Source organism: Cetorhinus maximus, chromosome 7 (genome assembly GCF_964194155.1).
Source record: "Cetorhinus maximus chromosome 7, sCetMax3.hap1.1, whole genome shotgun sequence".
NCBI lineage: Eukaryota > Metazoa > Chordata > Chondrichthyes > Lamniformes > Cetorhinidae > Cetorhinus > Cetorhinus maximus.
Genome location: NC_135885.1, coordinates 69,187,084 through 69,331,262, shown reverse-complemented (window position 1 = coordinate 69,331,262; position 144,179 = coordinate 69,187,084).

Here is a 144,179-nt window from a genome sequence, read left to right as displayed (position 1 = left end):
AGGTGCCACCTATAGGCTTCTGTGGGAAGGATCCCAGCTTTTTGAGACCCAACAAAAACAAAATGAAGAGGAAAAGAGGAAGTGGCGAAAAGAACACGCCATGACCTGAACTGATAATATACAACCAGACATCCCACATGACAACATAAGCCCTACATGCCATAAAGTCTGCAGATTAGCCTCATCAGCCATCTTTGGACCCCTGGAAAACAATCATTCTCATTTGAGGGATAACTAATAATAGCATGACTGGGGAAACTTTAAATTAAATTTGGCTGAACAAGCTATTGATTTGATGTAATTTTGGATTCATGAGTGCATTGTAGCACATTGGGAAGTTTCTGAATAAATTCACTGACACTGCATCAGAGTTTCCTGATTCGGGAAGAATAAAGCAACTTGATTTCTCATTTTGATTGCTGGACACCATTCCTCTGTTGCTAACTGCATCTATATGAACTCTGGATGATGACCAGGATTGCCTGCTACTGCTCACTGTCTTGGATCACACATTAATGGTCCCTTGGATAAGAAGCTGAGGGCAACTGCTGATTAGTGTTGAGGACAAAAATTGCTCAAGCAAGGAAGATTGTTTTCTTTAAAGTTCAATCCACATTTTATCTTCAATTCAAGCGCTTCCTACCCATTTGTACAATAAAATTGGGCTATAATGAACACACTGGCCCAGATCTTCCAGTCAGCATCGATTCTGTGCGCATTGACATTGTCGCCCGGAGATTTCCGCAACCTGGCCCTTTTGTGATTTTTCAGTTGGGACTACCAATCCCACTGAAGCTTCGAAAAGTCAGCGCAGACATCACAAGGGAAGATAATTGGGCAAAAGAAAAGATGGCGAAGACAGGACATGCCCCTTTTTTTCTAACGTGAGCTGCTGTATTCAGCTATGTTTTAAAAGGTCCAGGTCTTTTAGTGGGTTGGTGAGTGAGTGGATGAGATGGATCAGTGGGTCAATTCAGTTATACTGGCTACTCTCTGAATTAGACCAGGTATTACCCAGCATAATGTTTCCGGGATAAGTATGCAGGTAAGTCCCGCATACGTGGTCCAAGACTCTGACCTTGAGACCAGGGTTGGAGATTTTTGCAGAGAGCCCAGGTCAGTGGAAATCAGCCCATCGGAAGGTTAAATATCCTAGGCAATTTCTGCACGTGTGCACATCAGAACTTCCATGGGGTCTTGATGCACATCGCCCACACCTAAGGTCCAAGCTCTGTCAATCTGGCTACCAGAAGATTTGGACCAGTAGACATATTTCCGAATTCCAGCACCTGCACTATTTTGCCTTTTCTAAAGAAATTGCTTTCAGGCAGAAGGAGGATGCATATTAAATTAAAGCTTTCAAAGTGAAATAATTCCACCCTACCTCCTCCCTGGTTAGGTAGGAACATAGGCAATCACCCAGACCAGAAAATACTTCACATTCGCCTATACAAAACCTTTGATTTCAAAGTTTGGAGATGACACAAAGCTTGGAAGTGTACTAAACAGTATGGGGAATAGTGGCAGATTCAAGACGCCATAGACTGCTGAAATGGCAGACACCTGCCAAATGGAATTTAGTGCAAAGAGCTGGAAATTACGTTCAATTCTGAGTGCATTACTATAGGAAAGATGTCAAAACATTGAAAATGCTTACAAAGGAACTGTCATATTTTTCCTGATATTAGTATGGTTACTTTAAAGCAGGCTTATGTTTGTGTGTGTATGTTTGGGTGTGTGTGGATAATTTAAGTAAACAGCAGACTGTTAGACTGCAAGATTTAAATAATCAAAGGGGTTAAGCATAAAAACCAAGCATTTGAAATGCTAATGGATGAGCTAAGCAAAATTGAATTTGTATTTTTAGATATGTGGAGGGGTTGTTGGCTTTTCGAAGGGACATGGTAAGATGTTTATAACTGGCAAGGTAAATGATGCCAAGTTATTTTCCAAAAAGTGCTGGCCATAATGACAACATAAAAGATTTTTATATTCTGGGAAAGTAGATTCTAAAAACAGATGGAAGCAATGGAATTTACAGATCAAAAGCAAAGAGATATATTTAAAGAAGGATGGAAAGCTGATGGGATATGACCACGTGAGATCTTGGCTGCATGAAACAGACTTGTGAAGTAGCAGCCTCTAGCTACCTCAGAGAGCAGGTCTTGCTTGTTCCAAAGTGCAAGGTTTTTTAGAAGCCTTGGAGGTCCATTGTCCAGTGAGAGGGAGAGAGAAGCTGTGAAATATCTCCCTTATAGCAACAGTGGGTGCTTGTGGTAATCTTGCTGGATATTTTATAGATTAATAATCCATTCTGGTCTGTTGTCTGAAAGGGGTGTGTAGTTGGGAGTCTAGTTAAGTAGAAATTTGGGAACTGTTATAAGAGCAAATTACTTTGGATCTGTAACCTTGTGTGTGTTTAACCTTTTCTTTTTTTGTTAATAAATGTTTAATTTAATCTTTAAAATCTCTAAAGGTGGTAGTGGGCTCATTACCTCTGACTTCAGTGCACAAACCTCCTCATAATAAGTATAAATTGCAAAATTGTTGTCAAGGCGTGCCCAAGTTTCCCCTTTGGGATCTGATCAGCCTGGCAAATACCACCTGCCATATGATAACAAAATTGGGGGCTCTTTGCGGGATTGTTAAAATTCCTTGATTGGCTTGGAGTTGGTGAATCTTAAGGCTATGAGTATGAGTAGAACATTGAACTGAGGAGTTGGTGTTGAGGGATTTTAAAGTGGTTAGACTGCAAATATGACTTTAACAATTACTAAGACTTTTCTGGGAGTGGAAAATGTAACACTGGTTTACAAGAAGTAACTAAGGCTCTGTTAACAGAATTGGTGGATAAGTTGCAGTTAAGATTAACTGCAGGGCAAAGAAAGCAGACATAATTGAAGTAACAGCGCAGCATTTGAAATTGGAAGGGGTACTTGAAACTAGTGAGTCACAGCTGGAGGTACTGAGACTTCAGTTGCAAATGAAAAAAACTTGAATTGGAGACAAAGGAGAGAGAAAATGAAAAAGAGAGAGCATTTCAAAGAGAAATGGAAATGAGAAAACTTGACCTCCAGAGGGAGAAATTAGCAATGGAGGAAAGAGAAAAGGAAAGGGAAAGAGAATACCAGCCTAAAAGGCTGGAAGTTAAAAAAGAGATTTCAGATGCTGAGGAAGGTTCTAATGTGGAAACAACCACCTTCAACCCAAAACCAAGTGGGAAGACATTTAAATTTGTGCAGGCTCTTCAGAAGTTTGAGGAAAGGGAGGTAAAGTCATTCTTTATTTCATTTGAAAAGATAGCTAAGCAAATTAAATGGCCACAAGAAATCTGGACATTGCTTTTACAGTCTAGGTTGGTAAATAGAGCTCATGAGGTATATGCATCGCTGTCAGATAAGTATCTGTGGATTATGATGTAGTAAAAGGTTCTTTTGAGTGCATATGAGTTGGTTCTCGAGGCGTACAGGAAGACATTTTGGAATGTAAAGAAACAGCTTGGACAGACTTACATAGTGTTTGAGAGAGTAAAACAAAGTAATTTTGACCAGTGGACATGGGCATTATGAGTGGAAACAACATATGCAGCTCTTAGAGAAGTGATTCTTTTGGAAGAACTTAAAGGTTCACTTCCTTCGGTAGTTAGAACTCATGTGGAAGAACAGAGGGTTAAAATGGCTAGGCAGGCAGCAGAGGTAGTTGATGATTATGAGCTAGAAAATGTTTTTTTCCCCTTTTAAATCCAAGAATGATAGAAAGTGGGAAGGTAAAAGGAAGGTGTGTAGTCAGGGAAGTGAAGAGGCAGTTGGAAATTCTCAGGAAGCTTCTCCTCAGACCAGAAAGGGAAATGCTGAGGGTAGAAGTGACACACGAAGACTTAAATGTTTCCATTGTAATAAGGCTGGGCACACAAAGGGCAGAATTTTCCAAGAATTGCACTAAGTACGGTTGTGGGCAGGTAAAATGGAGTCCTACCCACCAACGAAAATGGCAGGTTTTCACGCCATATTGTCCCGAACCCGCCTCATTATTTATTCACTCCCACAAAACACGCCGTTTCCATGGCGAGTAGGCTCTGATTCGCCTGCCCACCATCACCCTGCTGTTGCATCATGCCAGCCGCCATCTTTAAAAGGCATCCGCCAGCAAAGCACTCATTGCCGTCAGCTCATCACTGCTGCCTGGGAGACATGGCCAGCAAATGAAAAAGGAATGCAGACCCCGCTTCAACGACGAGTCCCTCGAGCGACTGCTGGATGCCGTGGAGGCCCAACGGGATTTGCTGTACACCCACTCTGGCCACAGGATGGGCAGCAAAGTCACCAACCCGGCTTGGGAGGCAGTGGCAGCGGTGGTCAGCGCAAACGCCCTGCAAAGGAGAACAGCCACCCAGTTCCGCAAAAGGATGAATGATCGCATCTGTTCCGCCAGGGTAAGTTGCTCTTTTCATCACTTCCAACACACACACTCACAAACCCATCACATCCACAGGGCCCTCACCCACTGCCAGTGCAAGGGACATTACCATTCACTCTTTCACACACACCATCATTGTCCTCATCCCATCCATGGGACCACTCACCACCCAGGGGTGCTGGGCAGCTCGATCTTACTCCAGCTATCCCTTCTGCTCAGAGTCAGCCAGGGGCCTTCGGGCACCCATAGGGAGGAGGATCAGCAGATGCACACTCCAGGGCCATCAACCAGGTGACTCCGAATCCTATCTTCCTGTGACATTCATAACCACACAGCAGGACCCCAAAAGCAGGCCGGGGCTCTCCAAGTCTCGATCCTCCAGAAGACGCCTGCCAAAGTCATCACAGACAGGGCGTCACAGTCAGCAGGCTGCCTTCACCTCTGCTGTGGATGTTCGGGGGGCACCAAGATGTAGCGGCAGGGTTAGGAAAGTTAAGTAAAAGTAGTTGCACAGCCTGGCCACGGATGTTGATCACTTGTACATTGTGTTCGCTATTGTCAATAAACTCCTAAGAATGTCTCCCTGCCTGTGGCTCCTTGCTCCAATGAGCAGTGTTCATGTCACTCAGATGTGAAATTTTTCTGTACAAGACAAAAGGCACATATCTCAGTCCAGTGCCTCTTTCCAGTGCTCTGTGCAGCCTTCAGACCACAGTGATAGTCCAGCCTCACACTCCCAGGAAACATTACTGATGCTTGTACCTCAGCTGTGCTGGTCATTTCTGCCAGAATGTAGTGGGCGGGTGCCACAGAGTTCTCTCATTCTCTCTGTGTGCTCTCAGCACCTTTAAGGTGGGGCTGGCCCCCATCCCTTTAGCATCTGCAGCCAGTGATGCTGTGCACCAGCTCCTGAAGGGCTGAGGTGCTGAAGTCGGACTCAGCATCAGGTGTATCTAAAGTTTCGTGGCTGCGTCTGCGAAACGCCCCTGATCATGGGGCACAAGCAAGCTGCCCTCGGCCAGACAGGAGTCAGACATTCTCGGAGGCTATGTGAAGATCTATGGAGTGTCCTCACTTCATGTAGTCAACATCCTCCTGCAATCGAGCTATAGGGCCTCCACTGCATCTCCATGACAGAAGAATTCTCAGAGGGTATTGACACTGCCATAAACCAGACTGGAGTCAAACATTCACAACTGCGATGTGAGGATCTGTGGACCTCACTGCATGTTGTCATCACCCTCCACAAATCTGGCAGCTATGAAGGCCTCCCGAGCGTGCCTACCTCATCTAACCATTGTGAGGGCCTCATCCCCATCATCGTCACCACTGAGGACCCCTCATCCTCATCCCCTTCGGCTTCCTCATCATCGGAGGAGACGTGCAGCTCCTCCATCTCCTCCTCAGCCAGCTCCTCTCCCCATGGTAGCTCCAGGTTGTAAAGGGCGCAGCAGACGACGATGATGCGTGACACCCCCTGCAGACTGTATTGCAGGGCTACACCAGACCAGCCCAGGCACTGGAACTGCATCTTTAGTATCCCGATGGTTTGCTCCACCAAGTTCGGAGCTGCTGCATGAGTCTCATTATAGTGTCGCTCTGCTGCAGCCTGAGGCCGCCGCATGGGTGTCATCAGCCATGCCCTCTGCGGGTAGCTCTTGTCCCCAAGGAGCCAATCATGCAGCCTCTGTGGACCCTGGAAGACTGCGGGGATCTGCAAGTGACTCAGGATGTAGGTGTCGTACACACTCCCTGAAAACCCTGCACATACCTGCAGGATGCGTTTCTGGTGGTCGCATACCAGCTGCACATTCAGTGAGTGGAAGCCCTTGCGGTTGATGAAGTCCACCGAGTGTCACGACAGTGACCTGAGCACCACATGGGTGCAGTCAATCACACCCTGCACCTGTGGGAATCCTGAGATCAGGGCGAATCCAATGGCCCTTGCATCCTGGCTGTCCCGGTCCCGGGCAAAATGCATAAAGTTGTGTGCCATGGAGAAGATGGCATCCGTGACCTCATGGATGTATTTGTGGGTGGTGGGTTGTGAAATCCCACAGGGCTCACCTGTGGAGCCCTGAAAGGAGCAACTGGCCTAGAAATTGAGCGCCACGGTCACTTTCACAGCCACTGGCAGTGGATACCCTCCATGTCCCCTTGGCACCAAGTCCTGCAATAAGTGGAAGATGTGAGCCATCAGGTCCCTAGACATGCACATCATTGGTGACACTGGTTCTCAGTCATCTGCAGGAATGGCAGGTGGCATCTATAAACGCTGGGTGTCGCTAGGTGCTGACCAGCCAGGGTTCGCTGTCGCTCCTGGGCAGCGTGTGCAGGAGCTCCTGCTGCCTGTTCTTCATGAGGTTGCTGCTCCTGCCTTTGTGCAGCCAGGTGCCTCAGTCACTCTCTCCTTCGTCTTCTATGGTCTCTGTAGGCCATCAGGCATACAGCTAGATCACCAAGATCCATGATCCTTACATGGTCCTCCTGCAGCATGAAAGAGAGAGAAGCAGGGTTATCATGGCTGTAATTAGCACCTTTCCTGGCCCTGTGTGATGGCCCCCTTAATGCTTCCTAGAGAGTGCTGGTCACCCCTCGGATGGCCAGAGATGAGTGCGCTGCATGGCTGCCCTGTCAACCTGCAACATGGGGAACACGGATCCAAACCGGGATGCTGAGATTGCAAGGGGCTGTGAGCGCCTCCTGCAGTGACTGCTGTATGACCAGCGTTGGCGAGGAGATTGTATAACGTGTGCAGTCCAACTGCTCCACGATCCAATAAGGTGGTGGCGGACTCAAAGTCTGTGCCAGGATGTGGGGGGGTGCGGGGTGGGTAATGTATGGAGCGCTTGGTGGCCCTTTGGTGCCTCTGCATTGCTTGCATGGGTGGGCAGGCTAGGAGCCCAACCCCAATCATATCATTGTGGCTGTGCCTGATCTGTCTCGGTTGCAGAGGCATGGTCAGTTTATACAGGTGTCCCTAATGCGTGGCCACTTCCCTCGCTTAACCCCCATCTCAATTGCCTATGCGCGGGATGCAGCGCCAGGAAAGCACTTGACCCTTTCGCCCACCGAAAATGGTCGCCTCCGAGCATGGTCAGTACTTGCCCCCGAACACTGCCCACCCCCCTCCACAGCAGTCGCCTCTGGGGCCAGACGTCAGTTGCCCCACCCCTCCCTGGCACCCCTGAGGCCTGTAAACAATGGGCGAGCTGTGGAGAACGATGCTGCTTACTCACCTCAGTTCCTCCAAAGTGAAGGCAGCCAAGTGCACGTCGCCTTCGCGCTGTTGTGAAACATGTCAACGTGCTTTCCTGCCGACGTGGACGGACGATATGGCAGGGTTCCAAGAGCCTGGCAGGATGGCCTTGTAATTATATACTGATGTATTACAATTAGTTCCCACTGACCGATGGCAGGAAATGCAGACCACCGTGGGCGGGCTGAGCGAAAGATCGCGACCTGCCTTCACGCCGTCGTGAAGCAGGTCACGCCATATTTTCCGCGCATGCCAACTATCATGCCCGCCGCCAGCGAGCTCGGAAATTTCTGCCCAAAGTCAATGTGTTGGAAGTTACAAGAAAAACCTATTGCAGTAATTGAAACACAGAAAAGTTCTGGAAATAAGAGTACTGTGGGCTCTGAGATACAGAGGCAAGAAAAAACAGCAGTTTGTGTACAGGTGGAGCAAGAAGAATCAGTGGTAGGTAAAGAAGTGGGAATGTGTTCACAAGTTACCCAAGGGAGTTCTGAAGGGCAGATTACAGAAATGTTTAAAGATTTTATATGTGATGGGGAAGTCTTTCCATGTGTACAGGGTAGAGCAGGCAAAGACATTAAACTTTTAAGGGACACGGGCTAGTCAGTCCTTAATGTTATGGGATTATGCTATTTGTTGCCAAGAGGGAGTATTGCAGGGAAGAGTGGTAATAAGTGGAATTCATGGAGATGCTAAACCTATTCTATTATGGAAGTTAAATTTTAAAAGTAAGTTGAAAACAGGTGAGGTGATTGTTGGAGTAGTGGACAAATTGCCCATTGCGGGGGTTCAATTCATCCTAGTTAATGATATAGCTGGGTCACATATGTTGGTGATGCCTACTGTAGTTGAGCAGCCTAAGAAGGTGTATTCAACAGAGATGTTGCAGAAATGACATCCTGGATTTTTTTTCCAGATTGTGTAGTAACGAGATCACAGACTCACAAGTTGAAACAGGAAGAGGAGGAATCTAAAAAACAGGAGAAGGATTCTGACATCCAATTAGCTGGGTCTATTTTTGAAAAGATTGTTCAGGAAGAAAAGGTTGAAGAGAGTGAAGCTGAAGTGTTTAGCTCAGTGAAATTGGTAGAGTTATAGCAGGACAATCCAGGAATAAAATAGTTATATCAGACAGCTTATTCGGAATCAGAGGCAGAATGTAATTACCTTAAAGGTAATGTGTTAATGAAGAAATGGAGACCGTCTCATATTCCAGCAGATGAGAAGTGGCAGTGGTACATCAAATAATAATCCCGTCCAGATACAGATATGAATTCTTGAGCGGCTCATGAAATTCCAATAGCTGGACATTTAGGAATTAGGAAAACTCAGGGCAAAAATACAAAAACATTTCTATTGGCCTGGACTGCATAAAGATGTAGTCAACTTCTGTAGAACATGTCACACATGTCAGGCGATAAGAAAACCACTAGTAGTGATTAATCCTACAGCTTTAATTCAGATTCCAGCATTTGAGGAACCTTTCACCAGGGTCCTGATTGATTGTGTCAGGCCCCTCCCTAAGACTAAAAGTGGAAATCAGTACTTGCTGACACTCATGGATGTTTCTACAAGATTTCCGGAAGTGCTAGCTTTACAAAATACTACAGCAAAGAAGACTGTAGAGGAGTTGACCAAATTCTTTGCTAGATATGAGTTACCAAAAGAAATACAGTCAGATCAGGGTTTAAATTTCATGTCATAGCTGTTTAAGGAAATAATGAACAGCCTGGGGATAAAGCAGTTTAAGTCATCAGCTTATCACCCTGAATCAAAACATGCTTTAGAGAGATGGCATTAAACTTTAAAAACTATGCTGAGTATATAGTCGAGACTGCCTGTAGGACTGGGATTGAGGAATTCCCTTCTTGTTATTTGCTATTAGGGATGCCCCTAACGAATCAACCAGGGTTTAGACATTTTGAATTAGTCTATGGTCATGAAGTAAGGAAACCACTTAAGTTGATTCATGAGAAACCAGTGGGTCAGAGTTCAGAAACTACTCTCCTAGATTATGTGAAAAAAATCAGAGAAAGATTGAACAGAGCATGTGAGTTAGTTCAGAAACATTTAAAGATGTCACAGCAAGTGATGAAGACAAGTGCAGATAAGAGGGCAAAAGGTTGTTGTGAACCATTAAAGGCAAGGTTTAGTGGGCCTTACAGGATTGAAAAGAAACTGAGTGAAGTAAATTATTGAATAAATACTCCAGAGAGAAGAAAGAAGCAGAGGGTGTGTCATGTAAATGTACTCAAAAAGTACTTTGACATGGAAGATATCCAAAAGGAGGCATTAGTGTTGGTAGATAAGGAGAAAGAGGTAGAAATGAAGGATTCTGAAATTGACGTTCCTCTAAGTAAATTGGACAAAGAGGGGGTGCTTAAAAATTTAAATGTACTATTGAGTTACCTTCCAGACAAGTGTCAAAGTGATTTGGAAAAGCTATTGCTGTCACACAAAGCTAATTGTGGAAATAAGCTGGAGAAAACAAACAAAGCAAACATGATGTAGATGTGAGAGATTCAGTTGCAATAAGACAACATCTTTATAGATTAACTCCAGTAAAATTAGCTCAAGTACAAAAATAAATTGAATTCATGCTCCAGAATGACATCCTAGAGTCTAGTTGCAGTAACTGGAGTTCACCTAATGTGATAGTGCCAAAACTGGATGGAATACAAAGTCTGTGTGTGAATTATCAAAAAGTAAACACAGTGACTAAAGCGGATTCATATCCTATTCCATGGTTGGAAGATTGCATTGAGAAAGTGGGACAATCAGAATTTATCACAAAGATTGACTTGCTGCAAGAATATTGGCAAGTACCATTATTGGAAAAAGCAAGAGTTATTAACTTTTGTAACGTCAGATGATCTATATCAGTTTAAGATTATGCCATTTGGTATGAAGAATGTACCAGAAACATTTCAAAGACTGACAAACAAAGTAATTGTGTGACTGAGCAACTGTGCTGTTTATTTTGACGACTTGGTAGCTTTCAGTCAAACATGGGAGGAGCATTTCCAACATCTGAAAGAATTGTTTGATTGAGTGCAAGAAGCTAACTTGGCGGTGAACTTGGCTAAGAGCGAATTTGCAAAAGCGCAAGCTACATATTTAGGCCATACAGTTGGACATGGTCAGGTGGCCCCAATAGGTGTGAAAGCGATCGTGTATTTTCCCAGTGCCTGCAACAAACAGGAAGTTTTGAGATGTCTGGGCATGAGTGGATTTTATTGGAAGTTTGTACCAAATTTTAGCAGTGTGATTGCTACGTTGACTGAACTGCTGTAAAAGAACAAGACATTTCAATGGGCACAGGAGTGTCAGAAGGCATTTGACAGTTTGAAAACTGTGTTGTCTATGACACCAGTTTTGGCAGCACCTAATTATGCCAAGCAGTTTAAGTTGGCAATTGATGCAAGTGATTTGGGTATTGGTGCTGTGTTGTCACAAGATGAAACAGGTAGGGTATTTGGCATGGAATCTGGATGTACATAAGAAAAGATATTCAACCTTTGAAAAAGAGACTCTAGGGCTGGTGTTAGCATTGCAGAATTTCGAGGTTTATGTTACTAGCAATTCTTCAGAAACAATTGTTTATACAAACAACAATTCTTTAAAATTTCTGAACAAATTTCAAGACTGAAGTGCAAGACTGTACAGATGGAGATTATTACTACAACCATTTACAGATTATACATGTGGCTGGATGAGAAAATTTAATTATAGACATGTTGTCAAGAGTTTAAAGTTCAAAGGAGATTGGACATTAAATTACCTCTGTTGGTACAAGAGCTTTGTATATATTGTTATGTTAATGCATGTATCTGGTCGTATAGTAGTTTTGTATATATAGATAAGTATAATAAATAATGCAAAATAGAATTATGAAGGCTAATTTTTCCATAAGGATGGAGATGTAAAGGAACTATCATATTTTTCCTGATATTAATCTGGGACACTTTAAAGCAGGCTTATGTTTTTGTGTGTGTCTGTTTCTGTGTGTGTGAATAATTTAAGTGAACTGCAGGCTGTTAGACTGCAAGGTTTGAATCATCAAAGGGGTTAAATGTAAAAACCAGGCATTTGAAATGCTAATGGATGAGCTAAGTAAAATGGAATTTGCATTTTTAGATAAGTAGAGAGGTTGTTGGCTTTTCAAAGGGACATGGTAAGATGTTTACAACTGGCAAGGTAAATAACACAAAGTTCTTACGTTTATTTTTCCCAAAAGTACTGGCCTTAATGGCAACATAAACGAATTTTATGTTCTAGGAAAAGTAGACTCAAAATACAGGTGGAAACAATGGATTTACAGATCAAAAGGGTGGAGATATATTTAAAGAAGGATGGAAAGTTGTATGGGGTGAGGCCATATGAGATCGTGACTGTGAAACAGACTTGTGAAGTAGCAGCCTCTAGACACCTCAGAGAGCAGTTCTTGCTTGTTCCAGAGTGCAAGTTTTTTTAGAAGCCTTGGAAGTCCATTGTCCAATGAGAGGGAGAGGGAAGCTGTGAAATATCTCCCTTACAGCAACAGTGGGTGCATGTGGTAATCTTGCTGGATGTTTTACAGATTAATAACCCACTATGCATTGTTGCCTAAAAGGGATGTGTAGTCGGGAGTCTAGTTAAGTAGAAATTTTAGAAACTGTTATAAGAGTAAATAACTGTGGAAATGTAATCTTGTTTGTGTTTAACATTTTCTTTTGTTAATAAATGTTTTAATTTAATCCTTAAAATCTCTCAAGGTGGTAGTGGACTCATTACTTCTGACTTCAGTGTAGAAACCTTCTCGGAAAAAGTACAAATTGCAAAATCATTGTGATAGCGTGGCTAAGTTCACTTTAGGATTTGGAAAGCCTGGCAAATACCACCTGCCATTTCATTACAGGCTGCGTAAGAGATTTACTGGGATGCTACCAGGGACGCAAGATTTTAGTGATGTGGAGAATTTGGGGTCATTCTCCTTACATCAGAAAATGTTGAGGGGAGATTTGATGGCAGTGTTCAAAATCATGATAAGTTTTGATAGATTAATTAAGGAAAAAGATTTTCCACGAGCAGAAGGGTACTCAAAAGACACAGTTAAGATTATTGGCAAAAGACCTAGAAGCGACATTAGAATGTCTTTTTTATATTGTCTGAGATGACGGTGAAAGAGGTTTTAATAGCAGCATTCAAAAGTGAATTGGGCTAATACTTGAAGGGGAAAATAGGGCTATGGGGAATGAGCAGGGAAGTGGGGTTAATTGGTTAGTTAAGTGCCTGCATAGACATGAGCTGAATGGTCTCTTGTAGTCTCTGATGTGCTCTTTGGTATGTGGGAAGTGGTGACATTGGAAGGGTGCCAACTTTGACGCAGGACTGCCGGCCAATGCCATAAAAAGATCAATGTTATCCAGGCGGAACATGGGATGAAAGATCTTAGGGGAAGGACCAGTCCCAGCAGCAATTAGCCACTTATATTGCTGCACTGTGACTTGTGTTTATTTAGAACTGAGGGAAACTCTTTCGAGTTATCAACAGTCACAGGTCTTTCGAGTACAATCACAGTTCTTGGTTTCCGGGAGCGGGACATGAACCCACAACCCTCTGATTCAAAGGCGAGGGTGCTATGGACTGAGCCACAGCCATAAAAAGATCAATGGCCACATCAGGGCAGACCACAACATGTGATTGAGCATACTGCATAGTTCTTTATTGTCTACCTAGGAAGCGAAATAATCTCCTTAAGAATGTGGTGATTCTCATGACAATCACTCTTGTAGAAATATATGCCTCTTTGTAGCACTCCTTTGCTCTTCTGCTCCTTGGGCTTTATTATCCATGGGAGCTAGGGGTAGACTTTAGCATGTAGAGGCTATTCGTTAATCTAACGTTCTTTCCTGAAAATCAGGGTCGAATTCCAAAGGACAAATCCGCATGCATATATTTCCATTATTCAGCTACAAGTCTTCTGGTCCAATCATTCATCCTTAAGTAGTGGATTGTAGAAAATACACACCTTTAGTTCCCTTCCCTTCATGTCTTTTGCATTTTATCTTTTTATCTGCATTTTATCATATCTTTCAATCTTATCCATTAGCAACTTAACTACCTATTGTCTCAGACTTGCATGAATGCATAATGCAGTCAAAAATAACATTTCAAAGTAAAGTCTCTAATACGTGAATGTATGTATTCAAGTATTTTCAATTCTATGTAAAAATGTTTTTTTTATATAAAGTTTTCTCATTTAAATTTAGCTAAAATGATTTTGTTTCCTTCCCTTATCATCATGTGTCTTTGCTTAGTTCTGTAGTCAGGTGAATGAGACATTCTATTCCACTCAACTATTATAAGTCACATTTAATGCAAGACAATATTAAGAAAGTTGTTTATTTTTGCAAATGTCATATGATGTCTCAGCACAAGTGGTATACAGCTTGTGGACTTGAGTGTAAATGCTGAGGTGGTATTCAGCTGTAATCACCGTTGTATGTAAAATACACTTTGGCTGTAATGAAATCCCAGGTGAATGCAAGTTCACAGCAGCACAAAAACAGCTTTCCTATAGATGTAGTGTACTTTGAGGAAGTGGGGTTAATAGTGCAGAGAGAGATCATAAACTTTGGATGTCAAGAAGTTGCTGCTCTTAGCTGGTTATCAAGATAGGATTAAACTGAAAGCTATAGCTTTGCATCACCACATTAAGAAGATTTGATATGAATTACATTTCTAATAATTCTGGACTAGAAAATTTGTTTGGGAATTGTTTATGATTACAACAAAATATTTTTCAAATATTTACCAGTATAATTCAAGATGCATATCAGTTATGTTCCACATCTTTTCTTTCAATTCATCATCTTAATGTCTTTGTGGGCACAGTATCATACTGGTTATGTTGCTAAATTAATTATGTGGAAACTTGAATTCAAATCCCACCACAGCAACTTGGAAATTTAATTTCACTGAATTAGATAAACCCAAAATTAAAATAAATCTTGTATTTCATGCCCACCATTACTGACACATGGGGAAGAATTTTCGGGTTGACGAGCGGGGGCGGGGCTTGCTCGCCAACGTGTAAAATGGCGCGCAGTGACGTCGGGCGTGCATCCCGACATCACTGCGCATCATTTAGATTGTCAGTTCGGTGGGCATGCAGCCAACTCGGCTACGCACCCGGCGAACTGTCAAAGGCTTATTAAGACCATTAAGAAAGCAATTAAAGTTGTTAAGGTTGGTGGGCAGGCGAAGAGCCCAGGCGGCCTTCACGTTTTTCATGAATCCTTATCCACGAGCGGGATGAGGTTTCATGAAGGGTTTATTAATTAAATTAAAAAATTTGAAAAAATTAATGGACATGTCCCAGCTCATGTGACAGTTACACATGAGGGGACATGTCCTTAAATTTCTTTTTAAACTTTTTTACCTTTCTTCAATGTTTCATACGTGAAAGTAAACAGAGGTGCCTCAGGGAGATTTCTGCGCTCTTTCGCGCAGGCCCTGACTCAGGGAATCCCCACCACCACTTACACAGAGAGCGCTCAGCGCTCTGGGCGCGCGTCACTCTGGGCGGGCCTTAACTGGCCCGCCAACATAAAATGGCGGCGTGGCACCGATCAGGGGCGCCGATCGGGATCGCGCCTGCCCCCGCACAACCCCCCTCACCGGGAGAAATTTCTGCCCATGATTGTCATTTAAGAAAAAAAAAACATCTGATGCAATCATTTTTTTTAGGGAAGGAAATATGCTGTGCTTAACCAGGCTGGCTTATGTGTGACTCCAAACCAGCCATAATGCAATTGACTTTTAAATGCCATGCTTGCCTAGCGGGCCACTCATATGTGATTAAGAAACTGGCTCACCACCATCTTCCCAAGAGCAATAAATGATGGTCTTGCCAGCGATTCTCACAGCCTGTAAATGAATAAAAAAACAATTCTAGTTTGGAAACAAAATGTAATGCTTAGAACAGCACCTTCCAAATGCACAACCGCTACCACCTGGAAGGACAAGGGCGGCAGATAGAGGGGTACACCACCACCTGGAAGTTCCCCTCCAAGCCACACACTTTCTTGACTTGGAAATATATTGCTGTTCCTTCACTGCCGCTGGGTCAAAATCTTGGAACTCCCTATCTAACAGCACTGTGCATGTACCTACACCCTATGGTCTGCAGTGATTCAAGAAGGCAGCTCACCACCACATTCTCGAGGGAAGTTAGGGATGGACAATAATGCTGACCTAGTCAGCGATGCCCACATCCCATGAAAGAATAAAAAAACAGTTATTTCTCCAAATTATCCATAAACATGTTTTTGTTTAGATGCCAAAGCTAGAATTGCTTTAACTTATGGTTTCAAGAAGACAAATGCTTTGTCTGTAAGAAACGCATATCTTTTCATATCTTTTCTTTTCAAATAATTATCCCATCCTCTTTGAACAGTTTATAACCTACCGAAATACTAACATGTGGTATTTATGTTCTAATAGACCTCAGTATAAAAACATATCTTCTAACATTCTCCTTTTAATGATAATCTTGAAATTTTCTACTGCTTGTTTCCACTCATTAACAAATCTTACTATTTACTTCTTAAAAGAACTTGTCATAATTTCAAAAGCCTATCATTGTAATGTATTTTTTTAAAGTATGGGCTTTTCTTTTCTACTCTTGTTCCTTGAACTTTTTCTAGCGAACTCTACTCTTTGCATGAATGCCTGGAAATAGTCCCTTTGCTCTAATATTCTGTAAAAATTGAACACCACCTCTTTACTTTTTATATAGTGGTAGACATTTTAAGATCATTGTCAGCAAAGTGGATGCTGAGAACTAAAAGGTAACTTTAAATGACTTGGATTTTCAGGTGAAAAGTGGGTGTTAACCAATTCATTGAACTTACTGCTACACTGACTACACTGACTACTGACTACTACGCTGCTCAGTAATTTTCTATGGGCTTTTGCACTGGAACTTGCAGTAATTAGAAACCCATTTTGGCATAGCACCCTCTACAGGGAATCTGGGAAAAAGCAAGCCACTACAAACCATTGCGATTGAAGAATTTTTACCACGACATGTAAGGCCGGATTTTCTTGGAGCCTTGGAGACTTAATGGTCCGCGGACTTTTAGGAGTGAAGGAAGGACTCAATTCCAGGACTCCCAGACCCATTCCCAGTTTGCCCAATTTGGCTGGCATGATAGAAGAGTGCAGGCTCACTGCTTGCACCCTGCACTCCTGACTTGGTGGCTCCATTATGGGCATAGGCTTTCCCTATCCCCCTGTAATTTTCATGGATTTGCACCAGCTTCCCAAGGGCTCATGGTTCACAGCCCCTCAAAGGAGTCCTATGTCATCCATGTCTCCTCCATGCCAACTCATGCCTTCACGCACACCCATGGCCCTTTATAGTCCCCTTTCCAACTTAACATCAACTCATGCCCCCCCACCGACCCACCCCCAATGATTCCTCATACCTTCCATGCCAACTCATGGCACTTCCATGATCATTCACCCAGTATACACTGTGTATGGATCCAATGAACCCTAACAATGGCATATGTGAAACTGCTTAAAAAAACCCATTCATAATTTTCTTTAAAAAACACTACTATTACTACAACCCCTTGGAAGTGTCTATCAACCAGACCTTTAATTTATCACTTGATGTATTTTATGTAAATAAACATTGACCCATTGATAAAAAAAGCTTGTAAAGCTGTCAATTTTTCCCTTTGTGCACCTGTTTTTGTTACTTTTAAACAGCTCACCTCGGCAGCAACTGTGGCTGCCTCCAATCTACACCTGCCTCACTGGAAAGAAAATCTCGCCATTCAGGGTGCTTTCTCCTCAGGCGGGTGCAGCAAGCCAGGAAATTTCCCGACTCCTGCTACTCACCTCAAGAGTGAAAATCCAGCCCATTGACAGCATCAGCAAATGTGAATTAGAATCGTGAATTCAATGCCAAATCACATGCAGAAAGTGAAAGAAAACGAAAAAAGATAGGATTGAGAGAGAAAGATAAGAGACAAGGAAAAAGTTTAAAACATTATATTTTAATCCTCCAATAATTAAAACCTGAAGGAATGAGATCTTACACTTGTAAAAGTTATTGTTCAGTGTCATTGAAGTTGCTTGAGTAATTAAGACTTACCACTTTATTAAAAACATAATAGCACTAGAATGAACAAACTCCGTCTTTTTTTCTAGCAAGTTTAGTGGGTACCTGTCATGTGAGCATCACAACCTCATGCTGTTCCTTATGTTTCAACACTGAGTCTCTCAGCAAGATACTAGCATTACACAGCTTCTGGAGGAGCAGAGTGACTGAGACGGAAACTTCCTGATTTCACTTTTAACTCCATGGATATCAGAGATTGATGCCCAATTTACTCTAATCTCCACCATTATTTCTACAGAAAAAAAATCCATGCTTCAGTATCCACCAGAAGGACGATCCTGGAAGATGTAGAATCCTGTTAAATTCACAAAATAATACAAAGAAACAGATTAGTTGTGAATCTTACTGAAGGATCAACAGACTTCATGTCTCGTAGCCTGTTGACATCACATAACAGGAGCACCATGTGAGGTTGACATACATGCAGCTCGTGAGTACAATGGAACCAGACTAACTTGAATTCATGTAAACCATCAAAAAACTTGCCTGAAATCTCATATACACTTTTGGGCTAGGCCAATATTTTAAAAGTATTCTCATTTAATCTGCAGACACTGGAATGTGTTTCGGAATGATCCTCATGTCCCAAACAAACCTGATTACAGACCCCACAAAAAAAACCTAATTACACACTCTACAAACATACTCTCATGCTTCAACCTATCCTGGATACATCCACATTGAACAATTGCCGAACATCGCATGGCAGACGGAATCATTTTATTTCACAACTAAAAAATGCACCTTAAAAACGAGAGGGCAAACACAACATGGCTGTGGACACCAGCTGCAAACTATGAAATGAATTGTAAATCAGTGTCCATTTGGATTGTTTGGTGTTAACATGCACCAAGCCACTTCTGAAGCTACTCACTGGCTCACCAATCTTGGATATTTGAATATTGCTGATCACCCGATTTGTTATGTAGCACTTTTATGACCTAAGGGCACCTCAAATGCAGCCGATGAGGCACTTCTGAAGTATAGTCACTGTTGTAATGTAGGTAATGAGAAAATTAAATTGAACACCATAAGCCATTTTTATTATAGTCATGAGAGTTTAATAACTGCAATAGCATTTTATTGAATTTAAGATGCAGATAAATGTATTTGTCTGTTAGATAAAATAAAAATAATCTACTTATCGAGGACAATAATTGCCTGACCAGTTAAATCCCTCGAGGTTTGGTCTTGGGACAAATGCTATTAACATTTATTAGTGACCTTCGCAAAGGAATTCAAAGTACAATATGTGTTTTCAGATGACACAAAGCTGTGGATTGATGGTTTTATATTTGAGATAAAATATAATTTAATGTGATCAACAAGAGCAATAGAATAGAGTGAAGCATCCAAGAAAATAGTGCTTTCACCCCATGAAGCTTTGTGTGATATTTTGTCCAATTTCTTTGTAAGGACAGACCTTAGGAAGATTTCAAAGAGTAAAATGTTTTACATTGATGAGCCACCAAGAAAATTACATTTCTTCTTAAGGGAATAAAATACTAAAGAAATGAATTGGGTTAAATACTTTTCTTACAAATTCAGGTCTGCCATAGATTCCTTTTCAGATTCAGTAGCTCCTGCAAAAGACCTGAACGTTACTTTTATAGGAGATGACTTATTTTGCCCTATCCACTTGTACAACAGCATAGCCTAGTGATGTAATAATAGTAACACCCTGAGACCTCAATCGGATGTTCTTGTAATTTATATGTCCCCTCATGTGCCTTTCTAATCTTTCCAAAGGCAGACTGAGAAAACATTGAATAAATCGAGGACTGATAACAGCCAATAAACTGCTTTATTTCTTAATAATGTGAGCATACAGAACAGCAGTTATGATTGGACTGACTTAATTAAATCAATACTATTTATCTTAGTGTAATTATACTCCCAAATTAAAGAACACACAATACTTCCCCTCATCAGTGCTCATATTGCTTGACGTGAACAACATGACTCTTAACTGTCCTCCAACATTTCCAACTCCTTGATCTCCACAACAGCCATTACAGCTTTATTTAAAAAAAAGATTATTCAGCAATTGTTATGGGGCAGACTATTTAGGACTGAGATGAGGAGAAGCTTCTTCACTCAAAGGGGGTGAACCTAAGGAATTCTCTACCACAAAAGGCTGTGGGGGCCAACTCACCGAATATACTTAAGAAGGAAATAGATAGATTTCTGGACTCTAAAGGCACCAAGGGGTATGGGGAGAGTGCAGGAGTATGGTATTGAGATAGAGGATCAGCCATGATTGTGTTGAACGGCGGAGCAGGCTCAGAGGGCTGAATGACCTATTCCTGCTCCTATTTTTTTATGTTTCTATGTTGTCAAATCATGGAATCACATCTAATGTTGGACACTGTGTTTTTAGTTTTGCAAGCATGGGCTGATTGGGTATGGTCTGTACCTTGCCCATTGCAAACAGTGGAAAGGACATGCTACTTGGAAGGTTCCACCAATCTTTGAGATGTACAGCCTACATACCTAGCATCACACTGGCACTGACTTTCTTACAGTTCCACATGCTATAAGAATGGCCTTATCAGCAACTTTGTAAATAGTGCCCAAGCAATTTGCTCACCACACAAGCTTGATGCTGAAATAGGGCGCATAAAGGACATCCTGCAGGATAATAGCTACCCTGATCAGATCATTTTGCACTGCATATCACGTAAACTCATGGACGGGCCTAAGGCTGTCACTTTCGGCCCTGAAAAGTGCCCAAACTATCTCAGATTACCCTGGAAGGGCAAGGTATCTCAAAAATTTGAAGCTCGCTGTTTCACGCTGCTACTATGCAGCAGCAACACAAGTGGAATTCACTACTAACAGGATGCTGCCGTCAAACCAAAAAGACGTTTTGCCTATCACACAAGTGAGTAATATGGGATATGAATTTCAGTGCCAGTGTGATGCTAGGTATGTAGGCCATATGTCCCAAAGACAAGCATGCCCTTGTGCTATTCACAATGGGCAAGGTACAGACCGAACACAACCAGCCCATGCTTGCAAAACTCAAAACACAGTGTCCAACATTAGATGTGATTCCGCGATTGGACAACATTTGCTAAATAATCCTCAACGTGCTGATAACCAATTTAAGATTGTCAGTCGGGCTTGTAGTAAGGCACATATGCGTGTACTGGAAGTTATATTTTTAATACACAGGGCGCTGTTCTTTGCAGGCAGAAAGAACATATACACATATTACACCTATTTCAGCTAAACAAAATAAGTGGTAGCCATTCACTGGTTCATTCCTCAGGGTAATGCCTTGACCAATCAGAGTCAAGCTGCCTGGTTTAAATTTCAAACAATGCTTGGCAGTTAACTGTCAGTCAACATTGACTGATGCATTCTGCATGGCAATGGCTATATTAATCAGAGTGCATTTGCCAACCAATCAGCACCCTCTCTCTTGTCTCATACAGTATAAAGTTGTTCCTTCCCCTGATATTGGTGTCCTGCAATTGTCCTGAATGCAAGACAAAAAGCTTCAGACAAATGTCTTTTGTCAGCAATACTTATTTGAGCTTTTTGAGGAAGTAACAAGCAATGTGAATAAAGGGAATTTATAGATATGCTGTGTTGGATTTCCAAAAGGCATTTAATAAGGTGCCACATCAAAGGTCTCTACACAAAATAAGAGCACATGGCATAGAGGGTAGCATATTAGTATGGATAAAGGATTGGTTAGTCAACAGGAAGCAGATAGTAGGGATAAATCTGTCTTTTTCAATTGGCAAGCTGTAACTAGTGGAATGCCACAAGGATCAGTGCTGGGGCCTCAACTATTTACAACCAATATTAATGACTTGGATGAAGGGACCAAGTGTATGGTGGCTAAACTTGCTGATGATACCAAGATAGATAGAAAAGTAACTTTTCGAGGGGAGGCAGATAACCTGCAAAGGGATATAGGCAGGTTAAGTGAATGGACCACATCTGCAGTACTTGTACTGTTTTGGTCTCATTTTTTGAAAAAAAAGATTAAATTGCACTAAAAGCAGTCCAGAGAAGGTTCACTCAACTCATTCCTTGGATGAGGGTCTTATCTTATGAAGAAAGATTGAACTGAGGAAAGTTTGAACAGGTTATGGAGAAAGGTTGAACAGTTTGGGCCTATACCCATTGGAGTTCAGATGAAGGAGAGGTGACCTTATAAAAACATTTAAGACCCTGAGGGGACTTGATAGGGTGGATGCCAGGAGGATGTTTCACCTTGTGAGGGAGACTAGAACTAGGCGACACAGTTTAAGAATAAATGATCTCCCTCTTAAGATGGAGATGAGATTTTTTTCTCTGAGGGTTATTAGTATGTGGAACTTTCTCCCCCAAAAAGCAGTGGAGGCTGAACCATTGAAATTATTTAAGGCAGAGTTTGATATATTTTTCACAGACAATGGAGTTGAGGGTTATGGGGACAGACAGGAAAGTGGAGTTGAGATCACAACCTGATCAGCCATGATATTATTGAATGGTGGAACAGGCTCGAAGGGCCGAATGTCCTGCTCCTGCTCCCACGCTCTACGTTCCTATAATAACTACTAGATCTATTTGGATCACAAAATAATTATACATGAGGAAGAACACTCTGCCCATTTTAATTAGCCCATTGATCGAGACTTTTTAGTTTTCCAATTGTGTTATTTAATGATTCCAAAATTGTTGCCTTAACTACCTGATTTGGAAGCCTTTTACATTTTTGATCACACTGTGAAGGCTTTTCTGATAGAGTCCAAAAATTACCCTTTACTAGTTTACAAGCCTTAAAGTGTCCTTTTGTAACAAAAAGTTGTTGACATTGAATGATTATTCTTGAGTTAATTTCCAAAGGAATTAGTTTTGCCAACTGTGTCAAGTAAATTTGGATGGAAAATTGTGAAATCAGATCAAGTATATCAAGGTAGATATTCATTTTTTTCTTGCAGCTCCATTGCTAAGTTATCTCTTGTGCCTAGGATCACATCAAGATATTAACAGATTTTAAAGTATCCTAAATTGCATTGTCATTCATTTTATCAATATGTTCTGATTTATCTTTAAATTTGCATTATTGAGGGCTTTTTTGTTTTCATTCAATCTTAAGTAATCTAGTTTTAACATGTTAATTTTCCATATTTTCCATACAATTTGCATCTACTTGTAGTTTTACATCCCCGCATATACTCACATTTCCATTTTGCAAGAGAACTGTACTTTTCTTTTGCTCTAATAACGGATTCACTTTAGGCATTTACTTCAATGTACCATTTCCTGCTCGAGTCTTTAAAAATTGTAATTTTCTGCTTTATTGGTTAATTTTAATTTTGGCCTTTTTCACCATCTGCAGTTCCTTATGGTATTCAGTATTTATTACTTCTGCTGGATTGTAGCAAACTGCATGATGAGTCTTGATTTCAGCACAGTAGGAGCGCAAGGAAGAGAATGTAGGGTGGTGAGTTTGCAGCTTAGACAAAATGAGAGAGGAAACAACTATTGCAGTTTCAGTAGAGGGAAAGATTGACAAAGAAGGATTGGAGGCAAGAGGTGAGAGAGACATCCCCTAGCAAATACTTTTTTTCTTCTATTTTGTTCAGGAGCTAGAACAACCACCCCAGTTACAGGAGTACTTTTATTCCTACTGTGAACTTGGACTTTAAAGAGCTAGAGAGAGAATATGTTTGGCACAAATAGGAAACTGAGCTTCTTGGAGGCAGCTTAAGAAATGGAGGAGGTGTGGGAGTTCAGTTTGAGGTCAAAGGAGATTGAGAGACTATGAATGTTGATAGATGTGCTGGCAGGGACTGTTAAAATCACAACTGTGCTCATTGTTTATGCTGTGGGGTCATTCCATGCTGCCAATCAGCTTTATGCAGATGCATTAAGCAAGTCATGAATGGCTTGTTTATCACATGAAGTAATTTTAACCTCCTTTTCCATAGGGAATCTTCAGCAGCATGACCTGACACTTCAATCTTAGTATGGCAGCATTTTCAAAGTTCCAATGTGACATAAATTGCACACTCTTGGTCCGATGTGCTCCCCACTTCACCAATTATATTAGCAGGAAATTATTTGATTCTCTCATCACCTAGTCATTTGCGACTACCAGAAAGATTTTACACATGTGAATGATCACTTTCCCTGGAATTGCCACAATATCTTCATTATTGATAATGTTCACATAAATACATGATGTGTATTTTCATACTAGACATTGTTTCAACATGTTCATTGATTCACAGGAACAGGACTAGTACCAATGGGATCAGTAAAGTCCCACCTCTTAGTTCTCTATATCTAGTCACTATGCATTTATGGCACAAATACAGCCTGCCCATCCGACATCTGATATGGGGTTGGGGGCTTATGCTACGTGTATCTCTAGAGCTATCTCAAGCTCCACAATAACCTACAACATTGCTAAACTATCGTTCTTTGTGTTGCATGTGCCTCTGGTGGATTCTTCCATCTGCAGCATGCTGTTTGGACTGCTGCTTAAACTCTCTTAACTTTATTCCTTTGAAAGCAAATCACATGATCTAGATCCCACATTTCATCCAGGAGGTAATACACCCTGACCCACTGAACAGCAGTGCAATTTGCTCACGCCAACACCTCATTCTCATGTTGATGTCACCTGATTTACTTCCTACTGGCTTACTGCCTAACTCCTCTGGCGTGGATGCATCTGAGCTGGGACTTAGGTGAAATAGTACACGTTTTGAACTTGGCTAAGTAGAGTGTGCATTATAGTGAGTAAAATGTACCATTCACTTTTTCTATGTTCTCATTGATTTTCAGTGTCAAGTCTCTTTCTCATTGTGTGGCTTGGTTTGGGGACTGCATATCAACGCAGATTCTAAACTGGTTCTTGCTTCTGGGTTTCTTGACAACTTGTATGGGTGAGAGCCAAGGGGTAGACTCATACCCAACTTTATCAATAATTTCAAGGTTAAGTAGGCACTGAAATTCCTTCTCTGTTTGCTTTCTGACATGAAATGGTATTCATCGCTGTTGATGCACAACTTGGGTCTACATACAACTTGCATGTAACACCTTTCAGTTTGCCAATACCAGTGAGGTAGTCAGCATACGATTCAAGAATGTTGTTAGTATGCACAGGAACTGTGTATGTGACAGCAATCATGATCAGATCTGTTGCTGTGTAGAAACTGATGTGTGCCACATTGTCCAGATATGACTTAGAATACAGCATTATTTCTAGTGCCTTTGGATGAAACTGGTGTTTTGAAAGTCCTGGAAACTGTCATTGGTTTGTCACTGCTGTAATGGAAATGTTTTATTTTTTCTGGTTTGCAGAAAATGGGGAAATCCTGAAGCTTGTTGAATGTTTTGTCTCCCATAACATTGACAGACGCTCCTGTATCTATGAGAGCATCCATGTCGAGCAGCCAATGGTCACTATCAGTTGTGGCTGGTTGCTGTGCCAAAGGAGTGCATAAAAGTATATTCAAGGTCAACTGCCTGTACATTGGCTACATGCTCTTGCCCTTTTGTTGTGCTTTGCATATGTGGCACCTTCTGTTGGTATTGATCTTTGTTGTTGATTTTGCTAATGGACAACAAACTTGAGAAAACTGGCTGCGTTTTCCACAGGCTTTACACAGTTTGCCAGTAGCAGGACACTCTGTCCGAGGCAAGCACTGCCACAGTGGAAACGTTCTTTGGTCAAGTCGCAACTGTTTTTGTGACTCCTGTTGTTCCTATGCAGGTGGTTCCCTGGCATGTAAAGCAATGGAATGCATTCACAGGAGTTGAACTTGAAATGTGGTAGCTTTTGTTGGCAGCCTCAAACTTAGTAGCTCTTGCTAACTCCAACAGCTCTGTCTGCTTTCTGTCATTCTCGAGTGCTTTTTGGCGTAGTTGACTTGAGAGCCAACCTTTGATTATTGGTGCTTTGATTTCCCATTCAACATGTTCAACATCACCAAAGTTACATTTAGTTGCTAATTGCCTCAATCGTGAGCAACATAGGTCAATTATTTTGTTTGTTTCTTTGTTAGTGTGTTGAAAGACTATTGTTTTGTATATTGTATTTTTCTTGGGCTTGAAATAGGTTGTTAGTGCATTTTTTGATGAGCCGTAGTCATTTGCTCAGGCGTAAGTGTCTTGAAGATAATCTTCCAATTCTTCACTCCATTGTGGAGAAATAAGGCCTTTTGACTTTTGTCATCTGTGATCGCAAAATCTGCTATCGTGCCTTTGAAACATTGCAACCACTTTTGCCAACATGGGAATACAGATAAAGACTCTGAATGCATATCAAAGAATGGCAGATTGGGTGTAGGCAATGCCATATTGATCAGCATCTGGATGACAATGTGGGATCAAGAATTCAGAATTGTGTTTCTTTTCAAAGAAAATCTTCTCTGTAATGACCTGAGGATTTTTTTTTGATTGGATGATTATTTTGGTGAGATTAGTGTGTGCGTATACATTATCAAGCTTTCCTGTTTATTATTCAAGCTGGAGTGCCTTCTGTGTGTGTCCAACACAGCCTCAATATGTTCTCTAAATCTTTAACTTAAAATGCTGTGCTTCAGCAGAAAGTAGACAAATACCTTTCAAAAGTTTCATACCTGAAAGTAATGTTTCTTATTTTTCACCATTCTCATTGCCATTGTGAAGGTCTTGGGGAGAAACAATATGACATTCAGCGCCAGAAGCATTCAGGATCAAAACTGCACTTGCAGTTCAAAATAATGGATTATTTATTTCCTTTGCTAGATTCCCTCTGCTGGTATATACGTGTATGGTAGTCTTAAGTGGACAAAATGCACAATGCAATTTTCAATATACGACATAAACCAAAAATACAGGCATTGATGTTTCATTTTAATGGTTTGGCATTGTGATCTTTCAGAAATGGCTATTGACCTGTATAATGCTACAGATCATAGTCCTAGACTAATATTTGTGTAATGTAATAACTAACTGTCTGGACTCTAAAACTGCAAAACTGGCTAAGCTGAACATGATTCCCAGTACCATATAATGATGGAGAATGTCTGCGTGCATGCTTGGACAGATGTGTAGAGCCCCACTCCAAAGGTCCCTGTTGAGTGGCTATAACTCTTTTCATAAACATTGAATGATTGCACCCTTCTCTTCCTAGCTGAACTTGTTCTCATGTCGAACAACTTCTTCTTCAACCCTACTCACTTCCTCCAAGCAAAAAGTGTTTCTATGGAAACCCATGTGGGTCCTAGCTGTGCCTGCCTCTTTTGTCGGATATGTGACAGATTTTTTGTTCCAGTCTTTGTCAGGCTCCCTCCCTCACCCTTTTTTGCTAAGAAAGTGATGATGATATTGGTGCCATTATCTGCTCTTGCCTTAAACTGGAAACCTCATTACATCTAATTTCCACCCTTCCCTCGCCTTCACATGGTCCATCTCTGACTTGTTCCCCATTTCCTTAACCTCTCTGCCTCTTTTTCTGGGGATACGCTACTGACCAATATCCACTATAAGCCTACAGTCTCTCACAGCTTCTTTCACTACAATCCCCTCATCTCCCTTCATGTATGTACTTTACTTCACTCTTCCAGTTTTCCCATCTATTCTGTCATTGCAATCTTCTCTAACAGTGTTTCTGATATTTCTTCCTTTTTCCTCCACCAAGAAGCCCCTTCCACCATGGTTAACAGGGTGTTCAGCTGTTCCTGTTCCATTTCCCATATGCCTGCTCCCTTCTCCTCCCTCCCAGAACCATTATAAGATTCCTCATGACCTCAGTTTCCACCCCACCAGCTTCCAATTTCAACGTTTCTGCCACCACCAAACACATCCTTCCCTCAGCATTCCAAAGGAACTGTTCCCTCTGTGACATCCTGGTCCACTCCTCTATCACCCCAGGACACATTCCCATGCAAGTGCAGGAGTAGAATGCCTGCACTTTTACCTCTTTCCTTCTCACCATCCAGGGCTCAATCATTCCTTCCAGGTGAAACAGCAACTTACTTATACTACTTTCAAATTAGTGTAGTGTATTCACTACTCATGGTGTGGTGATCTCTATATGGGGAGACCAAATGGAGATAGGGTAACCTCTTTCCAGACCATCATTGTTCAGTCTGCAAGCATGAGCCCAAGCTTCCATTTGTCTGTCATTTTAATTCTCCACCCCTCTTCCACTCTGATCTCATTGTCCTCAGTCTCCTACACTGTCCCAGTGAAGCTCAATGTAACTTGAGGAATAGCACCTCATCTTTCAGTTTGTTGTAGTGTGGCCTTGTCGCCTATTTGTACTAGAGTTGATCTGCATACAACTTTCTAAGTGGAAACATAGGTTTATTTACAATACAACCAGTAGCAACTACATGTGTGCTTTCAACTCCATCTCTGTCTCTACACTGACATAGTAGCCCGCACTACTAACACATTGGTTTACACAGATCATGTGAGCTTATATCGCAAGACTATTCTTAAAGGTATAGTCCAACATTTAGCAAAACCATAATTACTACATTCCTCACCTTTTAACTTTGCTGTACGTATTGTATTTGCAAGTATATTTTTCTCATGACATTATAATATTTACACAGGTCATGAAATTTACAAGTTCAGTCTTTCAGGTGGTTGATGATGGTAGATGACCTGGGATAGTCCCTGCAGTAAGCTTTCCATTGTTCTCTGAAAGATGGCACAGGCTGAGGAAATATCGAGAGGCAAGCATTTATATTGGTACGACCCTTTGTGAGTATTAATTGTGCCCAATTCCCAGGAGACATTATCCAACACTAATTGCTGATATGCGTGACTCGTGTCAAGCTTTGTATACATTGTCCCTTCTGCCAGCTTGGCAAATAGGGCTTCGATTTTTGGAATGGGGTAGCTGTCCATTTTGGCTGCTCTGTTGACCATTGGTTTATAGTCCCCACAAATTTGGCCACTTTGGTCTGCTTTAAGGACTGGGACTATGGGTGCTGCCCATTCTGAGAACCGAACTGCTTTTATAACACCCAACCTCCCTAGTCAGCTGAGCTCAGTGTCAACCTTCTCTCTCAGGGCGTGTGGCACCGGTCTTACTTTCATGAAGCGCGGGGTTGCTTCTGGATCCACGTAAATCTTGGCCTGCAGGCCTTGGATTTTTCCCAGTTCATCCTTGAAGACGGTGGCATACTTTTTAAGCAGCTCTGATAGCCCTCTTGCTCTCAGCTGGAAGATTTCAGACCAGTTTAATTTAATCTCCTTTAACCAATCTCGCCTAAGAAGGCTTGGCCCTTCACCTCTACCACCATCACGGGTAGCTGTACTGACTGATTTCTATAATGGGCAGTTACTCTGCTGATACCTTTTACTTGGATTCCTTCGCCTGTGCACGTTTTCAGCTTGGCAGATGTTTGTTCCAAATTTAATTGATGTTCACCATTATTTAAATATCTGAAAGTGTGCTCTCCAATTACAGCAGTGGAAGCTTCTGTGTCTACTTCCATTTTTACAGGTTTACCGCTCACTTGTACTGTAACAAATATTGGCCCTGTCTTCCCAATTTTCATGTTAAACAGTGAATAAATGTCAGAATTTGTTGTTTCAGGCTCTTCTACACTGTAGATTTAATTGGGCTTCTTCTGTTGTTTGCAAGTCTGTTTAAATCTCTCTTTGCACTGTCTCATTATATGTCCACTTCTGTGACAAAAGTAACATTCTACTTTTTTAAACTGCCAATCGCTAAAAGACTGATTGTTTCCACATCGATTAAAATTGTCCTTCGAATTATCTGCTAAATTATTTCTTCTTATTTCTCGGTTAGCAGAGGTTGTTTCCCACTTCACGGCAGAGTCTCACTTTTTTGCGCCAATTTTGGCTGATTGTTCCCACCCGATTTGGAGTATGGCACCATTTTGCACCCCTTGTATTGCTTGTGAATCTCTTACAGCACTTTCCATGGCCAGCACTATTTCTAACGCCTTCTTAAAATCCAGATTCACTTCAGCCAGCAATCTTCTCTGAATAGTGTCTTCTTTCACACCACACACTAAACGATGTCTGAGCATGTCGTTCAGAGTCTCACCAAACTTGCAATGTTCCATTAGTTGCTTCAAATTCACCACATAGCTAGCAATTGGCTCACCCGCGGCTCTATTCCATGAATTGAACCAGAACCTCTGACTGAGGGCTTGGGTTGAAAATGTCCCTTCACGAGGTCCACCAATTCTCCAAAATTCTTTGAATCTGGGGCACTGGATGCCATCAGACTTCAAATCAAACTGTAGGTTTTACTCCCGCAAGTATTTGAGGATTGCTCGCCTCTTCTCTTCCCCTGTGATTTTTTTTGCTTGAAAGAAGAATGCGAGGCATTCTATATACTGAGACCAATCATCTGTGGCTGGCTCAAAGGGATCGATTTCACCAAATTGTGGCATTTTGGGTGAGTATATCTTCTGTTATTGTAATGAACGTTAATACTCACAATCACTGAGTGAGGTACAGAACCAATTCCAATTTATCTTGATATATGCTGATCTATCCTCATCGCCACTTTGTTGTAGTGTGGTCTTGCTGCCTATTAGTAATCGAGTTGATCTGCAGACAACTTTCTAAGTGGAAACATAAGTTTATTTACAATACAACCAGCAGCAATTACACATGTACTTTCAACTTCATCTCTATCTCTACACTGACAGAGCCCATGTGCTGACACATTGGTTTACACAGATCATGTGATCTAACATCACAGGACTATTCTTAAAGGTACAGTCCAACATTTAACAAAACCATAATTACTACAAAGTTAGGCAATCTAAAGCCTTTGAGATTCCAATATTGAGTTCAACAATTTCAGGTTGTAACCTCTGCGCTCATTTTTTTGGATGGCAGATGTTGGTGATTCTGCTAACCACATTGACACTCCTCTAGGCACACCTTTTTTTCTCCTGTACTTGTCCTTTTGCCTTCTACCATCTTGTCTTTTGTAATGTAATCTCTCCTGCCTTCTAATTTATCATAGATCTTCCCTTATGTCCTTACCCAACCCTATCCCTGCCTCTGTATTTGCTTAAAACATGTTACATCACTATGTTTTTTCCAGTTCTGAAAAAATCTTTCTCTCTCCACAGATGCTATCTGACCTCCTGAGTATTTCCAGCATTTTCTGATTTTCTGTTTTATCCCAAGTTATAATGCTGTTTTCATACAGCGGCAAAGTACAAGTATAATAGCAATCATATTTTCAGCAACAGGTTTACCTACTTTGCATAGTGATGAGTGAAGTTGAAGTATTGCTATAGTAGATGCAGTGTAAAATGATATTGTATCAAAAGTACAAGATGTTAAAGCTATCTCAGGTCTCTAGTATTGAGTTAAATTGATTTAGTTTTATTGATTTAGGTCCTGATTTTTAGGCCCTACTTCCCACCATCTTTACAATATCAAAAATACTGCAATGTATTTTTTTGACTTGAGGTTACCAGTTGTCTTTTTGTCACCTGTTGTTTGATCAATTCACATGGAACAAACTGGCTTGTTTTCAATGCATTTATTACTATGCAAGAAAGCAACGATACATCCAGCTCAGACTTGATGGGCTGAACGGCTGCCTTCTGTGCTGTACTGTTCTATATTATATATCAATGATGTCTTTCCATCTGTAATATTTCAGAAATATCCACCGTTCTTCCATTTGTACATTCTTCCCTTTGGCCACATTTCCCGTCATCAGACGTCGGGAACTTCATTGTAATACATCTGCATATCATTATAAGGCTAGCCCACCGGAATCATCTACCCCGACCCCTGGCTGAATCATCCAGCCACATCGACATGATTGCAGACCGACATGTTTCACAACAGCATATATAAGGTGTGCACTTGGTGGGTTACACTTTGAGGGCAACTCGGAGGTGAGTGCACAGTAATGTTGCACAGCCCTTGCCTGGGTCGCCTGTTGGACTTCAAGTGTGAGGTGACTTGGGGGGGTGTGCAAGGGCTGCTCTACAGTTCAGGCACATTGGGGGGGGCTGCGGAGCAAGGGCTGCCCTGTAGTGGGTTGAAGGTAGTGCACAAGCACGTGCAGAGTGTGGGGGGAAGGAAGTGGCCACACATTAGGGAAATCTTGTATAAAGAGACTATTCCTCCATAGCTGAGACAGTTCAGACGCAGCCACATTGACATACATGGAGCTGGGCCTCTAGCGTATCTTCCCACTCAAGCAACACAGAGGCATCAAAGTGCGACCTAGCGCTCCAGAGCATTTCACCCCTCGGGCACAGACTGCAAATTAATGAGCATTTTATTGAATTGCAAAACAGTTGGATGACTGGGCACATTGTACAATCTCCTTGCTAAAGCTGGCCGTGGAGCAGTCACTGGTGGAGGCGCTCACAGCCCCTTGCAATGTTGTCCTCCCGGTTTAGATCAGTCTCCTCCATTGTTCAAGCTAACAGCGCAGCCTTGCAGTGCGGGTTAGGAGAATGCCTGCGCTGAGAGCACAGCATGCAGTACAAAATGGGCAAAGCTGCTGCCAATCAGTCAAGTGGAGTTGGCAGAGGTGGGTGGGATTTCGAGCAATCTTGCAGCGTGCTAAACTCTGGCCATCCAAGTGGTGGCCAGCACTCTCTCTGGGATGCATTAAGGGGCCTTCAGACTTAACTAAGACAGGTTCTTAGTACACCCATGCTAACCATGTGTCTCTCTCTTTCATCCTGCAGCAGGAGTACATCAGGATCATGGAACCTGGTGAACTAGCTGCATGCCTCGTGGCTTATAGAGAGTGAATATAACAGGGAAGAGAGCGACTGAGATGCCTGGCTGTGCAGAGGGAGGAGCAGCACCCTCAGGAAGAAGGGGTGGCTAGGGTTCCCACACACGACACCGAAGAGCCACAGTGAGTCTTCGCTGGTTGGTGCTTAGCTAGACACAGGGTCTATAGATGGTCATTCCTGCAGATGACCGAGAACCAGTGTCGCTGAAGACTGCGCATGTCTAGGGAACTGGTTGGTCACATCTGCCACCTATTGCAGGATTTGGTACCACTGGGACATGGAGGGCATCCACTGCTGGTGGCCGTGAAAGTGACTACAGTGCTCAATTTTTACCCCAGTGGCTACTTTTAGGGCTCCACAGGTCATCTCTGGGATATCACCAGCCTCTACCCACAAATGCATCAATGAGGTCATGGATGCCATCTTCACGAGGGCGCACAACTGTATGCATTTCACTTGAGATCAAGAGAGCCAGGATGCAAGAGCGATTGGATTCTCCCAGGTCTTGAGCTTCGCACAGGTGCAGGGTGTGATTGACTGCACTCACATAGCACTCAGATCTCAGTCACAACAAATGGTCAACCATGTCAACCGCAAGGGCTCCAATTCGCTGTATGTGCCCACCACAAATGCATCCTGCTGGTCTGTGCACAGGTTCCAAGGAGTGTCCAGGACTCCTACATTCTCAGTTGGTCACAGATCCCTGACGTCTTCCAGGGTCCAGAAAGGCTTCAGGGATGTCTCCTCGAGAACAAGGGCGACCCGCAGGGGACATGGCTGATGACACTCATGCAGTGGCCTCAGACTGCAGCAGAGCAAAGGTATAACAACTCACAACTTGGTGGAGCAAATCATCGAGATGCTGAAGATGAGGTTCTGGTGCCTGGACCGGTCTGGTGGAGCCCTGCAATATAGTCCACAGAGAGTGTCACACATCGTCATCATCTGTTGCGCCCTTTGCAGCGCCAGGTTGTAACAGGGAGAGGAGCTGGCTGAGGAGGAGATGGAGGAGCTGGAGGTCTCCTCCGATGAGGAGGACATCGATGGTGATGAGGATGAGGAGGTTTTTGAAGGCGACGATGACAGCGATGAGGCCCTCACACTGGCTGGACGAGTCAGGCGGCCCTCATTGCTGCTAAATTTGTGGAGGATGATGACGATATGCAGTGAGGTGACCCAATAGATCTTCACATTGCAACTGTGAATGTTTCACTCCAGTCTGGCTTATGGCAGAGCACATACCCTCTGTGATAATGCTCCTGTAATGGAGACACAGTGGAGGCCCTAATAGTCACCCTATTGCAGAAGGATGATGACAACATGCAGTGAAGACACTCCATAAATCATCACATAGCCTCTGTGAATGTCTGGCCGAGGGCAGATCGCTTGCACTCTGTGATCAGTGTCATACATGGAGACGCAGCCAAGAAATTTTAAAAGCACCTGATCCTTTGTCCGCCTTCAGCACCTGATCCCTGCTACGCCCTGACTGCGATGACCTTGGCGGGTGTCTTCTGGAGGACAGAGATCTGGAGGGCCCTGACCTGCTTTTGGGGTCTTGCTATGTGGCAGTGGCACCCTCCTTGAGCTGTGGAGTGGAGCTTCTGGTCACAAGAAGAGGGGATTTGGATGGGATGGACACTCCCGGAGTCACCTGGTGAATGTCTCCGGGAGATACGCCTGCAGAATCCCCTCCCCATGGGTACCCATGGTCAACTCCTTGAGGAGAAGGGGAAGATGGAGTGAGATTGAGCTGTCCTGCACCCCAATCATGTACACACTGTTGGAGGCCAACTATGGCATAAGTGATGGAGTTCAGCCCACACAGCAGTGCAGGAGTGATGTCCTGGATCAAGGTCTCCATGGCGGCTGCCATCCTGCCAGTGTTGGCCTCGGTGTGTTGGCATGCCGGCGCAATCACCTCAGCCTGAAGGCGGATGGACTCCTCCATCGTGCCTTGCAACCTGAGGAGTGCAGCGGACATCCCTTCCTGATGTGCCAGAGCTTGCCTTTGCAACTCCAGCAACTGAGGTATGGCCGAGCCCAGAGATTCATCATCTGACTCAGACTCAGCAAATTTCTGGCCTCCAGCAGTCCTTCGAGTGCCAGGCACCTGGGAAGTCCCCGCCGCTGCCTGCTGTTGATCAGAAAGTGTGATCTGCTCACCAGATTGTGATCCTGAGACTATTCTAATGCTAGGTCTCACGGAGGTGTGTGTCTCTGCACTGGTGGAGGGTGTGGATGAGCGCTGTGATGGGATTTCAAGGAGGGTGCCTTCAGATTCCTCTTCAGAGGTTTCTTTGGGGCTTGATTGGAGGCCTTGGGTCGTGGGCTCAGTCAGCTGTTTCCCAGATGTGCCTGCGAAAGCAAGGAGAGACAATTAGTGCATGGCAGGGGACTGCAGAACGGGACACAGCACTCACAGCATGGTTATCTAATAGATGTTGTACTGCTGGATCCTCACTTGGTAGAGCACCACTGACCTCACCGTCAGCACAGGAATAGTCCAGACCCTTGCCGGCCAGCTGGATGGCTCTGTTTTCAAAGTCCACGAGGACCTTGATTTCAGGCATTCCTCTACCAGCCTGCGATCTCTCTCTCTCTTTGTGTGCCAGCTTGTCTTGTATGAATAGAGATGGAGAGAGTGTAAGCAGGATGCCTGCCAGGCCAGATGATAAGTTGCCTGGCCTGTGTGGGTGGTGAGTGGTGTCATGGACAGGATGAGGACAATGCAGGTGTGTGTGAGAGAGTGAATGGTGATGTCCCTTGAACTGGCAGTGAGTGAGGGCCCTGTGGAAGCGTGATGGGTTTGTCAGTGTGTGAGTTGAGAGCGATGAAAAGAGTGACTTACCCTGGTGGAACAAGGGAGATCATTCATCGTCTTGCAGCACTGGGTGGCTGCCCACTTTTGCAGGGCATTGGTGCTGACCATCACTGCCACCACCTCCCAAGCCGGATTGGTGATGCTGCTGCCCATCCTGTGGCCAGAGCGGGGGTAGGACATCATGGCGGGCACTCCAAAGGGCGCTCGAGGGACACATCATTGAACCTGGGAACTGCAGTCTTTTTGCCTTTCAGGGCCATGTCTTCCATGCAGCAGTCCTGGGCTGGAAGCACTGAGAGGTGTGCACGCGGCTGCACTTTAAATATGGCGCCCGCAGTAATGAAGAGGCGTGGAGATGGCATGGCTGGCGAATGAGAACCCGCCTGCCATTGAAATTGCGTGTTTCCCGGGAATGCATAATTAACGCAGTGGTATTGGAATGATACAGCGTGAGAAGCCGCCATTGCAGCCTGCGGATAAAACGTCAATTTTTCCGCCCACTACCACAATTGGTACGAATCTGGGATGATTCCGCCCATAATGTTATTAAATAAACTTCCCTTGGTCTCATTATTCGGTGCCAAGACCAAATGGTCTTCTGCTTAAACATGAATTCTCACAGCATATGATGTGTAAAACCATATAAATTAATAATCTTGGCACTGAAAACAATCACAAACACTGTGATGTGCTTCTCAAGTTACTTTGACGTGTATCAGGGCCAGATGTATTAATGTTGTTTGCTTTGACCCAATGTGGCACCAATTTTATTTCATCAAAAAAGTATCTATTTATTGAGCCATTTCTGTAATTAACAGATGTTTATCAAAGCATTCAGTTATCACAACTCAAAACTATTGAACCCTTAAAATGAAAAAGTCTTCCTTTTAATGACTAGCTGCTAAGTAAAAATTACTCCCGGTTTAGGTTAGAATGATGAGCTCCATATTTGCTCAGCTTTTCCTGTGGATTTGCGGCTATAACATTGAGACCAGTGAATGGTGCAAATGATGAGAAAATTGTGGAGTAAGTGACTTACACCATCACTTGTCTCTTCAGCAGTCCCCCCCTCGTTAAAAGTAGGTAGCAATTAATTTTCATAGGTTCGCACCAACCCCCTCCCCCATTGAAAACAATGGTGATCACAATTTGCTAGTTTTCAGACCGCTGCCCCTTAGACTTAAAAATAATGCCGCTCGTAGCCTGAACTATCGTTGATTTCCTTTTAACGTTAGCTAATTAAAATGTAGGTCAGTCCGAGGCTAGAGAATAGGATCAGCACAATTGTGAAATCTCTGCACTGTAGTTTTGATTCTGGGGGTTCTGATGTTAACAATTACATAATTCATAATTAGACAACGTATGGAACAATATTCACATTTTGGGGTTAGTAGTGTCCTACTGGGAGTCCCGCTCAAACAATATAACATAGATGGGATGGAAGAGAAATGGTTCCATCAGATCTAAATCAGCAGACCTCTGCTAACCAATTGAGTCATTATTATACTTTAATAAACCATTATATATTTCCAGAATGTAGCAGAATGACTATCTGGAAATAGAATGTATTTAATTATCCTACCTGCTGGAACAGAGAAGATAAAACTTTCAAAAAGCCCATAATGATATTCAATTATACTTAACCTTTTTAGTCTTAATGGTCCCAGTCCTGAGTGTGCTAAATGGGATGAAATAACTTTACAGATTTGGCAGGAATTTCTCATCTTTAGCTTAAGGGAAGTCATTTTTACTTGGCTGATGCTTCACAGTTTTGCTATATAAATTTAAGTAATAGATCATTTGCACAAGACAAATACAATTTGGAAAGATTGCTTAAGACTGGTACAAATGGCAATAATGAGCAATTAACATCATACTGGGACTGTTTTGAATACAGCAGATATTGCAGTTGTGTGCTTAATATTTGGTTGGGACAAAACCAATGGCAACAGAATGTTATGAATTTTTATTAAGTCTGCCTTATGTAAACCCTAATTGTAAGTTTGTCTCAATCATTGGGTACCCAATAGAATATTATTTGTTTGAAATATGATATGGATTTAAGAAATCCTACCTGAGCTGCAATACAATGAATAATGAAGCGAACAATATAATTTTCTAAAATAAGAGCCAAAAATGATTGAAATACTCAGCAGGGTAGACAAAACCTGTAGAAAGAGAACTAATGATTCAGGTGAATGATCAGTCTGTCGAACGATCAACACCTTGAGACATTATCTCTGTTTCTCTCTCTGTAGCTGCTGCCTGACCTTTCAGTGGGAATTTTGGTTGATTTTACGTTCCTTAGCCTTCAGGTGCTGGCTTCAAATGTTACACCTTCACTGTCAACCCAGCTGAGTTAGGTAACTCAGTTTGGATCTTAGACCTGACTGATCTGTATGATTCAGCTATTCACTTAACAATCACCCACTTAGTAATTACCAGAATAACAAATTTCAGTTAGTATGTTGTAACAAGTCCAACTAAACATTCATGTTACATATGTGTGACTATTATTTTTCACACATTATTGGGATATGAGCAATATTGGTATCCCTAGTTGTCCTGAAAATTGAGCCTTCTTATGAAACTCTTCTGTCCTTGTGGTGATCATACTCCCGCAATGGTGTTTGTAAGGAACTCCAGGTATTGATCCACTGACTATGAAAGAATGGAGGGATACGTTCAAGTCAAGTGATTGATTTGGATAGGACCTGGAAGGTGATGGTGTTCTCTTGACAATTCTACATAGGGACATAGTAAATAGGAGCAAGAGTTGCCATTTGCCCACTTAAGCCTGTTCCACCTTTCAGTTAGAGCACAGCTGATCTTCTACCTTAACGCCTTTTTCCTGCACTATCCCCATATCCCTTGATGTGTTTACAATCTAGGAACTTGTTGATCTCTGTCTGAAACATACTCAATGACTGAGCCTCCACAGCCCTCTGGGATGATTCAGCTATTTACCACCATCCAAGTGAAGCAATTCCTCCTCATCTCAGTCCTAAATGGCCTACCTCTTATTCTGAGATTGTGTCCCCTGGCTCTAGGCACCCCCAGCCACGGAGCCCTGTAAGAATTCTGTATGTTTCAATGAAATCGCTTCTCATTCTTCTAAACTCTAAAAAACATAAGAACAGTCTCCTAAATTTCTCCTCATAGGACAATCCTGCCTTCCCAGGAATCAGTCGGATGAACCTCCATTGCACTCCCTCTCTGGTAAGTATATCCTTCCTTAGGTAAGGAGGCCAAAACTGTACACAATACTCTAGGGGCGGTCTCACCAAGCACCCTGTTTGCCTTCCTAATTACTTGCTGCACCTGTTGCTAGTTTTCAGTGACTCATGAACATGGATACCCAGGTCCCTTTGGACGTCAACACTTCTCAATCTCTCACCATTTAAAAAATACTCTGCATTTCCATTTGTTCTTCAAGAGTGGATACCTTCACATTTTTCCACATTATATTCCATCTGCCATGTTCTTCCCCTTTCACTTAGCCTGTCTAAATCCCCTTGAAGCTTCTTTGCATCCTCCTAACAATTCATATTCCCATCTAGTTTTATGTCATCAGCACTTGGAAATATCACAATTGGTCCCCACATCCAAACCATTGGTATATATTATGAATAGTTGGGGCCCAAGCACTGATCCTTGCGGTACCCCACTAGTCACAGGCGGCTAACCTGAGAATGACTTGTTTATTCCTACTCTTTGTTTTCTGTCCATTAACTAATTCTCAATCTATGCCAGTATATTACGCCAAATTCCATGTGCTCTAATTTTATCAAACTGATTTCCCTTTCATAAATCCATGTTGACTTACCCAATTGTGCCATAATTTTCTAAATGTTATTATCACATCCTTTATTATAGATTCCACCATTTTCCCTTCCACTGATGTCAGGCTAACAGGCCTGTAGATCCCCATTTTCTCTCTCCCTCCTTTCTTCAATAGTGGGATTATGTTTGCTGTCTTCCATTCTGCAGGAACCATTCCGGAATCTATAGAGTTTTGGAAGATGACCACCAATGCATCCACTATCTCTATAGCCACCTCTTTTAACACTCTGAGATGTAGCACATCAGGCCTAATAATTTCTCCAGACCTACATTTTATTTTACGTATAATAATTTGTTTCAGTTCCTTATTTCTAGGTTTCTAGTATCTCTGGGGTTTTTTTTTTGTATCTTCCTCCATGAAGCCAGACACAAAGTATTTGTTTAGTTTCTCTGTCATTTCCTTATTTCCCATTATAAATTCCCCTGTCTTTGCCTGTAATGGGCCTACATTTGTCTTTGCTAATCATTTCCTTTGTACATACCTAAAGAAGCTTCTGAAGTCTGTTTTTATGTTTCTCGCTAGTTTACTATTCTATTTTCTCTTTCTCTATCAGTTTCTTGGTCATTCTTTGCTGAATTCTAAAAAGCTCCTAATCCTCAGGAGAACTACTTTTTTGGCAACTGTTATGACATGACGGGAAACTTGGTTGCGCTATCGCAACGGTTTTGCAATTTGTATTTATGACGAGCTGTGTGCAGTGAATTCAGAAGTAATAAGTCCACCAAGACCTTTAGAGATATTAGAAATTAAATTAAGATATTTATCAACAAAATGTAAAAGATTTCAAATACATACATAAGACTACACTTAATTACTACTATAATAACCTCTAAAATTCCTAATTAACCTGACCCCCAGTTATATTCCCTTTAAGGCAACAGTCCAGAATAGATTTTAGATTTAAACCAGAATCAGCAAGTTAACACAATACCCACTTGAGAGTGGAATTCCAAATGGCTTTTCCCCAACTTCAGTTTCATTATATACCAGACTTAGGCACACATGTCTGGAGGCTATGTTAAGGCTATTTCACACACTGATGTTCGATCTGACATGTACTTCTGAGACATAGCCTTTCATTCTCCTTTATATATGTTTCTCTCTTTATAATATGTAAATTCTAATGTTCCATATGTCTTTGAAACTCTATCTTCCTCATAATATAAAAACATTTATGTCATCTATATATTGTCAGTAACCTTTGGGGAAAATAAATACATTCCTTAGCCTTGCTTATCTGGCTGGTTGTAAACAGACTAAGATACCTTTGAACCCAAATCTCTTCATTTATCTAAAAATGCAAATTCCCTTCGCACCTTACACGCTGAGCCAGCATCCATGTTTACTCATTAGCATGTCAAGCACTTAGCTTCTTTTGATAATTTCAAACCTGCAGTCTACTTGACTCCAAATACAATTAAATCACACACAGACCCAACTATACTTACCCTTATAAACTTGCTCCACAATAAACCAGAAAAATGTTATGAAAATTATGAAACTTTCATCACACGAGTTTATAAGTCTCAATAATACAGTATTTAACTTCTCTTGTTAGCCATTGTTGGATCATGTTTCCTGCTGGGTTTTTGTATCTCAAAGGATTGTATATTTGGTATCACTGAAAAAAGACACATGTCGAAGCTTTTTGTCCTGTACTCATCAGGACATTTGCAAAAATACCAAATGTAAAGGGAAAAACAATTTAAGCTTCATGAGAGTGCTGATTGGTTGGCAAGTGAACTCTGATTAAGAAAGGCGTTGCCATGGAGAATGCACCAGTTAACTGATGACTGACAGTTAACTGCCAAGCTTTGTTGAAATTCAAAGCTGGCAGGTTGACTCTGATTGGTCAAGGCATTGCCCTAGAGAATGGCTGTCGCCTATTTTGTTCAGTTGAACCAGGCAAAATGTGTATACATCTTCTTTCTGTCTGCAGTGAACAGGGCCCTGTGTATTAATATGTGTAGCTTCTAGCATGTGTTAGTGTGCCACACTGCGAGCTCGAATGATAATCTTAAATTGGTTGCCACCATAATTCTTAGCACACTCAGGATTGTTTAGCGAACGTTGTCCAATTGCAGAATCAGATCTAATGGGCAGAACCTAGAATTGCACTAAGTGCGGTAGCGGGCATGTAAAACAACATTTTACCTGCCAGCCGCAATGGCAGGTTTTCGCACCATATCATCCCCTTCCTGCCTCGCTCTTTATGCAGTCACAGGAAATATGCTGTCTCACTGGCGAGCTTCGTCCGATTGGCCCGCTTTGCTGTCACCTGCCGCTTCCTCACGCTGGGTGCCATATTTGAACTGCAGCTGTGCACACAGCTCTCAATGCTTGCAGCCCAGGGCTGCTGTATGGAAGGCATGGCTGTGAAAGGCAAGAAGACTGCAGCCCACCATTTTTCTGATGTGTCCCTGGAATGCGTCTTGGATGCTGTGATGTCCTCTATCCCCGCTCTGGCCGCAGGAATCCCATCAGTGTCACCACTCTGGCTTGGGAGGCAATGGCAATGGTGGTCAGTGCCAATGCTGCATGCAAGAGGTTCACCATCCATTGCAGAAAGAGGATGGATGGTCTCATCCGTACAGCCAGGGTAAGGCAACCATCTCATCACTCTAAACCCACATATTCTCAAGCCCATCACTCATTCACTGGCATCTCACTCACTGCCAGCTCAAGGGACATCACGATTCACTCTCTCACACACACCCTCACATCTCCATCTGGCCTCATCTCCTCTGGAGACTGTTTCCTCAGCCCTCACCCTCTTGAAGCCACTTGCATAGATCAACATGTGTTTCCACACACGCCCTGGGATACCCCCCCTTCCTCAGTACTACCCTGGCCCTGCAGCCATTGAAAAGCCACCCTTGCCTTGTGGCTGGTCAGTTAAGTAGGGACCTGCCCATGAGCCCCCCCCTAAAAGTGGTGTGGTGCTGCCTGTAAAGCCTGGTGCTAATGACCGCGAGTGCTGCCCAAAGCAAGGTAGGCAAACAAACCTCAAAGTCCCGAGTGAAGTTCAGCTCGCCAGGTGCACGTCACTTATGTTCAGTTGTGAGCCTGGGTGACCCAGCATTGGGGATGATTCTGGTGAGCAGGCAAGCTTTTGAGATGCAAATGCATTGAAATTAGGTTTCCAACATTGGACGGCAGGAAGGGCGGCCTGCCATTGATGGGCGAAGCGGACAATGACTAAATGGTTTCACGATGACGTGAAATTGATTTTTGGCCTTCCTGTCATATTGCATCCCGCTCACCCACCATGATGCCCGTCGCCAATGGGGGCAGAAAATTCCAGCCAATGTTGCACATGTTTTGAATTTTGCCAGCACAGGCTGGGGTACAGTCAGTACCTTGCCTGTTGAGAACAGCCAATGGGACATGCTGATTGATACAATCCTCTAGTCTTTGGGAAGGATGGCCTACATACCTATAATTACACCAGCACTGAAATTCATAAATCATATTACTCATTCGTGTGATAGGCAGAATGTCTTTTTGGCTTGATGGCAGCATCCTGGTAGCAGCAAATACCACTCGTGTTGTTACTGCATGGTAGGAGTGTGAAATGGCTAGCTTCACCTGTTACTCAAATTTTTGAGATACCCGGTGTAATCTGAGGTAGACTGGGCACTTTTCAGGGTCGAAAGTGGCACCTTGGGCCCATTCATGAGCTTGTGAGATATGCAGTGAACAATGATCTGATCAGGATAGCCACTACCCCACAGGATGGCTTTGGTGCACATTATTTCAGCACGTAACTTGCATGGTGAGCAAATGGCTTGGACCCTATTTACAAGGTTGCCAATGAGGCCAATATCATAGCATGTGGAACTGTAGGAATCCCAACTCTTCCCTGGTCACTCTTCCCTGAAGGCTCCTTTACAACAAGATTATTAATTAGCCCTAAATTAAACTAGATTGAAAATATCCTGTTCCCTGGTTGGTTCCTCACCAAACTGTTCGAGAAAATCATCTCGTACCAGGAATCCTTCCTCGCAACATTATTTGTTAATTTGGTTTATCCAGTCTATATGTAAATGAAAATTCTCCTTGATCACTGTATTACCCTTGCAACATGCACCTCTAATTGCCTGATTTATACCATGGTCTACATTACCAGGACTGGTAGCCTATAAATAACTCCATCAATATTTGCTGCCCATTGCTGTTTCTTAGTTAAACTCAAAATTATTCTACATCTTGATCTTCTGATCCAAGATCTCACCCACTAAAGTACTGATCTCAATTTATTAACAGCACTACCCCATCTCCTTTTCCTTTTTGCCTATCCTTCCTAAATGTTGAATATCCTTGAACATTCAGTTCCCAGTCTTGGCCACTGGCAGCCATGCCTCTGTAATGGTAATTAGATCATATCCATTTACTTCTATTTGTGCTATCTATTCATCTTCCTTGCAAATGCTGCATGTGTTCAGATAGAGTGCCTTTAATTTTGCCTTTTTAACATTTTTTCTGTATTTTGACCCTATTTGACGCTGGCCTTTGTTTCTGCTGCTTTCCAATTTCGCTTACTACTTCTCTTCCTACCATGACCAGCTTTGTTTTTCTCTCATCTGAATTCCCCTGTGATGAAAATATGGATTAGTTAGGTGAAATATAGATAATAGGTAGAATTCATATCTAATTGGGGCATTATACTTTAGAATTGAATAAATGGTTACTTTTTTACTTGCAGGCAAATAAAGTGCTAAAACCTTACCCAGAAGACCTTGCACAGACAGGGACATCTCTGACTCTGATATACACCATATGGAGCATTTCAAATGGGGTTTGAATTCACTGAAATTTCTTTAAAATCTTTTAATGTAAATGTTCTGCTACAGACTGTTACAAAGGTGACAAAGGGCACAACAGATAGCAAGAACCATGATAATATTTTAGCGAAGAATGTTAAAAGCCTTGTTCAGGACACAAGTGTAAAAGCACAGGAGTATTCCAAGAAAAACAGAACATTTAAGTTCTTTCTATGTCACAATTCCAAATGAATTATTCTTTGTGAAAAGAAATGTTAAAAAGGCTATCATAATATACCAAGGTCAACTTTGTCTGCAAAAGGGCACACTGATGTGTTTTTATTTTAAGAAGGAGGATTCATTGCAAACTAATTCTAGTTGATACAAACACTTCTTGAATCATTGTCAATTAATTTAAAATCATAAATCAATTTAAATGGAACATTGCACATCACTCTTACAAGGTTCACCCTTTGCTGAACTATAAGAAGAAAAAGAGACAAAAGCAAAAGAAACTTTAAACTGGTCATTCAGTAAAGTTTAAAACCTATTTTTATAAAATACAGATTATGAAAGTAAGAGACAAGTAAAAGTCATTATAGGCACTGCCACTGGAAGACGTTATAAACATCTATTGACCAGATAATAGCTCACTACACAAGAAAGTGTTGCTCAAAATTCAATAATTTACCAATAATAAGGAATAATGTAGCCTTATAAAAAAGGAGTTTAAACAGAGAGGTAACACCCACAGCTGCTAAGGATGTTGTAATTCAGTTCAGTAGGGTATAAACACAGAAGCTTTTGCCATAGGAACTAAGAAGTATTGAAAAATCTTAAATCAATGCTTCTCAAGCTGCTGAACAGCTGGACACTTCAATTGAGGAGTTTGGTGTCCAGCTGGTCAGACAGCTAAACTACTCAGGGATATGAGGTAATACTTTGCTTTCAATTTTTGATGGATATTCTAAAATATTTTAGTCTGTAGCATTTTAAGAGTCCTTTTTAAATACTGGATTCTATATCAGAGGTAAGACTATGATTTCCATCTTTCCATGATCTTTAATGTTGTGATGTACTTATCCACTTGAAGTCTATTGCATGTTATGGTTCTTTAATAAACTTGTAAATAAGTTGGTAGAATATAACGTCTCATGTAGTATTCTGCATACATCTTTAAGAACCCCTCTCTTTTTTGAAGAGGCCCCCCCCCGCCACACACCGACTCTTATAATATCCAGGTAATTATGACCTAGCTGATATTCATTTAAAAAGGCTATCTGGAAGAAGGTAATATTAATAGTTGTTTGGTAGTACAGAACTTGTGTACTGCTGAAAAAAGAGACATGTCTAAACTTGTCATCTTGCACTTATCAGGACACTTCAGAATAATACTAATATAAGGGGAAAACAACAATTTATACTGTTGTGAAGAGAATGCTGATTGGTTAGCAAGTGATATTGCCATGGAGAATGCACCAGTGATGGTGACTGACAGATAACTGCCAAGCATTGTTTGAAATATAAACCAGGCAGCTTGACCCTGATTGGTCAAGGCATTGCCCTGAGTAATGAGTCAGCGAATGGCTGTCACTTATTTTGTTTAGCTGAGATAGGCGCAATGTGTGTACATGTTCTTTCTGCCTGCAAAGAATAGGCCCTGTGTATTAATATATGTAGCTTCCAATACATGCAAATGCATCGCATTGTGAACCCGACTTACAACATTAAATTGGTTATCAGTGTAATTCTTAGCACACTGAGGATTATTTAGCAAATGTTGACCAATCACAGAATCACATCTAATGTTGGACACTGTTTTGAGTTTTGCAAGCACAGGCTGGTTGGGTATGGTCTGTACCTTGCCCATTGTGAGCAGTGGCTGGGACATGCTGTTTGATATGATCCACCAGCCTTTGGGATGTATGAGCTACATACCTAGCATCACACTGGCACTGAAATTCATATACCACGTTACTCATTTGTGTGATAGGCAGATGGCTGGATTTCCTCCTTTTTGAGATGGTCATTAGTAGTCACTTATGTGACACAGCATGGGTTAGTTTATTAATGGAGGAGCTGAAAATGGAGCTAATCATTGGATTCACCAGCAAACAGCCCTACTTCTGATTTATGTCTGCTAAAGTGGGAAAATGCAAATTAAAAATGGAACATATTCTTTTCAACAATTAATCTGACTTATCACATCTTGCATTCATAATACTTCCTAAAATGTGGCACAACGGGTCTGGAAACATATCCCCCCTTCGGGTGGGAAGAGGGACAATCACAAAGATGTTTTTTCAGGTGCATAACAATGTTAGGCTGTGAGGTTGTTATTCTGGGTGCATATGCCATACTTTGCATCAAGCCCAGACATCACTTGTGCTCTGTGCATCTCTTGCTCACTCTTTCTCTCCCAGAGGAAGCAGATCCATTTTTTCCTTAACTGGTAGTGTCTTGAAATTTCCTTTCAAATGAAGAAAAATTCTGGGCTCTTCTCTCACAGCTGTCAAAATAAATTTCCCAATCTGGTTACACAAAGGCTCGTTAACTAGAAAGTTCTAACCAATCTATTTGTGTTTTGTTGATATGGAATGCTTAATTTTTCAATTTGTTTTAGAGAATTGATTTGGGCACTAGGTCAAGCACTGCTTGCTTTTGCACAGACACGTATGAGTCTTATACTCTAATGATGCAGGTGAATTTTAATTTTTAAAATTGATTTTTTTGTTTGGAATTCTTTCAGCCCATCTGGAATTTCCAACATATGCTCTTGTGCATGATTCCCTGCTCCAGAAGTGCAACAGTTCACAATTTATCTCTGTTTTCCCACCATTTGTTCCGCTGTGAAAAAAAAAATTATAATCCTGTACATCAGAAGTTTACAGACTGCCCTGTTAATAATATGATTCAACTGATTAACAACTTTTCAAATACAAGGGAGTTCAGTTCACATCTGGCTTGCCAAATATATTTTAGTAATCATGAAAACTCCTTGCTTTGTGAATTTGGCAAACATGATTTAATTCAACCAGTATTGCTGGAGCATAAGCTGTTATAGGAGATCCATTACAAAATATCTGCAGTACAGGAATGGGCTATTGGACCTAAAATGGCAGGTTTATGCTCCACTCACACCCCCTTCCATCCTCCTTCAACTAACATATCAACATATTCTTCTATTCATTTCTCCTTCCTTCCCCTTAAATGCATTTATGAATTCCCTATTGTAACTATTAGTGACTATCTTATATTTATGGCCCAAACAAGTGGAAACATTTGTTCTACATCGACCCCACCAAAAACTTTCATAATCCAAAAGACCCTTATCAGGTCACCTCTTAGTCTTCTCTTTTCTGGAAAAAAAAGCCCTGGCTTGTTCAATCTTTCCTGATATATACAACTTCTCAGTTCTGATATTACACTAGTGAATCTCTTTTTGCATTTTCTCCAGTGCCTCTATATCCATTATGTATAATGGTGACCAGAACTGTGCACATCGCTCCAAGTATGGTCTAGTTTATCCAATGTTTTATACATGTTTAACATCACTTCTATTTTTTCAATTCTGTCTGTCTAGAAATGAATCTCAGTGCTTTGTTTGCTGTTTTTTTAATGACCATATTAACCTATGTTGCTACTCTTAGTAATTTGTGAATCTGTCCCAACAGATCCCTCTGCATCTCTACCCCATTAAGACACTTATTTTCCAAGGAATTTGTGGCCTCAATATTTTTCCAACCAAAATATTCTACCTCACAGATATCTATATTAAAGTTAATTTGCCTATTACATACCCATTCTGCAACTTTATTATTGTTTTCCCTGTATCTTGTTACTGTCCTCCTACATTAACTATACCCACGATTGTACTTCTGATTCCCAAGTCCAAACTGATTTTGCAAATGGCGAACAACAGTGGTCCCAACACCGATCCTTTTAGAATACCACTTTTCATCTCGAACCAGTCTGAGTAATTACATTTAACCTCTACTCCCTGCTTTCTGGATTATAGCCAGCTTGCTATCAGTTCTGCTACTTGACCTCTAACTCCACGTGTTCTGACTTTAGTTATTAATGTACTTTTGAAAATTCAAATATATTTACTGCATCAGTCTTGTCTACCCTTTTTGTTAATACTTCAAATAATTCAGTAAGGTTAGCATGACCTCATAATATGATGACGACTGCTCATCGCTACCATTTGTACAAGTCTTAAGGAATTTCCCCAAATTGTATTTGCCCTTTGCAAATGATCTATTATTGAAATTTACACTGCAAAACTGTGAGAGTGGCATGGGAAAAAATGGTGAAGTTGCTTAATGCACAAAAAGCGTGGTAGGGGTAAGTTTAGAGATAAACATTTAATCTAATCTACCTATAACTTAAAGTAAATGATTAATTATTTGAAAAATTAAAAACATGAAATAAATTGATTAGACACATAGGGCAGAATTTTCTCGTCAGTGTGCGGGGGCCAGGCCCCACATGCCGATGAGTAAAATGACACGCGGTGACGCTGGGCATGCATCCCGACATCACCGTGCACCATTGCAACATTTCGGAGGGCTGGTGCACGATGATCTCCAATGCGCACCTGCCATTAATTAACGGGCCAGTTAAGGCCCTTGAGCCAGTAATTGACGCCAATTTTTCGGGGCCCAGGCAATCTTCAGATCATCGCACGGGCGCAATTGGCAGGCGGGTAGGCCACATTTTTATAAACCTCATCCATTGGTGAGATAAGAGGGGTTGCAAGTGGTCTTTGGCAGGCATTTAATGTTCAAACTTATTGCTATTTGCCTGTTTAAGCAGGATTATTTCAAATCTCTTTACAGCTGCTTGGACAGGAGTAACAAGCTTTAGGTCAGGACTTTGGAGTAAGCATCATTTTTGGAGTCTTGCTGGTTTCAGGCAGCCTTCCCTTACCCTGGGAATGGGAATTGTGCTCTGCACTGGAGGCACCTCCTCTGAGGAGGAAGGGAGGGCCAGAAGGTGGAGGAGGCCAAGAGTCCATATTCAGCCTCCAGAGAAGCCACCTTTGGGAGCACAGGTGCAGGCACAAGGGACGCAGGGCCAACAGGAAGTGCAAAGCGCAAGAGGCCGCAGAAGACGTCACTATCCTGCTGCCAGGGTTTACAGGCGGCGAAGCAGCTACCTCAATATGTCTGAGGTGCAGTGCCGAAGGAGGCTCCATCTCTCAAGGGAGGCAGTCACCTCCATCTGTCAGATGATAGGCCCTGAGATCTGCGCCAACTGTGTGGATGGATACCCCATGCCAGTGGCATTGAAGGTCACGGCTGCCCTTAACTTCTATGCCTCTGGCTCTTTCCAGGGGTCGGTGGGTGATCTTTGCGGAGTTTCCCAGTCAGCTGTCCACACTTGTGTCAAGCTGGCGACAGACGTTCTGTTCAGGCGTGCGTTGACTTTCATCCACTACCGCTGGAACGAGGCCAGCCAGACAGAGCAAGCCTGAGGCTTCGCAGCGATTGCTGGGTTCCACCTCATCCAGGGTGCAATCGACTGCACACATGTGGCCATCAAGGTGTCAGCAGGTGAGCCGGGTGCCTTTGTCAACAGGAAGGGCTTCCACTCCATGAACGTGCAGATAGTGTGTGATCACAGGATGTTGATTCTACAAGTCTGTGCAAGAAACCCAGGCAGCTCCCATGACGCTTACATCCTGTGGCACTCCCAGGTGCTGAGGCTCTTTAGTGCTCCAGCCCGACTGGATGAATGGCTGCTGGGTGACTAGGGCTATCCCCTCAAAAGGTGGCTCATGACGCCTCTCCACCATCCAAGAACAGAAGCTGAGCAGTGGTACAATAGGGGCCACGGCACCACAAGGGCTCTGGTAGAGAGAACCATCGGTCTTCTCAAGATGCACTTCCGATGCCTGGACCATTCAGGAGATGCACTCCAATACCTCCCAGATCATGTGTCACTGATAGTGGTTGCATGCTGCGCTCTCCACAACCTGGCACTGGAAAGGGGGGATGCAGTGGAGGAAGAAGATGTAGACGCAGATGCTCTGGCTGCACACGATGAGTCCAGTAGTGAGTCCAAAGATGAGTACGCACAGGAGAACACTGAGGGGGTAGACGCTGACCGGGGCATCCTCTAGGGAGGCAGGGACACCCAGGAGGCTTTAATCCAACGAACCTTCAGCTAGCCCACCATAGATGGACCTTCAACACATGCCAGGTCTGCAGACTCCATACTCGATACCTGAGATCAACATCTGCCTGGTCAGGAACATTAACTATGTCCCTTGTCAATAAAGCTCAATGACAAACAAGTCACTCATAACATCATGGGTGCCTGTCCACCTGCAGAAGTAAGGAATCACCCTGAGCCATATTCACATATGAAGCATTTAATGAATTAACAAAATTAAACAGAAAATAAACTTAATTCAAAGGTGCTCAGCATCACACCAAATTATAATCAACTAATAGTGGGGCAACATAAAACCATCAGTGAGATGCCCGTGGTGTGCCTGAGGTGCCTTAAGTTTACGTTTACGGGTGCTACGTCTAGGCGCTCCCCCCTCGCTGGCACTGGCATCTGAGACAGCCTGCTCACTCTGATGTCTTGTTGGCCTCTATGACCTTGGCGGGCGTCCTCTGGCCCATGGAGCCTTTGATCGCCCCGCCTAGGAGAGAGCGGCCATTTCCACGGCTGGCATCTCCCAAGTCACCGCAGCCTCACCAGATTCCACAGTCACTGGCAGAGGAGCGGAGGAGCTGCTACCCTCATCCGGAGCGCCCTGAGAGGAGCCCGCGGAGACGACAGGGAGCTCGTGCGCCGATGTGAGGTCGCTTTGGACCTCCCTGCTCACCATTGATGGATGGTCACCGAGCTGGGAAAATTGGTGCCCAAACCATCTCCAACACTGGCACTGACCAGCTGAGTCAATGCCGCTGTGAGGGCTTGCAGGTCCGAGCGCAACCCCAGGAGGCCCAAATTGTTCTCCTGGAGGAGCCTCTCCATGAGCGTCCCCACTCTCTCCATGGTGGAGGCATTGCGCTCAGCCATGAGGCTCATTGCATTGCTGCTGCTCCACATGGATTCCTCCAGCACGGAGAACATGTCACGCATAGCCTATATTAGAGGCGGCCTCTCTGCCTCCTCCTCTCGGCCCTTCTCTGGCGATGCTGAAAGGAAGAACAAGGGCGTTTGATTAGTTCAAGTCAAGACAATGTCAATGTACCTGCCTGGCCTCTGGATCAGTATGCGCTCATCCTTCCATAATCAATGGGAAACCCGTGTTGGAAGCTTAAGTCACTAAACATTCAACAGGGACACACATGGTGACCTCAGTGCATGGCACTCTTACCTCCCCCAGGCACCCCAGCCTCACCGCCACCGGTCGACCTGAGCACATGGCGCCTCTCCAGCTCCATCGCCTCCTGCTCATATCTGGTTATTACGGCCAGCTGGGCCTGGTCTCCGGCAGTCTGCATCTACTCGGCAGCATTGTGTGCGGTCCTCTCCTGAAAAGGAGAGGAGCATTGATTAGTCCACCCTGTACCTGGACTGCCGTTGCATCCCTGCCACCCCCACCTGAGTGAAACATTGCAGGGCTTCAGTAAATCGTGACCCTGCAGCTGCTGCACACTCACAAAGAAGCCAGGGCTGGGCCCCTTTGCCCACATGCTGCCTCCATCACATTTGCCACCCACACGGTTTCACCTTGCAAAGCAAGGACGCACAAGCATGTGGAACACCAAGGGCAGCAGATGGATTGGTGCCCCGCCACCTGGAAGCTCCCCTCCCAGCATGTCAGCAGCCTGACTTTGATATGTTTTGCAGTTCCAGCACTGCGCCTACGTGCAGATCCTTGAGGTTGCCCCCAAAACAGTACTGTGGGTTTTAGTCTAACACATGCAGCGGGTGCAGAACCCATCTCAGCACAAACCTCTCAGGGTGAACTCGGCATGGGCACTATCTGCTGGCCCACCCAGTGAGGGATACATGCCGCGAATGATTCAATGCAGTAACTACACTCAGAGTTGGTGGGGGGGGTGGCCAGGGGTGAAAGCCTACCTGCTGTGTTTAGTGACCTATGCCAACATGGTACTCACCCTTCCTGAGCGCAAGAGGTTGTTGAAATGCTTGCGGGCACTGGATCCAGGTGTGTCGCACCATGTCGTGGGAACTCACTATCTCTGCCACCTCCTCCCAGGCACATTTGTTCATGTGGGGGGGCCTCCTCCTCCCAACCCTGGGAACAAGAACCTCCCGCCGTGCTGCCTCCTCAAGGAGGACAGCAAGGCACTCACTGGAAAAGCGAGGGGCACAGCGCCTCACTGACCTACCCTCCTGCCTGGCCTGCTCACCAACAGCGCTCTGGGGAGCCCTTCTCCTGGCCATGGTTCATAGCCTTTGCAAGGCTGCAGGAGCGCTATTTAAACAGGCCACCAGGTCCCCATTGGACCCAGCGGTCATTGCAGTCCCGCTGCTGCCCACCCAGTCCCGCTGTCCTCGGGAGCCGCGTTTCACGCTGGGCAGGCGTTAGTTGGCCCGTCCGCATAAAATGGAAGCACGGAGCCGATTGCAGCTGGACCCGCCCACGCCCACTCCCAACTGGCCCACCCGATGGGGAGAAAATTCTCCCCATAGATTAATTAATTACATAAGTAAATAAACTAAGGTTATTTAGGGATGCCAGTGTAGGTGGGTGATGCAACTACAGCATGTAGGAGTTTATGGAGAGCATTGAAATCCTGGAGAAGCACATCTGCAGTGTTTGCATCTTGAGGAACTCCAGCTCAGAGTTGTTGAGCTGAAGCCTAAAGTACAGACATTATGATACATCAGGAAGGAGGAGAATTAATGGACACTTTGTTCCATGAGGTAGTCACACCCTTAGGTTAAGAAATGGTACAGATCTTATTATAGTCAGGGACAGCAGTTTGTGGCTCCTATGAAGAAACTGAAAGTAGTTGACGATCCCTATAAGTAGTACTGGGCAGAGGTCCTGTCTGCTGCTGAATGCATGTTCAGGCACAAAAGGTTAAGAGAGGACATTAGCTGGAGCATTGAACTCCAAAATAGCAGCGCTGGTGTCAAACTCAGTGTTACATGCTGATTGCCATCAAGATCTGCCTATTCTATGTACTTCTGATGGATGGTCCCTGTGTATATATTAATGCCCTCACCAAATAGTATCCAGCTAGACTCACACTAGAAATGTGTGCACATAATGTGAGCACCATTTTGGACCTCTACGAATCATCTGTAGTACCAAAAAAATGCACATTATGTCTCTAAATTTTGTATAAACAAGGGAGTATAAACAAGAGTATAAACAAGGAAAAAGAAATTAAGTTATATACAGAAAATGAAATAAAGATTGAGTGTTAGGAAATTGAGATAGTTTAAGTAAGTTATATTGGTATTTGTGGGTGTTAGGAATGAGTTTTAGCTTTAAAGTTTAAATTTGATTTGTATTTCTGTATCTGTGTTAAGAAAGGTCAAATAGAGTTTTAGTTGCACTTTATAAAGGTGCCTACATTTCTAATGAGGTGTTGTATGACTGTTGCAGCTAAGGTAAACAAACAAGAGTAGAAGAATTGGATTGTTGCCTCGTAACAGGAACCCAGAGAGGCAGGTCCCTCTACAGACACACACACAAGAGAAACAGCATTTTGCTTTGGAAGCTGTTGGAGTTCAGCTGGTTTTGAAGATAGCTGCCAGAGAAGCAGCGTAGAAGGGGCAGGTAGCCAGTTCCAAGCTAAAATTGGTTGAAAGTAGCTGCCAGGAGAGACTGGAGCAAAGGTGATAACCAGTCCCAAGCTAAAGGAAAACTCCAAAAATCCAGGGAAGTGGAACAGAGAAAAGTCCCAAGCAGGCTTTCTAGTCAAAGGAAGGACAAGAACCTGGAAAAGGTCCTGTTAAGTTAAGTTAAGAGTGAGGGGCAGAGAGAAAGGCTCCAAGCTTCAGCTTTAAAGAGAGAAGCTGCAGACAGCAGATTTAAAGTGAGAACAGCTTGCAAGAGGAACGAAGGTCCAAACTGAAGGTCTGCAATTCTTTGCTATGGGCATGTGAAGCAGTGTACTGTTGACAGTTGGGTTAGTGAGAGAGTGCGGCGATTGGAAACCCTCATGTGAGACTGGTTGGCTCACAGTGTGACAAGCATCTGGAGGGAGTTGAGGAGAGATCCATAGCATCTGGTTGAGGTGGCATCTGTCACTTGGTTTCAGAGTGTGGGGTGTCTGATGACAGGGTGCCTATTGATACATGAACTGTGTACTTACTGTGGACATTAGGGCATAAGGTAACTTTTGTAACTTGTATTATCCTTATAAATGTGTGTATATCTGTAAAGGTATAGTTGTGGGTGAAGGAGTATTGTAATTTAGTTCATATTTTCTTGTTTAATAAATGTTTTATTCTTTTGTTAAAAGTTCATCAGATAACACCTGTGCCTCTGTTCAGTGGCTACTCTCCACATATCTAAACAAACAAATAAAAGTTAGCATCTATCAAGTTGGGTTCCACTCTGGGATCAGGTTTGATAGGGGTAACCTTAGCTTGGATCATAACATGAGAAAGACAAATAAAAACACAAAATTCTAGAAAAACTCAGAAGGTCTGGCAGCATCTGTGGAGAGAGAAACAGACATAAAATTTAGAGTCCACGTGACTTTTCTTCAGCGCTGAAAAGAGGTAGGAATGTGATGGGTCTTATACTGTTGAAGAGAGGGGATGGAGCAAAATAGAAGGTCAGGGAGCTCATGAGAGATCTGAAAAATATTTCATGGGCACAAGACAAAGGGAATGTTAATGGTGGTGTAAAAAACTATGGCAGGTGTTAATAATGACAAAGGTCAGATAGCAGAATGTGTTAAAAGCAGAACAAGTGTCAGTGCTCTGTGAAAGCAAAACATAAGAACAAGTTGCAGACTGATTCTGTGGGGGGAGGGATTTGGAAAAAATATATATAACAAAATGGGGGACAGAGCTCATGGTCTAAAGTTGTTGAACTCAACTTTGAGTCCAGAAGACTGTAAAGCACCTAGTTGGAAGATGAGGTGCTGTTCTTCCTGTTTTCATTGGGCTTCACTGGAACATTTTGCAGGCCAAGGACAGAAATGCGGGCATGAGAGCAAAATGGTGAATTGAAATGGCAAGTGACAGGAAGGTTGGGGGTCATACTTGCCGACTGAGTGAAGGTGTTCTGCAAAGCAGTCACCCAGTCTGCGTTTAATCTCCCAATGCAGAGGAAACCACATTGTGAGCAGCGAATGCAGAAAGACAAATTGGATTTAAAAAGCGATAAAAAGGGCAGATATAAAAAGTAGCAAAAGTTATTTCTTTTAAATCTCCAACACTATTTACCTTCTGAAGGAATGAGACTTCACATTTATAAACTTAAATTTTCAGAGCCAGAAAGTTTGTTTGGTTATAATTATTGCTAATCACACCATTTAAGAATTTATTTATTTCTGAATGCACTAGCCCTAACTTTTTCTGGCATTTTCAATGGGGAACTAATGGGAAATAACTCAATGTTATGCTTTTGAATTAATTTCAGTGCTGAGTTTACTGGTGACAACTGTTATAGCAGATCCTGTGGAGAAGTGAGATATCTCTTCGAGTGACTTCTGGATTTCCATGGTTAGCTGCACACATGAAGATGCTAGAAGTTGCAGTCTGATTTATTCCATGCAAATGGGGAGTACTTTCAGCCTCACCATTATTATTTACACAAAATCTGAGCCATTAGGTATCTGGATTTCATGGGCAATATTTTCCCTGTGGGCTTCAGGACTCCACTGTCAGTCTAAAATGGGGGGGGTGGGAGAGTGGAGGGTGGTGGTGAGGTCAGAAACACACGTTGTGAGCAATATTTTATGGCCTACCCAGACATGTTGGTGAGGAGTGTAAATTTGGGTGCCATGCCATTGGTGCTGTTCCCAGAGCCTACCCATCAACCTCACTGCGATTTTACCAGTTGCAGGGGAGGCATTGGGAGGCTTGCCTGCTTGTGAGTCAATTGAGGCTCTTACGTATCAATGAACCACACTGCCCACCTCCCACAAAAATCCAGCCTGGTCACTTATCTGTGATTTTCCCTGAATTGACCAGTTAATGACTCAAGGGCAGGCTTGATGTCCAATTAAGGAGGTTCCCCAGCTTGGAAGCAGCAGCAGAATGCCAAGGCAGGTAGGTGAGGGAAAGAGCATTCCCCAAGATGGAGGCATCCTTTTTCTAATTTATATATATCTTAAATTTAAAAAAAAGTTCTTAGCAGCCAGTCTACCACTGTGGAAGATAAATGGTCCCGGGGTGAGATGGAGCCAGGGAACTGGCACTCCGAAGGCAGTTTGAAATTCTCACTCAGGCCAACATTCCCAGCATTGAAGCATTGACCAGGCTCGTTCAGATCCGCTGGGCGGGCCACATCGTCCGCATGCCTGACATGTGACTCCCAAAACAAGCGCCCTACTCACAGCTTCGACACGGCAAGGGAGCTCCAGGAGGGCAGACGAAATGCTTCAAGGACACCCTCAAAGCCTCCTTGAAGAAGTGCAACATCCCCACCGACATCTGGGAATCCCTGGTCCAAGACTGCCTGAAGTGGAGGGAAAGTATTTGGGAAGGAGCTGAACACCTCGCATCTCATCACCAAGGTCTAGCTGAAGTCAAGCTTCAACAGCTATAGGAGCGCGTGGCAACCCGGGCACCCCACTCACCGGTTCTCCTATCACCGTCTGTCCCACCTGTGACAGAGACTGTAGGTTGCACATTGGGCTCTTCAGTCACCTGAGAACTCATTTTTAGCGTGGAAGCAAGTCATCCTCGACCCCAAGGAACTGCCTAAGGAGAAGATGATGGGGCGGTCATTGGCCGGGTTGGATTTGTCCTGCTTTTTGTGTACAGGACATATCTGGGCAATTTTCCACATTGCTGGATAGATACCAGTGTTGTACCTGTGCTGGAACAGCTTGGCTAGGGGCGTGGCAAGTTCTGGAGCACAAGTCTACAGTACAATTGCCGGAATATTGTCAGGGCCCATAACCTTTGCGGTATCCAGTCCACTGGGAAGGTATCTTACACCATGACGATGCAGATGCCAGCAGCAATCTGTCATAAGAGCCTGAGAGTCCAGTGGAAGTGATGCTTGCATATGTTGGGATAGCTTGTCTTCTACTGGCCCACTGTTGGTGCATCTTGCCTCCTTCCACTCATGTCTCAGTAGCAGCTCCTCTGTCCTCTGAAATTCTTTCGAGTTATCAACAGTCACAGATTGCATCTCTTTCGAGTACAATCACAGTTCTTGGTTTCCGGGAGTGGGACATGAACCCACAACCCTCTGATTCAAAGGCGAGGGTGCTATGAACTGAGCCACAGCTGACACCTGAAGGCATATGTGAATGTGGCGCAGGTAATTGGTGTTGCTACAGCTGAAGCATGTTGCAGTGATTAGCCCCTTGCCCTAGAGCATCATCAGACTTAGACAGTGGAGTTGCATAATCTGCTACCCTGCCGCTCTGAAGGCTGGCAACAGGGGAGTGCAACTGAAGATGGGTGAAGTTTTGGACAGGTGAAGTGCCTTTGACAGTCATCAGTCAAGCAATGTTAGCACTCTCCGACAGAAGGAGTACTTTGCACAGCTGCCTCTCAGCCTGGCCATGTTTGCAGCCCATCATTGCAACTGATTAAAGCCTTCCCAGATTGTCAGCTTCACTGAGGAAAACACTCCCACTGTGCTCTCATCACCTTCAACCTACTGGATTGGAGACAGAGCGTGGGACTTCTCTGCTGTTGGGAAAGAGGGATTCCACTCAGAAAAGCCCTTGTAATTGGTGAGTTAAGTGCTTCCTGCCTCAGCTGTGGGGGTTTCCAAGTTCTCCAAACTGCTCTGGAAAAGACAGCAGGAAGCAGCAATGCATTGAGGTTCCCCCACCCCCCCACCCCCTCCGACCTGCTCACTGTCTCCTAACCCACCTCCAACAGCCTATAAAACTTCCCCCTCTGTCTCTGATAATAGGTTCCATTAACTTCCCAACAAAATGTTAAACTGACAGTTCTCTGGTTACCTGGTTTCTCTCTCCCTTCCTCCTTATATAATGGAGTGACATTTGCAATTTTCCAATCCAAACCTAGAGAGCTTTGTAAAATTAGGATTTATGCATTTACAATTTCTTCACCTGTTTCTTTTACTACATTGGGGTGGAAACCATCATGCGTGACAGTGCATCCTCAGAATGCTTATCCTTCCTTGAGCTGCTTTGCACTGACTTTCACCAAGTGACAAGTGTTTAGCCTAGTGCTAACAGGCTGGACAGGAGGCAATGACAGGCTTCACAATGCGGCTTTAAGTTGTTGAATTTGCTGAGCAATGATTTTTGAGGTACGGGGAGGGTTGCAAGTCATAAACAGAAACCTGGCCATCTCCAATAAACATTGCTTTTGAAGGGCTTCTGATCTCCAGAGCTTTCTACTCCATCTGGAGGAGAACTGTGTTTCTCTGCCAGACTTACTCCTCTCCTTTATGTTGTGCACTGCTTTCTCCTGTATAAAGAGCAAGTGTTGGGGAGTAGCTACTAAAAAGGAAGGTGCATGAATGGGGCTTCTGTGCATAAATGATTTGCTGAGAGGGAAAGGCAAGATTCAAGTGGGATGGGCATGTGTTGAATGAAACCAAGCAACCAGAATGTAAAGTGCAGAAGGAGTTGTGCAATTGCTACTATGGAGTACAGAATGCTGTTAGTTTCTCCTGACAAGACAGCAAAAAAGAGTTCTGATGAAAGGTCATCAACCTGATTGATTACTCTGTTCCTGTCCACAGGTGCTGTATGACCTGCTAAGTTTTTCCAGCATTTTCGGCTTTTATTTGACAAAGAGCTGTGTGTGTTGGAATGAAAATCAGAGATGGTGTAGTGTGCCCTTCTAACTGATAGTGAAGGATATGATGCAGGGGAGGACATTGTCCATACTGCTGAGGGAGGAAGTGGGTAGGAACTGTTGCCTGATCCTTTTGAGACAGATGGAGAAAGAAAGAGTTCTTCTAACCTTCTGCTCTTGTCAAGTCAATGAAGCATCTCCTGCACTGAATTAAGATTCTGGAGGTAATGCTCTTGCTACCTCTCTCCAAGTCTGGGCCTGGTGTATGTAATGCCTTGGAATGCCCTTCATTGTCCTCACCTCTTCCACTAAGATTTGTAGGGACTCATCAGAGGACCTGAGGCTGCTCTGCAATTCATTTATTTGCTTCCAAATAAATTGGGAATAAGTGAATGCAACATACCTGTAAGAGGAGCATTAATGCTTTAAACAGGTTTTCTGGAAGCACAGGTCCAAAACCTAATCATTTAAAGTCCATCTGTAGCCCCGTGCTCCTCCACCCATCATATATCTATCAGGTCATTTTTATGTGACCTTGGGTTCATCTTGGATAGATGTTTGTCAGTTCTCATCTTGTCACATAAGGCCAAAACTGCCTGTTGGCTATTTCGTTTCTTGACAGATTTTTAAAACTAAAAACAGTCTTGTATAACATTTAACTGACATTTAGAAATATACGTGAAAACTACCTTGAGATTTATATTGAGGTTAGAACAAGCCAAGAGCATTTTGGGTGCAACTGTGTAGTTTAGTAATGTGGAAAATTCCACAGTGTCTACTTGAATGTATTTTGATAGAATAATAAGTTTCAGCAAACCTTAATTTCTTAACCACTGCTAATAATTTACTAGTAATCTAAAGACTGGTTTAACTGAAATGAGGTACACCTCTGTACAGTTGAGGGATTGGCAAGATTGAATGCTTCTAGAATGAAAGTTCAATAGAACGGCAAATCCAAGAGGAAGTGCAAGAGGCTTTATGTCACAAAGCACCAAAGGAAATTATTTACTAAAAGCAACAGTAATTAAAAACAAAGACAATATGTGTTATAACTATTAATTAATAACAGTTACTGCAGCTCTTCGTAGATCCTTACCCATGAGTTTATTGTTCCATTTAAAGCTGTCACCCGGCTCATTCAGATTTTAGGAACTGGCTATTTGTCCAATAGGACATACACTGTAGGATTTTCATTTAGATAAAGACAAGCAAGTTGTTGGAGAGTTTAGCAAGCCATGCACTGTTTTGCTCACGAAGAAATGCTACTTTCTAAAATGGGCCCCAGTATGTTTTAGATGAGCAAACGCTTTAGATACTGCCATAAAGTTCTGGAAATATGCATGTTTGCATACATTTTGAAGGTTCGCTATTGGATATGTTACTGGACTAGTAATAGTAAAGATTAGGAGAAATGAGTTCAAATCTCACCACGGCAGCTGGGGAGTTTAAATTTAGTTAATTGAATAAATCTGGTACAAAAAGCTAGTATCAATAATGGTGTTGCTGATGGCCTATGACCCGGAAGCAGTAGCAGCAAGGAAGATATATAGTTAGTTTAAAATGTTTGAGGAATCTGTAATCTTTTCTAAAAATGTTTGGAAAATTACCTGTAAAGGAATTAATTATAATTTTAAGGTAATAAGAAATATCTGTCCATGTGACCTAGCGACCCTTGACCTGGAACCAGTATCAACAGGAAAGAAGATACAATACAGAAGCCTTGTACCCAGACATGAAGAAGACAGGAGAGCTGGAGGCAGGAGGTGATCAACAAACTGAGTCAGAGAACTGGATTTCTGAGCAGTCAAAAGCATGTTTAGGACTGCTGCTGCTGTTCCTTTCACGTCCATGTGATCGAATGCCCTATCGACCACACCGTGCGAGGCTATAGGCAGTTCTTGTAGATCTATATTACCATGACTAACAGTCGCTGAGAATGAAGAATGTTCTGGAAAGAAGTGCCCCATACAGGGAAGATTGCATGGGCAGAACAGTTTTTATGCTGATACTGCTGCCTGTGGAGAATCCGGTAAGTCCTTGAAGGAAAGGAACTGGAATTCGACTTGCAAGAACTGTTGGACTGAAACTGGGGTAATATAGACAGAGTGGGCTGCATAGAAATTCTGTAAAATAGCCGTTGTATCTACTATTCAATGTGTAACTTAGAGTTCATACTGACCGTGATATGCCTGTTAATTCATATTTAATTTACATTGATTCTTAAAGTAAAAGTTACAAAAGTGAAATCTTGTCAGCAATTTCTTCATTTTGAGGGTTGACCAGTAAATTTGGTTATCTTGGTTTATGGACCCCACCAGGATCGTAAGAGTGGCCATGAAACTAACAGATTGCCCTAAAACTCATCTCATTCACTCATGTCCTTTAGGGAAGGAAACCTGTCACCCTTACCTGGTCTGGTCCATGCATGATTCCAGACTCTCAGCAATGTGACTGTCTCCTAATTGATGCTAAGAATCACAGACTTATTACATCACAGAAGAGGGCCATTTAGCCCTTCGTGTCTGCACCAATTCTGAATGAGTAATTTGCCTATTGCCATTCCCCTACCTTTTCCCCGTAATCCTGCACGTTCTCCCTTTACAGATAATAGTCTAATTCCCTTTTGAATGCCTCAATTGAACCTATCTGTGCCACGCTCTCAGACAGTGCATTCCATACTCCAACCAATCACAGCATGAAAAGCTTTTCCTCATGTCGCCTTTGCTTCTTTTCCCAATTATTTTAAATCTGTGCCCTCATTCTCAATCCTTTCACAAGTAGGAACAGTTTCTCCCTATTTACTCTGTCTGGATCCCTCATGATTTTGAATATGTCTATCAAATCTCCTCCTTTTCTCCAATGAAAATAATCCTAACTCTTCCTCTTTATCTTCATTACTGAAGTTCCTCATCCCAGAAACCATTCCTGTGGAACTTTTCTGCACAATCTCCAATACCTTCACACCTTTCCCAAAGTGCGATGCAAAGTTCCAGTTGAGGTTGAACTAGTAGTGTTGTGTACAGGCATAACATAAACTCCTTTCTCCTGTATAGCCTAGGATACCATATGCTTTATTAGCCTCGCAACCTGTCCAGGTACCTTCAGTGCCTTATGTACAATAACACTCAGGTACCTCTGCTCCTGCAGTTTAGAGTTGTATCCTTTATTTCAGATGGTCTCTCCATATTCTTCCTGACAAAATGAATAACTTCAAATTTCTCCTCATTGAACTTTATCTTCCACTTGTCCGCTCATTCCACCAACTTATTCATGTATTTTTGAAGTTCTACACTATTCTCCTCACAGTTCACAATGCTTCTAATTTTCAAATCATCCACAAATCCTGAAATTGTGCCCTGGACACCAAGGTATAGGTCGGCGGGGGAGGTGGTGGCATAGTGGTATTGTCACTGGACTAGCATTCCAGAGACCCAGGGTAATGCTCTGGGGACCTGGGTCCATATCCTACCACAGCAGATGGTGAAATTTGAATTCAATAAAAACCTGGAATTAAAAGTTTGACGATGACCACAAAACCATTGCCGATTGTTGTGGAAAAAAAAACTAATGTCCTTCAGGGAAGAAAATCTGCCACCCTTACCTGGTCTGGCCTACATGTAACTCCAGACCCACAGCAATGTGGTTGATTCTTAAATGCTCTTTGAACAAGGGCAATTAGGGATGGGCAATAAATACAGGCCTAGCCAGCAACGCCCATATCCCATGAATGATTAAAAAATAATAATATATATCAGGCAGAGCAAATGTCCCAACACTGACCCCTGGGGAACACAACTAGAAACCTTGCTTCAGCCCAAAGCACATCCATTAACCAATTCTCTCCATTTCCTGTCATTCAGCCAATTATCTATCCATGTTGCCACTTTGCCTTTTATTCCAGGAGCTATAACCTTGCTCAAACATTTGTCATGTGGCACTGTCTTTTGGAAGTCCATCTACACCATATCAATAGCATTGCACTCATCAACCCTCTCTGTTACCTCTTCAAAAAAAACTCCAAAAAGTTAGTTAAATATGATTTTCCCTTAACTAATTCATGCTGGCTTTCATTAATCAACCCTTATTTATCCCATATTAATGATTCTAGAAGTTTCCCCACCACCAAAGTTAAACTGATTGGACTGTCATTGCCGAGCTTACCTTTACACCCTTTTTTAAACAAGGGTGTAACATTTGCAATTCTCCAGACTTCTGGAACCATCCCTTTGTCGAAGAAAGACTCAAATTATGGCCAGTGCCTCTGCAATTTCCATTCTCACTTCCCTCAGTATCCTTGGATGCATCTCATCCAGTGCTTTATCAACTTTAAGTGTAGACATCCTATCTAATACATATCACTTTTAAATCCTGTTAGTGACTGAATTTTCTCCTCGTTTTCTATTGCCTGGGTAACATCTTCTTACTTGGTAAAGACAGACGCAAAATATTCATTTAATACCTCAGCTATTCTCCCTGCCTCCATACGCAAATCCCCTTTTTGGTCCCTAGTCAGTTCTCCTCCTCCTTTCACCACCCTTTTACTATTTATATGTCTGTAGAGGATTTGGGGATTCCCTTTATGCTAGCTGCCAGTCTCTTATCATACTCCCTTTTTGCTTTTCTTATTCACCTCCTCTCTGAACTTTCTATATTCCGCTGGTTCTCCATTATATTATCCTCCTGACATCAGTCAGAAGCATACTTTTTCTTCTTTATCTTAGGCCCAGATTTTAGCTCCTGGGTCAGGTACACAGAGATAAGAAAATTTCCGGCTCTGCGAACCCAATGTTTAAAAATGGCTGTCTGCAATTGGGATTTTCAGCCCGGGGGTGTAGGCTGGATTTGGACATGGGAAGTGTCCTGCACTCTAGAATTTGAAGTAGTCCTACCATTCCTCTATCTGTTAGTTAATAACCTTCCTACTGCTAATAAAGCTTTACCAATATTAATAAACCTAACTGCTATTAATAAACCCTACTCATACTAACAAACCTTACTAATACTGATAAACTCTAATAATTCTTAATGCACCTTACTAATAGTAATAAACCTTACTTTAAAAAAAGGATAAGACTCATGAGTTTATTCCCTCATTTGGGTCAGATAAATAGGAACTACTCATCAGCCAATCACCTATCGGCTTCTCTCTTTCACACCTTGATTTTCAGGTGGGCCCTGAATCCAAGGACTGGCTCCTGGTGGCAATGGATAGCCTCGTTCCATTCTCACTGTTTCCTGCCATTCACCAAGCCTAACTTTGGAGAAGGAAAAGCAGCAGCAATACTCACCAGCCTATCAACTCACTTTATTTTTGAAAAATATACTTTATTCATAAAATATCTGGAAGAACATTCCAAACCATTTCAAATTCACCATCACATAAGTAAAATCAGATTCAACTTTTACATATGTATCACAAGGTGCATCAATACAACCAGCCTATCAACTCACAGCTTTCCAGTGAGTCACAGTTTGTTTGTTTTTTCTCTCCAGCTTCAGTGATGCTAACCTGCTTCACATTCTTCCCAGCCTGCCTCACAGTGATGCTAAGCTGCTTCACATTCCTCCCAGTCTGCTTCACAGAGATGCTGACCTGCTTCACACGCCTGCTACTTGGTGACAAGTTATCAATGCTGGTGCTTATGCTCCATGTGAGCCTCCTCCTGCTCTATTTTATCAAATCCTATCAGCCTATCCTTCTATTCCTTTACCCTCAAGTTCTTTCCTCTCAAATGTATCTTATGCTATTCACTTCAATCACTCCACATGGTAGCAAGTTCCAGATTGTAATTAGTCTGTAGTTTAAAAAGTGCCACCCTACTCTTCACCATCCTCTCCATATACCACCCCCAACCACTTACCCTTCCTGAAAGTATAGCTTCCTGCTGGGGTACAACTCAAAGGGTGCCTAATGGTGGTCCAAATGGCCTAATGGTGGCTTTTTGACCACAAAAGCAGGAGGCATTACACACAATCCAAATCCTGTCCTCCCGAAACATCCACATACTTCCCAAGGGTCATGCAATATCAAGCAGGTGACATAAGATTAGCCAATTTCACATTTCATAGCCCAGGGCCCATTTCAGCACCACTACTGCTGCCCCATTGAGGTGAGCTACTCAACACAGACCATGAATTCGAAAAAGGATCTTGCTGTTTGTATGTTTTAGTGTGAAGAAAGATGGCATCTCTACTTTGCAGGGCATTCGTTTGATTAGAATGGCAACAGTGTGTTGGGTGCCTGAATATAAAGCCAAACACTTCTCCCAGTCCTAAGGTGATCAATTTTTGAAGTAATTGCTATTGTAATATTATAGATTTTTAATATGATAACCATGTAGTGGGATCTGTGAAATATAATATTTATATTAGATTCAGAAAGGTAAGAAAAAATATTAGAAATTGCAAGTTGTGTCTCTATGACGAAGCCTATATGTTTGTGATTTTCACTTTAGGCAACAGGACAACTTTAAAAACTAAATCGATATTTTTTATTTTAAATGTAGTTTGACCTGAAAGTGAAAGTGGGCTCAGTAATGGGTATCATTTGGGAATCAAAATGTTGTCCAATGTACACATGTACATTTCTGCCACGAGTTGCTGGATGCCATATTGGTAAAGGCATTAATGCACGACTTGAGTCCGTCAGAAGTATACAGAGTAGATAGATCGTGACTTCAATAAGCATGTAATGGTAATTTTGATGCTGGTGTTGAAGCACAACGCTCCAGCTGACATCCTATCTTAATCTTGCACTGTTGAATGCATGTTAAGCAGCAGGCAAGACCCTCCAGCAATGCTATTCAAATAATTATTAATTATTTACAGGTTAGTGCTGGTTGAGTTCTTCTGGCTGTTGGTTCCATGTTTGAAGCTTTCTATTGTTTCAAGTTGCAAAAGACTACAAGGAATGGTGTGGTAAGGGAGGAAGGACTTGGTTATGACTTAACGGGTTTTCTATAAACCTATGCAGCTGAAGGCATTTCCTTTGGAATGCAGCATGACTTGGAGAATGAGCAGACAAGTTGCTAGAAGAGGGAGGAGGAGGAAAAAGAAGGGAGGTATCAATAAGAGCAACCTAAATTCCCCATTCACCAACAGCCCCACACTCCTTACCTTCCCTCTATCATTGACCATCACATCATCATCTTGACCACAGTTAGAAAAATAAATGCCACCATAAAATAAACATTCCAAACCAAATTTGTAAATAACATCATGCCATAATGCATACAAACATAAACTAATCTTACTTCTGCATTCCCTTAGTACTTTTCTTCAGTGTGCCTTTGCCAGTCGTAGTGCTCCTACGCAATGCAGTCCCAGTGTCTACAGCATGGTTTGGGGAAGGCTGCTGGATTTTAGTTGTTATGATCCCTGTCGAGACCGATAACTTTTAAAAAGTTAGGAATCCCCACAATGCCAATGGAAAGAAAACCACTGGACAAGATTTTACTTTTTAAAGCCTGTCCTGTAATAAACCAACTAAAATCAATATAACTCAAACATTAATTAACAAGTGAAGCATATTTCAAATAAAAATTCAGTAATTTTTTTCTTTAAATAGTCAGTATAAGTTACACCTCAAGTAATTATAAACACTTGCATTACTCCCAGCACAACTGTGACATCACATGTAATCTCATTGTCTTTCTAACTTGACCTTCATTTTGTCGGATCTCTCACTTCCCATCCAACAATTTTAGCACTTGAGTCACATTCACCAGCAACCGTAATCCATCTGAAGTCCCAGAAATGGTTACCACTGACAAGGTACTCGTGTATGAATCCTTTCTCACAGCAGTCCTGAATCCCCAGAGACTCCCTTCTCTACCCTTTTAAATGGTTTTGTGTGCTCTAGCACCACATCAACAACAGCAATGGGTATTGTCCAATCTATAATCCCTCCCTCTTCCTTTCTTCATGGTTCTGTCCTTTCCAACTATGTAATGCACACTGGAGCACAGCCTCTGCTCTATTCTCAGAGACCTGCTCCAACAGCAAGATCTGTTTGAAGATAGCTAAACAGGAAACTTCTATTTATTGAGAGCCTTGCTTGTTTTCTCTTTTCACAAATTCTCAGTGTTCTGAACTGCCAAACAGAAAGAAAACAGATTGGCCCAATCATACTGCAGTTATCTTTCTATTTACCCTCGACTCCTTAGCTGTACATCGCCATGGCAACCCCAGGTCACATGAGCATTTCTTGGAGCCTGATAATGTCATAATTTGGAAACCCTCTTTCAAAATACTCTCAGCCCACTTTGTCCTTTAAAGAAGCATTACACAAAAAGAAGACAGACTTTGCCCAGCACATGGGTCATCACACCGTGGAGGAGAGTTCAGATTGCCTTGCGAGACAATCTCGTGCTGCTCTGGCCTCAAATGTCTAGCTGGAGATTGCACCACTCTGATATGGGCTGGCTGACAGGTAACAGTGTCTTATAAGGGCACTGGCAGAGTGACAGCGGTGGGGGCACAAGAGGACAGCGCTTCATGCTCCATGGAGCCACTATCATTCCCCTCGGAAAAGCCTCAGCAATCCTAATAATCTGTTAGAGGGGAGATTGTTGGACTGCTTTGACGACAAGCAAGCTTCTTTGAACAGTGGTATCCATAGCCATGATTGCAACAGTCTGAGCTTGCATGAAAGCACTCTAAGTTTCTACCACAGCACTCAGGCTTCTGGTGGCTTCTGCTTGTGCTGCAAAGTGAGCTTGAAATATTGTCCATCAGAAACTGCATCATGGCTGAGCCCACATGTGTGCTAATGGAATTGGCCACCATCTTCATCCTGGAAAGGATGAGCTCCAAGCTCAAATCCTTGTGCCAAGTTGGTGCTGGACTCCTCCATGCCCCTTGAAATTAACTGCAGGTTTTCTGATGCACCAAGAATTTCATCGTATATACCCATCAGTCGTCATCTGTAGCACACCCCAACAAAATCCTCACCTGAGTCCTCTGCAGCATACCTCATGTATAACCTCAGCCTCTGAACTCACACCTACACTATTTTGCTCCCTGCCCTGGCTGTGTCTCACCACATGCAGATCCCACCTCTATGCTATCCTCTATATGGGCAGTGTCAACATCCGAGTTGGTGGCTGATTGTGAAATAAAGTGATAGTGTCACCTTATCATCATTCTCTTCTTGTTGTTCCTCCACTGCCTGTCCAAGTTGCACTTCTTAAGTATCTGAATGGACAAAGGTACAGGGTAAGGATGTAGAGGGGCAGGAGCAAGAGGTGCATTTTACACCAACTACAGCTTGTAAATCAAAAGAATGGTATGAAGAGCAAGTGGAACGTGTGAATGATTAAGTAGGAGAAAACTCATCTTTAATTGATTTAGTTTTGCCGTTGGCTATAGCTTCAGCAGTTGGTGTTGCAATAATGGCCAGCACCATCTCCTCCATGGGTAAGGACATAAAGGGGATCCATGTTTCTTTCCAGTTAGCTCCTTCTGCCTCAATTTGTGTGCCATTTTGTTATTCACTAGGGAGAAAGAAGTGAGCTGGTGAACTTTGTGCAATCTCTTTGGCTGATATGGCTGTCATGGTTGAATAGCTGGCAATGTGTGCAAGCTGTGAATGTAGGTGTGAGGCTTACAAGAATGCTAAATCTGTGAAGTGGGGTTGGAGCATATGAATGTTAGGTGTGAGTCCTGAATGATAGAGATTGGCCCTAAGTAGTGAAGCAATGGTGCGCTACACTAACTTCAGCGAAAGCTGCCCACCAAGATCTAGCAATCTCTATGAGTTGGATTTCCACTTTCCCCGATGTCAGTTTGAATCTGGCATCAAGTCAAGGGAATCCCCAGGGGTCCAGCAACAGTGAAGCAGTGTTAACAGCCAATCACATCGAAGTATTCAAACCAGGAATTAAAATGCACAGATTTTTGCACTTTTAAAATTTTACAGAGTAAAAAAATGGGGCAGATGCATGGGGTTAAGGTAAAAGCTGAAATATTGTAAACATTTTCTTTAGAACAAGTAAAAAAGTATATTTTTTTTTACATGAAGGGGATATTTGTCATTCCATAAATTTAAAATTAACTGTCCAGGGACAGTGAGTCTGTTTAGCAGTATTTATGAACTTGATACACCATTTAAAAATCTAGTTACACTTCATTCAACAAGGTGTTTCAAGGGTATTTACAGCTCAACTAATCTCATCAGTTCAGTAATTTCTACTTGATCACAGCCTGGGGGTCTTCAACAGTGTACCCTTTGAGAAAGTGCAGAATCACTGACAGCAACTGCTGATTTCTGCATTTAACTGCGCATGTGCGGACAACAGAAGTTGCTGTCAGTTTCAGAGGGGCAATGACAGTGAATGCTGACAGTTTGGCTTTTGTTGCTACACAAAACCCAGGCCATTGTTGGTAGGTGAGTGATAGGGGTGTGCTTAATTGAGGAGAGTTTTGAGACCAGTGCTCCAGTTGGTGTGACATGACATTTGAAGATGCACTCACTGACGTTGACTACTTGTGTGAGATCATTAAACTTCCAGGTCCTCAGGGTTTGACTCCTGATGTTGACCTCCATGGTTGACTGCTTCCACTGCCTTTTGAGGGTGTGTTTGCAGGCCCTCCCAGCTACCTGCAAATGCAGGGCATCTCTCCTACTTTCCACCTCTTCCACAAAGGCCTTCAGTGCAGCAACCAAAGCCTTGGAACCTGCTCTCTTCCATGTTGTGCCATTCCTTGCTGTTTTCAGGGTCAGATTCACTCCAGCACCACTGCCAGCATCTACTCTCGACATGATGTTCCTCCCTTTTAAAAGGAGCAGTCCAGATTTAAGCAGTGTTGGCTAGCTTTAAGTAGTGCTAAGAAGTTACAATTTTAGAACCCTGCTGATACATTCAGCTAATGAATGGCACCATTGGTGCTGGCTGCACACAGCAATCAGTCTAATCAGCAGGCAGCACAAAGTTACAATGTAGGCAGCACACTAATCAACGAGCTTGGGTTAATCATGCATTATGCTTTCCATGTCCATTTTTTGGGAGCTATCTAATTTACTACCCACACCCCACTCCCCCACCCTCCACTACCATTTAAGTTTTACAAATGTGAGTTAATTATTATCCCAGTAAATGATGGTGATTACTGTCATTTTAGAGCATTACAACTTATTTGTTCTATTTATCTGATGTTCTGTAGATATATGTGCATGCACATTTTAGTGAGATAAGGTTGCTGTAGTGAAGAACATTACTATAGGAGCATTCGGGAGAGAGCAGAATGTCACATTTCAACTTGCACACAGGTGGATAGATCTGCAATAAAGTACATCTCTCAGTCACAAAATGAAAGAAATCCAATGAGAAGAAAATTAGGGTTACGGTCTGTATATTTCAAAGTAAAAGTTATCAGGATATTGAATTCTATAAAAGGGAAAATTTGAAAATGATGAAGCACATTTAGCAAGGAATCTAACACTTTTCAAAGGCAAAAGGCCACTTCACAGATCTGTCACCTATCATGGCATTGAATCAGCAGAAAAAACATAAATATGTGCAGGGGATAACTTAGAGAGTGATTCCTTAAGTGGATTTTTATTGGTCTTAATGCCTCAGTGAAAGGACATAGGTAAAAAGAATTAGCTGTCACTGTGGTGGTCTATTGAATTTAGCCACGATTGTGCACAGTGCAATAAAGAGCGACAGGCTGACCTTGATCGTGTATGCTGTGAAGAGCTGCCAAATTCAGACAAAACGCCTTATCCACCCGATAGGGTGAATGAAAACAAATTGAAAGCAAATGTTATCACTGACTTGCTGCACCCAATCTCACCTAGCTGAAGAATAGAATTGATGGGGTTTTGGAAGCAGGTGTGGACCCATTTTCTTGTTGACAAGAAGAGGAGTGAAGTAGGGAAAAGGATATTGTAAGTATCCTATTGCTAAAATGGAAACCTGCCACTAAAATTAACCAAGACTACCAACATGTCAAAACATGGCATAATTATGGCTGAACAGACCAGCTTTTTATTGCATTCAGGGTCAACTTGTAAAATTTGGCATTTTCTGAAAAAGGCATGTCACATGTAATAGAATTGTAGCCCCATGAATATGGGACTGCCCAGTTTTTTTTTGATTGGGTGGGAGTGGAGACTTGTGATAAGAGAAAATTCTGAGGCATTTCTTCCTCCACTAAAATTCAGACATTAGCATTAAATTACCTATTCCTTTTGGACATTGAAGGACTCATCATATGATTTTTCACTTCCTGTTGTTTTTGCAAATATAGATTTTATGATGAATATAGAATGTCAAATCCTGTGAGGAAACCTGTAGATGCTGAACAAAATAAATAAAGATAAAAATAAGGAGCAATTATATTTTATATGTCAGATTCATCCTAATGCTGTGCTCATGAAAAATTCTGTTACAAGTTTTGCATAATTGTAAAGTGATAAAGGTGCTGACATTGAGATTTTAAGACAACAAAAGGCAAATCAAGAAGCACTTCTTGAACACAGATAGTGAGAATGAGGAGTCTGGAGATCACATATGGATCTGTTGGATATTTGTAATTCTGCATTGTACTGCTAAAGAATATTTTATCCTTTTCAAAACAATATGTAAATAATGCATCCATATTAAATCAGTGTATTGTTAAAGGAGTGCCCTTGTTGAGATGTTGAGCTGCAAAATCCAGGCATCATCCAGTCAAATCATATCACACGGCCACTGAACAAGGCCCAACAGGATTTAAATTTTTGGAGCCATGAGAAATAAATAGAAAAAAAGAGTCGTGGAATCCTGAAGTCAGGATGATTAATATCTCATTAAAAGTAGTCTTGTGGCTATGCATGTTTTTCCCTAAAGTGGTCCAGAATTGATTGGACACAGATTGTGATTTTGCGCATGAAGTCAATCATGATTTTACGTGGAATCTTGAAAGTTGATCACATATGGTAACCAGTGCCCTCTCATTTTTTTTGCCACAGACCTCAGTCACATCCATTATGTATACTACAATCCAGAATATAAAGGAAGGAAATTTCTTCACACCCTACTGTATTATAATTAAACTTTTAATAGATTAAAGCTTGCAACTTTCACTTTGCCCACTTAGAACAGATGCACACTCATTATGTTATTGCTATAATGCTGGTCATCTGTGGTTCACCACTTTTCAATGCTGCATCTCTTCCTGATCTCTTGCAATCATGGACTCATTTGGGAAGCATAGCTGCATTTTCCAAGGTACAAGTGTTCTTAACAAAAGACCTAAAAGTAGCACAGCTTCACATAGCTCTAGTAGGAATACTAAATGTTTAATTACCAAATTAATTACGTGTTTTTATACTTTTCCCAAATGTGGCAATTGTTACATGCCACAATAAAAAGAAATAGCAAACATTTAATTACTTTTTTTCCAAATCATGGTGATATTTGCAAAAAATCTATTTATTTAGCTAGAAGAAAACAAACTTGAGATTTTATAATGTAAGAGTACATTGTTTTGCACTTTCTTTTTTTGCTCAGTCTGTCATTATAAGAAAACCCCCTCATCCTAGGGACCAATTTAGTGAACCTTCGCTGCAATGCCTCCGATGCAAGTACATTCTTCCTTCAATATGGAGATCAAACTGGACACAGTGTCCCAGATGTGGTTTTGCCAAAACCTTGTACTATTGCAGCAAGACTTCTTTATTTCTGGACTCCAATCCCCTTGTGATAAATGCCAACATGTCATTTGCCTTCCTAATTGCTTGTTGTACCTGCATGCTAACTTTCTGCATTCCTTGTACAAGCACACCCAAGTCTCTATGAACATCAATATTTACAAGTTTCACAACTTTGAAAACAATTTCTGATTTTCTATTCTTATGACCAAAGTGAATAACTTGATACTTCCCTACATTACACTTCATCTGCTATCTTGTTGACCACTCACTTAACCTGTGTATACCTCTTTGCAGCCTTCCTCTATCCTCTTCATAGCTTACATTCTCACTTAGTTTGATATCATCAACAAATTTAGATGCATTACTCTCTCTCTTCATCTAAGATAGTAATATAGATTGTAAATAGCTGAGGACCCAGAACCGATCCTTACAGCATTCTAATATTCACTGCCTGCCAACGTGAAAAATTCCATTCTCTGCTTTCTATCCACTAATGAATCCTCTATCCATGTTAATTATATTATTACCCTCAAATCCATGAGCTCTTATCTAGCCTATTAACCTTTTGTGTGGCACCTTATCAAATGCCTTTTGGAAATCCAGATATACTACATCCACTGGTTCTTCTTTAGCGACCCTACTGGTTACATCCTCAAAAAACTCCAATTGATTTGTTAAACAGGATTTCCCTTTCGTAAAACCATGTTGACTTGTTCTAATCCCATTATGCTTTTCTAAGTGCATTCTTAAGACTTTCAGTGTTTTCCCAATGACCAATGTTAGGCTAACTAGCCTGTAGTTCACTGTTTTCTCTCTCCCTCCTGCCAGTTTCCAATCTAATGGAACCATTCCTGAATCTAAGAAATTTTGGAAAATCATAGGTAGTGCATCTACTATCTCTGCGCTATCCCTTTTGAACCCCAGAGTGTAGGCCATCAGGCCCTGGGAATTTGTCAGATTTTAGTTCCTTAAGTTTCTCCAATAGTTTTCCTCTGCTGATATTAATTTCCTCATTCTTTTTAACCCCTAGGTGACTGAGTATTTCTGGTATGAAACCTGTGTTTTCTACTGTGAAGGCAGACACAAAAATATTTCTTCAATGCCTCTGCCATTTCCTCATTCCCCCATGATGATTTCTCCTGTCTCTGCTTCTAAGGCACCAACGTTTGCTTTAGCTACTCTTTTCCTTTTTATACTTATAAAAGCTCTTACAACGTGTTTTTTACATTTCTGGCTAGTTTACTCTCATAATCCATTATTTCCTTTTTATCAGCTTTTTGGTGGTTCCTTGCTGGTTTCTAAAACACTCCCAACCCTCAGACTTGCTACCATTTTTTCAACAATGTAAGCCTCTTCTTTTATTTTAATACTATCGTTAACTTCCTGAATGAGCCACGAATGGGTCTCTTACAGGAATTTTATTTTTCAATGGAACGTTTATTTGTTTAATATTTTGAGTTGTTTCTTTAAATGTTTCCCACTGCTCATTTGCCTGTATACCTTTTAGTCTGTTTATCCAATTAACCTTAAAGCCAGTTCTCCCCTCATTCCTATGTAATTGGCTTTGTTTAAGTTTAAGATTCTTGTTTGTGATTTGAGCATGTCACTTTCAAACTTAACATGAAATTCAATTGTATTATGAACACTATTTCCTAGTGGATCTTTTACCTATGATTTTACTAATTAACCCTGCTTCATTACACAACACTAGTTCTAAAATAGCTTTATCCCTAATCAGTGCCAGAATGCATTGCTCCAAGAAACTGTCACAAAAGCATTCTACAAACTCATCTTCTAGATCACTCTTGTCAATTTGATTGCCCCAGTGAATATGAAGATTAATGCCCCCAAAATTATAAAACTTCCTTTGTTACAGGCTTCAATAATTTCTTGTTTGATGCACTGTCCTTTGGAATAGCTGCCATTAGTGGGGCCTATATATTACTCCCACCATTGTTTTCTGACTTTTGCTATTCCTAATTTCCACCCATTCTGATTCTGCTTCACAATCCTCTGAGGCTAGATCCTTTCTCACTAATGTCCTTATGTCATCCCTTACTATCAAGGCGACACCCCCTCCTTTATCATTCTGTCTGTCTTTCTGTTTTACATCTTTATTCACATTTATATAATATTTTATATAATATTTATTTCCCAACCTTGATCACCTTGTAACCATGTCTCTATAATGTCAATTAGATCGACATAATTTCTCTCTATTTGTGCCGCTCTTTCATCTATCTTCTTGCAGATGCTTCATACATTCAGATTTTTAAAATTCATTCTCTGGATGTGGGCTTCGCTGGCTGGGCCAGCATTTGTTGCCCATCCCTAGTTGCCCTTGAGAAGGTGGTGGTGAGCTGCCTTCTTGAACCACTGCAGTCCATGTGGTGTAGGTACACCCACAGTGCTGTTAGGAAGGGAGTTCAAGGATTTTGACCCAATGACAGTGAAGGAATGGCGATATATTTCCAGATCAGGATGGTGAGTGACTTGGAGGGGAACTTCCAGGTGGTGGTGTTCCCATGCATCTGCTGCCCTTGACCTTCTACATGTTAGTGGTCGTGAGTTTGGAAGTTGCTGTCGAAGGGGCCTTGGTGAATTCCTGCAGTGCATCTTGTAAATGGTACACAATGCTGCCACTGTGCATTGGTGGTGGAGGGAGTGAATGTTTGTGGATGTGGTGCCAATCAAGTGGGCTGCTTTGTCCTGGACAGTGTCAAGCTTTTTGAGTGTTGTGGGAGCTGCACTCATCCAAGCAAGTGGGAAGTATTCCATCACACTCCTGACTTGTGCCTGGTGGACAGGCTTTGGGAAGTCAGGAGGTGAGTTACACATTTCAGGATTCCTAGCCTCTGACCTGCTCTTGTAGCCACAGTATTTATATGGCCCATCCAGTTCAGTTTCTGGTCAATGGTAACCCCCAGGATGTTGATAGGAGGGGGGGATTCAGTGATGGTAATGACTTTGAATATCAAGGGGCGATGGTTGGATTCTCTCTTGTTGGAGATGGTCATTGCCTGACACTTGTATGGTGCATATGTTACTTGCCCTTGTCAGCCCAAGTCTGGATATTATCCAGGTCTTGCTGCATTTGGACATGGACTGCTTCTGTATCTGAGGAGTCGTGAATGGTGCTGAACATTGTGCAATCATCATTGTGCAATCAATCATTGTGCAATCATCATTGTCCAATCAATCATTGTGCAGATAAAGAACATTTTATTTCATTTTTTTTGTTTCTATTCCCTGCAAAGGCTTTATTCGCAGATGTAGCATTTTTGTTAAACTCTGTCCCTTCCTGTCCCGCTTTGCTTATCTATACCCACATCACTATACTGGTCCAAAATTCTCAATCTTTCTCTTTGGATTTCTAAATCTCCCTTCACCCGAACCCTCCCCCTGCACTTTTGTTAATTTAAAGCCCTGTCCATAGCCCAAGTTACACGATTGACCAAGACACTGGTCCCAGTGGTTCAAGTGGAGCCTATCCCAATAGAATAGCTCACTCTTCCCTGAGTATTGATGCCAGTGCCACATGAATTGAAACCCCTTCTTCCCACATCACTCTTTGAGCCACACATTTAATTCTCTAATCTGCTTGACCTTATGCCTATTGGCGCATGGCTCAGGTAACAACCCAGAGATGGTTACCTTTAGTGTTCTGCATTTTAATTTGGACCCTTATTTCTTAAATTCTCTTAGCAGAACATCATTCATTTAAGTGGAGATGGTAATGTAGTGGCAATGTCACTAGACCAGTAATCCAGAGGCCCAGGCCAAAACTTTGGGGACATGAGTTCAAATCCCACTATGGCAGTTGGTGGAATTTGAATTCAGTTAATAAATCTGGAGTATAAAGCTAGATCAGTGGTGGTGACTATGAAATCATTATCAATTGTCATAAAAACCCATCTGGTTCACAAATATCCTTTAGGGAAGGAAACCTGCCACCCTTACTCAGTGTAGCCTACATGTGACTCCAGACCCCACACTATGTGATTGATTCTTAATTCACAGAATCACACAGTGTGGAAGAGGCCCTTCGGCCCATCAAGTCTACACTGACACATGAGAAACAACTTACCTACCTACCTAATCCCATTTACCAGCACTTGGCTCATAGCCTTGAATGTTATGACATGCCAAGTGCTCATCCAGGTACTTTTTAAAGGATATGAGGCAACCCGCCTCCACCACCCTCCCAGGCAGTGCATTCCAGACCGTCACCACCCTCTGGGTAAAAAGGTTTTCCCTCACATTCCCCCCTAAACCTCCTGCCCCTCACCTTGAATTTATGTCCCCTCACAACTGACCCTTCAACTAAGGGGAACAGCTGCTCCCTATCCACCATGTCCATGCCCCTCATAATCTTGTACATCTCGATCAGGTCGCCCCTCAGTCTTCTCTGCTCCAACGAAAACAACCAAGACTATACAACCTCTCTTCATAACTTAAATGTTTCAATCCAGGCAACATCCTGGTGAATCTCCTCTGCACCCCCTCCAGTGCAATCACATCCTTCCTATAATGTGGCAACCAGAACTGCACACAGTACTCCAGCTGTGGCCCTCTGAAATGGCTTATCAAGCCACTCCATTTCGAGGGAAATTAAGGATGGGCAACAAAAATGCTGGCCTTACCAACAAAGCCCATATTCTATGAATGAATAAAGATTCCTGGTTCTACTTATGTCGTTGATTTCCACATGGACCAGATAACTGGATCCTCCCCCTCATGCTTCAAGTTCCTCTCCAGCCATGAGGAGATGTCCTTAACCCTGGCACGGGACAGGCAACACAGCCTTTGGAGCTCCCGGTCGCGGCTGCAGAGAACAGTATCAATCCGTCTGGCTATACTGTCTCCTATCACTGCCATTTGCTCCCCCCACTTGAATGGCATCCTTCACCATGGTGCCATGGCCAGTCCACTCATCCACCTTGCAGTCTTTCTCCTCATTCATGTAGGTAGCAACCACTTCGAACCTGTAGGACAAAGTCCACAACTCAGCCTCCAGCTCAGCAATGAGAAGCTGAAGTTGCCTAAGCTACAGGCAGCAGATATGGTTGTCTGGGATTGCGGTTCATTCCACAGATTCCTACACACTGCAGTCAGCATCCCTGCCATTTCCAACCTTATTAAATTAATCAATTAGTTAATAATTTACACAGCTAAATGGAAAGTTGCACTCTCCTAGCTTGGAGACAAAGGAAGAAGACTCACCAACTACTGGAGGCTGAAAAAAAAGTAGGGAAAGAAGCGTCTTTCTCCCCCTCTGCACCAAATTCCCAGATGCACCAAATTCCTGCCAATGACACAATCTCTAAATCTCACTCTGGCGTAGCCTTCTCTCTCCATGCACTAGTAACAGTTTGCCAACCCAAGACCTACATCAGTTCTGCTAAAATCAACCCTGTCATCTGATAATTCTCCTCTGCTACATCTCCTTGCTTCCCCAAGCTGATGTTCACCATCTGATTCCCCAAGTGGCCTTTTCTGCCCTCTTTGCATTGTCACGCCCCACTGCCGACTTGACCTAACCCGCAGTCTCTTTCTCTGACACTTAATAGCTAAAACCAGCATTTTCTTGTGTAATTGGGGACAGAATTTAGGTTATTGAAAGCTTTCTGTGCTTTTACTATTGTAGAGAAGATGAGAAAAGCACTTAAGCAACTTAACACCTGCTCCTTTGTCATGGTCAATGATGCATCATTTCAAGAGCACAGAGGGGAATTCCCAAAAGGTGCTTCCCCAAGACTGAGCTGGAACTCTTACTTAAATAGAAGCAGTGCCTGTGCTATATATTTAAACCTACCAGGGATAGGTGTGAATTAGCAAAGGCTTACCGCCCTGAGCATTCATGTTTTTGCTCACTCATCATGCTCCTTAATCTCTGCCTCTGCCCTTATACCAAGCACTCCATGTCTTTCCACCACTCCATACCTGCCAACTTGACCCTGACAAACATCTCTCCACAGGTTTTTTCAGAACTTCCTGTTTTTATTCCACTTGCTGTGTTCACTGTCAGGTCTGGGAACTGACTAAGTTTGTTTGAACACTGACTGCATTTTTACAAAGATGAAGAACTTCAGCTTAAAAGAATTTACAGGCAGTCCCTCGGTTGTGACCACAAATATGGCTACAACACTGTTCTCTCTGGCCCTCCACAGTACGGCTCTCAATGGCCCAACATAGCTTGGCTCTCAGTGGCCAGCCACAGCCCTGCTTCCTCTGGTCTTCCACAGTCCGACTCTCACTGGTCTTCCACAGTCCGACTCTCACTGGTCTTCCACAGTCCGACTCTCACTGGTCTTCCACAGTCCGACTCTCACTGGTCTTCCACAGTCCGACTCTCACTGGTCTTCCACAGTCCGACTCTCACTGGTCTTCCACAGTCCGACTCTCACTGATCTTCCACAATTCGGCTTTCACTGGCCCTCCACAGCCCGGCTCTCGCTGGTGTGACAAAAATGGCCCAGAAGCAGTACAGTAAGGAAAATTTATAATTTCTTTAAATTGTCTGTTGAATCTGTAATTGTTTAAAAATGTTTGAGAAGGACTTGTAAGAGTTAGTATAAATTTCAAAGGGATTAATTGTAATTCTCTTGAATAATAAGAACTACTGGTGCCTGTGACCTTGCAACCATTGACCTGGAAGCAGTACCAACAGGAAAAAAAGTTAACATACAAAAGCCGTGTGGATGGTCAAGAAGGTCAAGAAGCTACTACTGTAAAGAAGATGGCAGAGCTAGACACAGATGTAGACACAAAGAGAAAACAGACAGAGGCAAAAAGAGGAACACACAATTCTTGTGAGGAAAAGCAAATCACTCTCAGGAGGAGGTCAGTTTTTCAATTTAGTAGAAAAGGGGATAGGAGCTCTTGGAGATACTGTGCAAGCTGGCTAAAAATGTCTAAAACCTGAAAAACTTTGTGAATAGCTCAGAGGCAGTAAAGAGCTGGGTGTTTTCCCAGAAATGACCAAACAATGGAAGAGGGTGCTATTGATTGGTCAGTTTAAAAGTAATTCTGGAAAGCTACACCATCAGGACTTTGTGATCCAAGGGAGAGAGAGTTCAGAGAAGTGTGTTTTGCTGATGATAATTGTACCTGTGAAACTGAGGTTGAAGCTGTTGTTTGATAAGACTCCTGATGTACCTTCCATGAATAAAAAACAGCATATTGTGGAACAGTGTAATTACATAGTGCTACATGTCTGCAAGGAGTGATATGGGTGCTTGTGCCTGTGTAAGATGTATCGGTGTGGTATTGGCTAGAGAAAAATATACCTTTTTATTTAAGTATTGTTTTCAGGTTAATTTGTGTTTAATTTATATTGAGGTCTGAAGAAGAGTCATACAGATTTGAAACATTAACTTTATTTCTCTCTTCACAGATGCTCCCAGACCTGTTGAGTTTTCCCAGCATTTTCTGTTTTAATTTACATTGATTCTGATTCGTTTTCAAGTAAAATTTACAAAAAGTGAAACCTTTGTTGGTAATTTCTTCTTTGAAGGTTCATTCAGTAAATTTGGTTATTTTGGTTTATGGCTTCCCCATGGAGAGTGTAACACTGGCCTTCCACGGCCCGTCTTTCACTGACCTTCCACGGCGCGGCTATCAATGACTTTCCACGGCTCAGCTATCTCTGGCCTTCCACAGCCCGGCTATTACTGGCCTTCCATGGCCTGTCTCACACTGGCCTTCTACGGCCTTGTTACTAGGATTGGCCTTACACTCAATCTTGAATAAGGGTGTCACATTTGCCATTCTCCAGTCCTCTGGCATCCCCCCCCCACCCCCCCACCACCCCCCACCCCCAACCCCCAACCCCCACATCTAGGGAATATCAGAAGATTGTTCCAAACCATCCCACTATCTCAATCCCACTTCCTTAGCAGCCTGGGATGCAAGTTATCCAGATCGGGTAACCTACCTTCTCTACACATAGCCAACCTTTCCAGTACCTCCTGCCTGTTAATTTTCACCCAATTTATTGCCTCCACTGTCCCCGCTCCTACTTACACTGAAGGAAATCTCTGTAATTTAAGAAGAAATGTCACCAGTTACGTAAGGAATTTGGACTTCAATAATCCCAAATTTGAGTATAGCCAGTAAAAGAGACATGCTATCGCAGCTTTTCATCTTGCACTCATCAGGAAATCTGGCAAGATAAACCAACAGTAAAGGGAACAACAACTTATACTGCATGATAAGAGAATGCTGTCATCCCTTAGCACTCTCTTCACATGCATATTGAAATAAATTTTTGTTCCTTTTACAGTTGGGTTACCTTGTGAGCTGTCCTGATGAGTGCAAGATGAAAAGCTTTGATAACATCTCTCTTTTTTCAGTAATACTCAAGTCCTGTACTACCAAATGACTATTTGAATCCTATATTTCTGTGCTGCATTGTAGCAAGAACAACAGCGAATGTTAATGAAAGCGAGATTAATCTGTACTGATGTGCAATGTACTGGTACTGAACCATGAGACAAAACCCTAATCAGTTTGGAAATGTTAAACAAATGGCTTGTGCTGCAACTCAAACTGATTTTTCTTTGAAAATGTGTTGATGCAGTTTTCACTTTACTGTAAGCTGTCCCCAATTTTTCAAAAACTTGTATATTGGTCATGTTTTTATAATTGGGTACAAAGTGTAAGTAACAGCTTTGCATTTTCATAGGCACAAGAGTAGAAATTCAGATATTTAATTGTAGAAACATTCCTATTAACTGGTGATTTATTTTAGTATTAAAGGTCTCAATAAATGTTAATGGGAGTGATGGGTGGTTGCCATTGGCTAATTACTGAAGCTCATTCTAGGTCTTGATGCCTCTTTGTATAAGTGTTTAATTTTATTAATAGAAATGCATAAATCGTGCTAATTAGAGACCTCTCATGAGTATTAATTGTCTGTGCTTTGTTGGTGCATGAAAAGATTTGCTTCTGTTCAATGTATTTAAAAGTGGTTCTGAAGCCCTACAAAAAGCAACTATTTCAATTATCGTAACTGAACATTAGTTGTCGAATAAACATTGTTATAGATCAAACAAATCTCATCCATAGATGTCCCAGCAGTGAACCCCAACGTGATTCATTTGAATTTCATTCTAGTTTCCTGTTAAACATACAGACCTTTATGAATTGGATGCACAAACAAGGTATTCAACTATGGAGGGTATCACAGTCAAGCTTGGTCCCAATCTCAGTTGATGTGCATGTTTGGACATTGCAGCATTGGTCACTGACCGGGATTAAGAACTGAAACATTTGCTGGCTTTATTTTTGCTCTCTCACCACCAACATTTAAGAATGCAGTGATAACATGAACTGAGATCAGCTGACCAGGCTTAGAACTGACAAGAACACAAGCAATAGGAGCAGTAGACCATATGGCCAATCAAGCCTGTTCCACCATTCAATATGATCATGGTTGACATTGGGCTTCAACTCCATTTTCTTGTCTGCTCCCCATATCCCTTGGTTCCCTGAGAGACCAAAAGCCTGTCTATCTCAGCCTTGAATATAATATATTTGTGGATTGCACATCCACAATTCTCTAGGGTAGAGAAATCCAAATGTTCACCACTCTTTGATAATAGAATTACTCCTCATCTCAGTTCCAGATGATCATTCCCTTATCCTGAGACTGTGCCCTTGTGTTTTAGACTCCTCAGCCAGGGGAAACAACTTCTGTGTCCACCCCGTCAAGCCTCTTCAGAATCTTGTATGTTTCAATGTGACCACCTCTCATTCTTCTAAACTCCAGAGAATCTACTAAGCTTCTCATCATAGGACAACCCTCTCATTCCAGGGACCAATCTAGTGAACCTGTGCCATACTGCCTCCAATACAAGTATGTCCTTTCTTAAATATGGAGACCAAAACTGCACACAATATTCCAGGTGTGGTTTCACCAAAGCCCTGTACAATTGTAGCAAGACTTATTTATTCCTGTACTCCAACCCACTTGCAATAAAGGCCAACATGTCATTTACCTTCCTAATCGCTTATGTACCTGCATGCTAACTTTGTGTTCCCAAGTCTTTATGAGCATCAATATTTACAAGTTTCAAACCTTTTAAAAAATATTCTGCTTTCCTAGTCCTACGACCAAAGTGAATAACCTTATACTTCACCACGTTATACTACATCTACCATCTTGTAGCACTCACTTAACCTGTTTATATCTCCTTGCAGTATCTTCATCTTCCTCACAGTTTGCACTTCCACCTAGCTTTGTATCATTAGCAAATTTAGATACATTATTCTATGTCTCTTCATCTAACCCAGCACTGATCCTTGTGTCACTTTACCAGTCACAGCTTGCCAATTTGAAAATATCCCACGTGTGCTTACTCTTCGCTCCCTGTCCGTTAATCAATCCGCTTTCTATTCTAATACATTACTCCAACACCATGAGCCCTTATCTTGCCTATTAACCTTTTTACCTGGCACCTTATTGAATGACTTTTGGAAATGTAGGTATACTACATCTACTGGTTCTCCTTTATCTGCCCCACGAGTTACATCCTCAAAAAGCTCGAATAAATTTGTCAAATATGATTTCCCCTTCATAAAACCATGTTGACTTTGTCTAATCATACAATGATTTTCTATATACATTGCTAAGATTTCCTAAATAGATACCAACATTTTCCTGATGACTGATTTCAGGCTAACTGGCCTGTAGGTCGCTGTTTTCTCTCTCCTTCCTTTCTTGAACAATTTCAATGTATCATTAAAAAAGTAATACATCTTGGGAGTAAAAACAAGGAAAAAAGTTGATACTTAATTAACATTCTTCAGTGTTTTCTATTAACGGACTCATAGGGATTCAAATACATAGGGCAGAATTTTCTGGCTGACTTGCGGGTGGCCGAGTCCACACATCAGCGCTTAAAATGTTGCGTCCCGATGTCAGTGCATGGCATCGTGATCTTTAGGTCAGCGGGTGCGCTATGCAGTGGGACGCGCGCCCGCCATTAATTAAAGGCCTCATTAAGGCCCTTAACTTGCCAATCAACGAGGATTTTGAGGGGCCCGTGCATACTTCAGCTCTGCGCACAGGCCCAACGGGCAGGCAGGTAGGTGATTTTTTTATCAAAACTCATGCACTGGCGGGATATGTGGACTCAGAGGGGTTGTTCATGTTTCTCATGAAGTATTTAATGCAGAAAGTGTTTTAAACTTGCCTGTGTGATTGTTAGCAATTCAAATTGATTTCCAAGAGCTTTTTGTGTACTTTGAAGCTTCAGCTCAGCAGTCTGCAGACAGTAATCTTTATCGGGTCTGCAGCGTTCAGGAGGCCTCCATTTAGCCTGGGGCTATGGGTTCTGACATCCCCACTGGAGGCAGCTCCTCTGAGCAGGAAGGGAGGGATAGAATAAGGAGGAGGCCAGGAGTAGTCAATCAGTCTCCAGGGGAGCCACCTTTGGGAGGCCAGGCACAAGGGGCACAGGGCCAAAAGGTTGTCCAAGGTGGAAGGGGCCGCAGAAGACGCCACTATCCTGCTGCTAGGGTATACAGGCGGCAAAGCAGCTACCTCAATATGACTGAGGTGCAGTGCCGAAGGAGGCTCCATCTGTCAAGGGAGACAGTCAACTATATCTGTCAGATGATTGGCCCTGAGATCTCCCCTAACTGTGTGGATGGACACCCCATGCCAGCGGCTCTGAAGCTCACAGTTACCCTCAGACACTCCGATTAAAGAGCCTCTCCATGAGAGTCGCCAATCTCTCAGTGGAGGAAGCCTGAAGCTCTGTCCTGAGGTTCACGCCTTCATTTACACTCTGCCTGGACTCCTCCACCGCAGAGACCAACTGAAACACACCCTCATGCAACCCTGCCAGATGCTCCCTCAAATCCTGCCACTTGTCCTGCAGCTGCTGCATTGGTGACATCTCCAGAGGCACATCATCACTGCCGGACTCAGCATGTGCCTGGTCCCCTGCAGTCCTCTGGCTGCTGGCGCCATCGGCACTCTCTGTCCCTGCCCTCTCCTCCAGCGATTGTGAAGTGCCCTCTCCACTGTGACCCGGGACACTAGCCAATGTTACATTCCCCACCGAAGTTCTTGTGGTTTGCTGGTGCCTAGCTGGCTGAAATGATGTGCCGCAAGTTGCACGTCTTGGCCCTTAGGTGTAGAGGGGGGGCTCCGATGTTGTTGGCCGCGGCCATGCAGTGGTGATGCTGAAATTGACAACAAGGACAGTGCATCATTTAGCGTTCAGTCAGTAACACCTTTCATCCCTTTCCCTCCCAGCCTCATAAGTCGCTCACCCTTCAAGACCCGAAGGAGGTGAACATTGGTGGGGTGGAAAAGAGTCAAGAGGAGGCCCAAACATTAGACGCGCATACAGACAGGCTGGTCAGATGGCCTAAGGAATGCCACATGGCATGTTACGTGGCATCGGAGTGGGGAGAGTGCAGAGGTACCTGACCTGGATGCATGCTGGCCTGGAGAGTTGCGGTTCTGAGGAAACATTGCAAACACTTGCGACATTTGCCATGGAGCACAGGAGATTGACAGGTCACATTATTGACCTTCATACCGTTAGGAGGGGCATAGAACGGGTGGACAGAAGGCAACATTTCCCCTTGACGCAGGGATGAGTAACGTGGTGGCATTTATCTAAGTTGAATACTATGAGGTTGACAGGTGAGGTGCTGAGGACCTTTTGGACAGAGTAATGTGGGACGCACTGGCTGATAGGATGGTGGAGGTACCAACCCTCCTAAGACGCAAAACTTCTTTGTCTGTGCAGCAGCGATGCCATGGCATGTTAGACCATGGGGATAGTGGTCACAGATGGGATAAGGCAACTTTAGAAGTTGCTGGCGATGCCAAGGGGCCTAGGGACCTTTGTGTATGACCCACACGACTGACCGTATCAGTCTGTGAATGAGCAGTGTTGCAGCATTAACGATTGCAGCAACCATCAGTGGTTTGGATGGTGGGGAGACAGAGTGGATGGGACTGTGGGCCTCAAATACCTGGCTGCTGCACCCCAGCCTTGCCGCCACCTGCCGCCCTGGCCGCCTGCCTCCTCCCCAGCTCCATGGCCTGCTCCTGGTAGGTGGTGAGGCACTGGAGCACGGTGTGCCCACCACCACTCCTCTGGCACTCCCTGAGATTGCGTTCAATTTTTGCCTGCAGAACAGAGAAGAGCATTTATTGGGGCTGATTGCTCATGTACTCTGCACGCGCACGCTGCACCTCAACCACAGTGGCCCATCCGAGGCCTCCAGCGGCTCCGATCCACGTTATTGGTGATCAGTCCCCAGAAGATAGTATGGCTGGTCAAAGCCCCCTCCCCCAACGGACACCTTGGACACATTATGCGTCCATCACTTTGAATAACACACAGTCTTAGCGCCCATGGCAAGGAGGCGCAACTAGGTGCGGTGCTGAGGCCAGCAGATGGCACTTGGCCATGACACCTTGAGGCTCCCCTTCCACCATCTCATTACCATCAATAAGACATGTGTTGGAGTTCTGAGTATGTGTCTAGCGGCCTCCCCTGCAGGTTGCCCCCAGACTACTCAAATGCGACAAACACCAACATATGCTGCGGGGAGAATCCATCTTCTCCTCAACCACTAAGGCTGATGTAAGCATGGTCACTATCTGTGTACCCACCCAGCATGCGCCAAATGCCCAATGCAGTAACGACAGTAAGACGGCGGTGGGTGGGGCGGAGGGGAGGTCCTCAAAGGCTAAGGCTACCTGCTGGGTCAAATGGGCAAGGCTGATATGGTACTCACCCTTCCAGAGCACAACAAATCATTGAATCGTTTGCGGCACTGCGTCCTGGTGCGCCGCACATCAACATGGGCACTTACTGTGTCACCCACCTCCTGCCACGCCTGCCTGGTGACATGAGGGGCCCTCCTCCTCCCATCCTCTGGATACAAAATATCTTGATGGCTGGACACCTCTTCAAGGAGGACAGCAAGGCATGCATCTGAGAAGCGAGGGGCACACTGGCCCCCTGCTGGCCTATCCTGCAGCCTGCCCCCCTCCCCCTCCTCCTTCTCCTCCTGCTCCTGTGCTCTGAGAGCAGCATGTCGCCCTCTGTCAGTGGCCATGGTGCACTGCCTCAAGCAGGCTGCCTGGCCATTCTTTATACAGACTGCTGGTTCCCCATTGGAATTGGCAGTCTGAACACACCCGCCTCCGCAACAATTTTCCTGTTCTACACAGGAGTCACTGACTCGCTGGGAGGGCCTTAATTGGCCCGCCCACGCAAAATGGCAGCGCGGCCCGTTTCGGCAGCGGCAATCGGCTGCCCGCCCGCCGCCGAGTCAGTCTGGCCCGCCCACCCGTCAAGGGCAAAATTCTGCCCATAATCTTTGGTAAGTGCACAGAGAGAAAACCATAAGCATTGCAATAGAATTTGGGGTTGTCTCAATGGTGGCTTAGAATACAGGAGTAACAAAGTAATGGTGCATTTACATGGAATGCTTGTCAGGCCACAGTTAAAGTGTTATGTGCCATATTAAACACTTCAGTTTAGAAAGAGTAGAGTTTCCACTCTTGTATCCAGATATAACAGCACAGTGCCATACGCAATTGGCCGACCCAGCGCAAAAGATCGAGACATTCTTAGCAGGTGTGAGTTACACCTAACATTATTCACACTCAAGATTTTGCAAAATTACACTGGTTCAAGATCAATTCAGCCAAATGAACCATTCATTACTTCCAATGGAATAACTGAGTCCGTTTTTTAGTAAATTAAATATACGTTGACGTGGAAAAGCTGTAAACATTTGCCTAGTAGTATCAGTGCACCCAAGAAATTAGTGCACTGAATGGGGACAGCCAAAAGAAATTAATGTTAATCAGGCCAATATTTAAGCATAAAAAATACTAACCTTATAACTCACTGCATGGAATATAGGTGAGGCTCTATCTCAGTTGGGAATTCATGAGGGAAAAGCAGCTGGAAGATTTGTTTCATCTTGCAGCTGGTGGAAGAAATCTACAATGGTCTTCATAGAGCTTTGTGGCAGAAAGCAGTTAACAGAGTTAGCTTGAAAAGCTGTGGGAAGGCAGTTGGGTATTTGCCAGCAAACCAAACAAAAAGCTAAGGCATCCACAGTCACAAGGTTGGTAAAGAAAGGATGGGGAGTTATGTAACTGAAAAACTAATGGAAGGATCACCATAAAATCTTACCTTGGAAGATAGCTGGATCACTGAAGAGAATTAAAGATAATTCCAAAGGGTTGTGGCATACTTTTGGATCCTAGGAAAATGAATAAACCTTGAATGAACCTTAAAGATTTTTGCAAATGCTTGTGGGGGGAAGGGGGTGCAGTGTAGTAAAAAGTAGAACTGAGTTCATGGCATAAGGAATTATAAACTATACTGTTAAGCTAATGGTGTTTTGTTTAATTCTTATATACAATAAAATTTGTTTTTGTTTTAAAAATGTGAAAACTCGTGGTGTAGGTCTGTTAGTTAATTTTCTGGGTGTTCAGATTTCTCTTTATTATGATCTTGTAAGGGACCATTAATGTTTAGTTCTGACTAGCTGATACTACATACTTGCAAGCCATTGTGTATATTGGGCTCATTATTAGCTCTATTCAACAACAGATTCTTTATATTTATTTGGGAAACATTTAGTGAAGTTAATAAATCAATCAAATTTGTATTTTATCTGAACCTCATAAGAAATCCAACAAAATTTAAGTAGCCTGTTTTCACCAGAGCCACATAAGAACTAGGAGCAGGAGTAGGCAATTCAACCTCTCGAGCCTTCCCTGCCATTCAATACGATCATGGCTGATCTAAGTTCAGCCTCAAATCCAATTTCCCACCCTCTCCCCATAACCTTTCAACCCGTTACTATTTAAAAATCTGTCTATCTCCTCCTTAAATTTATTCAGCTTCCCGGTATCCACTGCACTCTGAGGTAGTGAATTCCACAGATTCACGACCCTTTGAGAAAAGTAATTCCTCCTCATCTCTGATTTAAATCTACCACTCCTTATCTTAAAACTATGGCCTCTCATTCTGGACTGCCTCACAAGGGGAAACATCCGCTCCACGTCTGTTTTGTCTATCCCTTTTAGCATCTTATATACCTCAATTAGATCTCCTCTCATCCTTCGAAACTCTAGCGAGTATAGGCCTAAACTGCTCAATCTCTCCTCATAAAACAAGCCCCGCATCTCTGGAATCAATCTAGTGAACCTCCTCTGAACTGCCTCCAATGCAACTACATCCTTCCTCAAGTAAGGGAACCAAAACTGTGCACAGTGCTCCAGATGCGGTCTCATCAATGCCTTGTACAGTTGCAACAACACTTCCCTATTTTTGTACTCTATTCCTTTAGCAATAAGTGCCAAAATTCCATTTGCTTTCCTTATTACCTGGTGTACCTGCATACTAGCTTTCAGAGATTCATGCACAAGGACACCCAGATCCCTCTGCACTGAAGCATTCTGAAGTTTCTCTCCATTTAAATAATAAGTTGCTTTTTTATTCCTCTGACCAAAATGGATAACCTCACACTTACCCACGTTAAACTCCATCTGCCAAATTTTGGCCCATTCGCCTAACCTGTCCATATCCATTTGTAAATTTCTTATTTCTTCATTGCAACTTACTTTCCCACCTATTTTGGTGTCATCTGCAAATTTAGCTATAGTACCTTCTATCCCTGAATCGAAGTCATTAATATAGATTGTAAATAGTTGGGGCCCAAGGACCGAACTCTGTGGTACCCCACTAGTTACAGCTTGCCATCCAGAAAAAGACCCATTTATCCCGACTCTCTGCTTTCTGTTGGTTAGCCAATCCTCTATCCAAGCTAATATATTACCCCTAACTCCGTATGATCTTATCTTGTGTATTAATCTTTTGTGCGGCACCTTATCTAAAGCCTTCTGGAAGTCCAGATATACTACATCTACAGGATCCCCATTATCCACTTTGCTTGTCACATCTTCAAAGAACTCTAGCAAATTAGTCAAACACGATTTACTCTTCATAAAACCATGCTGACTCTGATGGATTGCATTTTGACTTTCCAAATGTCCCATTACTACTTCCTTAATAATGGATTCCAACAGTTTCCCAACGGCAAAGTTACTCGCTACAGTCACTTGAAATAAATAGAAACTAGAAATGTCAAAATAAAAGGGATTTCTTTTTCAAGTGGAAGGTTTTAAATTTTTTTTTGCTGGTAACTGAATGGTTTTCTATGAAAAAAGGCATCCTGTCATATGAGAAAAGAAAGAAAAGGATTTTAAGCCAAGATTTATAACTACCCATTATTTCAATCAGCTACAGCTGGCAATTTGACACTATTATCTGTTGACAAAATGCCACTAATGATCTCCGAGCATTTTAAATTTATGTACCCCCTTCAAAAGACTGCTGTTGAGATTAAAGGAAAAATGATAGTGGAATCAAAACAAAAATTGAAAATACTGAAGCATGTGAAATGGAAAATACACATCGATATTTGAGTGGATCCTTTTAAAAGAACTATGAGAGCACATGAATTCCTATACATTTCTATTTTAGAGGCAGATTGACCTGTAATACACTCAGAATTTTCTATTTATGCTTTACAATAGTGTTTAGAATGTAGGGAAATAGGCCGCCATTTTGTGCCTACAAATTTTCTAAATAGTAAGTTATTGCCCTCATAAAATCAATTGTAAGAAGCATTTTGAGACAATTTGTTAATGTGGTAAAGGACTATAAAAATGCAATTTTCTTTTAAAAAATTGTCAATGAATTGGTACTGCTAGCTATTGGTGGAGGAACTGTTAGCTAGGAAGTCTGGATATTCTTAGAAGAAATCATCCAGCAAAGACAGTGGCACCTCTTTAACGTCAGAGTAGATGTTACATTTGGTGTAAACTGAGTCAGTACTCTACATGCAGTTCAATCCCATCCGGTCTGATCTGATAATGAGTGGTACCATCTGAGCCAACTGACATACTGTTAAATCATTGAATCAAAAGAACACTTCAGTCCCATTTTGTTATGCATTTTTATCAATCTAACTCGACATCTCACTTGAACCATTACTGACAGCTTAAGCTACTGACCTGGTGTGATGTCAGTTAGCATAATGCAGACATGACAGAACCTAAGTCTGAAATATTTCAGTTTGGAGTATATCCTTGTAGGCACAAAGACTGCTGTGTGGCCCTAGAGCAAAAGGCATAATGTTGATCCAGGATGAGTCAGATAGAATTGATATCAGTAAGAAATCTCTGATTCCTATGGAATTCCGAAAAAAAAATCAGTCTTTATATAAAAACCTCTCTGTAGTAATATATTTCTGCTTCTAAAAATAAATGTGTTTTTATGGGCAATGTTTTACAAAAGTATTCAAGAAAATCTCTTTGCTCAAATGGACACACACCCAACTTTGCTATTTTAAAGGATTTAGTTGCATTGTACCTGTAATCAACATAGATCTTAAAACAACAATTATGCAATTATTCTCATGAGATGTTGTCATTTTCATAATAATAACCATGATGGAGTGGAGGTAAAGGCAGAAAGGCCTCCAACTTTGATATTCCCAAGGAATTGATCCATTACGTTTCAAGCTGATTCCTTAAACGTTGTTCTAAATTCTCTGTAATACTGCTCAGTGATAATATACTGCACCCCTGTAAATATGAAGAGTGTATGTCTTGCTTCTGGAATTAGTGGAGTTTAAAGCAATATAGACTGTAGAGGTGATGAGGATAGCACACAGCGAGCTGGATTTTGCAATCAGCAGTGAAGCATCAGCGCTGGTGTGGGTTTCCCTTTCCTGATGATAGTTTAAACCTGGCGCCAAGTTGAGAAGATTTCCAAGTATGAGGCAGCAGTGATGTCTGCAAGTAGAGTAAGCAACTATTCATAGGGCAGAATTTTGCCGTCGGCGAGCAGGAGGCGGGGCCCACTCGCCGACAAGTAAAATGACGCAGGATGACGTCGGGCGGAACCCCCGACATCATCCCGCCCCATTAAAATTTTCAGGAAGGCGGGGGTGCAGTAAAATTAGCTGCGGGCCCGCCGACCGGTCAACGGCCAATTGAGGCCATTGACAGGGTCAATTAAACAATTAAATGACCTGCCCGTCCAACGTTGGCGGCAGGCCAGGAGCCCCAGCAGCAAATAGATAAAACATGAAACCTCATCCACTGGTGGGATGAGGTTTCATGCAGGGTTTTAAACATTTTAATAAAGTTATTCTGTAAATTATGAACATGTCCCATCTCATTGAGGGGGACTTGTTAGGAATTTTTTTTTTTCTATTTTTAATATTTTTCAAAGTGGAAGCGATCTCCCTGAGGTGAAATTGGCAATTCTGGTGCAAATTGTGCCCTTTTTGAAAAATGCTTTCTACTCCCCAGGTTTCTGCTCAAAATCGTTGGTATATTGCCAAATGCTAAATCTGCCACAAAGCTGTGCAATCAGGCAACATTTTAAAATGTAATTTTAAAAGCTTATTGTAAAAAATAGTTGGTCAAATTTGATTAATCGTTAAGAATTGGTTTATCACAAAGGTAGGGACCTAATATCACAGTGTTAATGCACCACCTGTGGGTAACCTGATTTAAATTACTGAATATGACATTATAAAAAATATAATGATTTCCTAGTTAGATTGAAATACAAAACCATTACCTCTGACATCCCTGAAAGATTTTTCCTTGGCTCTCTATTTCTCACCTACATGCTGCCTCTCATTGACATCATCCAAAAGCACAATGTTAGTTTCACATGTATGCTGATGACACCTAGCTCTATCTCGCCACCAACTCTCTTGACTCCTCCACTGTTGCTACATCATTAGATTCCATACTTGACATCTAGTACTGGATGAGCACAAGTTTCTTCCATTTAAATATTGGGAAGACGGAAGCCACTGTCTTCAGTTTCTGCTTCAAACTGCATTCCCTAAGTAATGATTCGTTTCCTCTCCCTGACAATTGTCTGAGACTGAAGCACACTCCTCGCAACCTTAGTATTATATTTGACCCTGCCTTGAGCTTCCAATCACATTCTGTGCCATCGCTAAGACTGTTTGTTTACAATTCCATAACATTGCCCAACTCTGCCCCTGCTTCAGCTCATTTACTGCTGAAACCCTCATGCATCTCTTTGTTATTTTTGGACTTGACTATTCCAATGCACTCCCACATTCTACCCTCCATAAACTCAAGGTCATCCAAAACTCTGCTACTCATGTCCTATCACCCCTTTGCTTATTAACTCATGTTGGCTCCCAATCAAGCAATATCTTGAGTTTAAAATTCTCATCCTTGTTTCCAAATCCCTCCATGGGCTCACCCCTTCCTATCTCTATAATCTTCTCCAGCCCCACAACCCTCCAAGGTATCTGTGCTCCTCTAATTCTGGCCTGATGAGCATTCCCAATTTTAATGGTGCCACAATTGTTGGCTGTGCCTTCAGCTGCCTATGTCTAAAGCTCTGGATTCCAGCCCCCCCCCCCACTAAACTTCTCTGACTCTTTACCATGATTTCCTTCTTCAAGACCCCACTTAAAACCACCCTCTTTGACCAAGTATTGACCATCTGCCCGAATATTTCTTTATATGGTCCAATGTCTAATTTTGCCTTATTATGCCCCTGTGGGCATTGTATTATGTTAAAGGCATTATAAGTTGTTGGTATTCAACAAATATCTATTTTTATTCTTGTGCCAGAAGGTCCAGTTTAACGTTTTGAAACTCCTCGAAGGGCCTGCAAATCAGAAAAATTAACAGAAACTCCCGATGGTGATTAATTCACTCTGGAAGTGTGCCCAGTTTTGTGGAGGGCTAACTTTTAGTACGATGTTTTCAAAACACCAAAGATTATGGAAACTCGAGTTCTGCTGAATACAATTTGTGCTTAAAATTCCACAATCCTTTGTACCAGTTACACTGATATTGCAATGAGAAAACCTAATGCAATGGAAAGGTAACTCCAGACCATCATCTCCAATATTTAAGAAAAGTGGACAGGTTTCTAGTTTGCTACTTGATTCTGACTGACACAATACCACAATTATTGGTCATATCAAAGCTTAATTTCCATACTTGCATTTGAATTAAAACCACTGTTGTCCCACCTCAGTATTTGGTGTCATCTCCACACACAATAGCAGCAATGTGTTGTTCACGTCTTTTAACTTAATCATTTTAGAAAATCTGATTTAGAGAAAATAACATTTGTTTGAACTATTCAAGTTTCATTTGTCCTCAAACTTCTTAAGTCACTTCTTCAATGATGTAGATTTTTTAGTTCAGTTATGACTGACAGAAGTTGAAACTTGAGACAAAGTGATTGATTTGCAGGTGGCAGTTGGTAATAGTTAATTTGTGTATTTTTTGTAATTTGTGCACTAACAATGCTGTCTCCTCTTGGAGCAGGAACAAATCCTCCCTATCATTGTTCCGATACTGTATGCATTGTTTTGGCCAAAGTTTAACATTTCAGCCAAATGGGGTAAACGTTTGTCTGAACAAACAAAATCTATTGTCATTCATTCATAATATACCAGGGTGGTAAATTACACCCAAAGCTACTAATGCATCTTTCATTTGATCCTTTAAATTATCTTCTACACTAACGACTAATTGCTTATGCAAATAAAAACAGAATTACCTGGAAAAACTCAGCAGGTCTGGCAGCATTGGCGGAGAAGAAAAGAGTTGACGTTTCGAGTCCTCATGACCCTTCAGCAGAACCTGAAGTTCTGTTGAAGGGTCATGAGGACTCGAAATGTCAACTCTTTTCTTCTCCGCCAATGCTGCCAGACCTGCTGAGTTTTTCCAGGTAATTCTGTTTTTGTTTTGGATTTCCAGCATCCGCAGTAGTTTTTTGTTTTTATGCTTATGCAAATATATGTTTAAGAACAGCTGAACGCTAATCCTTACAGTTCAGACTGGGGTAAAACAAAATATTTCTATTACAGCAGAATAAATTAAATTCCTGCTTTTCCCGATGTATAGTGATGACACAGTGTGCATCCCTCCACCTCTATGATGAACTCACAGGGAATTGACTTAATTTTAGGGAATGAAGCGGGCAAGTGGTAGAGGTATCAGTGGGGGAGCATTTTGCAGATAGCGATCATAACTCCGTTAGATTCAAGGTTGTTATGGAAAAGGACAAGGATGGGCCAGAAATCAGAGTTCTAAATTGGGGGAAGGCTGATTTTAATAAGATCAGATATGATTTGGGAGCAGCTACTTTTGGGTAAATCTGCGTCAGAGCGGTGGGACTCATTCAAGAAGGAAATAGGCACAGTACAGGGCCAAATTATTCCAGTAAAGACAAAGGGTGGGACCAACAAATCCAGGGAACCCTGGATGCTGAGGGATATACAGGATTGGATAAAGAGAAAAAGGGAGGCTTATGGCAGATACCGAGGGCCCAAAACAGCGAAAGCCCTAGAGGAGTATAGAATGTGTAGGGGGGAACTTAAAAAGGAAATTAGGAGAGCAGAAAGCGGGCATGAAAAAACATTGGCAGGTAAAATAAAGGAAAATCCAAAGTTATTTTACAAGTACATTAAGAGTAAGAGGATAACTAGGGAAAGAGTAGGACCCATTAAGGACCGTAGTGGTAATTTGTGTGTGGAGCCGGAAGACGTAGGTAGGGTTCTAAATGAATACTTTTTGTCGGTGTTCACAAGTGAGAGGGACGACATGGGTATGGAAATCAGGCAGAAGGACTGTGATATAATTAAAGAAATTAGCATAGAAAGGGCGGAGGTACTAAGTGGTCTGGCAGGCTTAAAAGTAGATAAACCTCCAGGCTCAGATGAAATGTATCCCAGGCTGTTGAGTGAGGCAAAGGAGAAAATAGCAGGGGTGCTGGCAATAATTTTCAATACTTCTCTGACCACAGGAGAGGTGCCAGAGGACAGCCAATGTGGTACCGTTATTCAAGAAGGGAGGAAGGGATAAACCAGGGAACTAAACTTAGACATAAGTCAGTCAGTCAGTCTAACCTCAGTGGTGGGGAAACTATTGGAAGCAATTCTGAGGGACTGAATTAATCTACACTTGGAGAGGCAGGGATTAATCAAGACAGTCAGCATGGTTTTGTTAAGGGGGGGTTATGTCTGACCAATTTGATTGAATTTTTCGAAGAGGTGACCAGGTGTGTAGATGAGGCAATGCATTTGACATAGTCTACTTGGACTTCAACAAGACTTTTGATAAGGTCCCACATGGGAGACTGATAACGAAGGTAAGAGCCCATGGAATCCAAGGAAATTTGGCAAATTGGATCCAGAATTGAGCGACAAGAAGCAGAGGGTGGTGGTCGAGGGGTGTTTTTGTGACTGGATGCCTTTGTCCAGTGGGGTTCCACAGGGATCGGTGTTGGGTCCCTTGCTGTTTGTGGAATATATAAACGATTTAGTCTTGAATTTAGGAGGGTTGATCAGTAAGTTCGCAGATGGCACGAAAATTGGTGGGGTGGTAAATAGTGAGGAGGGTAGCCTTAGATTACAGAAGGATATAGACGGGATGGTCAGATGGGCTGATCAGTAGCAAATGGAATTTAATCCGGATAAGTGTGAGGTGATGCACCTGGGCAGAACAAACAAGGCACGGGAATACACGATGAATGGTAGAGGACCCTGGGAAGTACCAAGGATCAGAGGGACCTTGGTGTGCACGTCTAACGATCCCTTAACGTAGCAGGACAGGTAGATAAAGTGGTTAAGAAGGCATATGGGATATTTGCCTTTATTAGCCAAGGCATAGAATAAAAGAGCAGGGAGGTTACGCTGAAACTGTATAAAACACTGGTTAGGGCACAGCTAGAGTATTGCATGCAGTTTTGGAATCTGCATTATAGGAAGGATGTGATTTCACTAGAGAGAGTGCAGAGGAGATTTACCAGGATGGGCTGGAGAGTTTTAGTTATGAGGAGAGATTGGATAGACTGGGGTTATTTTCCCTGGAGCAGAGGAGATTGAGGGGGGGCATGATTGAGGCATATAAAATTATGAGGGGCGTAGATAGGATAGACAGGAAGGAACTTTTCCCCTTGGTGGAGAGATCAATAACCAGGGGGCATAGATTTAAGGCAAGGGGCAGGAGGTTTAGAGGGGATGTGAGGAAGAATTTTCTCACCCAGAGGATGGTGGAAATCTGGAACTCACTGCCTGAAAGGGTGGTAGAGGCAAAAACTCTCATAACATTTAAGAAATATTTGGATGTGCACTTGCAATGCCATGGCACACAAGGCTATGGGCCTAGTGCTGGAAAATGGGATTAGATTAGTCAAGTACGTGTTTGACCGATGCAGACTCGATGGGCCGAAAGGCCTTTTTCTGTGCTGTAGACCTCTATGACTCTAATTGTCATCTCCAAGTTACTTTCATGGTGAAATTCCATTCCATGTGCTCCCAACTGAACCCACAAGGTGGAGATGTATGCTCAGTTACATCATAGGGGCAGATGTACCTATCCCTGACTCAAGTGCACCCAGTAAGATCTGGGGCCACCCATCTACTCCCATCTACTCTGATCATGTACCTTGGAGGTTCATCATGTTCCACTAAATGGATTCCCTCACATACCCCTATGTTTTCCAAACAATATAGTCATCTCAGCTTTGTCCTCTTCAGCAAAAGAGTATAATACAGCACTAGTTCCAGCAGGGTGACACCCTTCTGTTCCAGTCAATTGCATTCATGTCTTTAAAAGAATGTGTAAAAATGTTAAAAAGGCAAGCCTAAAGGCACTGTATCTGAATTCACGGAACATTCACAATAAGGTAGATGAATTAACAGCACAAATAGATGTTAATGGGTACAATATGATTGCGATAACGGAGACATGGCTGCAGGGTGACCAAGGGAACTGAATATCCAAGGGTACCCGATATTTAGGAAGGACATGCAAAAAGAAAAAGAAGGTAGTGTGGCATTGTTAGTTAAGCATGAAATTGCTGTGATAATGAGAGAGGATATTGGCTCAGAAAATCTAGATGTAGAATCAGTCTGGTGGAGCCAAGGAGCAACAATGGGCGGAAAACATTAGTCGGAGTTGTCTAAAGGCTGCCATATAGTAGTGATAAGGTAGGGGACGGCATTAAACAGGAAGTTAGTGAAGCATGTAACAAGGGTGCTACAATAATCAAGGGTGACTTTAATCTACATATAGACTGGGCAAACCAAATTAGCAATAACACTGTGGCAGATGAATTCCTGCCGTGTGTACTAGATGGTTTTTTTAGACCAGTATGCCGAGGGACCGACTAGGAAACAGGCTATCATACATTTGGTATTGTGTAATGAGAAGGGGTTAATTAATAATCTTGTTGTGCATAGTTGTTGAACAGTGATCATAACATGATAGAATTCTTCATTAGGATGGAAAGTGAAGTAGTGCAATCTGAAACTAGGTTCCTAAATCTTAACAAAGGAAACTACGAGGTATGAGGCGTGAGACGGCTAAAATGGATTAGTGAAGTTAATTAAAAGGCATGACGGTGGGTAGGCAATTGTTAATATTTAAGGAACGAATGTATGCATCGCAACAGTTATACATTCCTTTCAGGTGCAAAAACACAACAGAGAAAGTGGCCCAGCCATGGCTAACAAAAAAAATTAAGATAGTATTAAATTCAAAGAGGAGTCATACAAAGTTGCTAGAAATAGTAGCAAGCCTGAAGATTGGGAACAGTTTAGAATTCAGCAAAGCAGGACAAAAAGATTGATTAAGAGGGGAAAAATAGAGTATGAGAGTAAGCTTCCAAGGAACATAAAAGTGGGCTGTAAAAGCTTCTATAAGTATGTAAAATGAAAAAGATTAGTGAAGTCAAATGTAGGTCCCTTACAGTCTGTATTTGAAGAATTTTTAATAGTGAACAAGGAAATGACAGAGCAATTAAACAACAACTTTAGTCTGCCTTCACCGAGGAAGATACAAATAACTTCCCAGAAACACTGGGGAACCAAGGGCCTAATGAGAAGGAGGAATTGAAGGAAATTAGAATTACTAAAACAAAAGTGCTGGAGAAATTAATGGAACTGAAAGCCGATAAACCCCCAGGGCCCGATAATCTACATCCCAGGGTACTGAAGGAGGTGGCTATGGAAATGGTGAATGCATTTGTTGTCATCTTCCAAAATTCTGTAGATTCTGGAACAGTCCCAGCATATTGGAGGGTGGCAAATGTAACCCCACTGTTTAAAAAAGGAGGGAGGGAGAAAACAACAAATTACAGACCAGTTAGCCTAACATCAGTAGTATGGAAAATGCTCAAGTCTATTATAAAGGATGTGATAACGGGACACTTAGAAAATATCAACAGGGCTAGACAAAGTCAACATTGATTTATGAAAGGCAAATCACGTTTGACAAACTTAATTGAGTTTTTTGAGGACATAACTAGCAGAATAGATAAGGGAGAACCAGTGGATGTGGTGTATTTGTATTTTCAGAAAGCTTTTGATAAAGTCCCACATACGTGGTTAGTGTGCAAAATTAAAGCACATGGGATTGGGGGTAGTATATTGGCATGGATTGAGAATTGGTTAGCAGACAAGAAACAGAGAGTAGGAATAAATGGGTCTTTTCCGGAGTGGCAGAGTGGGGCACCGCAGGGATCAGTGCTTGGGCACCAGCTATTCACAATATATATCAATGATTTGGATGAGGGAACCAAATGTAATGTTTTCAAGTTTGCTGACGATACAAAACTTGGTGGGAATGTCAGCGATGAGGAGGGTGTTCAGAAGCTTCAAGGCGATTTGGACAGGTTGAGTGAATGGGCAAATGCATGGCAGATGCAGTATAATGTGGATAATCCACATCGGTAGGAAAATCAGAAAGGCAGAGTATTATTTAAATGGTGATAGATTGGGAACTGTTGATGTACACATTGACCTGGGTGCCCTTGTACACCAATCACTGAGAGGAAGCATGCAGGTGCAGTTAAGAAGGCAACTGGTATGTTGGCTTTCATTGAAACAGGACTTGAGTACAGGAGCAAGGATGTCTTACTGCAGCTGTGAGACCACACCTTGAGTATTGTGTTGTCATGAAAGCAGAATAATTTTCATATTTTTCTGATTTATTGTGATGTAGGTTTATGGGGGTAAGTATAGTTGGGTCTGTGTGTAATTTAATTACATTTGGAGTCAAGTAGAATGCAAGCTTGAACTCATCAAAAGAAGCTAGGTGCTTGACATGCTAATGAGTAAACATGGATGCTGGCTTAACATGTAAGATGTGAAGAGAATTTGCATTTTTAAATAAATTAAGGGATATTTGGATTTCAAAGGGATTTTAGTCTGTTTACAATGAGCCAGATAAGTAAAACTAAGGAATGTGTTTATTTTTTCCAAAGGTTGCTGACAATAAATAACAACATGAAAGTTTTTATATTATGGGGGAGATACAGTTTCAAAGACTTATGAAACAATAGAATTTACACATTAAAAAGAGAGAAACATATATAATGGAGTATGAAAGGCGAAGTATCAGGAGAAGACCACATGAAGTCTAACAGAAGTGTAGGAAATAGCTTTAATGCAGCCTCCAGTATTTGTGCATAAGTCTGTTGTCTACCAAAACTGAAGCTGGAGAAAAGCTATTTGGAATTCAACTGTCCAGGGTATTGTGTTAATTTGCTAGATCTGTTTAAAATCTAAAATCTGTTTTTGGACCATTGCCATAAAGGGAATATACCTGGGGGTCAGATTAATTAGGAATTTTAGGGGTTATTATAGTAGTAATTTGTAGTCTTAATTCTGTGCTTGAAATCTTTTCTTTTGCTAATAAATATATATATTTTTTTTAATCTCTAAAAGTCTTGGTGGACTTATTACTTCTGAATTCAGTGCACACATCTCGTAATAAATACAAATTCACCAGACTGATTCCTGGGATGGCAGGATTGTCGTATGAGGAGAGATCGAGCCAACTGGGCCTGTATCCATTGAAACCTATGAGAATGAGAGGGGACCTCATTGAAGCATATAGAATTATGACAGGGATAGACATACTGGATGCAGGGATGATGTTTCCTCCAACTGGGGTGTCTAGAAAAAGGGGTCACAGTATCAGGATACAGGGTAGACCATTTAGAACTGAGATGAGGAGAAGCTTCTTCACTCAGAGGGTGGTGAACCTGTGGAATTCCCTAAGACAGAAGGCTGTGGAGGCCAAGAAGGTATAGTTCTTAGACTATACCTAAGAAGGAAATAGATAGATTTATGAACTCTAAAGGCGTCAAGGGGTATGGTGAGAGAGCGGGAGTACGGTGTTGAGATAGAGGATCAGCCATGATCATATTGAATGGTGAAGCAGGCTTGAAGGGCTGAATGACCTACTCCTATTCCTATTTTCTATGTTTATCTAGTACACCTGTACTGATCCTCTGACCTGTTACATCATCAAATTAAATTGGTAAGTGAAAATTGTTATGATCCCAGCTGATGTACTACTGAACAAGTTGGATCCCAGGATGGAACCCAGCTTGAAAGATCCTAACTTTTATTTGTTGTTTAGAAACGTAGAGGGCGGCTACTGAACAGAGTCACAGGAGTCAGCTGATGGACTTTTAACAAAAGAATAAAACAATTATTAAACAAGAAAAGATGAACTAATTACTTCACCCACAACTGTACCTTTACAGATACATACAGGTTCATAAGGATAACAAATCTTACAAAAGCTATCTTATACTCTAATGTTCACGGTAAGTACACAGTTCATGTAAACCAATAGACAGCCTGTGGTCTGGCACATCACACTCTGAAACCAAGTGACATATGCCACCCCAAATGGATGCTATTGATCTCTCATCAATTCCCCCAGACGCTTGTCACACCGTGAGCCAACCAGTCTCACTGAACCCCGTCTTTCACACAAAGGTTTCCAATCTCCACCCTCGAAGAACCTGCTTTGGAATTTTTTCCCAAACTACACGTTCTCTTTAATGCCTTCCATAAGGGTCCACCTCCAGGGTTTCAAACTCTCCTGATGTTCCTCTACCCTGGATCGCCACATGCATTCACGGTTTACTTTCCACATGCTCTCTCTCAAATGCTCAGCCATGCCAACCAAACACCACTGTTTCACATGCCCATACTAAAGAGTTACAGACCTTCAGCTGTCTCCTTGGATCTCCTGGCTTCTTGCAAGCCTATTTTGCTTTACGTCTGTGTCCTGCAGCTTTCTCCTTTTAAGCTTGGAGCCTTGCTCTGCTCCTCACTGTGAATTTCATTTAACAGGGACTTTTTCCAGATTGGACAGGAGTAAAAGCCTTCAGGTCAGGAGTCTACAGTAAAGATCATTTTTGAGGACTGCAGCTTTCAGGAAGCCTTCCCTTAGCCTGGGAATGGGAGTGGTGCTCTCCACTGGAGGCACCTCCTCTGAGGAGGAAGGGAGGGCCTGAAAGGGGAGGAGGCCAGGAATCCACATTAAGTCTCCAGGGGAACCACCTTTGTAAGGAGAGGTGCAGGACAAGGGGCAGGGTCAACAGGAAGTCCAAGGCAGAAGGGGCTGCATAAGGCTCCACTATCCTGCTGCCAGGGTTTACAGGCAGCAAAGCAGCTACCTCAATAAGTCTGAGGTGCAGTGCTGAAGGAGGCTCCATCTCTCAAGGGAGACAGTCACGTCCTATCTGTCAGATGATAGGTCCTGAGATCTGCACCAACTGTGTAGGTGGGCACCCCATGCCAGTGGCGCTGAAGGTCACAGCTGCTCTCACCTTCTATGCCTCCGGCTCTTTCTGGGGGTCAGTGGGTGATCTTTGTGGAGTCTCCCAATCAGCTGTCCACACTTTTGTCAAGCAGGTTACAGACTCTCTGTTCAGGCGTGCATTGACTTTCATCCACTACCGCTGGGACGATGCCAGTAAGACACAGTGAGCCAAAGGCTCCGCAACGATTGCTGGCTTCCCCCACATCCAGGGTGCAATTGACTGCACACATGTGGCCATCAAGGCGCCAACGAGTGAGCCGGGTGCCTTTGTCAACAGGAAGGGCTTCCACTCCATAAACGTGCAGATAGTGTGTGATCACAGGATGCAGATTCTACAAGTCTGTGCAAGCTACCCAGTCTGCTCCCACAACACCTACATCTTCAGACACTCCCAGGTGCCGAGGCTCTTCATTGCTCCAGCCTGGCTGGACGGATGGCTGCTGGGTGACAAGGGCTATCCCCTCAAAAGGTGGCTCATGATGCCTCTCCCCAATCCAAGAACAGAGGCTGAGCAGCGGTACGATAGGAGCCAGGGCACCACAAGGGCTGTGGTGGAGAGAGCCATCAGTCTTCTCAAGATACGCTTCCGATGCCTGGACCATTCAGGGGGCGCACTCCAATACCCCTTAGATCATGTGTTGGTGATAGTGGTTGCATGCTGCGCTCTCCACAATCTGGTGGAAAGGGCTGATGCAGTGGACAAGTGCAACCCCAGGAGGCCCTGATTGTTCTCCTCGAGGAGCCTCTCCACCAGAGTCACCACTCTCTCCATGGAGGAAGCATAGCACTCGGCTATGATGCTTAATGCATCAGTGATACTCCGCGAGGACTCCTCAAGCACGAGCACTATGCCACGCATTGCCTCATGTATCTCCGCCAGATCCTCCCGCATTCCCTGCTGCACTTCCAGCGTTTGCTTCCTCATGGACGACTCCAGAGGCACATCATCAGTCACTAACCAAGCATGTGCCTGGTCCCCAGCAGCCCCCTGACTGCCGGTGCCTTGGGTACTCTTTGTCTCCACCCGCACCTCAAGTGAGTGTGAAGTGCCCTTACCGCTGTGCTCCGGGACACTAGCCGACTAATTCCCACCAAGGTGCTAGTATCTGCACTGGTACCTGCCTGGCTGAGATGGTGTGACGCTGATGAGTGGATTTCCTCTGGACCCTCAGGGGTCAAAAGTGGCCCCTCTGCTTCCTCCTCCCAACCCTGCTCCGGTGATGCTGAAAGGAAGGACAAGGACATTTGATTAGTTACAGTGCAGACAATGTCAACTTGCATGCCGCTCCCCTGGATCATTATGCGCTTATCCTTCCATAATCAATGGTCAACCCATATTGCAAACTTTAATCGCTGAGCATTCAGCAGTGCCATGGCTTCTGGGACACACATGGTGACCTCAGTGCTCAGCAATCTTACCTCCCCGTGGCACCCCAGCCTCATTGCCACCGGTGGACCTGGGCACATAGCGCATCTCCAGATCCATGGCCTGCTGGTTCAAAATATGTCAGGATCGCCAACTGGTCCTGGCCTCCACCAGTCTGCATCCACTCGGCGGAATTGTGTGCAGTCTTCTCCTGAAAAGGAGAGAAGAGCATTGATTAGTCCAGCCTGTACCTGGATTCCCATCACATCCCTGCCACCCCAACCAGAGTGGGACATTGCAGGGCTCCTGTTCTTCGTTACCCCGCAGCTGCCGCACACTCACCCAAACAAGCCCAGGCTGACCCCCCCCTACCGCCCCCCACCCCCCCATTGTCCAAATGCTGCCTCCTTCCCATGTGGTGCCACAAGGTGTAATCTTGCAAAGCAAGGAGGCACAAGCACATGGAGCACAAAGGCCAGCAGATGGATTGGTGCTCCGCCGATTGGAAGCTCCCCTCCCACCGTGTTAGCACCCTGACTTTGACATGCTTCCCAGTTCCAGCATTCTGCCTTGGTGCAGATCCTTGACTTTCAACCCCATTCTATACTCTGGGTGTCAGTGTCACACATGCTGCAGATGCAGAATCCATCCTCACTCAACCCTCTCAGGGTGAACTAGGCATGGGCAATATCTGCTGGCACACCCAGCGAGGGATACATGCCGTGAAGGATTCAATGCTGTTACTGGACTCAGAGTTGCGGTGGGGCGGGTGGGGGGGGGGGGGGGTACTGGGGGAGGCGGGGTGGGGGGGCGGGGGGAAAGGGTGATGGCTGCATTAAGTGACCAACATGGTACTCACCCTTCCCAAGCACAGGATGTCATTGAATCTTTTGCGCCACTGGACCCATGTTTGCCGCACCACATCATGGGAGCTCACACACTTGGCCTCCTCCTCCTACGCATGTTTGGTCAGGTGGGGAGGCCTCCGCTTCCCGTCCCTTGGAATCAGGACCTCCCACCATGCTGCCACCTTCACCAGGAGGGCAGCTAGGCACTCGGCGGAGAAACGAGGGGCACACTGCCCCACTGGCCTACCCTTCAGCCTGGCCTGCCATGTTGGCCTACCCTCCGGACTTGTGTGATGCACAGTAGCCCGCTGCTGTGCTCTTCTCCTGGCCATTGTGAGCAGCCTTGCAAAGGCTGCCAGGCCTTCATTTAAACAGGCCGCCGGGTTGCCATTGGACCCGGCGGTCTGTGCACGCCCGCCACCGCCCGCCCACTCCCGCTGTCCTCAGGAGTCTAGAAATATGCTGGACGGGTCTTAATTGGCCCACCCGCGTAAAATGTTGGCACGGATCCGATCGCGGGCGGTGGTTGGGTCAGCGCCCACTCCCGCATGGCCCGCCCGACAAGGGGAAGATTCTCCCCTTAAACTTAAAAAGATATACCATATTCTTAACACAGCCACATATAAACATAACTTATTAAACTATTTGTAATTCCTAACAACATACCTCTCAAATGTTGATCAGTCACTTATGAAGGAAGCCTTCCCTCAGCAATAGGTCACATTTTCTTCTTTGGCCTGTTGCTCCAAGTAAAACCCATATATTATAAACAGCATTTTGTGTGGTCTCATCAGAGGCATTATGGGTTTTTTTCTGAAATCTGATTGTTTTGGCATGGGATTTGAGATACTTGACCACATTTTGCAGGTGATATGGTCATGGCTTGACCTTCCTGTAATCCTCCCTGTTTTAAAATATTTATTTCATTCAGAATTTCCTGTAAGTGATTCCTCACTATCTTTACTGAGCTTTCAGTAGCTGAATCAAGGGTATCAACTAGGGAGGAACTGGTGTTAAAGATAGACATCATTCATCGGGCTACATCATCTTCTGATGTGCCTTTCTTCAATGCCGCATTTTTGAATGTTCTTAATAGACTCAGACTCATTTAACCCACGCTGATTCTGAAGGTCCTTATGATGCAGAGCTTACAAATCTGCCTTTGCCCTGTATCACTGTTCTTTCACAAAATTCCTCCAGTAGCTTACATAGTAACCTTTCATAGAATTGCATTGGATTAGGTTTGCAAAACACTGGCAGTCCTAACCTGTCAAATCTAATATTATGTAAACAACTTTGCCATGATCATTGTAATGATATCAGGTTGAGATTATTACCAGCCAATTGGTTTACCCTGAAATATGTTTGGGGCAAATCTCCTATGGACATTGAGTTATATTGCAGGAAGAAGAGGTTTGGGGCTGACCTTCAATTCAACTGTCTGTGTGGTTTCTCCACCACATTCTCTGACATGGGAAATATAAATTCCATTGGGAGTTCCATCCAACATTCTGTTAGATCATTGGTAAGGGATCGATAGATTATTTCTAATAGTGAGCAAAATCATTTGATTGCAACTCGAAGACATCCAGTTCTCTATTTTACGCAGGCATATATCCCCTTATGCTCTTGCCATCACTGTGGCCAATATATCATGCTTTAACCGTCACTTACTGAGTACGTGGGACTGTCTATGCTCTTTGGTGGTCTCCTATTTGATAACAGTATACACAATTTTGTCTCTGCTCGGAAAAACCATGCATGTTTCTGATGGGCCTTTCTCAATTTACGCTTTTTGTATATCCCTCTTTCTTCTTCAATTTCATAAGTGGTTACTCTCACTTTAGCTCTATAATAATTTTTGACAGTCACCACGCTATCCCTTGCTGCATCTGTAGGTGGGGTCTTGGGAATGATAGTTATCAGATCCTCATAATCTGAGCTTCTGGTACCACTATGCTTCATTGTTTTTATTTTTGTGGCTACCTAGGTATTAAACAGCACTATGTATACCAGTAGATAAAGCAATTTTCCATCCTTCTGGGAAAGGTTAGTTCACCCCTATGGAGGAGAGACAAAACCAGGCATTACACTCAAACAATTTCTCTACATCCAACAGACTACTGCGAGAGGCTCAACTGCTGAGGGGCCTGACTCTTTCGCCTTACTTTCTGTCTTTCTGCTTGAATCAAGATTGGAGACCATGGCATCTCTGTTGGTGTGATCTCCCCCTTTTGCACCTGGACCTATTGTATCTGATGAGGTGCTGCATTAGACGCTTCCTCTGTATAATCCCATTGGATATGCTGGATCTGCCTCACCAAGCTCATAATTGTAGCTTGTTAACTTTTTGACCTGCTTTCAGCTGAAAAAGCCTCATTTGGCTTATATGAAGCCATTTAACTTTTTTTGGCTGCTGAACTGCACATACCGTGTGCTGTCCTTATCCACTATCATGTACCACTTGCATAGGGGTTCGAACACACCCACCCCTCACATAGTTTTGTACCATCACCAAATTACCAGCTTCCCACTCCTGAGGTGTACTCAGGCTAGATGTGCCTTCCCAATAGTATGAGTGGCTCTTAGGATTTGCCATAAGTCATTCAAAAACTTACCCTGGTCACCTTGTTGACCTGCTTGTCTGTTCATATAGGGGCCAGTAGTGTGTTGCTTTTTCAAAGGTCTCCCTGTGACCAATACAAGAAGGGAGTACCCAGTCCCCTTTGACTCTTTTATAATTAAAGCAAAATACTGTGGCTGCTCCAGATCCGAAATAAAAACAAAATGCTGGAAGAACCCAGCAGGTATGGCAGCATTGTGGAGAGAGAAACAGAGTTAAAGCTTCTAGCCCAATATGACTCTTCTTCAGAACCCTTTTAATTGTGTATATTCATCAGAAACAATTGTGGGTGGTTGTTCAGATCCTTAGGTAAAGCCAATTTCAACATACAATTCATTTGTTCCACAATTCCTGATGATTGCAGGTTATGAACCACTTTCCTAAAATACCTAATAGATTTACTCTGGCTTGCATTACTTGACCTTAAGTGACTTCTTTGATCTGATTTGATCACTGGGGGCAGACCCAATTTGTGCTTTATGTGTTTTCAAACTTGCCATTCCCTAGGCCAGAATTTTCCAGCCCCGATGGTGGGTGAGGGGGGAACAATATGGTGAGAAGGCCAAAAATCAGTTTCATGCTGTCACAAAACCAGTTTGCAATCATCCGCTCCAACTGTCAATGGGAGGCTGCATTTCCCACCACTGCATGTTGGGAACCTAATTTCAATACTTTAGCATCTCATTTTAAGCCCTGCTCACCAGAATCACCTGCCCACGCTGGATCATCCGGGCATGTCGGCATGTGTTTCACAACTGTACGTAAGCGATGTGCACCTGGCGGGCTGCACTTTCGTCGGAACTTCGAGGTTTGTTTATCTCCTTTCTTTGGACTGTACTTGCAGTCATCAGTGCCAGGCTTCACAGGCAGCACCACATCACTTTTAGGGGAGCTCATGGGCAGATCTCTACCTACCAGACCAGCCGTAAGGCAGGGGGTGATTATTCAATGGCTGCAGGGCTAGGGCTTGCTTGGGGAAGGAGAGAAGTGGCCTCAGGCAAGGGAGGAGGCTGAAGGGTGAGGGCTGTACTGGGGAAGTGGGTATCCCAGGATGTGTGTGGGGGCACATGTTGATTTGTGCAAATTACCTCTAGGTGGTGATGACTGAGGAGGCAGTCTCCAGAGGCGATGAGGCCAGATGGAGATGTGAGGGTGTGTGTGGGAGAGTGAGTGGTGATTTCCCTTGAGTTGACAGTCAGTGAGATGCCAGTGAATGTGTGATGGCCTTGTGAGTGAGTGAGTTTAGAGTGATGAGATAGTTGCCTGACCCTGGCGGCACGGATGAGATCATTCATCCTCTTTCTACACTAGATGGCAAACCACTTCAGTGCAGCATTGCCACTGACCACCACTGCCATCGCCTCCTAAGCTGACCCGGGGATCAGACTTCCCAGGTCTCTTCATTCCTGTGGCTGCTGCAGCCTTAAAAATCCAAGTGCTGGTGAGCTTTTCTGAAAATGCTCTAGTCCTTTAATTAGAAATCCTTCCTTTGACAGAATGGACACATCTTCACGCCTTCTATTCTTAATTGGTCAGGGAGCCTGCAGGAAGACTGCTAATTGGTCTGGTAAAACTGTTGGGTGCGTTGTGCAAGGAATTGGAAACAGGAAAATCATCTCAGCCTTAATTGGGGGCAATGTTGATAAGATTCTTCCCATAATAATGAGTGGGTTACTTAAACCAAAGGTTGCACTTGAATCAGCAAATGTGCTTGCATTTCCCGACCTGTATAGAACCATAGAACCATAGAAAAGTTACAGCACAGAAGGAGGCCATTCGGCCCATCTTGTCCATACCAGCCCGAGGACACCCAGGTGCCCTTTCTAATCCCACCTTCCTGCACCCGGCCCATAGCCCTGCAGCTTACAGCACTTAAGGTGCAGATCCAGGTACTTTTTAAAAGAGTTTAGAGTTTCTGCCTCTACCACCAACTTGGGCAGTGAATTCCAGACACCCACTACACTGTGTAAAAAAGTTCTTCCTCATGTCCCCCCTACACCTTCTGCCACTTATCTTGAATCTATGTCCCCTGGTTCTAGAATTCTCCACCAAGGGAAGCAATTTTATCCTGTCCACTCTATCTATTCCCCTCATAATTTTGTACACCTCAATCAAGTCACCTCTCAGCCTTCTTTGTTCTAAGGAAAATAACCCCAACCTGTCCAATCTCTCCTCGTAGATACACTGGCAACATTCTTGTAAACCTCCTCTGCACTCTCTCCAGAGCTATTACGTCCTTCCTGTAATATGGTGACCAGAACTGCACACAATACTCCAGTTGTGGCCTCACCAGTGTTTTATATAATTCAAACATTATATCCTTACTTTTATATTCAATGCCTCTGCCAATGAAGGATAGCATTCCATATGTCTTCTTTACAACCTTGTCTACTTGAACTGCTGCCTTCAGGGACCTGTGTACTTGTACGCCAAGATATCTTACTTCATCTACTCCTCTTAGTATATTCCCATTTATTGTATACTTTCTGTAACTGTTTGACCTCCCTAAATGTATGACCTCACACTTCTCTATGTTAAAATCCATCTACCACTTGCCCGCCCACTCCACCAACCCATCTATATCATTTTGGAGATTATGGCTATCCTCTACACTATCCACACTCGGCCAATCTTTGTGTCATCTGCAAATTTCCCAATCGTTTAGGTCATTAAATCATTTTCTACATTGCATGAATGACCTGGGCACAGTATTCCTGCTACTTACCTCCTCAGCTAATCTCAACCACAGCTTCTTGCTGAGCTTAGAGGCTTCGAAACCTATAAGTCAGTAGAGCCAAGGTTCTGGATTTTACCAACCCTCTGCAGATGGGCTTGGAGGTGGGGGTGGGAGGGGGCATAAAATGGTGATGGAAGGTGAGAAGTGGAGTGCCTGTCATCTCCCCGCCACCATGGCATTTTACCAGTGGCAGGGAAGGTGAAGAATGGCCCTCGCACCCAGAGGCAAATTGTGCCACTTAATTGGCCAATTAAGGGCTGTGTCCTGCCACTGCTTGCATTTTACAAGTGGTGGGTGGGCCATACGCTGCTTGGGGTGACTGTTCAGTGAACCCTGGTGCTCGCCTGGTGCAAGCTTGGTGGCGCCACCTCATGCACTCTGTGGACCTGCAGAGGGGGCCCCTGGCTGCAATGGTCACACCCATTGCAACCCCCTCTGCCTTCACCAACTCCCACACCACACCACCACCGAATCGCCAGGGACTGCCTGACGTTGCCAATCTCCACTTAACTTGGTTTCAGAGGGTGGCCTATTCCCACAGTGCCTTGCTTCCAAGTGCAGTCTGAGCAGTGGCCAGTGCTCCTGGTGGCACTGAGCTGATGGCTGTCTGATTGGCTGGCAGTTCTTGGAGGTGCACCCATCCTTTAAATGGATGGGATTGCTGGATTGTCAAAAATGTAACCGAGGGTCCCATAAATGGCTGAAGTGGCGTTGCCCTTCCAGCTTTCGGGCCCATCATCAGGGCCCCTGCCACTCCGATAAAATTCTGGCCATGATCACAGATCCTGATCTATTGAACTGAGTTCTGGATATTATCCACGCAATTCCATCCCATGCACTGAAGCTGTTTTCAGATTAATACCAGGGCTCTAATCTTCAGTTAAGGGCACTCTTGAGGGTTTTGCTCATTGTTCATTCACTCTAATGAATTGGGATTATCCAGTATTAAGATCATAAGATGTTGATCTTCTCACCCCTGGGGAAGGAGAGGGAAGTTCTGTTGTGCATAAACAGAAGAACACCGAAGATTCAGGAGACTAAGGGAGCAACAAGGCAAAATACTGTTGTGGTTGCTGACTTGTATCCTTGTTACTGATTATTATTAAATACATATCCGCACACATAACCATATTTAGATTATGTTTGGAAGGAGCCATTGAATATACCCAAATAAATAAATTATTTTTGGAGTAATTAATCAGCTCATTAATCTCATTCAGAAGAAAGGGTAAAGAAAAAAATAGAAAGAACTTGCATTTATTTAGCACCTTTGACGACCTCAGAATATCTTAAAATGCATTGCGATAATGTGCAGTTACTATTGTAGTAAAGGATAAGGAATAACACCAGGAATCACTTTGATTGCTTTTGCTCAGAGCAAAAGATGAACACCTGCTTGCTTTGATGGATCTAGTATCCATTTTGTTTATTTGGAATAGTAATAATCTGGAGACTAAAATGGTTGATCAATGTTAAGACAGTTATGGAAATATCTTGGAGAACATATAAATTGCAAATGTTTCTGGACAGAATTATGGATAGCTTAGTACTTTACAGAATATCTACAGTATTTTAACTACATTGCCTTCTTCAGTCTGTTTCTATCAGTTTCATTCAGATCACTGACAGTCAATTGCCTGCTAAAGGGTTTGTTCTGGTAGAGGCCTTTTCTCATTGTCGCTTGCCTGCTATTAATTCAGTCATCTTGAACCATCAGAGTACTTGCACATTTAGTTACAAATCTGAATGGCTGAAGTCACCTTGACTTGACCATGACACTCTGTTTCTTCCCTGTCTAGTCATGATAAGCCCCATAAATAAAGCTTTTCTTTTACTTTTACAATGGCACAACTTTCCAGGAGATGCAATATGCATTTATCTATAAAGAATGCACACACATTTGTTAATATGGCAGTTCTGAGGGATATATAATCAAAATACTGTCTTGAGAGCTATTTATTCATTTTGGATCCACGTATGCTAGTGAAGTTGGGGTTGAGAAATGGAAAGGTTTCCTATTTCACGAATCTCCCCATTTTCAGCCGTAAGCACTGTACCACTCCCAGCTGCGGAGTAAATTATCCTCTACTGTGTCCCAAACATATGCCTTAGCCCAAGTCTTTGCTCCCCTACTACACAGGTGTGATATTTTTCATATCCCTCAATAATCATCCTGATGTGATGAGTAAAGCAGCTAATTCAGGTTAAGATTAAATACAAGTTTGTTCTTTGGTCTAATGGCCACTGGCAAATGGTTTGAAACTGACAAAGCTCATTTTACATCAGGGAAGTGAAGCAGAGTGTCAGCCTCATAAAATAATGCTTTAAAGACGCACACCAATCAGTCCAACAGGTCTGCCTGTGTTTTTACTGCACGTAAGCCACAAACTCTAATTTCGCTCTCCTACTCACTTCCTATAAAGTTTAGTATTGTTCTTTTCAAATCTCTATTTCCATAATGAAAGAATTCATGGATTCAGTTCTGACAATTTGCAGAAGAGCATCAACATTCTGATCACCTATATATAAAAAAAATTCTCATATAATTTTCCATTTTTGTGATTATTTTAGAATTGTGCACTCTAATTGCTGTTTTGATCTTCTGAAACATTATCTCTAGCTATTTTGCCTTAGCATTTGATTATGTGGAAGTCAGAGCTTTTTTAGCCTCCCTTTATAATACTGGTTCCTCACCTCTCTATAATGGGTGCCAAAAGATATACATGTTGCTCCTAATCACAGCCTAACTAAGGTCTTGAAACAGAAATCATTAGCTCATTGCTTTTGTATCTGTTCCCTCTAGATACAAATTCATCTGTTTGTCTTTTTATGACCTTACCTTTGGTGCAATTACTGTTGATGACCTGTGCATCTTCACATCATGGTCTCTGCTCCTCTATTCCATCTAAATTCATATGGAGAGCAGCTGGGCACCAGCGAGGTGGTTGAGCATATGGCTATTTTCTTGTCAACACCGGAAATGTAGCAACAAGTAAATGGTTGAATCGGAGATGGCTGAGATGCTTCAGGAGATGGGTTATGAACATTGTCCTGGCTTAAAGAGCAGCAATGAAAGAGGTAATGAGCTTCTAAATTCTTGTTTTGTTTCTTGTGGTGGAACAACCTATTTTTCATTCTCTGTGCTTGCCTCCTAAATGCAGTGGGGTGTGACTATTCTTGGCCACCTTCCAAGTCCTGTAGGTGAGGTTTATTTTTTTTTAAATGTTTCTGATACTAGAACTTGTTCATGAGGTTATCATCTGAATTTTGATGATACTGGAAGTGTTTGAATTTTTGATTTTGGTTCACAGTAGATAATAGTCACTGATGAGTCATTTATGTAAGCAGAGTTGAGTGATTGGGAGCAGCCATAGAGTCATAGAGGTCTACAGCACAGAAAAAGGCCCTTCGGCCCATCGAGTCAGTTAAAAGACAGTGGAAATGTTTCCACCTGTTACACCTTATGGGTCTAACTTTATATTTAGCAGGAATGGAGGTAGTGTATTTCATTTTGCTGTAGCACTGCAAGTTAAAAATAAATCCTTCAGCAAGAATGGACTTGTTAGGGCAAGAGCCCCAGGATATGCCACCAGATTTATTAAATGAAAAAATACAAGAAATTGTGCGTTGAGATGAATGGGATTCCTCTATTATTCCCCTAGCTGGCACTCAGGAGTGATGTGGTGGCTCTGGTACACTGATCGGAGGCAACATTGAACTGTGCATGAATTACTCAAACTGTTTTGCCATGATTCATCTCGTCAGAAGGTATTAAAAATGACCACAAAAGTGCAAAACAATATTTGACTCAAACCTAATGCTATTCCCTTCCATAAAATTAGAGTGAAAACCATCTGTAATACTTAAATTTCTGTTTCTTGTTAATGTTGTTTCCAGAAGGCTAATTAGGTTTCACATTAGAAAATGTCCATACAATAAGGAAAATTACTGTTCAATTTCTTTAGATTCATTGAGTTTACAGAAATTATCCTGTTGTCTGCTTGAGAATTATCAATTTAAAAAGTCAAGACCATGGAACATAATCTTCTTTTGGTGGATATTCTCAGTATTTTCCCAAAAGAAATAATGCAGATGTTCCCATAGAATTTAAAACAGGAATTATTTTGCACATTGAAATAAGTATTGCTTATTTAACAGTACCCCCACCCTATCTTCCCCCTGCCCCACACCCGTGCCTAGGTCTGACGGTACAATATCAAAGGCTGTTTTCATTTATTCATTCCCCAGATCCTCCTAACTACCCATTCTTCTTTGAGATTTTCCGGTGTGTTTGTCCCTTAATTCTGAAAGCTGTGATCATTCGGAACAATACTGTCTTCTCTCATTACTTTCTCTATAAGACCCCTCTTTTTGTCCCTTTTTGTGCCTGTCCATATACAATATTGTGGAGTACTGAACTGTTGCAGAAGAACATAAGAAATAGGAGCAGGAGGCCATTCAGCCCTGCATCGCCATTCAGTAAGACTGTGGTTGGTCTGATTGTGGCCTTAAGTCCACTTTCTTACCTACTGCGCATAACTTTTACCTAATTATCATTTACCTTCAAAACAGCTTTATTATTCTGTGACCCACATAACTAATTTATAACTCTAATGGATTTTATAACAACACTTTTTCCAGACTTGCTGGTTCCACCAAGAAACCCCCTTGTTTACAAAGGTGTTTCTCACTTCTTTGATCTGGGAACTATATAAATAATTTAAATTCCTTATTGAAATAATTGTAGACCTCCTGTCCCAACCAAAAGCTCAGAGATGGGTCACTGGGTCACCCATTGTTGAAGTCTTCTCACTTCTAACTCTAGCCTTATTAAATAATTTTAATTGTAATTACCCCAGGTCTGGTTGAATTGCACTTACCTCAGAGTTATTTACCAGTTTCTCAATCAGATGATTCCATTTTAAGTGTAATTCCAACTAAAAGTTATACCTTTAGAACAAATGAATTATGAATTTAGACATTCACAAAAGGTGACAGAGCCATAAACTAAAATTGAATTGCACCTGGGGAAAGGGTTATTTACAACATCATAATGAGGGATCTCTTATTTAGGATGGAGATGAGGAGGAGTTTCTTCTCTCAGAGGGTTATTAATGTTTGAAATTCTCCACCCAAAAAACAATTTCAGGTTGTCTGCATCACCAGCAATGGTCTGCAGGTAAGTAAAGGAAGTGGGTATGAGGAGGGACGAATGTTCCTGACTCCTGTATAGCTAAAGAAGCATTCCTGCTCATTCTGGCTCTTTTGAAAACTTGCTATTGAAAAAAAAATGCAAAAACATGCCTTTGATAACCGTAGGGGCCAATAAAGAATCTTGACTGGGCCATGTCCGACACCATTCACATTCATGTGGTAACCAATTTGTGAAAGGGGTCCTTCAACAGGTATTAGGTCCCTATTTTAAATATTCAAGACATATTTTAAAAATGGCCTCACAAATATTAGCAATAGAACTCTTGCACAGATGCCCTGTGCCCATTTTAAGCCAGGAAATGAACTCTGTGGGCACGACTATCCACCTTGTGCCACTGTGAAAAACTAACTTCAACTACTGCTCTGTTCTGTCCTGTTTCACCAGCGTTTTTAAATACAACTTGCTGCTCCTCACATAATTCAATGCCCTTTAATTATTTTGAGTCTTCTGTGTTATACTTTGTCAAATGCTTTATGAAAACCCACATACACAACAAGCCCTTCCTGCATATCTCTTGCCCCCTCAAAGATCTCTCTTGGGTTTGTTGTGCATGACCTTTCACTCTAAAAATCCTATTGGCTGTCTCTAACTCTTTCTCTTTTCATCTTGAGATTTAATAGTTTTGTCTTTAATTAAAGTCTCCAAAAATTTTCCCCACACAGATGTTGAACTAACTACCATGTAATTATTTAGTTTAGGATTGTCTTCCTTTTTGAAAATAATGGATTAAACAAAAGTATTCATAAAAAGGAATGTAAATAAACAAAAGGATTTTAATATTAATGTTATGTTGTTCATATTTAAATTTAAAAAGTCAGGTTCCAATGGCATTGTCTATTCTTTAATGTGGAGTATATCCAGAAAGTGCTTCAGTTACTCAAAGATGGTGAAAGAGCTAAGCATCATTACTTCATTGCAGCAAAAATGTGGTGATGGACCTCATGTGAAACATTGCTCTGTAATTTTAACTGTTCTTCCAAGAACCTGGTCTAGTCCTTTATCAACTGGAGACTTCATTTATCAGGTAAATAACATCACAGAATCCTCTCACTGTTAAAATGCTTCTCAGGTTTGCAGAAATACATGTCATTACAAAATTTCAGATCAAATATATTTAATAAAGATTATTCAGTCAATTGCCTAGGAGAATTATGACACTCGAGTGCATGGGGAAGAAATTAAATCTTCTGATTTTGACGAGGCTTTTTTTGGAACAGGCCATCCAATTGCAGCAATTCAGTGATAACAAGGTCTTCTTGGGCCAGAGAAATTGAGAGTGAAGCCTGTAATGTGATGGATCAAAGCTTTCAGTGTAATTTCCTGTTTATGTAATGGCAAATAAGGAAAAAGGAGAAGCAGCCTAACAGTATGAAATCAATAGCAAGCATTACTTACAGTTATTTGATTGATTTTAAAGTATCCTCTGGAGCAGCTAATGCCTCGTCTGAGGTTTGACAAGATCTGCCGAGGTAGCAGCTTATGCTGAAAGGTCACTGGATGAGATGCAGCTTCAGTGCTTGCAGATGACTGAGGCTGTCCATGTTTTGAAATAATCCATACACAACCTGTCAAGCAAAGCTCTTTTGTCTTTAGTACAATAAACAGGCAACATTAGTATGACAATAACACTTCTCCTAAGAAAAAAATTAGGCGTTGGAGCTGCAGGAGCCTGAGTTTTAAAAAAATGTGGTGCTGAGAGCACCTCTGTCAACTTGCTGTGCTGCCCTGGCTGAATGCCATCTTAGGGAAGGCAATATAGCACAGGTGTCCCGTGTATGTTCCAGAAGCATGCAGAATCTGCAGATTGTGCCATCAGTAAATGTTTACCACTGATTTTGGTGTCAGATCTGCCACTTTGGACCTTACAGTTCCTGTTAACAACCTCTCTTAAACATGCACAACTAAACATGCATTCAGGCCTCCTCCTCCACGCCCCCATCCCCATCAGCTATTTAAAGGTGTCAGCATAGGCTTTCAGGTGAGGTGCTTTCAGCTTTGTCTTGTTACTGCCTAGTTAGTGGAAGTACTGTATGTGTACTGTGTTGCTTAAGGAGTTCACACAAGTTCTTTGACTCAGAAGGGAGTGATGCTGAATCTTTGCAAGAAATTGAGTAAATTTTGAAGCCCTGTGAGCAGAAAACTTGCTCTCAGTCATGAAGGCCATAGTTGCAGACCCTCTTTGACTGTGGAGCACAGGCAGCAGAGAGAGGAAACAGAGTACAGAGAGAGGAGGAAGAAGCCAGGCCTATCAAGGATCTTCAGAGAGCACTGCTCCTACCTCTAACAGGAGCAACATTTGAGGCAGCTATTCTTCACCTAGAGTAACATGTGCAATTTTGGTCTCCTTAAGGAAAGATATGTTTGCATTGAGAGCAGATCAGAAAATATTCACTCGGCTGATTCCTGGAATGAAGGGGTTGTATTGTGAGGAAAGGTTGAGCAGTTTGAGCCTATACTTATTGGAGTTTAGAAGAATGAGAGATGATTATATTGAAGATTCAAAAGGAGTTTGACAGGGTAGATGCTGAGAGGACAGGGTGGATTTAATGGAGGTAACTGGTGTCTTGCCTGCCAGCTGGAGAGCCGACAGGAGACCCCACCACCACCATTACATCTTTTAGGAAAGGCCAACCGAATTAACTGCAACTCAGGCACTTAATTAGACTGCTGCGGGCATTCCCCACGATCAAGGACCTTGGGGAGGGGCAGAAGTCCCGCCAGCCAAAAGATGTCAGTCAGTCAGAGGCCAGCAGCTCTATTAAATGGCAGTGCCACCGGGGAGGTGGTGGCTGCTGCCCATATGACACTCACCCAAGGCCTAGTATCATCGCTGGATTCCAAGCTGCAAGTGAGCAATAGCAGGAGGGTGTTCGCTGGGTGACTATTGTGGGGGAAGGGGAGTGGCAGGTTAGCAGCAAGGGCAGAGGGTGGCTCTCAGTGACTCCTCCCACCCCCCCCCCCCCCTTTCCTGATGCCGAGTCCCTCGATCAGGCACTGAGTGCCTTTGAGGCAAAGCATCCCCACCCCTAGGAACCAAAACAACCCCGCACAGGTTTGCTTGTCATGCTCCCCACATGGTGAAACCTCCACCTGCCACTGGGTTAATGGCAGCAGCGGCAGGATGATGCCCTTAAGTGGGCATTGCTTTCCTACTTAAGGGCTTCATTTGGTAGGTGGGACAGGAAGGCCATCCACGGGCCAAAATAACAGTTAGCTTAATGGCATATGCTGTGCTTATTGTATAAATCATCCAGCAACTTGTGACAAGGAAGGAATACCCTGTAAATTGCAAATCATTACAAGTTACTGGACACTTGCCCTCATAACCTTGGTAGAATTCCAGAGCCCAAATAAAGAGCAAGAGAAAACAATAGTTTCTTGAATTCCAGACAAGATAGCTGGATGCCAAGGCCACCATGTTCTACTTGTTTCAGTTAGGCATTGGAATGTTTATGAGCTGATAAGAATCCAAGGTGACTCGAGATCATGAGACAGTGATGTGGCTTGAGGAGGCTGATGGGACTGTGACATCTTTTTCAATTGGACAACTCAAATCATAGTGAGTCATGATTGGGTAAAGTTGGTCTCCATAGGCTTTGCTGTGTGGCTAGAGAATTAGAAATGGTGCCTGTGTACTTAAGGTGCAAAGTATTCAACCAGGGGCTTGGGACCATCCCAGAGATGAACCCTCGTGGAAAGATCGGCTGACAAAGGGATCACACGTATCACATTGACGGATAATGATACCTGGGGTATGGGTATTGTGGGTAATTATGTGGAGATTGCACCTCTACCCAGAGCATAATGATAATGCTGTTGTGCTTTGATACCACTGCTCAGACATTAACAAACCATATATGCTTGAATAAGAGTTGATCTTGTGCAAAAGTCAACCCCTGACTTTCAGCCAAAAAATCCTTAATTTGTCGTATATCTTGTGTATATGTCAACCATAGTTTTTGAGGGAGAGTACAACAATGGGCAGAAATTTTCGCTCAGCGGGTGGGTGCGTGCCCGACCCGCTCAAGCATGAAATGACGCGCGTTGATGTCGGCCGAGCGTGCCAGCATCAACGCACAATCGTGCGATAGTTCAGTCAGAGGGCACGCGCCAGAGCCAGCAGTGCATCCGCCGACAATTAAAAGGCCTGTTAAGGCCATTAAGTAACGAATTAAATCAAATATTTTGCTAAAAGCCAAGCCATCGGCAGGATGAGGTTTCCAAAAGCAAATAAAAATAAAATAAAAACTTTAATTTTTCATTATTTACATGTCCTTGCACATGTGACAGAGTCACATGAGGAGACATGTTTCATTACATTCTTTTCTATATCTCTTCATCTCCCTAAGGCAGCTCCATGCTTCAGGGAGATTATGGAGCGTTCACTCGCGAGCATTTGTCACTCGGCTGGCTCGCCCTCCTCCCCCCGCCCACACAGGCAGCACTCGGCGCTGCCGCTCGCGTTTCACGCTGGGCGGGCCTTAATTGGCCCGTCAACGCGAAATTGTGGTGCGCCTGCCCCCACCGAGCATCCCTGTCAAGGGCAAAATTCTGCCCAATGTGTTTTTTCATGTTTTTTGGTGTACAACACTACATCAAAATAGTTTAAACACAAGTTACTACCAATAATTATAATTTGCTGATTATTATAGTCATACTGCCAATACTATTAGGGGAGGCGGTGGCATAGTTTTAATGCCATTACACTAGTAATCCAGAGGCCCAGGCTAATGCTCTGGAACACAGCTTCAGATCCCACCACAGCAGCTGGTGGAATTTCAAATTCAATTAATAAAATCTGGAATTAAAAGCAGTCTCAGTAATGTTGAGCAAGAAACCTTTGCTGATTGTCATAAAAACCTATTTGACTCACTAGTATCCTTTAGGGAAGGAAATCTGCCATCCTTACTTGGTCTGTCCTACATTTGACTCCAGACCCACAGCAATGTATTTGACTTTTAACTGCCCTCTGAAATGACCTAGCAAGCTACTCAGCTGTATCAATCCGCTACACATTCTGAAGAAAAGACTGAAACTGGATAGACCACCCAGCATCGACCCAGGCACCGGAAATGACAATGGCAAACCCAGCCCTATCGACCCTGTGCAGTCTTCCTTACTAACATCTGGGGGCTTGTGTGAAAAGAGCTGTACCACAGACTAGTCAGACAACAGCCTGACATAGTCATACTCACCAGCTCATAACGTAGAGACAATGTCCAAGATACCACCATTACTATCGCTGGGTATGTCCTGTTCCACTGCCAGGATAGGCCCACCAGAGATGGTAGCACAGTGATATACAGTTGGGAGGGAGTTGCCCTGGGAGCCCTGAACATTCATTCTAGACCCAATGAAGTCTCATGATATCAAGTCAAACATGGGTAAAGAAACCTTCTGTTGGCTACCACCTATAACAACCAATCATAGATGTGAGGCTGGGAAATGCCTTGGTTCTAACGCCTCCCAGCCTGTGCTCTTATCACCCTAACATTTGTTTACTCATCCTGTGAAGATCATTAAATTTTATGACTTATGATTGTTAGTTAGGTTCCCACAGTACAATGCCAATCATGCCTATGTGTTGGTTATATTTCCCATCATGCTTAGAAAGAGCTCTCATAACTACGTTTGCCTATAATAAAGCCACTAATACATGTCCACCTAATCAGTTACCCCACTTCACTGGCCATCCATGAGGCACTGTCAGCCGTCAGCAGCAGCTGGATTGTATTCAACCACAATCTGTAACCTCATGCCCAGCATATCCCCACTCTACCATTACCAAGCCAGGAGATCAATTCTGTTTGAATGAGGAGTGCAGGAGGGCATGCCAGGAGTAGCGCCAGGCATACCTAAAAATTAGGTGCCAACCTGGCGAAGCTACAACACAAGACTACTTGCGAGCCAAACAGTGGAAGCAGCCTGCAAAAGACAGAGCTAAGCAATCCCAAAACCAACGGACCAGTTCAAGGCTCTGCAGTTTTGCCACATCCAATTGTGAATGGCGGTGGGCAATTAAACAACTAAGAGGAGGAGGAGGCTCCACAAATGTCCCCATCCTCAATGATGAGGGAGCCAATCACACCAGTGCAAAAGATAAGGCTGAGGCATTTGCAACTATCTTCTGACTGAAATGTCAACTGGATGATTCATCTCGGCCTCCTCATGATGTTTCCATCATCACAGTTTCCATCATTCCATCTTCAGCCAATTCAATTCACTCGAAGTGATGTCAAGAAATGGCTGAAGGCACTGGATACTGCAGAGGCAATGAACCCTGACAACATTCTGGCAATAGTACTGAAGACTTGTGCTCCAGAGTTAACCCTGCCCCTAGCCAAGCTGTCCCAGTACAGGTACAACACTGGCATCTCCCCAGCAATGTGGAAAATTTCCCAGGTATGTCCTGTCCACAAAAACAGGACAAATCCAACCCGGACAATTACCACCCCATCAGTTTACTCTCCAGCCGTCGACAGTGCTATCAAGTGGCACTTACTCGGCAATAACCTGCTCACTGACACTCACTTTGGGTTCTGCAAGGGCCACTCAGCCCATGACCTCATTACAGCCTTGGCCCAAACATGGACCTAAATGCTTAACTCAAGAGGTGAGGTGGGAGTGACTGACATCAAGGCAGCATTTGATTAATTGTGGCATCAAGGAACAGAACAAAGCTGAAGTCAATAGGAATCGGGAAAAACTCTCCACTAATTGGAGTCATATCTAGCACAAAGGAAGATGGTTGTAATTGTAGTTGTTAGAGGTCAATCATCTCAGTCCCAGGACATCGCTAAAGGAGTTCCTCAGGGTAGTGTCCTAGGCCCAGCCATCTTCAGCTGTTTCATCAATGACCTTCCCTTCGTCATAAGGTCAGAACTGAGGGTGTTCACTGCACAATGCTCAGCACCATTCACAACTCCTTAGATACTGAAGCAATCCACGTCCATATGCAGCAAGACCTAGACAATATCCAGGCTTGGGCTGACAAGTGGCAAGTAATATTCATGCTACACAAGTGCCAGGCAATGACCATCTCCAACAAGAGAGAATCTAACCATCTCCTCAATGGCATTACCATCGCTGAATCCCCCAATATCAACATCCTGGGGGTTAACATTTACCAGAAACTGAACAGGACTAGCCATATAAATGCTGTGGCTATAAAGCAGATAAGAGGCTGGGAATTCTGCAGAGTGTTATTCACCCCTTAACTTCCTAAAGCCTCCCCACCATCGACAAGGCACAAGGAGTGTGATGGCTACTTGCCACTTGTCTGGATGGGTACAGCTCCAACAACACTCAAAAAGCTTAACACCATCCAGGACAAAGCAGCCCACTCTTTTGGTATCTCATCAACCACTGACGCACAGTGGCTGCAATGTGTACCATCTACAAGATGCACTGCCAAACTTTATCTTTCAGAAACTTGCTCTTTGGCCCCTTTGAAATGTGGACCCCAGGCGAAAAGGTTGGACAACCTTGCTCCACAATTATAGTAAATTAGTGTGAGATAAATCTTTATTTGTAGATTTGAAGTGGAATATGTCTATTAAGTGTGATTTTGCCATCGTCATATGCAAGAAGAAATCTGGGCTATGGATACCGCTGTTTAGCCCACTGAAAGCATAGCGTAGTTTACCGGTAATTGGTAAATATTTTACATGTTTTAAGATAACCGTTGTCCCTCCAACTTGCATGGATTTTAATCCCTCAAAAATATTATTCGTGTTTAAGTTGACTCCTTTTTGCCTAAATATTTTGTTTTTAAAAAAACAACTTTTGCATGAGAATATATGGTATGTCAAGAATTGTTTATACTGAATAAAATATGATCACTGTTACCAATTCAGAATCATCTTGGAACTTGAGAGTGACTGGGTCAATTCGCTCAGTTCTGGTGAATTCAAACAATCTCCCTGTACGTTTCCTGTAGTTGGTATGTAGGCGTCGCTGGCTAGGACAGCATTTATTGCCCATCCCTAATTGCACTTGAGAAGGTGGTGGTGAGTTGACTTCTTAAACCGCTGCAGTTCAAGTAATATAGGTATACCCATCGTGCTTTTAGGTGGCAGGGTGGGGGGAGGAGTTCCAGGATTTTGACACAGTGACAGTGAAGGAACAGCGATTTATTTCCAAGGCAGGATGGTGACTGGCTTGGAGGGGAACTTCCAGGTGCTGGTGCTCCCATGTGCCTGCTGCCCTTGTCCTTCTAGAACATAGCAGTCGTGGGTTTGTCTAAGTAGTGCTGACTAAGTAGCCTTGGTGAGTTCCTGTAGTGTATCTTGTAGATGATACACACTGCTGGCACTGTGCGTCGGTGGTGGAGGGAGTGAATGTTTGTGGTTGGGGTGCCAAAAAGGCAGGCTGCTTTGCCCAGGTTTTATTTATATGGCTTGTCCAGTTCAGTTTTTGGCCAATGGAACCCCCAAGAACATTGATAGTGGGGGATTCAGTGATGGTAATGCCACTGAATGTCAAGGGGCGATGGCTAGATTCTCTCTTGTTGGAGATGGTCATTGCCTGGCACTTGTGTGGTGCGAATGTTACTTGCCACTTGTCAGCCCAAGCCTGGATATTGTCCAGATCTTGTTGCATTTGATCATGGTCTGCTTCAGTGTTTGAGGAGTCACGAATGGTGCAAGCATCAGTGAACATCCCCACTTCTGACCTTATGACGGAAGGAAGGTCACTGATGAAGCAGCTAAAGATGATTGGGCCTAGGACACTACCCTGAGGAACTCCTGCGGTGATGCCCTGAAATTGAGATGACTGACCTCCAACAACCACAACCATCTTACTTTATGTTAGATATGACTCCATCCAGTGGAGAGTTTTCCCCCTGATTCCCATTTTGTTAGGACTCCTTGATGCCACACTCTGTCAAATGCTGCCTTGATGTCAATGGCAGTCACTCTCACCTCACCTCAGGAGTTCAGCGTTTTTGTCCACGTTTGAACCAAGGCTGTAATGAGGTCAGGAATTGCATGGCCCTGGCAGAACCCAAACTGCTCGTCAGTGAGCAGGTTATAGCTTAGCAAGTGCCAATTGATAGACAGGGAGGTGGTACATTGTAATCAGCAGGAGGTTTCCTTACCCATGATTGACTTAGTGATTTTTGGGGGTCTGCAGTCAATGTTGAGGACTTCCAGAACAACTCCCTCCCAATTTTATACCACTGTGCTAGTGGGACAGGACATGCCCAGGGATGGTGATGCTCGTGTCTGGGACATTGACCGTAAGTATGATTCTGTGAATATGACTATGTCAGGCTGTTGCTTGATTAGTCTGTGAGACAGCTCTCCCAATTTTGGCACAAGCCCCCAGATGTTAGTAAGGAGGACTTTACAGGGTCAACAGAGCTGGGTTTGCCATTGTTGTTTCCAGTGCCTAAGTCAACATCGAGTGGTCCATACAATATCATTCCTTTTAGGCTTTGATACAGTTGAGTACATTTCAGAGGGCAGTTAAGAATCAGGGTCTGGATTCACATGTAGGACAGAGCAGGTAACGATGGCAGATTTCCTTCCTGAAAGGATATTTGTGAACCGGATGGGTTTTTTTATGACTGTCGAGAATGGTTTCATGGTCATCATCATTAGGCGTTTAATTCTAATTCCAGATTTTTATTGAATTCAAATTCCACCATCTGTCATTGTGGGGTTTGAACCCAGATCCCCAGTACTCTCTGGAGTACTAGTGCAATGATAGTACCACTGCACCATTGGCTCTTCATGCATTTGTACATTCATTGTCATTTAAACTCACCATAGAAAGTCAGGGTTGCTACTTAACAGCACAAATACCTTTTAATGAAGCTGTGTGGGTTTAATTTCTACAGGTAGTGAACTATTCTAGGAGATTTTCAATATTTAAACGTTTTTAATTTTAAAATTTTTTGCTTACTTTTTTTTCTTGGTCTCATCATCCGATCTTTCTTCCCCTCCCTTTGAACCATATTTTCTTGGAGAAGGCAGGAAGGTTGAGTTGGAAAACTTCCCAAACTGGCAGACCTGTCTCCTTTAAAAAGGCCCCACACCCATTGCATTTTTATTTGGGGAAGGCAGGGGTGGGATGAAATCAATCCAACCATCTATGAAGGCAAGCCCAAGGCAGCAGTGTAGGCGGGTGGATGGCCAGGCCAGCAGGCTTTTGAATGCCCGCCTCCATTTACTCAGAATTGGCTCAGTTTTAATGATGAATGTCAGGCCCTCAGACCTCACCATTCACCACACCCCACATGCCCCTCCTTTCCCCCTCAAACTCCATGCTCCCTCCATATATCCTCCATAGCCACTCACCCACTAACCACAATGAGCAAACCTCAGGAACCATGACTTTGAAATGGAAATGAAAAAAAAACCTCTTGACATTCTAATAGAGATCTCACTCAAACACACTTGACACTGAAAAAACTCTGATTCATAAAACCCGTTCAAAAGCTTAAATTCACTCAAGTGGTCAAGCTGTTCTAAAAGCAAACAAACTTCTGTTTCACGAACCGCATCAGAGAAAGTCAATATTGTTGGAGATTTTTAATATTTAAATGTTTTTAATTCTTAAATATTTAATAACCTCTTAAAACTGTCAATCAAAATGTGAACTCAGTCCTCTGCTAAGAAAACTGGTTGTGGAGCTTTGGAACTCAGGCGAACATTCATAATGGCCCCAGCTATAATGGGAAACCCTGGAAAATGTAAACTATTGAATCTGAAAAACCAGAGGGTCTTTTATTCTAAGTCACACAGATATCCTGCCAATCAAGCAGCTCAGGAGCGGGTAGAGGTTTTTTTCTCAAAGTGAAAGTTGCTGAAGGCTCTTTTTTATTTTAAAAAGACTCTGGATACTTAAATAAATTTAGATTCCAAAAGATTCTAGAGATCACTTGAGATTCCAACTGTGTTTTCTTCAATTCTGAATGCATAAGAGTATGTTTTCCAGTGGGAATGTATCTCAAACTTACACGATACCAATCAATATTAATGAGACACAGTCACTATGACAGCTCCCCCACCCCTCTATATTTTCCTCTTTTGTTCCTTGTCCAGCAGCTCGTGAGGCATCCTATTTCTTTTGCTGCCTTACATACAGCAGATTATGCTGTGGGTTACTCTGTTACAAAGATGCTTTTGATGTTGACAGATCTTTAGCCTGATTCACTACTTCCAACTAGGAAAACAGGCCAGGGCTGGTGAGGAAGGCAGGGCACCCCACTCTCATTGAATGTGAGAACTCCATGGTGGAGAAGGGAGGGGACAACCCACTCTCATCCAAAGTGAACACTGCACTGGAGGTCATCCCAGGATTCAGAGGTCAGAACATCTGGCCACAGGCCAGGGCTGTCAGAAATGGGGCTCAAATACGTATCTTCCAAATCTGTAAAGAAATGCAAAATTGAGTTGATCATTCCCAACCCCACCCTATCCCAATTCAAAAATAACAATCTCGGAATTCTTGAGACTCGGGATTGTGGAACTGTGGGAAAGTGTGGAAACCCCGAATATGTGCAGAATTTGAATTAGCCTGTTGAAAATCCAAAAGCTCTCAGGGACAGACATTCAGCTGATAACCTCACCTTTATTCTCACCACAAAAAATTCTGAACGTTGTTGCTAGACATCAAAAAGGGTTTTTTTACCTGTGCCTGAAACATGTGTTTGTGCCGCCATGCCTAAGGAGCAGCTTCTTGTGTTTTAAAGCAATTCTGGAGCTATGTTTGGTTGTGAGGATTCACAGCATCACCAAAATGGTCAGTTACAAAAAAGCAGTCAGACATCAAATCAATATTGAAAGATTTTAAAGCCATTCAGTGGAGCAAATGAAGTCACCAGATGTAAAATTATCATAATTAAATAAGTTGCAGACAGAAGTGGCAAGCACTATACATTTTAATCAGAATTTGAACATTGCATTTTCAGCCCCACATCTGGTTTGCCATATGTCTTTACTCTTGGGCAAATTCCTTCAAGTATATCATATTGAACACTAAATAGGCTTTTACACTGGAGACTGAGAAACAGGCCATTCATCCTCTTGAGCCTGCTGCACCATTTAATAAGATCATGGTTGAACTGATTGTGGCCTTAACTCCACTGTATTATTGTAAATATAGTATTTTTTTAAAAATAAACCGTTCCTCCTCCAAAATATCTGCCTTATATTGTATACCATATATAAAAGATAGTACACTTTTCTCCAGTTCATAAACTACTGGTTTGGTCACATAATCCAGGATGCCTTCAGGGCCCACATTGTAACAGTCAGCTGCACTCTTTCAACTATATATCAGTTGTGCTGTAAGGCTCTTCTTTTAGACATAAATGTACCAATCATACACAAGGATTGGTGAAACAATAATGTGGGTTATTTATTTGAAGATAAGACTATCTGCAGATAATGTTCGCTGGGAGGCTAAGTATGGTCCACCTGATCTCTACCCTGCTGCTTGCCAACTGACTGCAAGTCATGGGACTAATACATTTTACTCTGTTGGGATATGTTATGATTGATAGCAATTTAAGATACACTCCCTTAAAGTTTCATGCACATCATATCACAATATGTGCTGCATTTACTTTTAACTGGCTTCAGAGAGCTTCGACATTAAACAGATTATTGATGCATACTGCAAGTATGAATAAGAATTGGTAGTGAAATTAACTTCTTTTCAGTAACAGCATCTAGTCCTGAACTAATTTAAACCAGAAAGCCAGTGTTAAGATGTAAATGATCGAAAGATTTTGCAATTGAAGATACTTAAATGGATTATTGGTTTGTTCATTACATGGAGCTCTATTACTTACTGGTGCTTATAAACTATATATAATTTTTATGCTCATAATTTCAGTTAAGACTTTACTAAATGTTGTTCAGTGCCATTATGTTCTCTTGTTTGTTGTCAGCTGTTTAGTATACCCATGTGACAAAAACATGTGAATATTTATTTAGAACTTTCAGGCAGTGGGTCGTAACTTCCTCGGAGTGGCAATCAGCATCGGATTGCCACTCCATGCCCACTTACCTATGCCAAATTTATTCCGTGCCTGTGTCGTCCGACCTTCTGACTTAGGCCGGGTGAGATCCAAGCAGTATAGCTGTCTCCGACATCCAGCATCGCAGTCCAGCAGAGTCTAATAAAGGAGAACATTCCCCCTCTTTTTTACAGCACTAGCTGGCGTGAATCAGGTAAATTTAAATTGAAATTGACAGGACGGGGAGAAGATACGTGCCTTAGAGAAGTGGATAGGATTTAGGGGGGAGTGGAGTTCGAGTGGGGATGGGGGGAGGAGGTCAGACATTGGGGTGCTGTGGAGGGGTCGAACATCGGGGGCGGCGTCGGGCGAGTTGGACATTGGGGGAGTGTAACGGGAGTCAGATATCGGGGGCTGAAAGGGGGGTCAGACATCGGGGTCCTGTGGGGGGGAGGGGGTCGACATCAGGAGGGTGAGGGGAGTCAGACATCGGGAGGTGTGGAGGGGGTCAGACATCAGGAGGGGTGGGGGGAGTGAGACATCAGGGGGTGGGGTGGGGCAATTGGACATTTGGTGGGGGTTTGGACATCAGGAGAGGGTGGTGTGGGCTGGACATTGGGGGTTTGGGGGAGTGAGACATCGTGAGGGGGTGGGGGGGGTGTTGTACATTGTGAGGGGATGGCGGGGCTGGACATCGCAAGGGGTTGGAGGATCGGACATTCAAATATGACACTCAGCACATAAGTGTCAGATCTCAACTGCCTTCCTATCATCCCCACTATGTTGGTGAATCCAAGCTTTGTTGATTTCACTTATTTTCCCAATTGTGGAAGTGTTTTTTTTTGCCAGCATTGATAGTGTGAGTGCCAGCTCCATATGAAACTTCGGGTCCTGTGTTTTAATCGAGTGCTTTTACTGGTACCAGGAATGAAGGTAAAGCCTACTCTTCAATGGCAGCATTCACATACACAGCTAGATGAGCTGTGAAAGCAAAAATTGAAAAAGAAAAGATGGATTTTAAAGACAAAGAGTAAAATGACAGAAAAGCAGAGAAGGAAAGACAAGGAAAATGAGGAAGGGGGAAATAAAAACAAAAAAATGGGGAAGATAGCAAACAAAATATATTAATGCCATGTTTATGTTACATTAAAAGTTCACACCTGTATACAGAGCCATGTTTTCATTGGCTGCTCACACTGTTGTGAAGTTGGAGGCAGCAGAGCTCCATGAATGTGTTATTAACATTTTTGTCTTTTAATATGAAAAATGCTCCAAAGTCCTTCACAGAAGCATAATCAGACAAAAGTCAGTGCCAAGCCAAAGAAGGAAGCATTCGGAAGGGGGAGCAAAGGCTTAGTCAAAGATGAGGGTTTTAAGGAGGATCTTAAAAGAGGACTGTGAAATAAAGGGTTTCAAATGGGATTCCAGAGCTTTGGGTCTAGACAACTGAAGGTACAACCCCATGTTTTGGGGTGAAGGGAGATGCACAGGAATTCAGATTTGGAGGAACACAGAGTTCTCAAAGCTGTAGGGCTGGAGGAGGTTAAAAATATGGGGAGGGATGAGGCCATGAAGGGATTTAAAGAGGACATTGAGAATTTTAAATTTGAGGTGTTGGGAGACAAGGTGTAAGCACAGGGCTGCTGGCTATGGTGTGGGGTAGACTGCCAACATTCTGCTCAAGTGCTTGAAAATCCATTGCTCACTGGGCTGCTACTGCCAGTGTAATTTTTAATGATTGAAAGTAGCTAATAAGATGATCAATTCTTTTTTCCATCATTAAAATGTGAAGGGTAGCACAGCATACTATAAATTAGTTTTAAGCTTACCTTTTTTGCAGGCATTAATGCGCGCTGCTTTCACATCACACTTAACGACCATCCTTTTCAACATGAAACCACCATTTCTCCAAATGATTTCAAATGAGTGTTTGGATTGAAATGCTGCTCTTGCTACAGTGAGCAAGAGATACAGCTCACTCACTCATGATAACTGAAGAAAATCAATAATGTGCAGCTGCTGCATTAGCAGTAATAGGAGAGTGAACTCAGATTAAAGCACAGGTAACCTATCCATTGCAACCTCATGAAAATTATGAAGTACTGCATTATGTTTTTTGCTCTCTAACACCCTCCCACACTTTAGTGAAGAGGATGTTGTCTGCTTTGTGTCTACCCTAACGATGTGACTGAATCCTGCTGAACAAGATGCAGCAGAAGGCAGAATACATTGGGTCATCACTACTGTGTCTTTTTTAACAATGCAATGTGTAGATGAACTGTTCAATGCATCTGTAAAAAAAACAACTGTATTTAAGCATTTCACATGAGGACTGATTTACTTCCATTACATTTGTAGATTTAGTTTAGATTAATATTTCAATGGCTCAGAATTTGTTGGAGCAAGGCATCTTGTAGCATACCCAATGAGACAAACCTTTTGCTGCAACGCTCGCTCAACAATTTTAAGCCCTGTACATTGCTGGAAGTGCAAGCTGATAATGGTGTGGCAAGAGCATCTAGGACTTTAGTGAACAATGGGACAAACAGTGTATCAGTGAGATTTAAGATTTTTAAATAAGAAAACACAGAGAAGAAACTGAAAGTTTAAATCTAAAATCAGGTACAAAACATAAATAAGGCCAAATTGGATTGATAGGGCAAATAGAAAGAAAAGAAAAAATGTAAAATTTAACATTTTAAAATCTCAAACAATAATTAATGTGTGGCTGGTGAGATGGTGTGGGAAGGGATTTAGATTTCTGAGGTATTGGGACCAATTCTGGAGAAGATGGGACCTGCACAAGCTGGACGGGTTGCACCCCAGCAGGACCAGGACCAATGTCCTCACGGGGTATTTGCCAGTGCTGTGGGGGAGGGTTTAAACTAGATTGGCAGGGGGATGGGAACCTGAGCGGGGAGGCACAAGAGAGGGAAACAAAGATAGGAATGAAAGACAAAAGTAGAAAGCAAAGGTGGAAGGCAGAGGAAATGAGGGCTAGCAGCAAATAGGGCCATATACAAAAAAGATGTATAAAAATGTTAAAAGGACAGCTCTAAAGGCATGTATCTGAATGCACAGAGCATTCGCAATAAGGTAAATGAATTAACAGCACAAGTAGATGTAAACGGGTACGATTGCGATTACGGAGACATGGCTGCAGGGTAACCACGGCTGGGAACTGAATACCCATGGGTACTCGATTTTTACAAAGGACAGGAAAAAAGGAAAGCGAGATGGCATGGAGTTGTTAAGGATGAAATCAGTGTGATAGTGAGAGAGGATATTGGCTCAGAAAAACTACATGTAAAATCAGCCTGGGTGGAGCTAAGAAGCAACAAGGGGTGAAAAACATTAATGGGAGTTGTCTATAGGCCTCCAGACAGTGGTGATAAGGTAGGAGACTGTACTAAACAGGAAATTAGAGATGCATGTAACAAGTGTGCTACAATAATCAATTTAAGCTACATATAGACTGGGCAAATCAAATTAGCAATAATACTGTGGTGAATTAATTCCTGGAGTGTGTATGAGACTTTTTTTTTAAACCACTATATCGAGGGACCAACTAGGGGACAGGCTATCCTAGATTTGGTATTGTGCAATGAGAAGGGGATAATTAATAATCTTGCTCTGAGGGATCCTTTAGCAAACAGTGACCATAACATGATACAATTCTTCACTAGGATGGAAAGTGAAGTAGTCCGATCTGAAACCAGTGTCCTAAATCTAAACAAAGGAAACTACAAAGGTATGAGGCATGAGTTGGCCAAGATAGATGGGGGAACTTCATTAAAATGCAGGACGGTGGATAGGCAATGGCTAATACTTAAGGAATTAATGTATGCATTGCAATAGTTATACATTCCTTTCTGGTACAAAAACACAACAGGGAAAGCAGCTCAATCATGGCTAACAAAAGAAATTAAGGATAGTATTAGATCCAAAGAGGAGTCATATAAAGTTGCTAGAAAAAGTAGCAAGCCTGGGGATTGGGAGCAATTTAGAATTCAGCAAAGAAGAACCAAGAGATTGATTAATAGGGGAAAAATAGAGTATGAGACTAAACTTGCAAAGAACTTAAAAGCGGACTGTAAAAGCTTCTATAAGTACTTAAACAGAAAAGATTAGTAAAGACAAATGTAGGTCCCTTACAGTCTGAAACAGGGAGAATTTATAATAGAGAACAAGGAAATGGCAGAGCAATTAAGCAATTAATTTAGTTCTGTCTTCACGGAGGAAGACACAAATAACTTCCCAGAAATACTAGGGAAAAAACGGTCTAATGAGAAGGACTAATTGAAGGAAATTAGTATTACTAAAACAATAGTGCTGGAGAAATTAATGGGACTGAAAGCCAATAAATCTCCAGGGCCTGATAACCTACACCCCAGGGTACTAAAGGAGATGGCCATGGAAATATCAGATATGTTGGTTATCATCTTCCAAAATTCTGTAGATCCTGGAACAGTCCTGGCAGATTGGAGGGTAGTAAATATAACCCCACTATTTAAAAAAGAGGGAGGGAGAAAATAGCAAATTACAAACCATTCAGCCTAACATCAGTAGTAGGTAAAATGCTAGAGTCTAAATGATGTGATAACAGGACACTTAGAAAATATCAACAGGATTAGACAAAGTCAACATGGATTTATGAAAGGGAAATCATGTTTGACAAACCTACTAGAGTTTTTTGATGAGGTAACTAGCAGAATAGAAAAAGGAGAACCAGTGGATGTGGTTTATTTGGATTTTCAGAAAGCTTTTGATAAAGTCCCACATAAGAGGTTAGTGTGTAAAATTAAAGCACGTGGAATTGAAGGTAATATATTGGCATGGATTGAGAATTGGTTAGCAGACAGGAAACAGAGTAGGAATAAATGGGTCTTTTTTGCAGTGGGGTACCGCAGGGATCAGTGCTTAGAGCCCATATATTCACAATATATATCAATGATTTGGATGAAGGAACCAAATGTAATACTTACAAGTTTGCTGACGACACGAAACGTGGTGGGAATATGAGCAATGTGGAGGGTGTTAAGAGGCTTCAAGGCAATTTAAACAGGTTGAGTGAGTGAGCAAATACATGACAGATGCAATAAAGCGTGAATAAGTGTGAAATTATCCACTTCGGTAGGAAAAACAGAATGGCAGAGTATTATTTAAATGACGATAGATTGGGAAATGTTGCTGTTCTGGGTGTACACCAATCACTGAAAGCAAGCATGCAGGTGCAGCAAGCAGTTAGGAAGGCAAATGGCATGTTGGCCTTAATTGTGAGAGGACTTGAGAGGAGCAAGAATGTCTTACTGCAGCTATACAGGGCCTTGGTGAGACCACACCTGGAGTATTGTGTGAAGTTTTTGTCTCTTTACCTAAGAAAGGATACACTTGCCATAGAGGGAGTGCAGTGAAGGTTCACCAGACTGATTCCTGGGATGGCAGGACTGTCGTATGAGGAGAGATTGGGCTGACTAGGCCTGTATTCACTGGAGTTTAAAAGAATGAGAGGGGATCCCATTGAAAGATATAAAATTCTGAAAGGGATGGACAGAATGGATACAGGGTTGATGTTTCCTCTGGCTGGGGGATCTAAAACAAGTGGCCGCAATCTCAGGATACAGGGTAGGCCATTTAGAAATGAGATGAGGAGAAACTTCTTCACTCAGAGGGTAGTGAAGCTGTGGAATTCTCTACCACAGAGGCTCTGGAGGCCAAGTCACTGAATATATTTAAGAAGGAAATAGATAGATTTCTGAACTCTAAAGGCATCAAGCGGTATGAGGAGAGAGCGGGAGTACAACGTTGAGTTAGAAGATCAGTCATGATCATATTGAATGGCGGAGCAAGCCCGAAGGGCTGAACGACCTACTCCTGCTCCTATTAATTACCTGAAGAAATGAAACTCCACAGTTTTACTTGTTCCTTTTCTGGACCAGAAAGGTCGTTTGACAATCATTAACAAGTATCACATTGTTAAAAGGGTAATCACATTATTAATCAATTGACTTAACTTCCTGTAGAAAGGTAATAATAATTAACATGAAAATGTAGCTATTTCATAAAATTTATGAGCAGTTTGAGAGCAGGATGCCATTTTTTCAAAGCAGTAAAAACGGAGAGATGCTTATTGTCTAGCATCTTGTGGCAATTTGCAATTCATGTGGTATCTCTTCCTCACCACAACTTGCTGGCTGATTTGCACATTGATAATGGTATGCAGTATTTACATGCCATGATTCTTTCAACAAATTCTGGGTCCATGTGTGCAGATATTTATTGTCATCAAGGCATCACAGCTGAATTGAGATTTATGTTTACTTGGAGCTCCTATTACTTTTAATTCTCAGCTTCTGTTATGGAGATCAGTTCCTGTCACATCTTAATCTGAACTAGCAGCCAGCTTTTGTTTTTCCAGAAAATAAATTGCTAGCTTTTATTCTTCTTTGTGCATAATAGTGGTATTGGCAATTGAGACTTAAAAAAAATAAACTATGGTTGAAGATATAAAATAGGAAGAGATAGAAAATAAGAGATGAGTAAAAGATTGGAGAGTCTGAGAGAGTATATCAAGCAGGAAGTGATAAATTAACAGAGTGCAGGGAAAACAGACAGTGAGAAACAACAGAATAATGTTGAGGGGAAATTGTTTGGTTGCGTACCCTCCATTTTCCCAGTCATTATTGTGGGAAAAGACTGAGCAGCCTGAGGAATCCAGGGGAGATAAATGGGGAACAAATGAGCCTTACAAACTGTAGTAATTATGGTTTTGTTAAATATTGGACTGTACCTTTAAGAATAGTCCTGTGATGTAACATCACATGATCTGTGTGTTAGCAGCACGGGCTACCTCCAAAGTCAGTGTAGAGATAGAAATGGAGTTGAAAGCACACGTGTAGTTGCTGTTGGCTGTATTGTAAATAAATCTAATGTTTCTACTAAGAAAGTTGTCTGCAGATCAACTCTTTTACTAATAGGTGACAAGGCCACACTACAACGAAAACTTACCAAATGAAAGTTCTTTTTCTGCCAGTTCCAAAATATCGCACAGGCATTGAATCATGTTTTGATTCTTTTTACAACAAGCAGATATTGTATTCCTCCTTCTTGTTAGATTATATTGTGTTTCTTGCTGGAACTTACTGAATGGTAGTTGGGGACAAAATAAGAGATGAAGGGAGGAAAAAACAGAATGGAACAAATAGGTGGGAGACAGAGTGTATAATGTAGCAACCTGATTGGCCTTTTTAGTGCAAAGCATCTGCTGTTATACAAGAATATTATGCAGTACAGAAGTCTACATTAATCAGAAGCTTAACTGCCAAATCTATTTAACAGCAGAGGATTTCAGTACGAGGCAGCAAACACCAATGAAAGGGTTAAGGTAACTGTTTTTGTTTATATGCAACCAACAGCAGCCATAGTCTGCAGCAAATATGTTCCTCACAATCTAGTCAAAGATACCTGGTGCATTTGGTTGATGCATGGATATGTAGCTCCTCCTCAGATGGTTCAATATTACCACTGCTGCACACAAATTATCAATAATAGCAACATTTTTTCTAGATACCTGGCACCCTCCTTTCTGTATATATGTTGTTGATCAACAGTACTGGGCTGTATTTTCAATCCGGGGTCAGGAAACAAATGCCTGGATCATTTCCGGGTCCAGACCTCGTGCTGCATCAGCATCGATGACATATCACAATTTTTATATGCACAGGCCCTAATTGGGCCAGGGGTGAGTTCAGTGCCCAATTACTGACACCGGGCATGACTAGAGGTGCAAGCTACCTCTAGAGGGCAATTTTCAAAGGCAGGCGCAGGTGTTGTCTTGTGGAATGAAGCAGACAGGAGAATAGAGGGCCAGCAACTTCACGGTCCAATCAAGTGCCCAAATGTTCACTCATCAGGTACCTAATCTGCTTTGCTCAAGCGATGACAACTTTGTGCCACCGCATGAACACCTCTGTTTGGCTATCTTTTGTTTTTCCAAGATTTTAGATCAGCAGCCACGATAAGTAATATTTCCCTGCTGTGCTCCTGACAGCTGTGCACTAACCTGCCCCAAACCACTCACTTTTCACATTCTTACCTTTGAACATTTCATCCTGTCCCCTTCCAGCCTCTTAACAAGCTCTTCAGTGAGCTTTACAGCCAATTAATTGGAGGCATGCGGGCTGCTGGCTCTCCATCCACCCCCAGCCTGCCTTTGAAAATTTCAGTGTGCCACAGAGGCATCAGAAGACTGACACACCATCTGGAAGCACTGTTTTCAAAGTGAGCCCACACCCGAACTCACCCCTGCAAGTGATTGAAAATCCAGTCCCCAGCTACACCATACTGGATTTCAAACAAACTCACCAGGACCATTTTGCCAGCCATCAAATGTGGGGTTAGAATGTTGCATCATGCTATCACTTCAGCACAGACTCATTTTCCTGTCTCCAACTTTCAGGTGAATTTTTCCAGCCATTTTTCTTGTCGAAATGATATTTCCAAAGGGTGAATAAACTTAAAATATTATCCATATGGACTTTGTAAAGATTACCAGCATTTTTATCCCTATATGCAGCTATAAACATGTAAGTGAACACATGACTTCAAATTTACCTGTCACCCCTTGAAACCAACAAGGAGATAACATAGTTTCATCCCTCTCCCAACTTTCATTATTCACATACATTTCAGAGTGCAATTTCTGACAGACCTACATCTCCTAATACTTAGTTTTTAAGTCTTCATTTAAGGATTCTGTTTCAAGGTAACTTCAGTGCCAGACTTCCTATAAGCAATCAAACTGGGGGTTGTGCATTTATGAACATAGAGTTTTGGCAGGCGACTTCCTCCTCTGTCTCTTCTCCATGGCAGTTATGAAATAAGATTTCGTCTACCTGCCAGTGTTACTTCCCTTTAGACAGATAAAATTTACTGCTAAAATTTTTATTAGCACCTTCATCAATTCCAAAGGCCAGCTTTTACCTGAATCACATCTACGTCAATTCTAAACTCTTCCAGAAATTAAGTGCCCACACAAAATCATTTACCCATCTCTTCCTATCCCTCAATATATTATTTATTAAAATACTAAACTTCATCGTAAAACCCTCCATATCCTTATTTTCCCTCCCCAGTGTTTGAAACTGACTCCTGTGTATATGCCTGCCCACAGCCACCATCTTCCAATTTTAGCCCACAGTGGACTCCCCCTCGGTTTTCCCAACCATCAGTCAACTTAGATTTAGGTCAGGATGTTCCATGCCCGCTGGCATCGGGTGATCTCGGTGGCGTGAGCGGATAATATGGTGCGATTGGTTGCACGATGGCGTGAAACCAGTTTGCGATCCTCCGCTCAGCCCGTCGATGGCGGGCTGCACTTCCCGCTTTCGGACGTCAACACATCAGCACCTCATTGTAACACATCAGCATATTATTATTAGGCGAGCCCGCTGGACTCATCATCCCCAGTCCCCCACCACTGGGTCATCCGCCCAGCTCGATGGGAAAACACGCCGACGTGTTTCACAACAGCACATAAGTGACATGCACCTGGCGGTCTGCACTTTGTTTGAAACTTCAAGGTTTGTTTGCCTAGCTTGCTTCGGTCAACACTCGCAGTCATCAGTGTCAGGCTTCACAGACAGCACCACATCACTTTTTGAGGGACTCACAGGCAGGTATCTACCTACCAGATCAGCCATATGTGGGAGCCTTTTCACTGGCTGCAGGGCTAAGTCTTGCTTGGGGAAGCAGGAGAAGTGGCCTCAGGCAAGGGAAGAGGCTGCAGGACGAGAGCCGTACTGGGGCAGGAGGGTATCCCAGGGTGTGTGTGGGGGCAGATGTTAATCTGTGCAAGTGGCCTCAAGATGGTGAGGGCTGAGGAGGCAGTCTCCAGAGGAGATGAGGCCAGATGGACATGTGAGGGTATGTACGAGAATGGGTGGTGATGCTCCTTGAGCTGGCAGTGAGTGAGATGCCAGTGAATATGTCATGTGCTTGAGTGTGAGAATTTAGAGATGGCTGTACGGATGAGGTCATTCATCCTCTATCTGCATTGGATGGCCAACCTCCTGTGCAGCATTGGTACAGACCACCGCTGCCACCACCTGCCATGCTGGATTGGTGATGCCGCTGCCTGTCCTGCGGCCAGAGTGGAGGTTTGAAGACATCATAGCAGGCCTCTAAGATGTCTCAATGGCATTCCAGTGATGCATTATTAATCCTGGGGGCTGCGGTCTTTTTGCCTTTCATGGACACCTTCCCTACAGTAGTCATGGGCTGGAAGCATTGAGATGTGTGCACGCAGCTGGACTTTAAATATGGCGCCCAGCGAGATGAAGCGGCAAGGTGATGGCATGGCGGGAGAATGAGAGCCCATCCGTCACGGATTTAGCATGTTTCCCAGAATGCATAAGTAATGCGGCGGGTTTGGGATGATACGGCATGAAAACCTGCCATCGTGGCCGGCGGGTAAAGCATTGTTTTATCCCCCTGCCCGGTTACCACACTTAGTGCATATTAGATTCTGCCCTTATATTCTTAAACTCCTTCGACTCCTCAACATTGCTACACCTCTCTTCATATTCAAAAACTCCTTCAAATCTACCTCTTCACTTCTTGCCACCTCCCCAACCATCTGTCTGCTCATGCTCTGGTGCATCCTCCTCCCTACCCAATTACCTGGTAGTTCGGAATATTTTACTACATTAAATCTAAGTTATTTTGCTTAAATATGGTGGAGTTATCCCAACCCTCTCATCATTCATTATCCACAAACACTACTTGGGCAAATCCCTCATCATTTCCCTGGTAAGATTAGCTAACTCAGCACAAATTGGTTATGAAAGGTGAGACCTGCTGCTCATTATGGCTTATGATGTGTTGTAATCTATAGAGCAAAAAGAACAACATAGAATATTATTTGCTAATTTCTTTGTGGAGAAACAAATATTACTAAAGCTGAAGACAAGTAAGATGTGGAGCCATCCTTGGACATCACGTGTAGAAATACAATACTTGATATCAACAAGGCTATATTCTTTTTTCATCTTGGCCAATTGTAATAATCTGATGTGTAATATACCTTTAAGGCAAGTGTTGTAATGTAAGATCACATGATCTTAATACCCAATAGCAGAGTAATGCAGGCTACCTCTATGAAAGAGTCTTGAGTTAGACACTAAAGAGTGAAGACAGAGTTTTGAGTTGTAAGCAAACAAGTGTAGCTGCTGAGTTAGTTTGTAAATAAACAGCATGTGTTTATTCTAACAATGATCTACAGGTCTTCTCTGTCTCTATCACCCTAAAACAAGTGGGCAAACTGGATCCTTTAGCCCCAACAAACCAAGGGCACTGGATCCAACACCAATGTACCAACTGGCATTGGAATCTATCTGCGTATACTATTCATTATGTAGTCATATATATATATATTGTTGTCCTGGGCCTATTTGAGAGACCAATTAAATATTCTATGGGGTGGTTACAATAAGAAGCAGTGGCTTTGCTGGAGTATCTTGCTGCTTATCCAAACTCAATAAACTTGTTGTGGTCCATAAGGCATTCAAAAAAGTCCATATAATATTTTTGTAGTTATTATAAATCCAGTTAATCAAAGAACTTCATCTCATGGGGTAACCTTGTTTAGTGTAGGGATCATTATATAATTGGTAAGCAAATTTAAATCAAATCATGGAATCATTGAAGCATTGCCAGCAGAATTAAAATCAAGAAACAGGGTCAGAAATGAGTGTGTAATTTTCTATGGTGTTTTATACAAGTTAAAGTAAGAATTTTTTCTCAGTTTTATAACATGTAAGTCTTGAATTATGTCAAGCATTCACAAATATAGAAACTATTGAAGTGCATTGAAAATTTGATTGTTGTGACAATCCAAAATTGGGTGAAAAGGACAGAAGTTTGCTTTTTTATGTTAAGAAAAAAACAGCACAAACTGTAATTTTCTGTATTTGTTCAAATATATGAAACATGTGTGCTGAACCTTGGAATTATTGCTGCTCTTCCTCACTGCAAGTGTCCTGCAGATAATACTCCATGTCTAGTGTATAAGTGAATAGCTGCCATAGACTAAAGATGTTCCAGAAATGTAACTTGTTACGGTAATGATCCTTATCCAGTGAAAATGGACTGTAAACTAAAAGATAGCTATTATGGTAAATCATATTTGGTGTATTAGTTTTGTGCACACAAGACTGTGGTTATATTGCACTATAGGTCTGAAACTAGTCAATGTCAATTGTGGGGTGTAGGTACCATGGTACCCATTCTGTGTGGGCTGCAAATAGTATCCTCAGAGTGTGAATGCATTAAAGTACATTGAAAAATTGATTGTTGTGACAATCCAGAATTGGGTGAAAAGAACAGAAGTTTGCTTTTTAATTTATTTTTTATTCTTCACAGAGTGTGCATGCTTACACTGAAACACAGTGTTCCATTCCCAAGTTGGTAATTTTTTAAAGATTCAAGAGCATCTGGTGGGAGCATCTGGTCTCTCAAAATATCTTTTTTAAAAAAGATTGCATTAAGTTCATAAAATGCCCAAGAGATGCAATGGACCATGTTTTAAATCTTTGTAACATTACACTTAAGTTATACCCTACACAATGTCACACATCAGCAGTGTCAAGTGACTTTTCAGAGAGGTTTTCTTCATGTCTCAACAGCTTACTCATAGAACTTTTCATTTAGAAAATGCCTCAATGTGCTGTACAGCTGCAGAATAGGATAGGAATAGATTAGCAATGGAAGCCAATATGGCAGCATGACTAGGAAATGTGATTGAAAACCTGACTTTAAAAAAAATTATGATGTTGAGGCTTTTGAAGGTAGAATGGGAAGAATATAGTGCTAGAGGGGTTTCAACAAATGTTTGTTAAAATGATTTTGTATTGTTATGATCCCAAGCTGACGTTACCACTGGACAAGCCTGATCCCAGGGTGGAACATAGCTTGATAGATCCTAACTTTTATTTGTTTGTTTAGATACATGGAGAGGGACTACTGAACAGAGTCACCGGAGTCAGCTAATAAACTTTTAACAAAGCATAAAACATTTATTCAACATACTCTAATGTCCACAGTAAGTACACAGTCCATGTAAACCAATTGGTGACCTGTAGTCAGGCACAGCACACTCTGAAACCAAGTGACAGTTGCCACCTCAACCAGATGTTATGGATTTCTCCTCAACTCCTCACAGACGCTTGTCACACCATGAGCCAATCAGTCTCACTGAATTCCGTCTTTCACACGAGGGTTTCCAAACTCCACTCTCCAAGAACTCACTTTGGAAACTTCTCCCAAATTGCTATTTCTCTGCAAGACACCTTCTGCAAGGATTCACCTCCAGGGTTTTGAATTCTTCTTCTGATGTTCCTCTCCTCTGGGTCACGACATGCATTCAAGCTGTCTTCCATGTACTCTCTCTCTCACTGACTCAGCTGTCAACAGGACACTACTGTTTCACATGACAATGGCAAAGAGTTATAGACCTTCAGTTATCTATTTGGACCTTCTGGCCTCTTGCAAGCTGTTCTTGCTTTAAATCTGCTTTCTGTAGCTTTTGTCTCTCCAAATTTGAAGCTTGGAGCCTTTCTCTCTGCTCTTCATTCTTAACTTCATTTAACAGGACCTTTTCCAGGTTCCTCTCCTTACCTTTGACTAGAAGGTCTGCTTGGGGATTCCTCCTGTTCCACTCCACTAGACTTGGAGACTTCCTTCTTTAGCTTGGGAGTGCTATCTGTCCCTTTTTATCCAGTTTCTCTCTATGGCAGCTACTTTCAAAACCAGCTGAACTCAAACAGCTTCCAAATCAAACTGCTGTTTTTAGTTTCTTGTGTGTGTGTGGCTGTGGGATGGACCTGTCTCTCTGGACCCCTGTTGCTAGGCAACAGCTCAGTTTCTCTACTCTTTTTTGTTTAACTTAGCTTAGAGTCATAAAACTCTCCTTAGAAATGCAGACACCTTTAGAAGTGAAACTAAAACTCAATTTGACCTTTCTTAACACAGAGATACAGAAATACAAATCAAAATTAAACTTTAAAGCTAAAATCCAATCCTAACACCTACAAATAAAAATATAACTCACTTAAACTTTCTCTATTTCCGATCAGTATTTTGAACCATTATTATATAGTTGATTTTAGAGGTTACAGAAACTATTTTGAACTTTAATATTTACTGCTATGGTAGTACATTTGCTGAATGTGGGCTTTAGCAATGGGAATGAAAGTTAGACCTGATGTTCAAAAAATTAAGGTAATCATGTTTTCTTTAAGACAAACCATAACCTTATTGTGTCGAGGATACTAATAGCTACTACTGATGTGTGAGTGCTGCAAGAGATCCAGATGAAAGAAGGAGGACTTGCAGAAAAGCAACTACCTTCTTTGTGGGAGGGTTCTGCACTGAATGGCATCTCATCCTCTGTGATTTGATCCTCCAGCTCAACTCTTCATGCTCTCTTTCGACTGATTTCACTGCCTTCCTACACTCCCTTAGCATCTCCCGCCATTTAAACTCCCCAACCCATATTCACAACCACCCCATTGATCTTAAAATCTCATGTGGTCCTTCTAGTCCCACAGTATCACTCACCAATTAGGCCATCTCTGATCACTTTGTTATATCACTCTCCACCCACATCCCCCTTCCACACTCCAAGAGGTGTCAGCTGTGGCTCAGTTCATAGCACCCTCGCCTTCGAATCAGAGGGTTGTGGGTTCACGTCCCACTCCCGGAAACCAAGAACTGTGATTATACTCGAAAGAGTTGCAATCTGTGACTGTTGATAACTCGAAAGAGTTTCCACACTCCAATCCTATTACTTTCTGTATCCTTCCCTTAGGAAATAAAAACTAACCCTGAATTAACTTACAACTGCAATTTAAAAACTGTCTAACCTTTGGCCCTCTGTTCTTCATAACATTTCTGCAGCTACTGATTATTTCAAACCTACCATCGTCTCCACCTTTGTCCTAGCTCACAGCAAAACCATTACTATGTCTCTTACCCTGGTATGGTCCCCATCTCCACTCCCTTTTTAAAAATTCATTTATGGGATCTGGGCATCGCTGGCTAGTCCAGCATTTATTGCCTATCCCTAATTGCTCTTGAGAAGGTGGTGGTGAGCTGCCTTCTTGAACTGCTGCAGTCCATATGGTGTAGATACACCCACAGTGCTGTTAGGGAGGGAGTTCCAGGATTTTGACCCAGCAACAGTGAAGGAATGGCAATATATTTTTCAGCCAGGATAGTGAGTGGCATGGAAGGGAACTTCCAGGTGGCAGTATTCCCATGTATCTGCTGCCCTTGTCCTTCTAGATGGTAGCGGTTGTGGGTTTGGAAAGCACTGTCTAAGGGGCCTTGGTGAGTTCCTGTAGTACATCTTGTAGGTGGTACACATTGCTGCCATTGTGTGTCGGTGGTGGAGAGAGTGAATGTTTGTGGAAGGGGTGTTAATGAATGGTGTCAAGCTTCTTGAGTGTTGTTGGAGCTGCACACATCCAGGCAAGGGGAGAGTATTCCATCACACTCCTGTCTTGTGCCTTGTAGATGGTGGACAGGCTTTGGGGAGTCAGGAGGTGAGTTACTTGCCACAGGTTTTCTCGTCTCTGACCAGCTCTTGTACAGTATTTATATGGCTAGTCCAGTTCAGTTTCTGGGCAATGGTAACACCCAGGATGTTGATAGTGGGGGATTCAACGATGGTAATGCCATTGAATGTCAAGAGGCAAAGATTAGATTCATGGACAGTCCATGTCCAAATGCAGCAAGACCTGGACAATATCCAGACTTGGGCTGACAAGTGGCAAGTAACATTTGCGCCACACAAGTGCCAGGCAATTACCAACTCCAGCTATTTACGCTTTTCGCTAGAGCATTGGTCCCAGATCGGTTCAGGTGGAGACCATCCCAACGGTACAGATCCCTCCTGCTCCAATACTGATGCCAGTGCCCCACAAAATGGAACCCCTCTTTCCCGCACCACTCCTTTAGCCACGTGTTTACTTCCCTTATTCTCGCGTCCCTATGCCAATTTGCACGTGGCTCGGGTAGTAATCCGGGGATTATAACCCTTGAGGACCTGTTCTTTAATTTAGTTCCTAGTTCCTGATAATCCCCAAACAGGTCCTATTTCCTAGTCGTACCTAAGTTATTTGTCCCGACGTGGACCACAAC